At 40.4% G+C, this 144,179-nt stretch overlaps 2 protein-coding genes across 2 annotated transcripts; one reads left to right on the forward strand and one right to left on the reverse strand.

Annotated features, from left to right (window-relative positions):
• The first annotated feature begins 10,912 nt into the window (after window positions 1-10,912).
• On the forward strand, window positions 10,913-59,413 carry FRMD7 (FERM domain containing 7). The gene is made up of 12 exons (XM_084789523.1): window positions 10,913-11,038; window positions 38,360-38,464; window positions 39,286-39,328; window positions 41,114-41,192; window positions 43,619-43,716; window positions 51,813-51,927; window positions 52,117-52,264; window positions 53,428-53,523; window positions 54,887-55,050; window positions 56,257-56,325; window positions 56,442-56,517; window positions 57,552-59,413. Exons 1-12 carry the CDS (start codon window positions 10,982-10,984, stop codon window positions 58,623-58,625), a joined length of 2,124 nt encoding a protein of 707 aa, XP_084645649.1. The 5' UTR covers window positions 10,913-10,981; the 3' UTR covers window positions 58,626-59,413.
• A 962-nt stretch (window positions 59,414-60,375) lies between these two features.
• STK26 (serine/threonine kinase 26) lies at window positions 60,376-112,133 on the reverse strand. The gene is made up of 12 exons (XM_084789818.1): window positions 111,776-112,133; window positions 111,504-111,654; window positions 83,040-83,270; window positions 73,021-73,077; window positions 68,203-68,311; window positions 67,944-68,101; window positions 66,964-67,149; window positions 65,534-65,682; window positions 64,433-64,526; window positions 63,858-63,920; window positions 63,640-63,776; window positions 60,376-62,117 (listed from the first exon to the last, which is right to left on the reverse strand). Exons 2-12 carry the CDS (start codon window positions 111,543-111,545, stop codon window positions 62,093-62,095), a joined length of 1,251 nt encoding a protein of 416 aa, XP_084645944.1. The 5' UTR covers window positions 111,546-111,654; window positions 111,776-112,133; the 3' UTR covers window positions 60,376-62,092.
• Between the last annotated feature and the right edge of the window lie 32,046 nt (window positions 112,134-144,179).

Below are 144,179 nucleotides of genomic sequence, written 5' to 3' on the forward strand. Positions count from 1 at the left end.
AAGATCGATATTCTGCATTCTAAATTTTCAAATTCACTGTTTTCCTCACTTACATCTATTGAGCCCCTAGCATGATTTTTTAAATTTCTATCATTTTCTAGTTTCCAGATTCACAGGTACATTTGTGTGTTGTGTGTGTGTGTGTGTGTGTGTGTGTGTGTGTGTATGACTTATATGTCACATGTGCGAGACTCTTTTCTCTGTGCCATTTTCATCAAACTTTCTTTTAATTCTTTACACGTGAATGTTTCCTTAGTTTTTGAGGAATATTCATCATGGTTGCCTCAAAGAATTATTAAATTCAGCATCTGGAAATACTCAAGAAACGTTACTACTAACTGATTCTCCTCATCCTCCTGGATATAAGTTGCACCTTCTTTTTTGTGTGAATGTCTCTTAATTTTTTGTTGAGTATTAGATATTTCAAGTAATGTAGTACAACACGTCTGGATCCTGACTCTTCTGCCAGCAGGGGCACTGTTTATTTTGGTTTTGCTTGATTGGTTAGTCGCAAGCTTAGAGTAATTACACTAAATCCTTAAGGATCATTGCTGGCCCTTTAAGCTTAGTTATCAATCAAATATTGGTCAGAGGTTGTAGTCAAACATGTTGCACCTCAAAGACTTCCTTTGATGGTGGCTTTGGGTGTAGGGGAAGTTATGGGCTGCTTTCAAGATGTTCCAAGATTTTGTGTCTTGCCAGGCTTTGGTTCTGACACATGGAAGTATGTGTATGTCAGAAGACAACTTGGATTAATAAGTTCTCTGCTTCCTCCATGTGGGTTAAAGTCATTGAACTTAGGTATTAAGTCTTGGCAAAAAGCATCTTTACACTCTGAGCTATTTTGCTGTCCCTCAAACTTATTGTATCTTATAATTTTCTTATGACATTAAACTTCTTAGCTCTACACAACAAAGGCAGAGTCCCTAGATTTTCCATATGATCTAGTTATCCAACTTCCTAATGTACATCCAAGGGGAATAACATATCAAGGAAACGCATGCACTTCTATACCCGTTCCCAATAGCTACTGTGTAGCAATTGTTGAGATATCCAGCAGCAGATGGGTGGGTAGGGAAAATGTGGTACAGACACATGATGGAGATTTATTGTGCTACAAAAAATGCTATTATTCGTGGCGAAATGGATGTGGCTGGAGGAAATTATGTTAAATGAAATAAGTCAAACACAGAGCAATGGGGCACATCTTTTTTGTATGTCTGTGGAAGCTTTAATAAACATGCTGAATAAGACGGATCACCAAATGTTTGAGGCCAGGTAAGTGACACTGTGAATTTTAGATCAGCCAGGGCTATAGTGTAAGAACTTAGAAAAAAAAAGCAAAAAACAAACACAAACTAACTAACTTACAACAACAACAACAACAACAACAACAAAAGCCCTCAACTCAGAACAAGTTCAACCAAAGGTTTAACCACAGAAGAAGTGCACAATCCCAATTAGAAACTAGAAAGGGTAGGGGACAGGGAGACAGAGGGATGCTGTATAAAGGCAAAAAGAGAACGGTTAGGCAGGGTTATTAAGTTCTAGTTTCTTAATTTTTTTCTCTACTCCCATCCCCTTTTCACCTGAGAAATTCTTATGTGACCCCAGGTATATAAAATAAGTATGCTTGCTCAGGAACAGTCATAGGGGAGGGGAATAAGGGGAAAATGGGAGGGAGGGAAGAATGGGAGGATACAAGGGATGGGATAACCATTGAGATGTAACAAGAATAAATTAATAAAGGAGAAAAAAATAAAAAAATGAAATACTAAAAAAAAATAAATAAAAATAAAAAAATTTAAAAAATTAAAATAAGTATGCAATTCCAACAGTTGCCGATTGAAAACAGGCCATAAAGACAGCTATTTTAAAGCAATTCGTTCTTACTCTCACCGTTACTATTCGTATACCCATGACCAAATACTTGTCAAGGATAACTTGAGGAAGGATTTGCTTTGGTTCCTGGTTTGAGGACACACAGCCCATTATTGTGGGAGGTGATACCACTGATCACATTTCATTCTCACTCTGGAAACACACAGAAGAATCCCTTTTTATGTAGTCTGAGATCCCAGGCTGAGGGGTATATTCCCTCATTAGTAAAAATGTCCTGGAAACACACTAACAGATACACCAAGAAGCATGCCGCCTAATTCATTCCATGTCCAGCCACACTGAGCAGGAAGACTAACCTCATACATATAAATAAACTTTTTAGTAGTTTTTTAAACATGAGAGCAAGTTTGCCTGCTAATGAGATGGAGGTACTTGCTCAAATTTTGGCAAAGAACTAAATATTGGATGATAATTGATACTACAGGCTATAAAGAATATTCAATGTTTTTCAAAGTTGATTGGTATTTTTATTTTATAATCAACAACACTGAGAATTCTGCTTTGCATAAATATATTAAAATTTTTATTATTTAATTAATTTATTCAGATTACAACTCAATTGTTATCCCCTCACTTGTATCATCCTGTTCCTCTTTCCCTCCCACTCTCACCCTATTCCCCTCCCCTAGGTCTATGACCGAGGGGGACCTCCTCCTCCACTATATGGTCATAGGCTATCAAGTCTCATCTTGGTATCCTGCTTATTCTTTCTTTGAGTGCCATCAGGACTCCCCACCAAGGGGAGGTGGTCAAATATGGGGCACCAGAGTTCATGTCAAAGTCAGTCCCTGCTCTCCACATAACTGTGGAGAATGTCCTGTCCATTGGCTAGATCAGAGTAGGGGTTCGATGTTTACTACTTGTACTGTCCTTGGTTAGTGCAATAGTTTGAGCAGACCCCCTGGGCCCCAATCTACCTGTCAAGATGTTCTTCTTGTAGGTTTCTAGGAAGAAACATGCTCAGGACCATTTCAGACACTCTTTGAAATTCTGTCTGAAACCCAAGCCAAAATTCAATTAATTTTTTTCAAACTCAAGTCAAGAAGCCAAACAGTAATTTTTAAATTAAACACTACACTATAATAATATAATATAATATAATATAATATAATATAATATAATAATCCAAAATGTCAGTTTAATACTTGCATATTGACTAATGATAGGATGAAAGTATTAAAGTTTGCTCTCTGTAATTAAATAATTATGAGAAAAATTAAACAATAAGAGCAGAAACTTATGGGTACAGTGCAATAAAAACAGTACAAGTGGGCCAGTGAGACAGCTCAGTGATTAGAAGTGCTCTTTGCACAAACCTGGCCATCTGAACTCAATCTCTGGAAAAAAGAATGCTATAAAACTGTCCTCTAACCTTTACACTGACAACATACGCATGTGGTCCACACCAATACCACAACATATGATCCATGCACATACATCATATACAAGCATGTGCTAAGAACACATTTTAACTATACTTAGAAAAAACATTACAGGGCCAACAGGATGGCTTAGCATATAAAGGATCCTACTCCTGGGTCTCCAACTTGAATTGGATTTTCAGGACCCACAGGGAAAAGAGAAAACGGACTCCCCCAAGTTGTACTCTAAACTCCACATGTGTCCCATGGCACACATATGCACTCCTCCGTTAATAAATGCCTGTAATGAAAAAGCTTAAACCCTACAATTCATAATATACTGTGGTCTCAGGTGAGGCACTTCATGTGCTCTTAGCACAGTGCAAAGTATACATGTGCTCAGAACCAAGGTACAGTCGTGCACTATAACGTGAATGCTCAATTTTCCATAACCTCAACATTTAGTTATGTGACCCCTTGTGGTGTCTGAGCCACACTTTAAGAAGATGTGTTCTATCTAGCCAATGGACAGGACAGTCTCCACAGATGAGTGGAGAGTGGGGTCTGACTTTCACATGAACTCTGGTGCCCCATATTTGATCATGTCCCCTGCATGGGGAGACCTGGTGGCACTCAGAGGAAGGATAGCAGGCTACCAAGAAGAGACTTGATACCCTATGAGCATATACAGGGGAAGGAAATCCCCCTCAGTCACAGTCATAGGGGAGGGGAATAGGGTGAAAGTGGAAGGTAGGAAGGAATGGGATGGTACAAGGAATGGGATAACAATTGAGATGTAATATGAATGAATTAATAAAAAAAGAAAAAAAGAAGGTGTGTTCTATAGCACAGCAGGATGACTATTTTACAATAATGTGTTACATATTTTATGAAGAACTAGTTCATCTGAATTTGAAGGCTCCTGACACAAAGGTGATAGAAATATGGACGCCGCATACAAATATAGAAATATCACATGGAACATGTTATACATAATATATATAATTATTACATTAATTAAATTTTTATGTAAAAACCTTAATATTTAGAAGGAATAAAGCTCGAGAATATGGCTCTGTGGTAAAATATCTGACTAGTGTGTTTGCGGACCTAAGTTCCATATTCACCCCAGAAAGTAATAATACATTAAATCAAATCTGGTTCAATAGAACTAGGGTAGAAAGACTGAAGCCCATGTCACTCATGCTTTCTGCCTGTCTGTCTCCCAAACCCTACAGGTACTTATATAAACAAAGCAGAGTTCCATGAATGGAATCCAGTATGAAAGGACACACACACACACACACACACACACACACACACACACACACAGACACATACAGACACACACACACACACACATACACACACACACACACAACCTCATTGAAAAACTAAAAAGATTGAAGGAGCACAGGACATTGGTATCCACAATAAAACGGTACATGTATATACACATAAAACATATTAATGTGTATAAAGTTTTAAATGCATCTGTTGCAAGGTAAGTTGAGGCAGGAAGGCAGTGCCCTTTCAATCCAGACTCTTAGTCTTGTTAATGAAAGAATTTATAGAAAGATATAGTGAGTCAGCAAGGAGAAATTTTGTTTACATGTGGAAGCTAAAGCTTTTATGCTAGAAAAGGGTGTGGGTAACCTCAGGAATGAGGGTCAGGATGGTGAGGACTGGGATGCTTGTTTCATTTGTTAGTTATACATTTATGGATGGGTTGGTCATACTAAAATTGTTGGTGTATGTGTATCAAACTATTAGTTAAACAATTCTGTTGCCAGTACTGACAGAGCCATATACATGTAGCAAAGGTATTCCAGGTCTTAAGCACCCTCAGTTTTAATGCATTTGGCCACCAGATAGCTAATCGTGGTTGCCAGCTTGCTACACCTTGGAAGAGAGAACTTCAATTGATAAATTGATTTCATCAGATTTGCCTTTAGACATATCCATGAGACATTTTCTCAATTGTTCATTGGTATAGGAGAGGCCAGACCACTGTGAGCAGTACCAATCCTAGCTAGGTAGGTTGGCCTGGGCTCTAATAGAAAGGGAGCTGAGTGTGAGCCTGGCAGCAAGCCAGTAAACAGAAAATTTGTCTGTGCTTATTGCTTCAAGCTCTGGTGCTGAGTTCTGGCTTCAGCTTCTCTCAATGATGGACCGCGAGTTGCAAGCTGAAATAAATACATTTCTCCCCAGGTTGCTTTGGTCATGGTGGTTATCACTGAGCTGACAGTGACTTTTAAAGAGATAGTCAAGAATGCAGGAGAACAGGATACTCCCTCTTTTTGATTGAGAAGAACTAGGCAAGTGTTCTTTGCTAAGAGGGAAGAGTTTAATGAGGACATTTGGCCATTGCCCCTGACCCCCCCCCCCGACTCCCCTGCCTAGTGACAGTTTTCTTGTATTGTGGGTGGGGTGAGTCTATGAGTTAATGGTAGTTATATCAGCTTGCTTGAATTAAGTTCAGATGTCTTTCCTTTTTCCTTTTTTCTTGGTTTATTTTAGTTTTGTGCTGGGGAATGGATGCCAGGGCCTCTCATGCTCGATTGCCAGAGAAGCACTATCCTAATGAGCTGGATGGACCTGCACCCCTTCTTTGAGGCTTTTTTGTTGTTGTGTTACTGTCCAACTTCTGTTTTGTTTTTTGAGACACGGTTTCATAGCGTGGCCTTGACTGGTTTGGAACTTCCTTCAGAGACCAGGCTTGTGTGTGTGTGTGTGTGTGTGTGTGTGTGTGTGTGTGTGTGTGTGTGTGTGTATAATATTCTCAAATAAGTCTTGGGGATATATATCATCAAGGCTTGCATGGATTATACTATATAAGCCAGACTGGCTTCAAATTAGTGATCTACCTCTTCCCAAGTTGAAGCACTGCAGCAGTTTGGATGAGGTTGGCCGCATGGGTTCAGGTTATCTGAGCACCTGGTCTCCAGGTGATGACCCTCTTTGGGGAAGTTATAGAACTGTGGGGAGGAAATCATCACCAGCAGCACAATTTGAGAGTTTCAAGTCACTTCTCACATTTTGATGGCTCTCTCTCTCTCTCTCTCTCTCTCTCTCTCTCTCTCTCTCTCTCTCTCTCTCTCTCTCTCTCTCCCTCCCTCTCTCTCTCTCTCCCTCCCTCCCTCCCTCTCTCCCACCCCCTCTCTTTCTGCTTTGTACTTGTAATCTGGATATGAGCTCTTAGCTAACCTTTCCTGCCACTGTGCCTGCCACTTTTCCATCATGATAAAATCTTCTCCTTCTAGAAACATAAGATGAAAATAAACACTCCCATCTACAAGTTGCCTTGACAGAAAAGCAACTAATAGGACCACCATGCCCAATCCAAAGTGAGTGTGTTTTTTTGTAATCAGGAAAAAAAGCTGTTTGGATGAGGCACATGAAATGAACAACAAAACACACACTAAAAACATCTTTAAAGTCTTAAAATTCAATTAAATTTTTAAGTAAGTAGTAAGACTTGATGCTTTCAAGAACATTAGCATCTTAATATGGAATCCTAAAATTAACAAACCTTAATCCCACGGGAATAAGGTCCTAATGATGAGATGCTAAGAAGTGCCATGAGTTTGGCTCCAGTTCTGAAAGTCAGTTGCTCAAATAGCATGGAAGATCACTCTTGGGATATTAGATTGAAAAAAAAAAAAAAGAAAGCAGTTGTGTGGTGCTTTGTTGTTTTGAATTCTCATTTATTTTCAAACAATGGTTGTAAGGTCTATGTTGACAGACCACTTCTATTCCAATTGCTAAGTCAGGGCTCCACAGCCTCGCTCTTCTCTGCTCTTCTTCTGGCCGCCTGCCCAGCCTTCCTTCTCCACCTCCCTGCATGTGGAAAGACTAAGTGAGGACAGACTGGCCAGGCTCGTGTTTCCAAGGGCGAGCTCAACTTTGGATTTTTTACTCTAAAGCAGAAGTAAGTTTCCTTTAGAAGGGTTTCCTGTTTTGGATCACAGTTTATTCCCCAAATTTTTCCAGAAAAACCAAAGGGATTAAAGTCCAGGTGGAAAAAGAGAGGGAAAGAGGACTCTTTCCTGATCATTTCAACTCCAGTCCCCAAAGATCACACATCATATTTATTTTCTCTGTATGAAGTCACTGCAATATTTATTTGTACCCATCTCGATCTGTCTTCTTAACAAACCTATCTGTACACTGCTCCTTACTGTATCCGTTAAGAACCTCTGGCTCAGGGAGCTAACGTGACCACGTCACTTTGCTGGTTAAGGTTCAAAATAGACCTTTCAGTCACCAGAACTACTGCTCTTGCTACCAGCTTTGCAGCTGCCTTTACAGTGGCAGTTGTTGTGGAGACTGTGCTGTGAGCTGTCAAAATATTAACAGTGGTATGCCCTTCTTGTACACCAGAAGACAACATTTCACTGGGCTAATTTTATCAGCCTATTTATTTAAGGACATAGAATAAGTTGGTTCAATATGGACAAAAGGTGGCACATTTGGCTTCTTGACTAATCTGGCTAAATGCACTTTTGATGATGTCTCTTTCCAAAGCCACTCACTGGAAGATTTCCTACGCAAGTCAGGAATGAAGAAAACAAGAGGCTCGCTATTGTCATTATTGTTTAACATCTCATTGGGACATTGGCCAAACCAGTTATGCAAAAGAAAAAGAACTAGTGTTACAAGAATTAGAAAAGAAGAATAATACATTTCTACTTAAAATAATATAATTGTGTCTGACCTAAAAATACATGAGACAAATGAAGAACTACTAAAAATCCCCCAAAAATGAGTACGGAAATTAAATCCCTTTCACATATTCAAACAACTATTAATCAGAAGATATAATGACAAAGCAATCAAAGGGATGACATACCTATGTGTGATATATACCAAATATGTAAAGCCTACATGAAAAATAATAATATGCCATCCCCTCCCATCTAACCCCTCAAATCATACCTTCATTTTAAAAACTCATAATGTACAAACAGACTCTGCTAAGTCTGCTTACTTGTATGCTTTTAGGGCTGACCAATTGGTACTGGGTACCAAGGGTGTCATCTTTAGAGAAGATTAATTCTTTTCTCTTCTTTATTTATAAAAATATATATTAGATACAACAACATTTTAGGAAAGAATGGAATAAACCAAGCCCTGAAATTAAGAGGCTGGCAATATGGCTCAGTACATAAAAACCTGGTGACCTGAGTTTCATTCTCTGAGCTTACAGTGGAAGGAGGGAACTGCCTGTTGGAATTTGTTCTGTGAGCTCGACATGTGTGCTCATACAACACAACAATAAACACACAAAAATTTAAACAGTATACCAGAACAAATAGAATAACATAGCCAGCCATCATCGTGAAGATATCAATTATCTTTAAGCAAAATTATAATTTTCACATGACACACAATATTTACTGCCTGAGACTGGACAAGGTCATAGTGTACAGAAAAGATAAGTAAATAAAAATAAAACAGGAGAATTGTGTAAAAGAAAACAATGTCAGGAGATTGCTAGATATTAAAATATACTTTAGATCCTCAAAGACTGCAGGGTGATATTCGTGCACGGATGGAAGAGACTAAAGAGCTTCAAATAGAACAAAGTACATGCTTTTGTATTTGATAAATGCAGCTTCCAAAATCAATGGAAGTAGAAATGAGCATTCTGATTAATAATGTCTGAAAACCTGGGTAGTCATTTGGAAAAAGATAAGTTGAATTCATATCTCACACACTAAATTGCAATAACAAACTCCAGAGGCTATTTTTTAAATAATTGATAAATTTAATTACCCAACAATATGAAGTTACCCAAGAGACAGGAAACATAAGTAAAATTAACAGCAAGAGGACAAATGAGTGAAAATGTTTGTAATTGATGCCAATGACATATGGCTAATGTTTTTTATTTTTTTTATTTATGTATTTATTTGTTTGCTTATTTTCTTACTTATATTGCTGTACAGGGGATCAAATCCAGAAGTTCACATATGTTAGACACACACCCTATAACTATCCCATGCACTCTTTAATTAAAAAAGAAAAGTTCCTCAAACTGGAGGAGAAAAGATAACAAACAAGATATTTTAAGAGGAACATTGTTCATATGTCTAAAAGGAATTGACAAGCTCTTTAAACATTCCAATGTAAACTTGAAGTTTAGCACTACACCGAGATTTCTTTTCTTGTCACCTTCCAGTCTGAACAGCACACATTTTTTGTGGAAAAACTACGGCATTCTCCTCCACTACTTTGAGGTGACATAAATTCATTTTCTCACAATATGAGAGGTAGAAGTCTGAGTTCAAGGTGTTTACGGGACTCGGGAGGCCTCTCCAAGGCTTCTGGATGTCCATCTCCCCCTCCCCGTATCATTACGTTCTCTGTCTATTGTCTATTCTAGTCTCCTCTCTGTGTATGAGTCTGAATCACTTTTTTTCTGCAGATGCCAGTCAGCTTGGGTCAGAACTCACCTCTACAACCCTATTTGACTATAATGCCCTTGTTACTACCACTTTCAGACCAACTTCATCTTCAAACTTCTAAAATTATTCCTATTTTGCCTGGGTGGTACTACTGGAACATATTGAATTTTGGATGAGAATTCTACAACGCCGGCTCTCACAAAGGGACACCTAGAAATGATGAGCAAAGGTAACACAGTGTTGCTTTTGACCAGCAACTCCACTTCTAAAGATCTATTGGAGAGACAGTCCTACAAGCGCGTGAAATGACACTCACGGCGATTTATTTCTTTCAGCCTTGTTGAGGCAGAGAGAACGATTTCGGAGCAGCCGTACTCGTACACTGTGGTTTGTCTACACAATACAAAACGCCACTGTGTGAAGAAAGGAGGACGCTCTCTGTGCACTGCGGACGGAGATCTACTTGGCATGCGAGGGTAAGAAAGGCAAGGAGTAAATAGCATAATAACAGCCCGCTGTCTACACTGGAGAAATACGTTTGGATAGGCTTGTACGATATTTGTATAAACACTGAAGGGAAAACAATTACAAGAAAAGAAATGGATCGATTTGATTACTGATGGGGGCATTGGCATAGAATGAAGCAGGCAGGGGTGAAAATGAAGTTTTCTGTATTTTCTTGGCTGTAGTATGCTTTTCATTTCTAAGTTATGGACGGTCAAAACAATTGACAGCATATATTTGGCATGTATGGATAAAGGATATATAAGGATGAAGGATATCAGTTTTCATTTGTAAATCAGGTGAATTCAAATTAATTACGAGAAGAGGTATTTTTCAAGTATAAAGCATAGCTCACGTGGCTTCTTTGCCCAGGCAGGGAATATAAAATGAGAGTAACTCTCATTCTTTCTGAGAATGGCTTTTCTCAGCTTTTCCAAGTTTCACCAAGTGTTTCCAAGTTGCTCTCTTTTAAAGAAAAGAGAGCCACAACTGTTTCTGTGCTGTTCTATTTTTCTTTGCAGAAAGGCAGTGTGTTCAAAGTCCAGTTGGACTGCACGTTGTCCAAAGAGGAGGCTGCTCGGATGCTATTGATCCCCAGCACTCAGCAGTGCAAACGCCCTTGGGTGTGCTTTACTTCAAGCAAATAGAAGTGGGCCCTGCTGGAAATAGGGATGCCAGGCTGGGGGTTGGGGGACCCGAGTGCTCAGCATCCAGCTGAGAGAGAGATGCCTGGAGAAAGCCCCCTTCCTGTCACAGCACCCACAGCAATCTGAATCTGCTCGCAGCCCAACGGCCTCGCCGAGGATGCTCCATTTAAAAGTACAGTTTTTGGATGATTCCCAGAAGATTTTTGTGGTTGATGTAAGTGGAAATCACGTCGCTATTATTCCTTTATTATTCATTCAATAATGGTCATTTGTGGACAGCCCATTAGCCAGCAATGTTATGTCTTCTTTAGAACCAAATGAAGGAGGACTGTGGTTTTTAGATTTGGAAAAAGAAATCTGTATTTAATGTCACGATGTGGCTCATGTTTTCCCATTAACCTTTCTTCTAGAACATGCTCTCTTTTCTCAAGAGACATTGAAAACAGACTTGAAAAATACTCTAAATATTTGTGAAAAGGGAACAACAGCTTAGTTCTACTACCCAATAAGGCATTATTGTTTGTTGAAATGATTTATCTGTGAGTCTCATTCCCTGAGGTTCGGAGGGAAATGAGAGAAGAGAGCTGCCTTCCTTTTCTCAGGAAAACCTACGATTTTGGGGGTAGAGTTACAATTTTAATGAGAACTTCAGGAAGCAGTGACACAAATGAAGGAGAAAATAGGATAAGAGACGATTTAGTTTGATTTTGTACTTCTACTTCAGAGTTCTTAATATAATTCGTAGCTACAGGATGATTGCATACAATTATACCTCATCTCTGCAAGAAAGAACAAATGTATTAAGCACATCATCTAGTGCTCAAGCTCCAGCATCTTAAGATATGTGCAATTTGCTGTCAGGATTTATGCATGAGCATTTTGAAATGTTCTACTTTTCTTTTTATTAGAAGCCAAACTGCTGTTTCCTGTGATATTTACATTAGCTACTAACAAGAAACAAACAGTTCATTTTCCATGAAATTCATACAAAAATGTGTAGTGTTTTTTTTTCCTTTTACACATAAGCTGACAACTTCTCAAAGCTCAGGCGATGATGTGGGATGTGAGGGTAGCCCATTTTTCCAATGAATATTTCATTTTGATTTGAACCATGCGTTTTGTTAATGAAGATTCTGTGGCTTCAGCTGCTATTTTTTCTGTCTCTTCCTTTCAGTTTTATGTGCAAAAGGCATTTCTAGTTCCTCAGACCTGAATGATTTGTTTTTGTAGCAAATGGATTCCATTAGAGTTACGGGGCATTTCCCATTCTTTGTTGGAAGTATATGTGAGGGGTGGAAAATGTCTTTTGAGTAATTTGTCCATTTGTAAGCTGGTAGTAGACTGGTCCAGTGCTCCAGAACTCAAATTAGTGAGCTGGGTATTCAAAAGACACTGCTTTAGGCTAAGTTTTTAATAGATACATCAGGCAACTCAAAGAGAAACCTTTGACAAAAAGTGACAGGAGAGTTTTATGAATGTGCACTTCTAATTCAGATCCAATTATGTGGGGGAGCATAGGACTGTATCTACATAGAATTCATGACCCCAGGAGCCAATTCCGGAAGCTTGAAGCCAGCCTGATTTGGCTTCAAGTCAGATTGTCTCTGTCCAGCTGCAACACATTGTGTTCCTTGGAAAGATAACAGGAGAGATTTGATACCCAGCAATTCGAGTGTCAGAGCATCTGATACCTTGTACTGGGTGGAAGGTTGAACCATGAGTAGCAGTCATGGGGCCTTCGTGAGTGGTAACAGTATGGGCTGCAGTGCTATAAATAGCTTTGTTGTAAGGGAACAGAACTTGACTTTGTACCCAGCCATCTAACATGACAGTGTCTCCTTACCAACAGTAGGCATAATGATTATGATGCTGATGATGATAGTGATGGTGGTGGTGATGATGATGATGATGATGATGATGATGATGATAGCCATAAGAGCATGATGGGAGGGTGTAGGACCACGGGATATCTTGCACACTATCATAATGTAGTATGTAAGCACAGAGTCGGGGTTTAGAATCCAGAACTCTCCTCTATACTCTTCTTCTGCAACTGGCTTCAGAAAAGTCATCTGTCAGTAGTTGCTTAGGCCTGAAACATTGCTCATGAAAATCCTTTTGGAATATTATATATCCCCAAAGGATAAATAATTTAGGATACAGTGAACATCTGCCTCTTTTGTAAACCACTGAGAAGGTTCTTCTCTCCTTACCCGTAGAAGAAGATGCACTGAGCAAGGCAGTCACTAGAAGTCAGGGACACCATAATGGAAATTTGTTTACTGATTTCAATGCAGATGTATACAAGCAACTGAACTGGTGCAATCCTATAACCCTTCCACCTCCAACATGCTGGGAGTATAGGTCAGTATCAACTACATATTGAGTTTGAGGCCAGTCTCAGCTACATGAGACCCTGGCACAAAATAACAAACAAAAGAGCAACTTGAAAAACGTCTCTTATATTAGCACTAATGTTTTAAACAAGGTAAAGAAATGCATGTGATTATAATGAAGAAAGCTCATTAGTAGTAGCTGAGGAGAGCCATGTGATAGGGTTTCTGATAGTGAACTGAAATCTGAAGAGGTACGGGAGGTTTTCTTTTAAAGGTAAGATTCAAGAAAATAATTTATTACACAAGCTAAAACAGTGGATGGTTGGGCATCGGTGTCAGTTTTATACCATAGCAGGAGAAATATAAAAAGGGCATTTTATCAGACAGAAAAATTGCTATCCAAGGATGGTTAATCAACATCAGAATCCTTTATCTAAACTCCAGTGGCACTATCTTTATAATATTCTCAATATTCAAAATCTGTCTCAGGCCTGTAGATTGAGAAGCCTAATTTGTCAATATTCCACCAAGAACTGAAATCAAAGACTGTAAGTCCACACTGCCAAGGTCGCCATTTACAGTGGGACTGAGCACACTGGGGTCTCCTCATTAATCACTGAGAAGGCCAAATGGTGTCAGGAAGTTGGGTCTGAGGAAGTAGATATGTAGCTGTAATATTTAACAGGTTGGTAAGGCACCCGTAGCCACCAAAGCTCTATCATTGCTACTTATTAATTAATCATTCAATAATTTAGCTATTTAGTTAAAAATTATTATTGAAGATCCAGTAAATCCAGGTCTTGCTTTGTGCATAACTGGTGCTACCATGGGGGTAGATACAGTTCTTTTGAAAAAGGGCATGTTCTAGCCTAAGCAGTGCTAGGTGGGCATTAACTTGACTTGGGTGACTCCTTTTCCTCTTGTTGAATTGTTGATGTGACTGGTGCGCAATCATCCTATTCTTTCTTTAACCTGTTAATCACTTTAGTTAGATTATTAGGAAGAACATCTGGCTCCAGAGACACCCCGTTTGTGTGAAGTTTCTTTGCTCTAAGGCAATGTATGTTGGTTTTATAGATGAAGGGTCTGAAAATATTAGTCAAACGTTTTGACTGTGACTTTTTTTTTTAAAGGCGTTAAGGCAGTATGGGCAAGGCAGAGAACTTCAGCACTGTCAGAATGTGCCTACTAAAGTATCCTAGGAAGAACACAGAGTGAGACTCTCATCTTGCTTTTCAAGTCCCTATACACATTTCACAAGCCTGATCATTGTTAATTCTGACATCATCCATGGGTGTTCTGTTAATACTCTTGGATGAGCAAGGGTGGCTTCAGGGTCATGGTGAGAGTGAGTGAGCAAGAAGAGATATAGAGTAATATCATATGGTTCAAAAGACGATTACAAGTTTTATTGGAATTTCGGTTTTTGTTTCTTCAACAAAAGGACCAGAAAAAGAAGAAAGAACGGTTATGACCAAAGCTAAATTTCCCTGGGCTGTTAGAGGTTTGGTTTTTACATTGACTATGAATCTCCCATACAATTGCCATATACACACCAGTAGGCATGGTGAGTGTCTCTGCAGCTCAGTATCCTTGTAACTAGAGCCATTTGCAACTTTTAGGTGTAGGTGTAGATGGAGAGTTTTAGAGAAAAGTTATCCCAAGACCACAATTGATGCAGTTGGGACGGAAGTCTACACTCTCTCCTCCTCTGCTGAAGTCTTGTCTTCCTGGAAACTCTTGTTTGTGGGTTTTCAAATCTCATTTCACTTGATAGTTTCTAGACAATAAACTCAAAACAAGAGGTTGAAATATCTGTGCACTTACGTTTGTCTGATTGCTAGGTGATCTTGCTCACCACCCCATGATACCCAGAAGAGAACTTAGTGAGTCAGCTTATCTGATACCCTGGGGAGCGCACAACAAAGGCCACTAGGTTTCATTTGCTAACAAAGACAAAGGATAGACTGAGCATTATCTAAGTCAATTGGAAAAGTAAAGAACCGCCCAGTGATTTTTTTTAAAAAATCAGTAGTGGAATTTACTTTATAGATGCTTGTTTGAGAGTTTCCTTTTCAGTTTGTAGTGATGAGAGAACTTTTGCAATTTGGTCAATAGTGAATTGGATAACCTCTTGTCCCACATTACAAGGCTATGTTTTTCCAACTCTGGGGACAGGGATTGTTCTGGTATAATGAAAAGCGCCTGGATTTCAGGCTACAAAACCTGTAATCTTAGGGCAGTCACATACTCTCTTTGTTCCCTGAGTTGTGAGAAGTAACGTAAAAGCGATAATGTTTATCTGAAGTCTGATAAACCAGGATAAACTGGAATCTGCACTTACAAGCTGTGGGGTCTTGAGGGGCTTATCTGAGTCTCAGCTGATTCACAACTGTCAGAACCTAGATTCAACAAAAAATCAGGCAGTTTCCTCCAAAGAATAAGCTCTTTAGGTTGTTGAGTAGGAGGGGGCTGAGAGTAAAAAGTGGGAGCTAGGATGAACAGGCAATGATGATACCTGGAAAAGAAAATATGAAGATCAATATGTAAAATAGAACCAAGCCTGGTCCTTTCACTAAAGGAAAAGGTCAGTTTGGTGGGTGGAGTTGACAGAAAGAGAGGGATTGGCTGAAAATCAAGGTTACATATGCTTACATTATTCAGGCAATGTATTCTACCTGTGATGAAGTCTATCCATCTGCTGAAGGCAACAGAGAATTGGGACTTAAATCCATCTCAATAAGTGAGGACATTAACACCTGCTTCATTTATTAACATCTATTCGATTGATCAACTAATATTTAATAAAAGATGCACGCTAAGTACTTGAGATAAGAGGTAGAATCTGGGTAACATCAAGTTTAGGAGCTCTAATTTTAGATGGTCAAAGCATTTCCTAACACATATATGCCCAAACATCAGTATTCCAGCCTGATAGCAGTTGAAGGACTTAATGACATCCAATCTCAAAATAAGCCAGGCTGGATTATTGATTATTGAAAAGGGCCATTTGGCCCGTGTTTTCAACATGCAGCAGCAAGTCCTAATGATTCTTTCAGGAGAGCTGGCTTTCATATACCAAAGCTGGGAATTGGCCTTGGTCTCAAGAGGCTTGTTCAGGTTGCAGACCTTGAATAAACAAACTCTTTGAAGTAATCCTTATCTTCTAATGGCATCAACATCCATCTGCCACGTATCTCTGTATGGATAGCTCAAGAATTTACTACCCTAGGCCAGATAACAAACTGTCACATCATTAGGTCACAGATTCTTTGTTCTTTGTTTAAATAGTATGACTGCTTTGTGCTTTGATCATTTCTTCAGCATTCACTGTTGTGAAGATCTCCGTGACCATGTAAAATTAACAAAACGATTACATGTTATGTACTTAATCAGCTAGAGTTTATTAATTATGTTTCTAGATCCATCCAAAGAGCCCACACAAGAACTGAGGGAGGAAGAAGAGTCCTCCACGTGATTTTCCCTCTCTCATGTAGACTTTAGTCAGTGGTGAATACAGATAAGAAAAATGATGATGGATACAAGAGATGCTAAAGAGGCAGAATTCCTAGAGTGACTATATAACTCCTGTTTGTATATGGAAGGCAACTGATAATGAATCCAGTAAAAAAAAGGAATGCAAATAATCTTCATGTTTCTGGCTGAAGAGAGTGAACACTGAGATTGAAAAGAGTGACCAGAATACACTGAGGATGGAAAATGATTATTATTATTTTTCTTTGCTTTAGGATTTATGGGTGGAATTACGGAATGAAATGTATCTAGAGTTGGTTCAACCTTAATTCTAGTCTGAGCTGTGACAGTTTTGTGGGGAACTTCAGGAAGGTCACATCTCCTCCCTGAGCCTGTGCACTCTCGTCAGTAGATGGTAACAGTCATCTCCCCTACCTTGGGACACCATTGAGAAAATGAGTGGGATAGCAGATGTAAGGTTCCTGGAATAGAGCAGGAACTCAAAGCTTTTTCCCATCCCATTCCTTGCTCATAGAACCACTATTTTTTTGTCTTTGCAAAGCAACAGAGAGCAACAGTCTTCTGCCTATAAGTTGAAATTTCTTTTCAGAACCCTTGAACTCGTCAATCACTCCCATTGAGCAAAGCTGTGCACCCCTAGCTCTTTGTCTTCCACTGGGCTCTGGGGGAGATGCTAATTTGTCTTCCATTCCAATGGGGGGGGGTGTTTGGCTTGTGCTTAGAGCAACCTCATGGCACATCTTCCCTTCCTAGAGCCATTAATCCTGTGAGCATCAATAAGAATTGGCTAGTATGTGTGGGGCTGGTGGTACGGCAGTGAGCATAGTTGCTTTCCAAGAATTGGCTAGTATTACCTAAGCTAAGGCAAGCTTTCCTTTGAAGAAGTAGAATGGAACTAGCCAAAACCTTTGCTCTTGCACACATTGTAAATTCCTCCATGATCACAACTTATAGTAAAGCGTATCCAGTCAATGACAGCATCAATATTGCTGAGTAATTGTCAGGCATAGGTTTATCAACACTGTATTCTAGGTAGGTTTTGCATGTTCCCTCTTACAGAATTCTCACAGAAATCAAACAAGTGCCATTATCTAGAGTAGTCCTATAACTTCTCTGCTACTCAAGTTTTGTCTCATCTGTGAAAGGGAATATTATTGGTACTCACTGCACAGGCTTTTTGCACATTAATGTATGTAATAAAGCAGAGCTAGTAAGTATGCATTGAGGCCCAATGAATGTAACCATGAGTATAATTTATTATTACATTTTACTTACTACTTTTGGTGTGTGTGTGTGTGTGTGTGTGTGTGTTTGTGTGTGTGTGTGTGTGTGTGTGTGTGCCATAATACACATGTAGTGGTTAGTTGATAACTTGTAGGAGTCAGTTCCCTGTTTCCACCAAATAGGTCCTGGAGATTGAACTCAGGTCATCAGGCTTGGTGGCAAGTGCCTTTACTCCCTGAGTCATTTCTCTGAACCAGCCTAGTTTAAATGTTGAACAGATACCCTGAGACTTGTGTTCAAGCAATGGTCATCCAAGCTGTTGAGGTGAGAAATATTAGGTTCCTGTCCCTTTGTACAGGCATGGAAATGGATGCATAGAGAGCCTGACTTTCCCAAGAGCCCACTACTACTGCTTAGTAGGTGCCCTGGGATGCAAGTCATAGACTCTCTGGCTTTAGAGTCTTGGCTGATCTGTGTATTTAGGCAGGAGGTCTTCTCTGGAATTGTACCGTGTGCAGGGAAGCTTCCTGAGGTTTCAGGAACTTGTAATCTGCCCTGTAGAGCCATGCAGACTTCCCCATATTGGGTCCTCAAAACCATGGTTTTGCTGATAGAAAAACACAGGGACCCGATCAGCTTGCTACCTCCCCCATCTGTACAAAGAAAGCCAAAGGAAAAAACTTAGAAGTCAGGTCACAAAAAAAAAAAAAAAAAATCAGCAGGGATCATAAAGTCCAAGCCTAGCCAATGTTAGCAGTGTCTTTGCCAGGGATTTATTTGTCATTACTTGGGGCCAATGCTGCCTGGTGAATGCTTTTGTTTGAACTGAGTTTTCTATGTCCCTCAGAGCCTAAGGTTTGCTGATTTGGAAAGTAAATTGAACTGAAAAAGAAAGAAAGCACTTGTTTTCTATCTTTCAAGCAGTCAACAGACCAAATGCAGTTTGGGTGCTGCTCTTCCCCATTACCCCCCCCCCCAACTGGAGGCACCTCCTCTACTGTCACCTGGCTGCCAGACTGCTTTCCTGGCATCTTCAGAGGAAAGGCCTGGCCTGCAGCCAGGCCCTTCCCAGCCTCCTTGCTCTCCACAGCTTAAAGGAGGAAGGGAAAGAAACTCTGAAGGGAGCTCTGTGGGGAGAAGGCTGGGGAACTGGCTTTGGAGTCAGGTGTGTGGTGATTGGATGTTTATTCAAGTCAACATTCATGGGAACCACAGGCAAGCTGAGGCCTTGTCACCCTTTGAACTTCCATGATAGCACAGGGCCCCTGCCTGCCGCTCCTGCCACTCTGGTGCTGAGGGGATCCTAGCTGAGCTTCCTCACCCTCTGCCAGACACTCTGGTGCTAAAGAGCAAGATTCCAATGAATGCTAGACACATTTCTCTGTTCTCTAGGGACAGCACCTCTGTATTTGCACCATTGTCTGACCTGTCAGGAACACAAATACGTCAGTCTTAAGAACTTAGTTTTAGCTTGTGCTTTAAGATAATGAAGTTGACAACTACAACAGAGAAAGACATTTTTTCAACGTGACTGAGGGGAGTCCAATGTCTTGGGGGGAGGTAAAGGGGTATATCCTTGGGGGCAGAACCAACCCGGGGTGGGGGTGGGGGGTGCCAGGAGTGGCCCAGCTATTTCCTATAAGGGCCTGAAGCCTGCCAGCCAAGTGTCAGAGAGCAGTGCTAGCCTTTGTGATACTTGGTGCCATTCAACAGCTTTGGGCCTGATTGACAGCTGGAAACCACGTGGTTAGAGCCGCTCTACCACCGAGAGATCTGGGCCAGAATGTATTTGTACCCCAGGAGGTAGGAAGTACAGAGTTGGTCCATGTGGCTCAGGGACAAAGCACTCCTGATAAGATCTGCTGCAGGCTGCAGCACTAAAGACTGGGAGGTGACAGGCATTTCAGGGGAGCTCTTCTGGGGGGCTGTGAAACTGACAAATGCATAGCTTGTCTAGCTCTGAATATATCAGCTATGTAAAGCTCCAATTATTGCCCCCCTCACCCCAACACGCCACCAGAATCTGTATTCGCTCTTTTCCTAACTTCCTCCCCCTCTTCTGGGTCCAAGGTGTGGAGGCAGAAACTGGAGGTCTGTCTAGAGTGAGCTGACCCCAGGCCCTGGAAGCATTTAGGCATGGCGCCTCAGTGCTAATCTTAGGGCTTAGCTGTCTTAAACAAGCAATCCTTTGTCCTCAGAGATTCCTTTTATGATGATGAAATTCCCCCTTTCAGCAGACCCAGAGAAAGACAGAGCGTCCCCAGAACTTCACATGCAGGATGTTTTAAGTGATTGAAAAGTCCCTGTCACAGGGTTACTGTCACATGCCATCGAAGATGTGAGATACCATTTCCTGGCCTATCACTGTTCAGGAGGTCCCACTTCTTCCACATAATCACTAGGTAGGAAGTTTAGGAGACAGGTATGTCTGGGCTCCTTCAGTCACTCGTCATTCATTTCAAGAACTCAAGAGTCCTGACTGCTTCCAGGCACCACACTTGCCATGAAGGAGTTCATAAGCTGATGGAGGAATTAAAAATATACATAGTATGAAATTTTCATAAGACATCTACCATAATGTTGTTGTTGTTGTTGTTTTGGTGGTGGTGGTGGTTTTTTTTTTTTCTGGCACCATGGAGATGGTCACATGGGGCTTTCTAAAGGGTGCTATGTCTGACCTGAGCCCTAAGTGACCAGTGCTAATTATTTAGGCATGTGCTGGGGGTTGGGGTAGAGGGATCAGAGTTGAAGTTGGTCTAGAGACAAAGGAGGAGGCAAGGGTAGGCCTGTGGAGTAGAGCTCACACTGATTGAATCTTAGTGAGGAGAGAAGACAGTGCTGAGGGAACACTTGGAACTCACAGTGGAGACAGGAAAGAGTAGCAAAAGCTAAGAAAGGAGTTTCACATGCAGAAATTAACATTCAGCAAGGTTCCATATGAGCCCAAGGTCCTACAACTACAAGTAAAGACAAGTCAGGAACTAAAGGTAATACGTTAACTGCAGAACGTCACAGTGTGAGTTAAGAAAATCCTGACACTGCTTCACAAAAAGCAAGGTCCTCCACTATTATATCTCCTTTTTGCAACTTGTATTTGGAGTTCAACATTTAAACAATATTTTTTAAATGTGTCAGTTTTACGTAGGTATAAGTCTCAAGCGATTTGAATACAACCGACAACAACATATGTCCCAAATGAGCTGGAAAAAAATCAATTTCTAGGAAAAAAATGTATCCCAAGAAAAGAGTTAAGGTAGTATATATAGATATAGGCATGTGTACTTCTTTCTGTGTAAAGATATTTCTCTTAATTTTTTCATTAATTAAGCCATTTATTTAATTTACATTACATCCCCATTTAGAACTTCCCTCCCCCTTCCACACCTCCTAGTCCCTCTCTCCCCCCTCCCTTTCCCCTTCCCTTTCTCCTCAGAGAAGAGACCTTCCATGGAGAGCAACATCCTTTGCATATCAAGTTGCAGTAGCACTAGGTACACCCTCTTCCATTGAGGCTAGACAAGGCAGGCCAGTTAGGGGAAAGGGATCCAGAGGCAGGCAGCATATATGTAGGAGAACATGTCCAGTGCAGGCTCTCTGGTTGGTGGCTCAGTCTCTGTGAGCCCTTATGGACCCAGGTTAGTTGATTCTGTATGTTTTCTTGTGGTATCCTTGACCTCTCTATCTCCTTCAGTCCTTCCTCCTACTCCTCCACAAGGTTCCCTAAGCAAAAATATTTCTCTTAATTTTGTTTGAAGCTGCTAAAAGGAGAAGACAGCTTACATGGTCAACAAGGTGTTTTCTTATGGCATTCAGGATACAATACTAAGCTTTGAAGAAGTTTGTCACTGAAGAATTAAGTGGCATACCTTGAGAACTGTTTAAAAAGCTTTACTATAAGGCCCTTAGATTGGCTGACTCCAATGAGACTGTGAGTGCACAATTCATTGGTTCTTCTCTTCTGTTTAGTTTTCCTCGCTTGTTTTTGAGACAGGTTCACATCTAGCCCAGGCTATCTTTTAAGCACAAGGACTTTAGTATCCTGCTGAGGCTGGTCTTGAACTCTGGATGTTCCTGCCTCCACATGCCAAGTACTGAGATTCCAGATTGTGTTCCAGACTTACTAGTTTATCCAATTCGTTTTTGAAATAATATCTTACTGTGTTGCCAGAGCTGGTCTGGAACATGCAGACTCAGGTAAGCCTCTCAAGTAATTGAGACTTCCTAAATAGTTGAGACCAAAAACGTGTGGAGCACCATGTACCATCATGCCTGATGCCCTGATGTTTTTTTTTTTAATAAGAGTACATTACTTTGGAAGAAGACCAAAAACCAGAACCAAAGCAACAAGGGAACGTTCTTTTAAAAAAGCTGTCCTAATGATAAATATGTGAGGTAAGGCATATGTTAATTAGCTCAAATTAATCATTCCACAGTATATACATATTTTTAAATGTCATGTTATGCATGATAAATATGTATAATTTTACCTGTTCATTTACAAATAATAAATGTAAAACAGTTCCAGTATAAGTTAATTTTCTGCATACATCTCCAAATAGGAGTTTCTTCTAAAGTGGTGAAGTGGCAAAGTTATGTGCCCTGCAAACTTTCCAGGTACTCATTACCCACTAGCCCACAATGATCCCCAAACTCTTTTCCAACTTAAATTATAATGATAATAGCTAAGTATATGTTAAAAGAATGTTTCCTGTACTCCAGGCATTAGGCTAGGAATTCTACACACATGCCCTCCCTGAAATCCACAATGAAGAAGCTGGCAGCAATACTCCTACTTAACAGATGAGCAACTGCGAGGAGAGCAGGAGCCACATGCTCAAGGTTGCAGGCTAGTCATGCCTCTAATTCCAGCTGCTTGGGAGGCTAAGAAAGGAATATCACAAGTTCAAGGGCTGCCTGGGAACACAGAGCCAGTTCAAGGACAACCTAGGCAAATAAGCAAGATCTTGCCTAAACCTCAGATTTAAAAAGTACTGCGAATGTAGCCCAATGATGGAGTGTTTGCCAGACATGTGTAAGGCGCCGAGTTCAATCTCGCATATGAAAAGTGTCACTAACTAGTTAGGAAATAAAAACAAGCTTTGGATGGGGTGGTCTAGGTAAGATCCGGTAAATTTGACCACTTTACCATTTCTTTGCTTGTTTGGTTTTGCTTTTGTTTTCGAGACTGGGCTTCTCTGTGTAGCCTTGGCTGTCCTGGGATTCCCTTTGTAGACCAGGTTGGCTTCAAACTCACAGAGATCCTCCTACCTTTGCCTCCCTGTTGCTGGAATTAAAGGCATGCTCTACCCACCATGGCCAGCTACACTTTAAGACTTGTCCTTGTAGAGTCACTTCGTCAGAGTTCATTGTCCTGGTTGCAGGGAATGAAGGTAGGGGAATTGGCTTGAGGAAGTAGTCTTCTGTGAACTCCTAGGAAACCTTTATAAGACAGATGAACAATGGAAACAGTTCAGAGAGATCAAAAATCATGTGGCATCTGAGCATTACAGGAGGACACAAAACCTGTAGTGCTTTGCGGGGAGGGTAGGGAGGGGGCAGACATAGGATTAAGTCCAGATAGAGTGATGTCAGTTAATTCTGTCAGGGCAAAGTAGATAGTTGAATTATTAGTGCTTAATCTGGGACATAATAGATGTTCAATAAAATGCAAGAGAATTTTATTCTTGCTCTCAGCTGCTAGGCCACTAATCCCTTCTCAGATGGGTTAGTTAGCTGATCAAATGCCAGTGTGCTGATTTTAGGAGGCAAAATCTTCAGACAGGAAGGATGTAGCACACATATCTCACGTAGTAGAGTGACTTTTTTTTTCTATGCAGATGTGCTACTGTGTGTTTCAGGAAGCCTTCACCGACTCTTTGAAATGGAGATACCAGAACTGATAAGCACCTTGCCTCAGGCACTTGCAGGGAACAACAAAGGAGAGAGGTCATCCCTACTGAAACAATCCACAGAGGCCTCTGAAGTCTGTGTGTGGATGCACCCAGAAACACATTGCTGCATTTGAAACAATGGGGAGTAGATACCATCAAATTTACATTCAGAAAAGAAGAATATCTTTGGCTTTGATTTTTAAATAGCAGTGAGTCAGTTTAACCAGATCCTTCTACACAAATAATTCCACCTAAGCAGTCAAGAGAAAAGTCTCAGGAAAGCAACAATCGGGAATGGCTAACTAATTCTAAGACCCAAAGGTGAGCATCTATTGGGATCAAGTTTCTCGCCGAACACTGCTCGCAGCATATTAGTTTTCTCAGCTTCCCTACCATTTCACAGTTTGCAAGTTAAGCCATGCTTTCTCTTTCTTGTGTATTCAATTTTTATGTGTGGTATTTAAAGGAAATATATGGATTAAAAATGCTCTGGGCATGACTGTGCTTGCATCTGGGTATGACTAGAGAATTTTAGACCGCAGCTTTGCATTCAGGTACACATTCTCACAGCAGAGCTGCCATATCAAAGTATTCTTGAAGTGGGAAGTGGCAAAGGTCAACCGTAATGGGACCAAACCCAGACTGAGAGGAATGTGTAACCCCTAGGCTTTGGTTATAGAGTCTGGACTACTTCAAGACCTTCAGAAATGTGAGTCAGGATTTGAGTGGTTACGTGTCAGTTTGAGCTACAAGGAAAGGAGCACGAAGTTGCAGACAGGCCCTGGAATGAAATTATACTGTCCTGCCCCAGGTTTAGCAGATCTTTATAAAAAGCACTTACTCTGTGCACAACGTATGCAGTCCCCAGGAAAAAGGCAAGTAGAGCTAACCAGATTCTAAGTAGCTGCTATATTACATCCGAGTCCCTTCCAAACAGCCAAGTACATAGGAAGAGACTGGACACGCTGGGGTTAGGAACTCAAACACATGTACCATAGGGAGGCTGGAGGATCTCTGTGAGTTCGAGGCCAGCCTGGTCTACAAAGCAAGCCCAGGACAGCCAGGGCTACACAGGGAAACCCTGTCTTGAAAAAAATAATCAAGGACTAATAATAGTAATAACAATAACAACAATAAGTAGTAGTACTAGTAGTAGTGGTAGAAGTAGAAGAAGTAGTGCACTGACAGGCCTTAACGGACTCCTATGAGTGTGGTGCTTGGAAAGAGTCCAAGTGAGGCAGAGGCACGGGCTTCCTGCTCCAGGATAGAGCTAGTTCTTTAGTGTAGTCCTCAGTTGTCAACAAGCAAACACACCTGGCTAATGAGAGGGTGCTGAAAGCATGGAGGAATGAGACACACCGTCACAGAAAGAGAGTAACAGTTTGTCTGATCTGTCATTGAAAAACTCAGAATCCCCTGAAGGAGATTTTTTTAATTAAAAGATTTCAGTTTCAGTTTCCAGAAATAATAGAACGTAAGCTAATTATATATATATATATATATATATATATATATATATATATATATATTAGAAACTTTGAGTAAGCCCAAAGAAAAATGTAAAATTCAACCATGATCCCTTTACCCAGATTCTACTGCTTTTGCTGAGGATGTTGAAGAAGAATTGTGAGTTCAAGGCCAGCCAGGACTCTTTCCCCAAAGTCCACAAATTCATTCTCTCTCTCCCTCTCTCTCTCTCTCTCTCTCTCTCTCTCTCTCTCTCTCTCTCTCTCCCTCCCTCCCTCCCTCCCCCACCTCTCTCACACACAGAGAGACAGGGAGAGAGAGAGAGAGAGAGAGAGAGAGAGAGAGAGAGAGAGAGAGAAAGAGAGAGAGAGAGAGAGAGAGAGAGAGAGAGAGAGAGAGAGAGAGAGAGAGAGAGAGAGAGAGAGAGAGAGAGAGAGAGAGAGAGAGAGGAAAGGAAAATCTATTTTCCCATAGCTCCCCTAATATATTGGGGATGGGGCTCTTTTGGAATCCACAGCCTGTCCGAACAGAGTGGCTTCCACCTGACTCACAGTCCAGCTGGGCCATTCAGGCAAATGGAGCTGATTCCAAGAGGGAAGAGATCAGATCCAGGGGCCAATGAAGAGGGGTGTCATGGGAAAGGCGAGGCATCAGGGTTATAAGCAGGAGAAAGGAAGGAAGAGTCAGACTTCGAGTCCAGTGCTGAGAGAGGATGATTGTGTCAGGGAGCCTGAAGGAGTGGCCCAGAAGTGTGACGCTGAAGGGTTGGCATGGTTGGATAGCTCAGTAGCAGAGCACACTCGTGAGACCCTGCTCCCATCCCCAACACCACGAGGGCGGCTGCTTGTTTCATGAACTCATCTGATAGTTTTCTTTTCTATTAAAGGACAGCTTGGTGACCTGACATGAGCACATTACTGGAGGCCTGAAGTCCTGGGTGCCAGCCTAAGGGGGGCTACTCAGTCAGTCACTTTCTGACACTCCCCCAGGCAAGTTTCTTACTGGGGCTGGATCTCAGCTTGCACTCTCACAGAATGAGGGCTTTGGAGTGTGGGGTTTCACATGCTTCTGTTTCATCCTGCTGTATCATATTACTTGACCGAGAATTGATTTTAGGTTTAGACACAAACTCCAACAACCCTTTGGAGTCCGCTTGTGCCTCACGCACAGTGCATGGATTTAGTGCTAAGCCCTTCATGGAAACAAACAATTATAATTGTTTTAATTACCCAGAGTAGTTAGTAATTTCGAAACGACTTGGGAGCTCTGTCTTGAGAATGCTGTTATTACCCTGTCACTTTGCAACAGTCTTTTCAGTGCAAGCATGATAATTTCAATGTCCCAGTAGTGGAGGCACGGATGCTATTAGGGTGGTAATCTTGTGGGTTATTTTTTTTCCCTTTTCACCCCCTCTTAGTATAAAGGGTGACTGAGCGGTTAGAGTCAGTTTGACTCTATGCCGCTAATCTCCCAACTTGAATCAGATGCAACCTGTCCAGGTCAATGCCAGGCCTCCGTCAAGCCCCAGGCAACGATGCGTTCTCATTTTCTTACAGCTTTCAAAAGATGTCTGCCAGAAAGTATCACCTATCGGACACTACACTATGTCATTCCAGAGTTCTCTTTGTAATTTGCTTTCCCTCAGCATCAATATGGCCAAGGGCAAAAGGGGTGATAGGCAGCTGCTCAAGTGGAGTCTCCGGGACCCCCAGGACAGTGGAAGGCACATGGCCGGAACTCTCTCTGAGCAGTTAATCCAAGCAATTTGAAGGCGCCCATCTTTCACACACATGCAGCAGCTTTGAACAGCTTTGCGTTTTCTGAAACCAAACGAAAAGTGGTTGTAAATTGGTGTGAATTTCACACATGCACAAGCAACTCTTAAGAGTTGGTCTCTCTGCTTAGCCCCATGAGAACAATCTTAAGTAGCCAGTTAAACTGCTTTCCCTCCAAGGTTTATGACTGAGTCCAATGGGTTCTGGGGAAGGGGCCTCTGTTGACTTCCTACTTCGTCTTTGTTGTTTTATGTGCAGCCACACCTTGCTCTCCACCAAATGCTAAACGACAAGATTGCCTGCTAAGGAGAGTTCCATTTTAGAAGGAGCTGCTGCCGCCTGCTAATTACCCTCCCCGGGCTCTGGCAGTTCTCTTCTTAACAGGCGTTAACCCCCAGAGAAGGGTGAAGCTTTTCTGGCCTGCCCTAAAGAAGTCACTTTGCCTACATCTCTAGGCAGCTTCCTCGGTGCAAATTCTCCTTCCCTTTTCCATTGACTTCTTAGAAAACAGCATGCATTTAATGATAGTAATATGTGAGATGCACGCCACACTTTTTGCAGTTTCAGAATTCTTTTTTTTTTTTTAGTATCTAGCCACCCACTCTGCTTCTCTAGATATTTTTAAAATATTTATTAATTTATTGATTAACTAATTTATTTACTTAGTGAAGGAGAGCCTGCATGTATGCCTGTATGCCATGTACACTCAAGGGATTTGGTTCCGTCTTTCACCATGTTGATCACAGAGGTCCAGCTCAGGTGACCAGGCGTTAGTGACAAGTGCCTCTAACTAGTCTTTAAGAATAAGGAGTGCTAGAGTTTAATCTCCAAGTGGTCCTTGCACTCCTGGGTCAAAGAGGCTAAGAAATGAGGAGGATTTCTCCTCAGGAGGGAGCAAGCTCGGAGAGGATGCAGTGTCTGCTGATGCTGCTTCCTCAACATAGGCGTGGATGGAAGTGAAAGAAAGATACGGGGCAACACTGAGTGAAATCTGCTCCACTGGCAACATTGCCTCACTCTGAAGTGCATGCAGCTCACAGGACCAAATGCAGAAATATCTCCAAACCTCCTGTTCTACTAAAAACGTGTCCCATGCGCTACCTAGAGTTGTCTGCTTGGCTACTGGTTAAAACAAAAAACAAAAACAAAAACACACACAAAAGCCATGTTATATGGCAGCAGTTCTCAACTCGTGGGACGCTAACCCTTTGGGGGTTGCATAACAGATATTTTACATTACGATTCATAACAGCAACAGAATTACAGTTATGAAGTAGTAATGAAATTAATTTTATGGTTGGGGGGTCACTGCACCATTTGGAACTGTATTAAAGGACTGCAGCATTAGGAAGGTTGAGAACCACTGCTGTATGGGATTCAGGACTGAAGGGGTTCGAGAAATTGAAAGGAGCAAGCAGATTATCTGGGAGAAACTCCCTCACAATAGTCTCCCCGAGGATACCATATGATTATACTGTTTTGGAAACAGCTGATTCTGGATCAGTTCCAGGGGGTGCATGGGGGTCAGCTGACAAAGAGACCAAGCAGAGCTCTGAAATCCACCCCAGGAAACGGGAAAGCAAATGCCAGGTGCAGTTAGGTACATTATGAGTAGAGGGAAGAAATGAGAGGCTTGGCTGTTTTGTCACTAAGCCAGCAGAGGGCGTAAGATACGACAAAGGCTGCTTTTCTTTTCAGGCTCCTGCAAATAGGGAGTGTCAAAGGACCGACATGGATACAAGCATTTATGCATTACATACTGACAACAACAGCAGCAGCAGCAGCAGCAACAACAACAACAACAACACACACATGTTAAAAAAAAATTAAGCAGTTTAGAAAATGAAAAGAAAAACCCAGTGGGCTATAAAATATGACCTAAGGTCAGTCAGTGGTGGTGTTGGCACACACTTACCCCATAGAAGGCAAGACTCCATAGCCTGCAAAGAGAGTACCAGCAGTAAGTAGACTCTTTGCTTCTTCCTCGAATTCTGCTCTCTCATGCCCACTATGCTGCTAACTGTCCCATCTGACGTTTCTTCAGTGCCTTTGGCCTTACCTCGAACCTATCATCTTCACTTACCACGTGCGTGGCAGGACCCTACAGTTTCTTTTTGAGACCTGTTTGCCCCCATCTTCTACTCGTCCCTTCCATCTTTATTTCTCAAGGTAATCTCAGGCGGCAACTTTTCTTCCACTGGGGGCTCCATGAGAAGTGAGAAACACAGGGGCTTGCTCTCCAGCCACACCTACTGAATCAAATGCTTTATTATTATTATTATTATTAAGACCCCCCTCCTCAAGGGATTCGCTTGCAATTCATAGTTTGGAGAGCTGCGCTCTGCTTTCTACCTTGGGTTTCTAAAACAAGACTTTGATTGTGCCAATATCGTGTTTAAAGTCATTCATGTTTTTTGTGGCCTCCCTGGGGCCCACATTTGGAGCCTTGGCTTCATATGCCAGCAGACCTACTCTCTGGAATGAATGGTTCCTGCCCACCTTTTTACCTACAAATCTCACTTTCCTCCCTAAGGACAGCAAACTGCCTGGTGGGTTATAGATAAGGTTTTCTAATATTTTCTGTTTCTGAGACTGTTTTCTTCTTCTTCTTCTTCTTCTTCTTCTTCTTCTTCTTCTTCTTCTTCTTCTTCTTCTTCTTCTTCTTCTTCTTCTTCTTCTTTAAAGCAGTTCTTCCTCCAGGCCCAGTTGGATTGGATGTCCCCTCTGCCAGGAGTCCCTTGTGCTAGATATTTTGAGTGGGCGGGTGCACTTCAGATAAGATCTCATATTAACCCTGCTTACATTACTACACGAAAGGCGTTTCGCCCTCCAGGCTGTGGTGATTATTCAGTGTGCCTCCACTGCCTGCCAGTCTATGTGTTCCTTTGTGGCAATGTCTGTGTCTTACTCACATTGATCTTGGTGAACAGTAGGAGAGCTCTTTGTACAGAGCAGGGGCTCAAAGATGTGCACTCAACTGAAAGAAAGATTCAAAGGATCACAGTGGGTCAAGTTATATATAGAATGACAAAGGCAAGTGGATCAAATTAAACTTAAGAGTATGGACAGGGTGATGATCATGTAAACCCAAAGAACCCAGAGAAGAGAGTAAATAACAGAAGAATATGCTAAAGGAGGGGTAGGCGGTGGCGTGGCGTTTGTAGTGTTAAATTTACTAGTTTAAGGACAAGAGTGAGACTGGTGAAATAGTTGTCTGCTCTCATCAACATAGGCTTTATATAGGGAAATGAAATCACGGGGCTGAAATGACCAAAGATCATTCACTTACCCGGTGGAAAGGATCATCAGACATTCATTGCCATTAGGGGAAGCCTAATAATCATGCCTGTGGGCCCAATGATCCATATTTTGATCACACACACACACACACACACACACACACACACACACACACACACACACACACACACACAAAATACCACATCTGTGATAAACAGACCTTGTAAGCAATCCAAATGCTAAGAGCTATGTGACCACACACTGAAGTTTATTCAGGACAGTTCTGGCTTATACCTGTTGTGAAACTGTAGTTATTATTAGTGGCCCCTGTCAACCTTAAAACTTGGATAAGTGTGGTTGATAAATTATGTGGTCACTGTACAAATAGTCAGCCCTTACTTCAGTCTTTTCAGAATATTCTCATGAGCTACTCATTAAAATTCTTCTGGAAGCCGGGCATGGTGACACACGCCTTTAATCCCAACACTTGGGAGGCAGAGGCAGGCGGATCGCTGTGAGTTCGAGGCCAGCCTGGTCTACAAAGCGAGTCGAGGACAGCCAAGGCTACACAGAGAAACCCTGTCTCAAAAAAACAAAAACAAAAACAAAAATAAATAAAATTCTTCTGGAAGCTGACATATAATTCAAATACTAGAAAATTCCTAATTTTAAAGTTTACAAATAAATGGTCTATAATGGTTGCACAACCATTGAATCCTATGTAACACTAGTGATTTTATTCATTCCAAAAAGCAAGTTTATACAAACTAAGAGTCACTGCTCACTCATCTCCTGGCTCCCAGCCCCTGAAAATCCTGACTTTGTTTTCTGTCTCTATAGATCTGCTAACTCTAGGTGTTTCACATTGATGGACCTATATAATAACTGCTCATTTTTGTCTGGCTTTTGACCATCTCATTTTCCAGTGAAGGAAACGGAGGCTCAGGATAGACAAAGCAACCTGCCTGGCATCAAACCTCTGCCGGGAAGAGTCCGAACGAGACTCGGGTGTGTCTGGGCTGCAAAAGCTGCATTCTTAGTCACCAGAATGGAATGACCTCCCCTGTGTCATGTGCGCGCTCATCACATGCTTGTTATTCTTCTTGGGCCCCCTGTAGGTGCACTCTTCTCAAAATGCTTACAAATTTTCATTGTTTGATAGTTCATTCAACATTTGGAAAAAGTAACCAGCAAAGCTTGGTGCAGTGGCATACACTTATAATCCTAGCCAGCCCCTCCAGAAACCGAGACAGAAGACTGTGGCTTCAAGATTTGACTGGGCTACATAGGTAGACAATTTCTTCAAACAAAGCTAAAACAATAAAGACCAAATATAGTGAGACAGCGAAATGGCTCAGTGGATGAAGGGGCTGCCTATGAAAACCGGACAACCTGCTTTTCATCCCCAGAAAGTATGTAAATATGACAAGAGAGAACCAACTCCACAAACACTGTTTTTTCATCCCCATACCTATTCTGGGGACTATGTATGCCCTCCACACCCATATCATATGCACGCATTAGAATAAACACACACTATAATAATTAAGGTGGGCTATTGAGCTGCATCATAGCTATTGATTGACTTGTATCCTTGCAAACTTCATGTTCAAACTCTCATTCATGATGTGACTACGTAAGAAGACAAAATTTTGAGAAGATAAGGTTCAGATCATCAGATCATAAGGGTGAGGCTCTCATCCAGTACGGTTGGTGGCCTTTATAAGCAGTAGAAGAGCAAGTTCCACTCCTCCTCTTTTTTTCCTTAGTCCTCTACAGGAGAAGACTTAGTGAAAAGGCACTCTAATCTGGATGTGGTTGTGCCAGCACCCTCATGTTAGAGTGCTAGGTTGTAGAACGGTGAGAAAGTTAGCTTCTATTGTTTGAGTTTCCCGGTCACTATATTTTGTTATACCTAACACAACACACAAAAGAGAGTCATATTTTGAGATAAAAAGTGGGTGTGAACATAAAGTAGGATGAAGTAATTATCACTTATGACATGAAGAATAATTTCCTAAAGAGAGTAGAAGGAATATGTTGAGACCGGGCGTGGTGGCACACACCTTTAATCCCAGCACTTGGGAGGCAGAGGCAGGCAGATCTCTGTGAGTTCAAGGCCAGCCTGGTCTACAAAGTGAGTCCAGGACAGCCAAGGCTAACAAAGAGAGACCCTGTCTCAAAAACAAAACAAAAACAAAATACATTGAATGTTAGAGTCAACAGTAGAAATGCAAAATATCTTTAAGAGATTTCATGTAATATTATGCGTTTAAGTCTATTGAAATCTCTAGAAAATATAACACCTGAAAGGCAAAAGTAAAAATGAGCCTATTATACTCTTAATATGTAATATTTTATTCCAATATATCCTTTTCTGAAAGCTAATTATATACTCTATATGTAATTAAATTATTAAAGTGCGCACTCAGTGGGGAAATGTGAGAACCCCATATTTAATCTTTAGTAAAGTGTTTATTAGCCTGCTAACTGGCAAAATTTGCTGAAGCAGAGATCAATAATACATTATATATACATCAATAACTTAAATAAAGTTTAACAACTTTTAAAAGTAATACCAAATTTTTATTTAAAAGTAAATATCTTTTTCAAGTTTTACATTATAATTTATTCACATTACATTGCATTGCAATCTTCTCACTCTTATCTTCCTGTTCTCACTCCCACTCCCTCTTCCACGCTATTCCCCTCCCCTAGACCTCTGACAAGTGAGGTCCTCCTCCCCCACCTTCTGACCACAGCCTATCAGGTCTCATCTGGATGGCCTGCATCCCCTTCCTCTGTGTGCCCACAGGGCCTCTCTCAATATCTGTTCTGATTCCCCACTGAGTGGAGTCTCTCAGAGGAAATCTATGTTGGGCTAATATCCACTTATAAGTGAGTATATACCATGAGTATCTTTCTCGGGCTGGGTTACCTCACTCAGGATGATCTTTTCTAGTTCCATCCATTTGACTGCAAATTTCAAGATTTACCTGTTTTTAATAGCTGAATCGTATTCCATTGTGTAAATGTACCACGGTTTCTTTATCCATTCTTCAGTTGAGGGACATCTAGGTTGTTTTCAGATTCTGGCTACTATGAATAAAGCTGCTATGACCATCATGGAACAAATGCCTTTGTTGTATGGTGGAACATCTTTTGGGTATACGCCCAGGAGTGGTATGGCTGGGTCTTGAGGTAGAGCTGTTTCCAATTTTTTTTGGAAAAGCACTAGATTGATTTCCAAAATGGTTGTATAAGTCTGCACTCCCACCAGCAATGGAGGAGTGTTTCTGTTTCTTCACATCCTCACCAGCATGTGCTGTCACTTGAATTTTTTATCTTAGCCATTCTGATAAGTGTAAGATGGAATCTCAGAGGTTTTTGATCTGCATTTTCCCCATGACTAAGGACACTGAGCATTTCTTTAAGTGTTTCTCAGCCATTTGATATTCCTCTGTTGAGAATTCTCTGTTTAGCTCTGTATTCCATTTTTTAGTTGGATCATTTGATTTGTTGGTGTTTAATTTCTTGAGTTTTTAAAATATATTTTGGATATTAGCCCTTTGTTGGATGTAGGGTTGGTGAAGATCTTTTTCCAGTCTTTAGGCTGCTGCTTTGTTCTGTTGACAGTGTCTCCTGCCTTACAGAAGCTTCTCAGCCTCATGAGGTCCCATTTATTAATGGTTGATCCTAGAGCCTAGGCTGCTGGTATTCTGTTCAGGAAGTTATCGCCTGTGCCAAAGAATTTAAGGCTTTTTCCTACTTTCTCTTCTAACAGATTCAGTGTGTCTGGTTTATGTTGAGGTCTTTAATACACTTGGACTTTAGTTTTGTGCATAAATATGGATCTATTTGAGTTTTTCTACATGTGGACCTCCAGTAAAATTTAACAAATTATATCTTTATATTACTATATATTTATCTTATGTTATGATTGTATATATGTATTCATATATATTACAGAAATATAGTTATTACAATAATTTCACATAAGCTCAAAGCCTTTCTGTTAGGTATACACTTTAGATTATGCTCTCCTTTGTTCTTTTCCTATCAATCACATAAATCTACCATTTACCATATTGCTTTATTTAATATCGCAGTAGAATGTAGATGTTTGGGAAACAATGATGAAAACAAAATTCTGTTATCTTTTCATGTATTTTCTTCTTTCATATTTTGCTACTTTCCTATCCAAACAAATTTTACGTGACATGGGGATGTTACTTATGTAATCGTTATAGGGCTGCTTTAACCTTCATAGAAATGACTCTTTACTGTTCATAACAGTTACTATAGGTATATAATTTAGTTAAGTCATCCAACTATAGTAACAAGTCAAACTATCCAAACTATGGTGAATAAAGTAACTACTGTTAAGAATAGAAATCTATTGCTGTATGTTAGCACACACTCATATCAGAGTGGCCTACTAGCTGGGTGCTATTCTCTCAGCATGGCATGCATCATTCTTTTAAAGAGGAAAAACAAACTTGGTCTGCACTGTTAAGCAGAATTTTGTTAAGAGCACATTTACAGGCCTTGCCTATTTAAAATTCTCCAGCCATGTACAGAACAAAAGCATAAATATGGTCCCCTCCTACTCCCTCTGCAAGTATAATTATTCTGTTAAAGTTTGGTGTATAGCATTCTGGACTCACTCCATTGTGTTTTTCTATAGGTTATTCGCACCTTCTATACATGCTTGTATGTTATGTCATGCAGGGCACTAGACGAAGATCTAATTGTGAATTATCTGGCTTAGTCCTCATAATAGTTGTTATCATCTCCATTTCATAGACTAACAAAGTGAGGCTCAGAAATGTTTGCTCATTTCCCAGGATCATCTAATGTTTGTTTTCCTTGAGAGAGGGTTATCTTACTAATGTACACCAATTCCGTTAACTGTTTGGTCCAACTACTCTATTTACTCAGTAAACACTTGTTGCATGTCCATCTTTCCACAAATCAAACCCACAAATTTTGTCTTCAGGTGCCTGGAATGGGTAGATAAATTCATGGGCCACATGGCTTACCCCAATTCATCTAGTCAGAAAGTAAAGAGAGAACAGTTACAATAGAGATATATTTTAACCAACTGGTACCTAGAAATCTGAATAAACTGAATTTTGGAACTAAGCATTTAAAATACTGTGAAATGATACTTGGAGCCTCCAGGAATCGGTGCCAGTAGTTATGACCCAGTACATTGAATATTATATAACTAAGTTCTGAACCATTGGCTTAAAATAATATAAGATATAGGGATGTAGCCCAGTGGTAGAGCACTTAACCTACAATGTGTAAAACTCTAGATTTGGCCTCTGGTACATCAAAAAAAAAAGTTCTGTTTAGAATGCAGGCAGTGCTCTACTGCTATCCAAGGGCAATGAGACCAAGTCAAGAATCAAGATTGGAGCCTCAATTTCTTGATCAAGGGGACTGAGTGATGGCAGAGACTTTAGATCTGCAAAGCAGCTTGATGAGAATGCTATAATGTTCCAACTTAAATGAGAGCAGGCAGAAGAACCTCAGAAGTCCTAAAGGAGAAAATAATAAAGTTGTATATGAGCAGATAATGTGAGAAAAAAAATCAGAACTCCATGTTGAAGAATGAATTGTAATGGCAGAAAAAAAAATTAAAAGCTGCATGTTGAGACAGACCCCCAAAAATCCTACCTATTATGTAACACGTTCCACAAGGCTGGCCAATTTCAACGTACACTAGGAAGGGAAATGCCTGTCCCTGACTGGGGGTGGAGTGTTTGAGCGGCAGGAGTGCCCAGACTCCAACTGCAGAAATGCCAAAGGCTTCAAAAACCATTTGGCAACACTTGCAGGGATGGAAGAGTCAGAGGATTATAGCAATAAACATGGTAGGAGATCTTAAGGAAGGGGTTGAAAAGAAGGCCTTATCTGAAACCCTTCGGTGAATGGCTTTATATTTTTGTGATTACTGAAACAGTTAAGGATGTAAACACATGTATATAGAGGGTGGTAGTGTTGATAGGGAGTAGGTGCCTTAATGGAAAATCAGAATGAAAATGGAGGGGGTGGGGAGGTGGGAGAGAGGGAGGAAAGGAGAGAGGGAGGGAGGGACAGAGGGAGGGACAGAGAGAGAATATCTCAACCAGTTAAATTGTTTGCAAGAGACTGGAGTCTATGACAGAATTTAATCCTCAGGACAGAAATGTTTCATTGGAGCTGGAAAAGTATTGCTGTCATCCCTTTCTCTTTACAATATTTTTTTTTCCTTCATAATAAAAGTCCCGTGGCAACTCCTTGTCTGGAGGACTTTAAAAATAGGAGCGATTTCATCTGTCTGGAATGGTCTGTGTCAGCACTTGCCCTAGGCAAGGTTGCCACATAGGCACAAAACAGCCCCACTCCCATCTCCCTTAACCATCACTCTTGGCTCCCATCAGACCCCCCACCCATGCCCTGTGCACCCCTACTTCCAGCTCCAGGCCTGCCTCCCTTTTCTTGGACCGTAGCTTTAACATGAGCTCCCACATCAAATCAGACTGTCTTCCCTCAGCCTAGCAGTCTTTTCCCCAGGTGCGAGGGGGTGCGATCTGTTTTGCCCTTTGTGGCCTATTTGAGTTTAAAAATAGGACCCTGGTTAACCCAAAATGAATCTTAAATTGGAGCTCTGTGCAGTGTAACCAAGTGGAGGGAAGGGCAGGGGGGAAGTGGTGGGAAGGTGGACTGCCTTCCTGGAAACCATTAAATCCCAGATGTAGGCTCTGCTCAGCGGGCCACTGCTTGGGGTGACCTCTGCCCTCTCATGGTTGCTGTTAATTCTATGGCTCAGTGACTTCCAGCTCCACTTCCTTGCACCCACACCTGCCTTCTCTCTCAGCACTCTGAGCACCCTGTGACTTTGCTTTAACTAGGGGTTTTCAGCAGCTTGTCTTTGTGCAGATCAGCCAGGGCCCAATTTTCCCATCACCGGCTCCCCTACAACAGCAACACTTGGGTTCAGCGATAGTGGCCCTTAAAGCCGCGCTGAGCTCAGAGAGAGATTTGCACAGAGCTCTCTTCAAGTGCCTGTTCCTAGGGAGGGCACCACTTTGTGCTCACAGAGTGTGTGTGTGTGGGCTTTATGAAGAAAAATATGTGTGGCTTACGTGAACAGAATATGCTTTATGCAGATTTTATGGGCAAAGCTGCAAAATGAAATTTCCTCAAAGAATGCCTATGATAAATCTGGTCAACTTCCTGTTAGAAAAACACGCACTCAAGAGCCTCCATTGTATATCAAGTTCGGTGTCAGACTTGGGGAGTAACAAGGAAAAGATAGGCTGGTCCTTGCTATGGAAGAATTTTTCATAAGGGGGGGGGGGAAGGTAGACAAGCAGAGTAAGACGTGTCCTGCTTGAGGTAAGCCAGGATGATTAGGAGTTCCGGCTCTGCCCTTGCTTTTATCTGCTGCAGATAGCATCCGGAAAGCTCTCCCAGGGCAACGACAGCTGAGCTGGGTATGAGTAAGCCAAACCAAAGCGAGGTGGGAAGGGCAAGGCTATGAAGAAGGAATGCCGTGAGCAAAGGCACAGAGGCATGAAGCGACTTGACATGTCAGGGGACTGGCGAGCAGGCTGGGTCAGGAGAGGGGACCCAGGAACGCAGCTGAAGAGGCAAGTAGGCAGTGAGAGGAGGGGGCCACCAGCCTCCCTGGCTAAGCACTGAAGATCTCCCCGAAGGAGAGGCCCTAAAGGCTTTGAAGCAGGCCTGTGGTAGGGCCATATTAACATCTTGATTAAACCATCTGTCAGTTTGGGGAGAAATCATTCAAGCTGCCTGCGTAAATGAATTAAGGACTTTCAGTGAAGGATAAAGGAACAACAGCGCTAGCCAGAGCTAAGTGCAAGCCCTATCTCTTCGGAGAGGGTTTGTCATTTGTCTGAGGACTTTTTTAGGGTGTGAGTACAATCATCCTTAGGTGGATTTGTGTCTGTGTCTGTAACACTGTCAACATCTTTAGGGCAGTGAAGGACCTCTAAATAGTGGAGCTTAGAGAAAGGAATTGCCTTTTACTGTTATCACGCAGTGGTACATGTTAGAAACTCAAACTGTGCCATACTCTCTTTATTTTGTTTAGCAAAAATCATGTGGAAAGGCGCTTTTTAACCTGAGCTGCAGCCATCTCAATCTTGCTGAAAAGGAATATTTTGGATTGGAATTTTGCAGCCATTCTGGAAATCATGTAAGTGGGTTTCATTACAGGGTTCTGAGTGACTAGAAATGCTTCCAAATGCAGTTTGCACATAGGTATGTAGGGCTCAATCCTGCATTAAAAACGTAAAATCTGTTTATACTTTGCAAAACTCCTATGTTTAAAACTGTCTTCCCTCCTCTTGCCTTGTTTATCAAGTTACCTCGGTTTCCCAAACAAAGTCTTCTGCCTCATGATCCTTTCTTGTTTCTCTTTGACCCAACTATCAGAGTGTTATCTACTTTGACTGGTTGGACCTCAACCCCCAGAGTTAGGACTCCTGACCTCATGACTATTTAGGGAGATTTCTTTCCATTTCTCAGGCCCTATCTGCCACAAGGTTCTTCTGCTGTGTCCTGCCTTGGCATATCTGCAACCTGGCACCTTCCCAGAAAGGCTCATTATTAAGTGGGCACTGGTGTAGGTAAAGGGGGTGTACAATGTAAATGTGAAATGAAGCCAAATGCTCTTATGAGTCGGTAGTCACTGATGAACCTTGCTGGTGATACCTCCAGCATCCTACCCAAGGTAGAAAGCAAGGAAGTGGTGATTGAAATGTCAACAACACAGAGTTTATAGAGCAAGAGTGTACACTGTTATTGGAAAATTATGAGAGCATTGACTGAGAATAGTGAAGGTACATCATCTCACTGATGAGGCTGTTTGCTTCCAACTATCTTTAGAAATCTATAGTCCTGGTGTTTGCTCATTTGATGTTGACCTTTATCTGGTACCAAAAAAAAAGAAAGAAAGAAAAAAGCTGTGCTCACCACTGTTGTGTTCAACCAATTGTTTCATTGATGCTCTTACAGGTTTGGTTGGAACTTCTGAAGCCCATAACAAAACAAGTAAAAAGTAAGTATGGAAGATCATCAGTCAAGGAATGTAGCCCTCAGTTAACACAAGAAATATGCCAATAGCCCCACACAATTCCTCAGCTTACTACAACAGGGTAAGGGGGGCCTGGATAGAGGACATCAGCCCTTTATCTGCCAGGTAAATTTAGCAATAGAGAAAATTGTCCTAATTTTGTCTGAGATGAAGAAGCTCGAGCTGCTGGATCTTGAAGTACATCTGAAGAGTTGTGATAATTATTCCACCTGCATATTGAATGCAGGACTATACCTCGTTCTCTGATGCTGTGATTCTTCAAGCACCCTTAATGTCACTCTGCGATAATGTTCACCTCCTGCCTGAAGATTCTCTTCTTTCCTGCCATCACAAGCCTTGCCATTCACTTCAGTGTATGTTTTGCATCACTTGGGCATCTCACATCCTGGAACATGGATTCTCACAGTTTCGTGGGCATTGAGGTTTATCTGGCTTTTCTATTAAATGTAGACAGATCCCTGGGCCTCGTTTCTGGGACAAGGGTCCAGGGGCATGTGTAGTTGACTAAGTTCGCAGGCATTTATTTGAAAGGCCTTAATTAACACTCTGGGAAAGTTTGCTTCAGTGTTTCTTCCTGATTCCTTGCTCCGCTTTGTTCTTCACACGTTGATGCATCTTGTGACTCTGGTTCTCCCAGCTCTGTGATTATATCATGTAATTCTGCGAGCTTCTGAACTGATTTTCTCCAATGAAGCATCTATAATGCTCTCCAAGGGATTGATTGAAATATACAACCCTGACCAGATCTTTCTTCTGCTTAAAATGATTCTACGGGTCCCTCAATTAAATTTAAATTTTTAACTTTATTAACATGGTATGCAAAGCTCTGGACTTTATTGGGAGCACTTCATGCCAGACACTAGCTGTTTCAGTTCCTGTCCCTGCTAACCTACTTAGCTGCCAGCTCTTCCAAGAAGGCTTCCTCAATCTAGGCTCTGTGGTATTCGAATTGGTCTGTTTGTTTGTCTCTTTGTTGAGATCGGGAGCACTTGACTATCTCCTAACTTCCAGTACCATCTTAGAACAATATATGGCATAGGGCAGGCAGCCAGAAATGATATATTGAATGAATAATACTATGACTACATGTGTGTGTGGGGTTACTTTTGATCTAACAAACTTTATTCTTCTTTGCTGGTGCTGGGGATGCAACCTAGGACTTTGTGCATGCCAGCAAAGTATCCTACAATTGAGCTCCACCCCCAGCCTCAGGTTTCTCATTTTCAAATACAAGTAGGTGTGAAAATACGTAGATGTGGCTTTTCAGGGGTGTATTTGAAGAGTGATAATGACATTGGTCCACATTGTTTCTCCATCCTTTTATGAAATCCCTAAGACATCCATTCATGTGCTTGAGCTGAAGCTGAGCCCTTTTCTCACACAGGATTGAACTGGCACAGAGAGTAAGTTGTAAACTGTTTTTTCTAAATGATCCACTTCTTCAGAAAGGACAGAGTAGGCCTCAAATGGACACATCCTTACAAAAGAAACTCCAAGGGAGGAAGGGTGTTAAGGAGGGATGACTTGGAGGACTTTCTTAGTTGCTGTATACATAGGATCCCAATCCAGAGATAATACCAGTATACATGTGAAAAACTGAAATGTAAAATAAGTCAATGGGAAAGGGAAATGGAGAGGGAAGGGAAGTGGAACACTCTGTGTGTGTGAGAGAGAGGAGGGCGGAGGGAGAGGATTTTAACTGTTGAAATGAACATTTAAATAAAACTTATGGAGATATTGTGTTTTAAGATCCTAAGGAGATTGTTTTCAAATTTATGGTGAAATTTTTCCCAGTGGACCCTGGACATCTCCGGGAAGAACTCACAAGGTAAAATGTTTGACTGCGTGTGTGCCGAATGCTACTCAGCAATCCCTGTTCTTCAGCTATTGCAGAAAGGGCTCTCATTTCCTTTCCCATGGCTTAGGTTTAAGTCACTCCCTGGGGCAAGGTGAGGGACTAGACATTGTGATCCCTTTGTGGGTTGTGTGTTCCTTACACAGATGCCACCTAAGACCATTGGAAAACGCGGATATTTACATTACAATTCATAATAGTAGCAAAATTTCAGTTAGGAATTAACAATGGGAGTAATTTTATGGTTGGCTGGGGCACCTCAACACAAGGAACTACAGTAAAAGGTTGCAATTAGGAAGGTGGAGACCCAGGGGGCTAGAAAGAGGGATGAGCTGGATACTACCCTCCCACCCCCCCCACCACTCCAAATGTTAATCTCTCAAAATTTCTGAACTAAGAAGGGATTGCATTCTAGAATTAGCAGCAAACCTGGGTGGCATTTTGACGCTTAACCCATTAGCTGCCACAATAGTACTGATGCTCTGTTTCATACCATCTGTGTTTCAATCGGCATAGATTTAAGGTCAGCCACTGCTTGGGATCATTGAAAATGAATGTGTGTGTGGATGTTTCTCATAAGCAGAAAGGGAAACACCTGTAACGACACTAATATACTTGTGAACAATCCTCTTTATAATTGTAATGAAAACCTACTTCAGCAAAATTGCATTGTCATTATAACACTCCTCCAAAACATATTCTGCTTTCTAGGCTGAGACTGCTACACATAGAAAGGATCTATGTGCACTTGCCAAGATAGCAAGTTTGCATTCACTAACCCAGAAGCCACAACTAACATGAATAATACTTACCTGTTATAGAAATTGTTTGAGGCCAATCCAGGGACTCCTAAGAATATTATACAAAAACACTCATTTTAACTGAATCTTTTCTAGTGCATTAGAGGTACATATGATTTGAAAGAACATAATACCTAAAGCTTTCATGAGGTAAATAATCACTTGACAAGATTCTTCAGACCAAAATTTCATTTGTCATCTGCAACTACTTATCTTTTTCTACATTACCATTGGGGTATTGAAAAAAAACCCACATAGAATTTAATCTAAAAATTATGTCTTATAAATGGAAATACTCAGAGCAGGCAATGCATGTTTTTGCATGTAAAAGAAAATACTGGAACTGATTTTTGCTATGGACAAGAAAGCAGATAATGTGGAGTCTTTCTTTGATACTCTTTCACTAAAAAAGTGGGTTCTGGGACTGAAGAGATGGTTCACTAGAAACTTACTTGCCACAAAAGTGTGAGGCCCTGAGTTCAAATCTCTACAGCCAATATCAAGCTGGGAAAGGGGCACATCTGTAAACTTGGTGCTTCTATGGTGAAATGAGAGGCATACCTAGAAGCTTACAAGCCAGCTAAATTGATGTACACAGAGACAAAGGACAAAAAAAAAATCCTATTTCACATAAGGTGGAAATAGGGACTTATACCCAAGGTTGTCCTGGCTAACCTCTGTATGCACACATATGAATTTACACATCCACTTACACACACACATACACATACACACACACACCCCACACAAATAGCATAAACACATACACACATCACAAACACACACAGCATAAACACACGTATACATGCAAACACAGAAATGAATTCTCCTTTACTAAAGTCTTAAGCATGTGTGGCAAATGCTCAGTTCAGCAGAGCCCTAAACACAAACCTACATTTTTATGGTTCCCCTGTGAAGGTTCCGCATCGCGAGTTCATCAACCACTAGTTTCATACCTAGCGTTTGTAAAGTACTCAACTGGCCTCTAGTTGGTAGTAACGTAGTGATCCAGGCAAGAGACTAAGATGAGCACAGGCATGGCTTGACGGCCTTGATTCCTGAATTGTGCTCCTTGAGTGGGTAGCCTAGACTCAATGGCAGACCTTAGTTAGGTCTTAACCCTAATTTCAGTATCATAGAGTGCTACCATTTGATCAGAATGGCTTGGCCCCTGCCTTGGTATCTTTGTAAAACTCAGAGATTATGAGATGGCTCTGCCTATCTGACAGCTCGTTGTGTCCCCCAGAATCTGCTCATGCTTGCTGAGGCTCCCATTTCTCTAGCTCAGGATGTGGTTGTCTCCATCGCAGAAACCACCAGAAGAAGATTGGCCAGGCCCCTCAAGCTAGCGACAGGCTACAGCCAAGGAAATTCCTAACTGTTACAGAACCTGCCAATGTGCTGGGTCAGCTGAGTTGTGGGCTGGGGTTGGTTTGGGTCTGAAGCAAACCTATGTATGATTCACCACCTCAAAAGGGCCTCTGGCTGACTGGATGTTGTTCTTTCCTTGAATTATCTTGGGTCTGGGAGAAAGGAAAACTCTCTTCTGTATTCCTGCTTCTTTCTTTGTCAAGATCTTTTCCTCAAATCTTCTTGCAGGTATCTTTTTACTCTTCAAATAAAGAAAGACCTGGCTCTGGGAAGACTTCCATGCAGTGACAACTGTGCAGCTTTAATGGTCTCGCACATCTTACAATGTAAGTACCAAACCTCTAATTCTCGGCCCATTCGCCAGGGAGAAAACCAAGAAGAGGAGCCGAGCACCTCCAATTTGCCCACTTAGCCCTTAATTCAGCCTTAAGAGGAGAGAGGACCTAGTGAAGACACAGTGAAGTGGTGCTTTGTCGCATTCAGTGAGATCCGAATCTAATCTTGTCCCTATTACCCCACCGTTACTGTAAGACAGGTTCCCTTATTTCTCTGAGTCTGCATGTTCTAGCATTTAAAATAGTGAAAAGAACCCCTTCTTGTGGAGGTGCTTCTGATGATTAGAAGTAAATGCCGATTTCTTCTACTTCACTCTACTGATCCTGCTGCCACTGCCCCTTGACTTGCTGGCTAGGAACTGGTTTGAATAATTCTTGCCATGGATTTGACTAAGTGGTCCCCACTCCCTCTGCTTGCTCTAGGGTATACCTGTTTCATGTTTTCTGGGGCACAGTTCCAGAGAATAAATCATGAAGTGGAGAAGGTGGAGGGAGAGAGGCTAACAGGGTAAACGGCCCTAGGCATTTGTTAGTGTTCTCCATGGGAGAGCAGCCAAGTAGTTTGACTAGAAGGGACATTGAAGATAGAGCCGAGAAGGCCTGGGGAACAGTGGGGGCCTGCCTGGGAGGGAGCTACATAGGCCAGACCATGATGTTCCCGCAGCCTGGAGGGTAGGGTCTAGGTAGCAGGAGATAGCATCTCTTCTAAGGCCAGCTGGACTTTCTCATTTTGGAGAGGCTTCCAAGAATACACTGTTCCTTGATAATCCTGCAGAACCATAACTTCAGGGTTTTTTTGTTGTTTATTTCATAAGTTCATTTTTGACCTTTGTTCATTACCTTCCCACCAGTCCATAAATGGTAGATTTTAGATTTCACTGAGAACAAGACAATGAAGCGCTTGGATAGGGACCGCATCCTAGGCAGTGTATCAAGTGACTCCCAGCTGGGACAAGAGAACGCTAGGCTCTCAGAAAAGCAGCAGATGGAAAACACCACAAGAGTCAAGGAAAGCTGATAGAGGAGATGGATTTTGTGTTGGAGTTTAAAGGGATACACGGGAATTGAATATGACAGTAGAGAGAGAAGATGGCATAAAAATGGTGGTGGGACAAGAAGCAGCACATACAGGGGATGAATAATGATTACACACAACTCAAGAATACTGTCTGTCTAGGAGACATGGTGGGAAATGAAGCATCATCTTCAAAGCTTCTGAGTGCCAAGAACACTGGCCATGTGCCCAGTGTCATACTTGACACTGAGATGTGGGGTATGGGCTAGAGCTGGTAGGAGGAACATCCTTTTCCATTACTTACCTCTTCAGATAGCTGTTGAGAGGCTGGGGTTTCAGGTGACCTCTTTTGGGGGAGCCCAGTTTTATGCTTTTCAGTTCTGCCTTATGGAGTTGGGGATTGCCTTGTGGACATCTCGGATGCGGCACAGACTACTTCTGCTTTCCCACGGGATATGTGGTCAACAGAAGCTCATTTTACAGTGGAAAGGCTGTGGTTCTAGTGAGTTAGCATTTCACAACCAATCCCAGTCAGATGCAGAGGACTCAAGGTCACATGCAGAATCACAGTCCGGTTTTCGTTCATCTGTCTATTTAACCACTTGTCCAGTATTTGCGAAGTGCTTGCTCTGGGCTAAGCATTCAAGAATCTGAGCATTCTGGCTCTGTCATGTATTTACTTGCACCTCTTTTAAGCACCTCTAGCCAGACAGTCCTTACCAAATAAAACTTTGCATAATTCAAAATAATTTTCCTACTTAAAAATTCATAGTGTATTCTTTCTTTGTCATTTATTAAACAACAACAACCTATCAAGCATCACTGTGTTAGAGTCTGTTAGACACATGGAGAGCACAGCAGTGAGCTCCAACACAAATCCCTTATCTTCATGGAGCTTCCATTTTGTCAGTGCAAGAGTCAGACAAAGGCCATATTAAGAGAGAAAAAATGAATGCTAGAAGGTGATAAAGGGAAAGGAGACAAATAGAGCAGATATAGAAGGGGGATGGAGGGTAACAGCTATGGATTCTGGGTATTTCAATGATGTGAGGAGGGCAAGGCTACTGTAAAGGTGACAGCTGAGAGAAGGTTTGAAGGAAGAAATGAAATAAGGCAAGGAGCAAAGAGAGGGCCACACATCTGGGATACTCGTGAAGAAGACCAGGAGGAGACATGCCTGGGATGTTGGAAAACTATCAAGAAGGCCATGTGCCTGGCTGGAGCCTTACTGAGACAGTGGAGAGGAGCTAAAAGCACATTAAAGAGCTAGAACATGATTTTCAGTGAGATGGGAAACCGTAGAGACAGAGGACTGAGAGAGGAGAAAAAGAACATGTATTTTCAATCATCAGAAGTACCTCCACAAGAAGGGACTCTTGCCCTCTATTTTAAATATAGGAACAAAATCTGAATAGCTTGTAAGAGAACCATATTGACTTCTTCTGTTAAAAAAAAATAGAACTTAGAAGGTAATGGTGGTAGCAAGCAGAACAATAAGAGATTTTAGGAGAGATGATAGGAGTTGGACCAGAAAGACGAAAATCTGGACATAAATATTTCACCTTATACTGCTGGTGATATAAATTTTCTTGCTAAATTGTCATAGTACTTGGAGAGGAAATTAACATAGTTTGATGGGTTCTTATATTTTCCTTATGCTTGTTATAGAGTTTGGTTCTTAAGAAACCCCCAAAACGTACATTCATGTTTAGTGTGTGTGTGTGTGTGTGTGTGTGTGTGTGTGTGTGTGTGTGTGTGTGTGTGTGTTGTGTGTGTATGCCTGTGATGTCTGTTGTGTGTTTTCAAATGGCTCTATTTAGGTTTAATTTACAGGTGGTAAATTTTATCCATTTAAAATGCACAAACCACTTGTTGTTTTTTTTTTTTTTTTTAGTTAATTAATGTCCATCCAACTATGACTACAGTCCAGTTTTAGAATATTTCTATTATGTCAATAAAACCCTCTCAGGGCTGGGTATGTAACTTGGTGGGTAGAATGCTTGCCTAGTATGCAGGAAGCACTAGATTTGATCCCCAGCACCACATCAAATTGAGCATGGTGGTGCATGCTTGTGATTCCAGCACATGGCAGCTGAAGGCCAGGCTAGAGGATCAAGAACTCAGAGCTGTATCTATCTTCAGCTACATAATAAATTCCAGGCTGCCCTGAGCTACATGAGACCATCTCAAAAACAAAGGTGAGGATGGTGCGCTCTCCCCAAATCCCATCACTTGGAAAGCAGAAGCAGGCAGATCTCTGTGACTTCAGTTTTTATGCCAGCCTGCTCCATGTGACAGGTTCCAGGCCTGCCTCAAAATAGACAGAGAGACAGAGGCAGAGAGAGACAGAGACACAGAGACACAGAGAGAGACAGAGAGACAGAGACAGAGACACAGAACAAAAAAGAGAGGCACAGAGACAGAGAGATAGAGAGAGAGAATGCTCTATTGTCCTCCTCAAATTCAGGAATTTGCTGATTAAATTTCTATTTCTACACTTTTGTTTGCATTTTTCAACTCAACACAGTATTTTTTGAAATCTATGCATGTCCCGGTTTATTTCTATTGTTGAATAAGATTCCATTTTATGGATGTATTGCATTTTGTTCATCTAGTCACTGCATCATGCATAGTTAGCAAAGTTTCTAGTTTAGGTATTAAGAATAATAATATAAACATTAGCATACATGTTTCTGGATGGATATATACTTTTTTCATCTTGTTTATGTTTTTAGGAAGGTGAATGTTGGGTTGTGTGATACATTTCTCCTGAAAATTTTGATAGTTATAATTATAAATGAATATTAGCTGTACAAATTAATGTATTTCACTGTGCTATCTCCACATACATATATATCATTCTTTGATCAAGAATGTATAAAGTTCTGGGTGTGATGGCTCATGCCTTAAAACCAGAACTTGGAAAACAGGGGTAGGTGGATCTCTATGAGTCTGAGGTGAATCCAGAACAATCAAGGCTACACAGAGAAACCCTGTCTCTAAAAGAATTTTTAAAAATTTAATGTATAAAGCTTCTAATTTCCCCACCTTCCCTAACACTTGGTATTATCTTATGGCTATCATAGTAAGTATAAAGAACTATCTCATTACTTGATAGTGTTATTTTTCTTTATTATTATTCTCTTTAAAGATTTATTATTATGTATGCAGTGCTCTGCCTGTACATACACCTTCAGGCATGCATGTGCACCTGCAGGGCAGAAAAGGGCATCAGATCACATTATAGATGGTTGTGAGCCACCATGTGGTTGCTGGGAATTGAACTCAGGACCTCTGAAAGAGCAGTCAGTGCTCTTAACCTCTGAGCCATCTCTCCAGTCCTCTTCATTTTTATTCCTCTTCTTTGTTACTCCATACATGCATATAATGAAATAAGGTCATACCCAACTTGTTTCCCACTCCAGTTCCCTCTGTATCTCCCAACATATTCCTCCCCCAACTTCATGTTTTCTTTGCTTATTTTGATTCTGATAACCAAGCTTTTGGTAAATCTACTTAGTACTGCTCCCATGTACATGAATATGGGGCCATCCACTGGAATATGGAAAACTTGGCAGTGGTCACACACTCAAAGAAGAACGATTCTCCCTTTTCCTGCAGCTATCTGTAAAGCAGGCTCTGCACCTGCTCTTTCCTGTCTCAAAAGCTATGATCCTTCCACATGGCAACCGAGGCCAAGAGACCACCTCCCATACCTGTACCATATTTTTGCCTCATATGATCCTGTGCAGGTAATCACATCTGCTGTGAAGTCAAAGTGTGCTAGCCTTGTCATGTCCAGAAGGCAGCATTTCATAGCACACCTCCCCAGCCATCAGACCTTTTAGGCTCTCTGACTCTTTGCCTCCTATTCTATGTTCCCTGAACTATGGCAGTAGTGATGGGGAATATTCCATTTAGCACTGAGCACTCAAGTTGTTATTTGTAGTACTTTGACCAATTACGAGTCCCGCTTTGACAGCTGCCCAGTGCAAAAGGAGGCCTCTCTCAATAGCCCAGTATGAATATCAATAAAAAATGTAACCATCATTAATCTAACAACCAACCAATGATTTTGAACTCCTTTTCATGTGTCTATTCCTTCCCCCCCCCATCAATGCCCTTTTAAATGTTTTGCACATTTTTAAATGAGCAAATTCAATCTTACCACTAAATTTTAAAATAGATAAAAAAAAAACAAATTCTGATAGCTACAAGACATTCTTCTCGATCTTGGGGTCTTTGATCCATTTTGAGTTCATTTTCCATATGTTTGTGTGGTGTGAGGCATCAAGTCACTGCCAGCCAGCTATTTGGAAAGGACAGAAGGATCTGTCCAATAAGGGATTCTGGTAGAATTGTTGGATAGTTACTAGATTCCCAGTGACCAGGGTGATGCTCTGATTGTAACTGGCTTGCATTGTAGTATTTTTCACATAGATTTCCATTTGTCCTGGAACAATTCATTGAAAAGATTCTTATTCTTATTTTTCCATTGTAGTCTTTGTCAAAAACAATTCTGAGAGTTTCTTTCTTAATTCTTTGTGATCCATTGTTCTCTATGGGCTCCTTGAAATTTTTATAAATATTGAATCTTTGTGTCTCCAACAAAACAGTATTATCTTTACCCTATAAAGTGTTCATGTATCTTTGTCTTGTCTGATTGCAGTTACTGCACTCACAAGTGCAATGCTGGGTGATGTGGCAAAGGCAGGCATCTTTATCTTATTCCTGGTTTTAAAGGAAAGTCTGTGTTCTCTCACTATGTGTCATGACTATTGTTAGCCATCGGTTTTTGATAGATGACTTATGTCAGGTTGAACATGGTACCTTCAATTCCTTGATTATATAATGTTTTAGAGTAGTATATGTATTTTGCTCAATATGAGAGCAATCCAGGATTCTTAAAGACTATATACAGCCTACATTATACATGTATATACATATATGTATGCAATAACAATTAGTGAACAAGGAGGCCATGAATTTGAAAGAAAGGGGGAAAGGGTATATGGAAGGTGTTGGAGAAATGAAATGGAAGGGAGAAATGGTGTAATTAAGTTGTGTTCTCCAAATAAAGAATGTATACAGATACCAATGGAGAACAAAGTGCTCTAAATTTTGACTTTAGGAGAAGTAAATAATCAGAAGCTAACTCATGTGAATCTTAGACACCCAGAAGAGACATAACAATTACAAAAAAATACAAAAATCAAAGACATCTAATGCCTTTTACGGTAGGGGCAGATAGATCTAAGAACCTAGCTGTTACCATGGGCTTAATCCTGTGATGGTTGTCTCTAACAATACATTAGAGACATCTAAAAAAAAGAGTAAATTAGGTTCAAAGATAAACTGCCAGCTATTCGGAAAGGATAATTTGTCTGTTGGGGATTCAATTGTTGGGGGAGTTACTTACTTCCCAGAGTACAGAGTGGTGACTTGGCTGTAGCTGGATTGCACACTAGTTGATATTATATTCTCTGCTCATGGTATTGGATAGTCATCATAAGACGACATTTGAGAATGTATTAGCTCTTACTAGGCTTCTCATAAGAAAACACCAGAGACTTTGTGGTTTAAATGAGGAAAAATGATTTCTCACCCTGGAAGTCTAAGATAAAGGTGTTGGAGAGTTTCCTTAAGTTTGAAGCCTCTGCCTTCAGCTTGATGAAGGCAGTCTTCTTACTCTGGCCTCACATCATCTTTTCTTCCTGTACACTCATACCTAGAATCCCTGCGGGCCCAGTTTTCCTGTTTTAAAATGGGCACTAGTTAATTTGGACTACAGTTCCCTGCTTACGTTCTCAATATTGACATTATTCCTCAATTGAGCCATAGAGGTTGGCACCAGGAGATAGGATTTCAACTTGTAAAATTGGGGAAGACAAAATTCATTCTGTAACAGGGACTAATTGAAAGTAGACAAAACTACAAAAAGTGTATAGAATACGGAAAACGTAACAAAACATTCAAGTGTGATTTTGGAGCTTTTAAGGTCTAGTCTGGGTGTGTGACCCATAATACAGGCTGAGACTTCCCAGAAACCCACTGTTGTGATTTGAGAATGAATCTGTTACTGGTTCCCTGTACAAACACAAATATAAACACAACATGAGGTGACAGGGCATAGGACTACAGCAGCTGTAGAGAAAATGCTGTTTAGGACGGACTAGGAGGTTTCTTTTTTTATTATCATTATTATTAATTAAACATTTTTATTTTTACATATGCATTTATATTATTTCACATATATACAATAGACTACTTATAGCAAGAAGAACCATGACACAATCAGGAATTATATAAATGTTGCATTCTTAGTGTTTTGGTTATTTGTATTTGACAGCCTTGAAGAAAACATCTTTCCTATCTTGGTGTGTCTAAAATTCTGAATGTAAATCAATCTCCATCACATCTTGTCATTATCAACTTAAAACACCTATCTAGACCTAAAAACACTGTAACCCCTAAACAACTAAGATTCATTGTAAAACTAAGCTACCTGGTCTTCAGCTCCATCAGAGACTTGAGAAGGATTAAACTTGATTACCTGAGTATACCGGGAGAGCAGGTTAGTAGCTTTCCAAATGAGATGACAGAGACAGTTTGCTGTCTGAACAGTCACCCAAAACTCTCTATAACATTGGAGTTTCATCTTCAGCCTTCTTGCCCAATATAGCTGACAGACAAATTTGTGAGGCAGGAACCATTGAGGACTTGCTTACTCTGTCTAGGCAGAGTTTGGCCGTTGACTCTGCTTGCATCCAAGTTTGCCCTTTTTTAGGCAGAATTCTGTCTGTGGCAGAAATGAGGACATTTTGCCCACTTGTTTGCCACAATTGAAGCCATCTCTATAAGGAGGATCTCTTTGATGCTCATCATCCTCTTTGAAGTAGGCTGGGTGTTGCCAGGAGTTAACCTGGTTCATTGTCAGTGAATCTTTAAAACAATAAAAACAAAGAGATGAAGGAATTGAATAAATCCTATGAAAGAGAAGAAGGTTTTTTAGGTTGTACATTGCTTAATTCCTCAATGGAAATGTGGGAAATGTCACTTTTCTCTTGTACAGCAGAATTAGGAGACTTCCATGAAGAAATGATTAGGAAGCACCTGGTACAAACCCAGTACTTACCAAGCCAAGCCTGTTTAGAGAGCAAGATCATGCATTTTCATCGGCAGCACATGTAAGTACATTCCCTGGCACCCGCTTTCCCAGCGGAGGACACTAAGGCTAGAGCAGACTCTCAAAAGCAAGGCTTTATGTCTGAGAACCTTCAGTCTCAAGAATATATGCGGCTCCTTGAGGAGTTCTCAGAGGACAGGGAAGGACTTTTGATTCATTTATTGAGCTCGTTAATTGTTTCTCATGGCAGTGGCCGGAGCCCAGCTGAATCCGACATTCTGCTACTGGACGTAGCAAGGAAGCTGGATATGTATGGCATCAGGCCTCAGCCTGCCAGTGATGGTGAAGGGATGCAGATTCACCTGGCTGTCGCTCACATGGGAGTACTGGTGCTAAGGGTAAGCCCCTCTCTCTTAGAGTGCCCGGCAGTGTGCTGAGAGTCGTTAGCAAGACTTCAGCTTGAATACCTGTTCGCCAGATGGTTCCAAGGCTTCATCTTTCCACCATCTTGAAAAGAAGCAGTACTTGTAAATCCCATGGGCTTGGCCTCTGTGTGTGGACAGTAATGTACTGTCTGGCTTTCGAGGCCATCCCTGTTTCAACCAGGCTGGGGTGGTGGTAAAGTGATAAAGTCAAAAAGCTCAGAGGGACTCCCAGACTGTAGATTCAAACATCCAGAAACCTTAGATCACTGTGCTTTCCAGATTGTTAAGAGTCACCCGAAGTGGACTGAACTGTGATGTGCCCTCCCTTACTCATTACACTTTCCACTAGAGGTGACTGGTGCCAGCTGGTAGAGAATTAATGGTGAATCCTGCCAGCAAGAGTTGCTGCTTACCAGACCATTGTTTTCCTGGGATTTTGTATTTCAAGTTAGAAATCAACTTGAGGGTCCATTGTCTCCTATTATCTTTCTTCCCCCTAGCTCCTCTAAACAATGTTGATTTTCCTGGTGTGCTTAAAACAATAACAACAACAACGTGTTTAGAGGAGCTAGAAATGGAGTAGAATGACAGCAGAATGTCCTGCAGAGAGTGTTCTCATCACTGGTAGGAAGTTCGGTGATGCACATGGCATCTGTGGCAGGAGAAGGAGGCGAGCACATGAGTGAAGGTACAGATTTAGCCTGAGGTTTGGAGTAACAGGCAGCAGGAGAGATAGATGGCTGTATAGTGAGCAGCTGAACCCAAGCCAGACTTGATGTGGCCAGTGAGGAAGTACCGAAGGTGCGTGAGTAAACGGGGCAGCGGAATGAATGGGCCGTTCCTTTTAGCACTTGGATGTGGAAACAGGGAGGGTTGAGATTGCAGGAGCTGCTATAACAATCCATTCTACCACAGTGTCACTGTGCTGGTAGAAAAGTCTCCCTGATACTCCTTGTTCCTATGCTGGAGGAAGTGCAGAGCTTTGGGGCAGCCTCTGCTTGCTTTCCCAGGTCGTTATGGGTAATGGAGAGGCTCCGATGACCGTATCCATGAGGATATTTTTCATCATATTTCTACTGTGGCACACCCTGACTCATGCTGGCCTATTCTGAAACTGATCGCGCATTTCATTATAGGGAAATACAAAGATTAACACTTTCAACTGGGCTAAGATTCGCAAGCTGAGTTTTAAGAGAAAGCATTTTCTCATCAAACTTCATGCTAATATTTTGGTGAGTATGTTTCTAATAAATTACATTTCTGTTCACTTGGGATTCCATAATTGCTCAAGAAATGACTTGGAAATAAATGGTGAAAGGGTGCCTGGCCCTGAGATGTGATCGGCCCCTTCTTTGTCCTCTATATAAACTAGGGAAAAATCTAATCATACTTTAACTAAAGGCAAAGCACTATGGCATCTTATTTGCACTTCAGACTAAATGATATTATAGAAAAATGAAGCAGCTGGGCTGAAAGGCAGGTCTCTGTGAATAGCTTTTTTGAGGAATCTGATGAGTCAAATGGAGGTTACAGGTTTCGAACTACAGAAACATTTCTTTGATAGCTTCGGTTTTTTTTTTTTTTTTACAAAGAATCTTCACTAACTTCCCTTAAGAAAAAATTATTGAACATCAACAACATGCTTAGACTTAGGAGACTATGGGATGTTGGTGTTCATATAAGCAAAATGGGTAATTCTTAGGTGACTTTTCACTGCATGAGGTAAGAAAGAGGGTGTTAGAAAAGATTTTTAAATGACTGGCCATGAAGTGGAAAACTACATGTATCACTATTTTAGGCCTATAGAAGATCCAGTTTGGATGATATTGCCTGGGTCTTGGTATTATGTAAAGGTGTTTATTTGACTAGCTCATGGGCCAGACCTCGTGTGAACCTTATGGGTAGCCTCAGGGGTTGCATGTAGAAACCTGAAAAGGAATGAGAGAGGTGGGCAGTCAGCTCAGTGAGCTGTGGGGCTGTTAGAAAGAGTGTTGGGAGCACGCCATAGAGCCTTGGGCCAATGAGGGTATATGATGACTCAGGATGAGAAGAGCTTGTACTTTAGAACTGTAAATCCAAGTTCCCTTAGGACACATTAAAACATGGACGATGCCAAGAGAGAAAACCAAAGCACTGCAGAATGAGTGAGTATATAGAGGAAGGTGTATTTATAACTGGGACACTGAAAACATTTGTGTACATGCAATTCTCCTTACATGAGGGACGGAGATCCCATCTCCCCTTTCCTGTTGGTAATTTATAATTTCTTTCCACTTTGAAAAGAAGCATTTGATATTTATTTTAACCTAACTTACAACTTCATAAAAATTTTTTTCTGGCAGCAAAGAGGCATGTAAGGTGGGAGGGGGGGCTGTAAAGTAAGCCTGGCTTCTTAGACAAGGCTTGGTATAAGAGTGAAGGCCCTGTCTGGACTTTGGAAGGTCGCCAGTCATTCGATTTTAGTGGCTGTGGAGCCTTTGGGGAGCCAACAGAAATTTCGATGCTGCATGTGCTACTGGGCTGACACTGTAGAAGGCAGCAAGAGACCTGGTATTCTAGCAGGGTGTTATGCTTCATAGAAAATGGTTTATACAGGTGTTGTGCAAAGACACTTTGGAGTTCACCATGGCCAGCCGAGATGCGTGCAAGGCTTTCTGGAAGACTTGTGTGGAGTACCATGCTTTCTTTAGGCTTTCTGAAGAGCCCAAATCGAAGCCCAAAACACTACTCTGCAGCAAGGGTTCCAGTTTCCGTTACAGGTAATTATACACCACACGTAGGAAGACCATGCACACTGCCTCTTTTCAATAACATGGGAGGCAGTGGGAGGAGTCTGAATTCCAGGAGCAACAAAGAATCCACTTAAATCATATACAGATTATAAATAGTCCTTACTGTTTGTTCTTGGCACATTGCATTAAGTTGGTATTTACTAAACAAAGGGGTTAGATCAGAATTACAGCGAGGAGGTAGGGAGACAGGGTGTTTGAAAAAAATGTGTTCAACAAACTTACTGCCTACCTTAAAAGCAGCTTATATGCAAGTCATGGAAGGACAGCTCAACAGCCTCCATTAATAGCATTTAGGTAACGATAGAATGAGAAAACACCAGAGGAAGCCAAAGGGTTAAAAAGATGGAGCAATCCTGCACTGAGGCTGTCTCAGTCCAGCTCACACACCTTAGAGGAGCTGAAGTGAGGTAGAAGTAAGATCTTGTTTCCAGTTGAACAACTAACCTCCAACTCGATTGGAAGAAGTTTACAAAAGTCTAAGGAACACCAAAACAACTCTAATCAAATGCTTCCACATAAGGGATTTTTCAGACTGTGGAAACCTGCCCTTGTAAGACTAGAGAAATTAAAAAAAATGCAGATGTGTTTCTGATGGAATGTTTCCAAAGTGTGCTCTATGATTTCTTGTCTTCTTAAACAGATGATATTGAGCATGTTCTGTGCTTTCTTAATGTCCTCAGTTCCCATAAGCCTTCTTTTTTATCCTCTGCAGGCAGCCATAGGTCTATGATGGCCTTAGGGTGGAGGAGGTGTGTCAGGCCCCATACTTTGGCCCAGACTTTGGAATTTTTATTACTACTGTGATTTCTACATTTTTGTTTCTTCCAGCAGTCTGCTCAATTTCTTTACTGGTATAAGCTTAACAGCAGCAATCTTTTCTAGTGTTTAGTTAGCTGCCTTGTGTCTCTCTTGGGTTGGGAATCTAAGTAAACAGTCTCATTACAACTAGCATATCAGTACGAGTCAGTCAATAGTTTTACAGGGTTTTTAAAAATGAAGCCTAGGTTTTTAATAGTTGAAGTTGCTATATTCTTGGTGTCCACATAAGTAACTGTAATATGATATGGCGTTCATCCAGACACTTTAGGTTTCCAACAAAGATGAGGCTTTCATGTTTTAGGAGTATATAAGTTTAGGATGGAATTAATGATTTTTGTCTCTTCTTTATAATAGTGGAAGAACTCAAAGGCAACTTTTGGAATATGGGAAAAAGGGGAGGTTGAAGAGCCTGCCATTCGAAAGGTGCATACTTTGACTTCTCTCTTCTCATGCTGATTGGAAATTGAATTTAGAGATTTCTATGTGTTCTATGATTTGCATAATGAGCATTTCAATGACTCTCTGTTTGGCGATTTCAGGAAACAGTATCCATCTCAGTATCATGAACGGCAGTGCAGGTCATCACCAGACATTCTCTCTGATGTGTCAAAACAAGTAAGGTTTCTGAAAAGCCCTTCTTCGTTAGATAAGTATAAGGCATCCAGTGTCCAAATGCTTCCAAGACTTGATTTTGCCAGAACCACCCAGTGTGTATCAAGGTCACTTCCATGCGAGGTTAGCCGCTTGGAGAGGTCTGTTGGCACAGGCATTCCTACTAATAGCCATTTACTAAACTATAACTGATGTGCACCATGTACATTGTAAACTCCCGGTGTACTTCCAAATTGCATTCTGTGCTATTAACATCTTGAAAAAAAAATCAGACACTGATTCATTTCTATGGCTTCATAATTTTAAAATTAAAAGTCTGTTATTTCATCAGTGGAAACTATAAAGCTTTGGGAAAGATGTATGGTGTTGCTGATTACTTTTATAACACAATTTCAGGATACTGTTGTGCCCCTGGAACTGTAGGATGATGGCCTCATTTGAGACTTCAATCAGGAATTTTGTTGATCACTCTTCTTTGGCACTCTCTACAAAAGTAAATTGTAGGTGTCATAAACTCCCATGCCTCCATGAAAATCACAGATGATTTTTATCCAAAAGGTATGAGAGATAGACCAATAAAAGGGGCCATCTAAAGTAGGAATCTCCAAGGCCAGTGACAGCTTTCTTTTACACTTTTTTATGTATACTCTTTCCTTTTTTTAATGGAGACTATGGAGGAGGCTGGTGTAGGAACAATTCGACTGTGGTGACGAAGGTCCACACAGCTAGTCAGAGGCAGACAGGAGCAGGATTCCTACTTCATTGATATAGCTACCAAACTGAATGGCTTGGAGTACTAATGGTACCTGAAAGACACCTAAAATGTGGAGTCTAGAAATGGGATGTCCTCAAGAATGAAGAATGCTGCATGTGCTCTCTAACATACAGCTTGGGATATGGTATACATTTATCATCTGTGGAGTAGATCATAGATTTAAATGACTTTCTGAAGTCAGCCTTTCGTAATATATGAAGATCCTTGCCAAGTCCAGCTGACTCGCTTTGTCATCTGACATCAATGTGTCTTCTTTTTCAAGGTGGAAGATCTGAGACTTACATATGGCAGCGGATACTACCGAAATGTGAACGGAGTACATGCATCGGAGCCTACGCTGGACAGTAGTAGAAGGAGGAACTCTGCAGTTGAGGTGACATTTGCAGCTGAGCTGGAGCGTTCCAAACCAGAGGCAGACCCCACATCGCTTCATCCATCCCAAAGCAGTTCCTCTTTCACCTTTATTTATGCAGACCCTGTCTTTACCACGGACCCCGATCCCATAGATTTCTTTGAGGAACGGAGTCCTCTAAGCTCCTTCCAAACAAACTCTAACCACATCAGCACATCTCCTTGTTTCACAAGCAAAGCAAGTCCAGCAAGGCAGCTAACATACACCGATGTGCCCTATATTCCTTGTACTGGTCAGCAGGTTGATATTACGCCTCCCCAAGTCTTTTTTTATGTGGACAAGCCACCCCAGGTACCCAGGCGGTCTCCAGTCATGGCTGAGCAAAGTCTGAGGCCAGACATCTATGTAAAACCCAGTGCAATAAAGCCGGCCAAAAGGAGCCCAAGGAATATGAGGATAAAAAGCCTACAGCAAGACCTTCAAGAACTCCAAGAAGCTATGGCTAGAACTAGTGGTAGGGGTAGTACCAGTGTAGACCTGGAAGAGGAAGACCTGCATTTAGATGATGCATTTGCTCATAACCTCCAAGAGCAAACTCCTAAACGATCTCAGAGCCAATCAGACATGAAAACTATGCGTTTTCCTTTTGGGTCAGAATTTAGACCTTTAGGGCCTTGTCCTGCTCTGACTCGTAAAACAGATCTGTTTACATGTACATTTGAAGAGCAGGAGTTCCCAGCAGTTCTAATGGATCAGAGCTCAGCAGAAAGGTATGTAGCTAGTGAGTCCAGTGACTCGGAATCAGAAATTCTTAAACCAGACTACTACCCTTTGTATGGCAAAGGGACAAAGTCACCTAGGGCCCGAATCCGCTTGTCTTCTGGCAGTCTGCAGCTAGATGAAGAGGAGGAAGATATTTGTTTCACCACACCAGGTGCTGATGATAGGACTTTGCTAAAGCCGTGCAATTATTTCTTAGCTTAAAAGAACATGAGCTCTGAATGGTCCCGGTCTAGGGCCACATTACCATCTTCGGTTAGATGTAAAAACCTTTTGACACACGTTTTCCTTCATCATCTTAACTGATGATAAGATGGTACGAAAGATTGGGCTGCTGCCTGATTCTGGGAGCTTCACTCATTTATTTCCTCTGAACAGACTCTGGAACACACGATCTCCTCCCCAGTGCTACGGTAGTGTGAGGGAAGTATGTGTCACACCATTCTACATTTCTTTGTGCAGACATTTTAAATGAAGATCCATTCTTCAACGCTGAAGAATAATAAGGATATGGGTTGGTGCATGAGACTGGCTTCTACTAGCACGTTGTGTTTTAGTAGTCCATGAATACGTTGGTTATTTTTGTGTTTACGTATGCTAAACAATGGTTTCTTTCCTTGTGACTTGTTTGGGACCCAGTGACCAATTTTGTTATATACTACGAATGTCAATTTTTATAACATGTACATAGGTGAGTGGCATAAATCCTCTCAGCAGAACATGTTTAGAATTTACCGAGGATTTAACAGAATTCTCAGTGCAGGGCATTAATGGATAAGACCTATTTCTCAAGCCAGATGTGCGCTCGATGAGGCTATTATGGTGTTTGACTTCTAATTTCTCTTTTCTTAAGTACTTATTATATAAGGTGGCATCAATGTTCACAAAGCAAAGTTGTTTATTAATTTCTCCTCCCAGAACTTATTTTTGCCATGGCTTGGTTGCATGCATGTAGGCAAGGATATGAGGCGCTACTTTAATAAAGACTAATGGAAAATTCACTCAAGAAGTTATACATATGGCCTTCTTTTTACTTTAATAAAACACAGAAGTAGTTGATTCTGGCCTATATTTAACAGGATATTTAGAGACTGGGAAAAGGACAGAGTCGAGGAAAAAAATGTATGGGCACAGGTGAGAAGTGACAATGACAGGTAGCTGACATGAAAAGTGACAGCATAGACATCACGTTCTGACAGTGAACCAACAGTCTCTTGTGTGGTTGTTGTTTTTTTAGTTTCTCAAGGAGCAGAAGCTGGGCTCCAACTCATGCTACTCTTGCCTCAGCCTCCTGTGTGCTGGGGCTACAGTGATGTACCACAGTGTTATGCTCAATTTGACTCCTTTAAAACACGGTACGCGCATGGTGATTTAACTGAATGCACGTACACTCATCATTTTTGAAAACTTTTGCTAAATGTATACTTTCCTTGAGAACTATAAAATTCAAGTCAGTATGTGATCTTTTATTAAAATAGTAATTAGTAATAGTAATTAGTAATAGTAATGGGTTGTCTGAAGACACTGTTTTAAAAGAGCTATTACTAATTTTGTTAAGGTAGGAGGAAGACATCATGATATACATGTTCAGCAATAAATAGAGTCAATTCTTAGTAACTTTTAGTTTCAATGGAACCTTGGTCATGTTCTAATTTTTTAAAAAAGTAGTAAAGGAGAAATCTTTTAAAAACGGTTAGAACATATCAGATCCACCTTCAAGAAAGCAGTCATCTCGAAGGAAGGATAGCGGACTACCAAGAAGAGACTTGATACTCTAGCACCATATTCAGGGGGAGGAGGTCCCCCTCAGTCACAGTCATAGGGAAGGGGGATTGGGGTGAAAGTGGGAGAGAGGGAGGAATGGGAGGATGCATGGGATGGGATAGAAAATGAGATGTAATATGACTTATTTGATTTTTCAACAAAAATGTGTTAAAAAAAGAAAGCAGTCATCAAGGATCATAAAATTTAAATATTTATTTTTAAAATCCCCAAACACTAATATATGCTTCACCTAGAAACACTCTACAGGGCTAAGGCTATATTGATTAAGCAATACAGGTTGTATTTGAGATGCAGTTGTGTGGCAAGGTTTTACACAATCCATTTATGAACTCGTTGATTTTATTTTTTACAAAAATATGAATGTAATCGACCTAATTGAGTTTCAGTTACAAAGCAGATGAAAAATCTAACCAAATCATTACTTCGAAATACAATCAATTCAAATCACGTATAGGCACCAATGAAAAGAATGCTCTTGGCGTATGATATCACACCTTCTCAAGTGTTGGTACTTCTCTTTTAAAAGAAGGGATGCAATGGTCACTTCAGCTAAGAGTTGTATTGTTTACTTGTACATCTTTCTTTTAATATTTGGCAGTTATTCAGGTATTTTAAAAAATGTTTTGTGCAAAAATCAAATATGCAGATAAAAACATTAAAATCTTAGCTGTTGAAATTAATCAGTACCAACAACTCTAAAACTACAAAACTATGGCCCCAGTTCAGCACTTAGGCAAGCATTATATATCTATATGGCTAAGAAAAAAAAAAGGATATTACCCACTTAACCGTACCATAAATAGAACTGAAAATTAACTGTACAGTCTATGTTGCCGTTGCATGAAGAGAAATTATTCTGCCCTATGGCATTTTCATATGCACTGGTCAAAGTTCATTCAAATACCCTTTCAAAACTGAACACACTGTGCTTATGTGTGGATAATTATAAAGCAAAATGGATAAATAGTTTCTATGAAAATGCATTACCATGGCAAAAGATGCTGGTGGGAAGTTATGTTTACATCCATTGATCAGGTATTTAGTCCCAAGACAAAAAGGTTGTTAAAAGTTTTCTAAAATCCAAACATGTAAAATGTGATTTGAGCTCATCAAAGCAAAACTAACACCTCCAATCTAACCAGACCCCCATCCTTGGGTATAGGAGATTACTTTAAATGTCTAACCATGCCAAATAAGCATTAATTCATTCTTCCATCTGAAAGAGAAGATAAATCCACCAAAAGGTACTTCTGCTGCTACGTATTGCCTGGAAATGCGTCAAAGACAAGGTTCTTGAATGTGATAAACATGGAGCTGCCTGGAATTCAGAATAACTTGTTAGGAACATCAATACTTTTCTAGGTGTTTTTTTTTCCAAGAGCTTCTTAAAAACACTTGTTTTAAGAAGGCATTCCTTATTTCTACCCCACTACAAATCGTCATTTTTAGAATATCCCTGTGTGGGGGAAAAAAGGATACTTTGTGAAGCTTGATGACTTACAAATGTTTGATAATTAATTAGGATGACATTGAAAGGCCTGTATGAGTGTACAGTTAACTGAAGATTCCAAACCAAACAACATATCTTCCAGTAACATAAGAAATAATGGTACCTAAAATCAGAAAACTGTATCTCAACATTTACTACAATACAGGCAAAACTATAGTATTAAAATTATTCCTTACAAAATAACCTCTTTAAAATACAAAATGATAGCCACCATCACAAGATAGCTGAATAGCTTCTTCTAAATTTTCAATGTCGCAAAGATCCAAAAGGCACATGGAGCTCATGAGTTAATAAGCATTATTAAGGTTGACATAGCTTTGGTGGGTTTCTCTGGGTCCATATGAAACACAAGCCAACAATAACGACAACAAATTTCTTAGGAGGATTCGTCTGCAGAACACCTATGCAATTAAGAAAAGTATAAATCAATATATAATTATACAAGTCATCTATTTTTCTCACTCATGAACTCTACAATTAATGAAGGAGACACATTCTTTCTATTGAATCTTACACAGATAGATGTTAAAAGATACAAAAGGGCAAAAATTCCTCAGCATCTCATTTCACAGCTTGCAATGGATTTGTTTGTAAATAAGAAAAGATATGGGGGGATTCTATTAGAACCAGGGGGTTTTAAGAATGGTTTAGCTCCAGAGTCCCCAGTAGGCTTTTATTGGATGGATTAATTAAGGATTTTATAGGCCACATTTTTAGTTTCACCTGGAGCTCAGTGGGCCTAGGAAATCTAAAGAAGGGACAAGAAGAAATATAATGGGTTTAAAGTTAAAATCTGTTCAATCATGTTTGAACTCACTTAAGGTAATGGATATGTATGCATACAAAACTCCTGTTTAAGAAATTTCAGATCAAGAACTTTTTGAACAAAAACCAAACCAATAGGAGACAAGACGGGAAACTAAATGCAAACAGAAGGATCTGTTACTGACTAATCAGCATTTCATAAGGGTTTAAATGTGGAAACTTTGCTATTGGAAATTATCAGAATAGTGGTGTTCCTGCAAATGCTAAGAGGATTCTTAAGAACGGAAAGATGTGTAGTGTTACATGTGCCCATATAAGAACACAGTCAGTGACCTTTTGTCTCTTTTCATCTTAACAGGGCAACACATGGCTGTTTGGTTCAGTACAAAAATTACTTTCCCAAGTCTGAATGCAGTCATTCCAAAGCCTCATGCTGGACCAGGGAAGTAGCTCAGAGAGGAACATGCTTGAAGTGCAAGTGCAAGTGTAAGAATTCAGATCCCTAGCACCCGAATTCTGGTCAGGTGTGACTAGGCCCACTTCACTTACTTCCTTATTGGAGGGCAGAGAAAAATATTCCAGGGGGTCACTGGAAAGTTTGCCTAGCTCAAAGGGCAAACTCTGGCTTCATTGAGAGACCCTGACTCAAAAAAAATAAGGTGGAGGGTAATAAGGGAACAAATCCAGTGTTGACCTCTTTCCTACACTGGCCCATGTGTGAGAGAACTTATACACATATACCCATGTGCATACATGTATATACCAGACATGCACACTCACAGTTGGTCCCTACCTCTCTTTCTGCAAGAAACAAATCTGTTTTCAAGCATACAACTTTATTTTTAAAGATTTATTTATTATTATGTATACAGTGTTGTGCTTGCACATACACCTGCAGGCCAGAAGAGGGCATCAGATCACATTATAGATGGTTGTGAACCATCATGTGGTTGCTGGGAATTGAACTCAGGACCTCTGGAAGAACAGTCAGTGCTCTTAACCTCTGAGCCATCTCTCCAGCTCCAAGCATACAACTATTAAAAAGTGATTTTGTAGGAAAAAAAACGTAGTAAATGACTGCATCAAAATAACCATGTTACGTTGTAAATTAACATCCAAAACGCTAACATAATTTTGCAAATGACACTTCAAACTTACTTTTGAAATTTTTCGATTAATTTCTTCACCATTTTATCTGTGATGCCAGGACAGGCAGCTTCAGCCACAGCAATACTTTTCTCAAGTTCTTCAATTGCCTGGTTTCGCCTTGGATTATTCTCATCCTGCTGTTTAAGCTGAAAAAGAGTAATGGTTATAACATTTAAAATGCCCTGCCACTTGAGGAAGATATGGAATAGTAAATAACCCACACTTACTTCGGCAAATGCAGGTGTGATTATCATAGACAAACAGCTCAAGGTTTGCACAAGATCTTGCTCCTTTGAAGAAATGATGCAGATTACACAAAGAAAATTAAAATAATCACTCATGCTTTCCTTAGTGATTTGACAAATGTGAATCAATTTGAATTCCACCTCCAAAAGACTGAAGATAAGGCCAGTCCCTATGCTTTCTTCCTGTCACAAATTCTCATCCATCAGTGGCTGTCCCCCAACGTCTAGGATTACAATAGATATCTGATTCCCTGGGTTTACATATCTCTACATGGAGTGAGTGTTGAAAATAACCATGACCATTTAAATGTCTTTTATGGTATAATGAGATCACAATTAGTGATAAGTAAAACATATTATACATATGATGAGACAGACAGGCGTGCAGGGAAATTAAATTCTCATAGTTTTGCACACTAAAATAGCATCACACCATTTTAAAAAGTCTACCAGAAGGCCATGATCATATAAGATATTACAATGACATGTATATGAAGACGACATGATGATATATATATTACTTTGTCTGCTAAGTAAATCAAGCTCCATAAACATACTTCCCCATTCTGTAGTTTCTTTGGATCAGGCTTCTTTCGCACAGTGGTGAAAGTCCATTCAGGGTGAGTATTACTGTCCTTGCTGGTGGATTCCCTAAAGAAATGGCAAAGATGCTAAGTGATTTGGCATGGCAAAAAAAAAAAATCACCCAAATCAGTGCAAGAAGATTCCGAGGAGCTCACCATGCCACTGGCTACACAGTCAGTGTACAACAGAGTATCTGATATTAGTTTCTGGTGGGTACGCTATTTTACTCAAGATAGCAGCATTTCTGAGCTCTTAATGTTCAGCAAAATCCTATGTGGACAGCCATGTGTGTGCATAGTGCCATTCTCTCATGCCCAAGTCACCATCTCCAGTAGCAGGCCTTGTGTGTTTTAAAGTAAGGTGAATGAGCCTTAGACAGAGCACAAACTATCGTGATATAGTTTATTTATTAAGTGTTGAGCAATTTCTCATATATGCAGGAACCTGACAATATTGTGTGAAGAAATAAACTGCTGCCTTTTTGGAGGCCTAAGTCCTGGTGCATCCCTTGGACTCTCCTACTGAAATTAAGATAAGCGCACAGAAGCAGAACTGGTAACATAAGTACCGCCATGTTTTTGTTGTTTTGTTTTTAAGACTAACTATTCTACTGGATAAAGAGCAAACTTAAGTCAATAAGTCCAGCAATTCACGGTAAAGTCTCATCACAGTTTGGTCTATGGCCAGGAAGAAGGAAAGATCATGAGATCAGCTCTCCAAAGGGCCAAGCAGCCGGCCATCACTATATGAGATCATGGCTCTTTTGCTTCTTGAGGACGAGTAAAACGCCTTTGATCAAATCCTATTCCAAGAGCTTGTAATATACTCAAGTATCCACTAGGGGTTAGACCAAGACCATTTCAAAGCAGAGCTTTTCCCTTCCAAAGCATGTTTCCCGATCCACTGTTTTCCACAGACGACAGGAACTCCACGGTGGCTGAAGTGAGCCCACAAAACATGCCATATAACCTAGTCTAAAGCAAGCACGTGAGCTCGTTGAAAAAAGGAAGAGCATAGGAAAATGGACTGCCTACAAAAACAAAAACAAAAGACGTGCAGGAATGTGTACATACGAGTCAGAGGCCTCAGAATCAGATTCATCATCACTGTGCCCTTCTGCCTTCCATCTCTTAAATCGATCGATCAGTTCAGTCAGATAAGAAGTCTTCTTTGAATTTTTCACAATGAACTTATGTTTCAAAAGTTCTTTAGCTGTGGGACGCTAAGGCACAAACACACAGAAGAAAGAAAGAATGCATGACTCTTTTGAGGCTCTTTGGGATTAAGATAGGCATTCTCCACAGTAGAGTGGAGAGTGGGATATGACTTTCTCACATACTCTGGTGCCTCACCTTTGACCATGTCCCCTGGAGGGGGAGACCTGGGGGCACTCAGAGGAAGGACAGCAGGTTACCAAGAAGAGACTTGATACCCTATGAACATATACAGGGGGAGGTAATCCCCCTCAGGAACAGTCATAGGGGAGGGGAATAAGGGGAAAATGGGAGGGAGGGAAGAATGGGAGGATACAAGGGATGGGATAACCATTGAGATGTAACAAGAATAAATTAATAAAGGAAAAAAATGAAAAAAAAGATAGGTGGTAAAATGCCATTTGACTTATTAAACTGAAATCTATAAAAATCATGTCTATCTACATGAGGATGATTAAAATTAAAGAAGAAAAAAGACAGTTCTATGTTTTTTGAAGTGGCTTAAGGTAGCTGCATTAAATTCACCATTTTAGCACAGTAGACAGAAGTTAAAGCGCAGTAGACAGAAGTTAGGATACACACCAGCATACTAGTAAGCAAAGCCTTCTCAGGAATAGTAGGACTTAGAATGTAAACATCTAAAATTGTCAAAACAATTTAAGACACTTTTATTACATTGACTGTAGTTTTTAAAAATTCATGCAAATGAGCAAAATCGGTATAATTTTGTTATCATCTGTACATCCTTTGGATCTCTACTTTTGCCACTGTCTGCCCACATCTTAGTATACATTTATTTTTTGTCAAACATTAATTCATATTGTATATAAGCAACAAGTGCTCTGGGGAGTATGTTCTTTTCAGTATTTCATTAATATTAGAATGTTTACTGTCAACATAAAAATAGTTATAGCAATATTAGACAGTACTTGTATATTTCTAATCACCAGGAGTGAAAAGCAGTTTCATGTTAATAACACTAAAACAACTATAATATAGTAAGTCAATTCTATTACTGACAGGTCATGTGCACTTTAATAAGTAAGTAATAAAAATAAATTATTTCTCCAAATTTTGTCCTTGAAACAGGAAATGATCAAATAGCGGGGAAACTTAAAAAGATGGCATAGGGGAGGAGGAAAGAGAGCAAAGATCTGCTGAAGAACAGAGTGGAATCAGAAATACAGGAGAAAAAAAGCACTGTAGTCTCTACCATAGGAGAAGCCACCTTTGTGAGAAGTAGATGGAACAATAGAAAACCAACAGTAGCAATAACAATTTGTACTTACAAAAGATGGATCTTTATTCAGGCAAGCATCAATAAACTCCTTGAAAGACTTACTGAAGTCTCCAACAAGAGTTGGTGGGTTGTTTTTTGGAATAAGAAACAGAACTCTCATTGGATGCATGTCAGAATTCGGAGGCTCGCCCTTGGCAAGTTCAATCGCAGTAATCCCCAAAGACCAAATGTCAGCCTAAAAAGGAAGCAATAACAAAAACCATTCATCACCTTGAAGCTCCATTCTAGGATGCTGGCCCCCCAAATCCTGTACTGACGGATCTCAAGAAATGTGGCGCATTATAATCATTTTAGTTCATAGAACTCGTGAATTAAAAATTGAAATCTCATACTTTGCAACACGCACAGCACTCCTTGACTGTTAAAGCGGATGAAAGTCCTTGCCTTGAAGAGCCCTACATTCTAATAAGAGGGACAGCTAAATGGATATCATAATGTCATATGGGATAAGCTCTGTGGGAAAAAAGCCAAATAAGGGAATAATGACCAAAATAGGGAAAGGAGCTACATGTTTCCGCAGGATGGTTGGGAGAGAAATATCTGTGCAGGGGATGCTTGTGCAGAGAGCTCATGGGGAATAAGGCTATATCCAGACATAGGGGAAAGGGAGAGAAAAGTCTTGAGGCCAAAGGGTACTTGTGTTTGAGGAACAATGAGGCCCTGATGGCTGACGCAAAGAGAGTACAGATGACAGTGGTCGAAGATAAGGGTGGATAGATAGACAATGGCCAAGATCAGGGATCCTTATATGTCACTGTAAGGGCTCTAGGTTTTATCCCGAGTGGAACAAATAGCCATTGAAATAAATAGGGTGCAAATGTTACCAACACGAATGGAATTTATCATTAAGAAACAAAACATGATGTAACTCTTCTTTTAGAAGCGCATGCAAAAAGGAAGGAAAAACTAAAAAGCTTAGTGATGAGGCTATATATCCAATTAATTCCAGCTATAAAGGGGATACTTTACTTTAGAGTCATAAGCAGACTGTTGAATAACTTCAGGAGCCATCCAAAATGGAGTTCCTACAAAGGTGTTTCTTTTAATTTGTGTATCGGTCAGCTGGCCAGCAACTCCGAAGTCAGCCAGTTTAACATCACCTTGCTCTGAAAGCAAGACATTGGCAGCTAGGAGGCAAAACAAAAAACAAAACAAAACAAAATGAACATCTCTCAGTCTCCCCCAAACGTATCTGGTTTTCTCAGGTTTCTCTTTGACTGTTGTATACCTTTAATGTCTCGGTGAATTTTCTTCTCAGAATGTAGATAGTCCAGACCTTTCAAAATCTCCTTGAGCATGGTGGCGATCTGGAACTCATCAAATGGACCGGCGCGCAGCTTAAAGGAGAAAACACACGTACATGCATATACTTTTAAAAAATTGGGAAAAAATAGAATTCCAAAATTGCAGTTTTGAAGCATAGGGATCATTTAGTTATCTGAAATAGCTCATTAAACCAACATTTGAACAAGGGAGAGAAATAACTTGCAGGAGGGTCAGGCGTTTACATTCCTCTCTGGCCACGTAAACAGTTTGAGGCTAGCTTGAGCTACAGGACAGCCTGGGCTATGTGATATCTGGTCTACAAGCAAGCCACCCACATACACACAAATAAACGATTTAGCTTGAAAGATCAGGGAAGCATTTTGACCTAGATACTAGCTCCAAATTCTGAAGGTTCTAAAAGTAACATTCAAGATTTAACAAATGTGTGTGAAGGATAATAGAGCTGTTGTCACATGAGGAAAAGGGAATCTGCCACTTAAGGAGTAAAATTCTCTGCAGGAGCAATGGGGACTGATAGAAAGACTTTACATTGTTCCATATGTTGCACAGTGACTATAAAAAAAAGAGAATGAAAACACCCAAAGAAATCAGCTATGCGAATTTTGCCTTTGCTTTTGAGCCCTCACTACGAATTAACACTGAACTGCTTTTTGCAATCAGACACTACTAATCTAAATTCAGCCAGGAATATAACTAAACTCTTCAGACTCTCATTGTAAAAAAAATTCAAATCATGGAGGAATAATATTTTTCGAATAAATGTAACACACTTCCCTTTCTTTCCCCACCCCTGTACCAAAGCCAGTCGTTCCAACTGGAAGACAAGGAAAGCAATCATTAGGTTTCAGGAGAACTTGTAATGGAATACCCAAAAAAAATCTCTCTTTAAAATAAATGGTCATTTTAAAATTCTGGTACCTCATAAAGCACAAACAGTGGACTGTACAATATTATTACAGGAAAGGGTGGAAAGCAGAAGGCAGAGGCAAGGTAGTGTTCTGTTTGCTGGAAGGAGGGAAGAGGTGGTGCAAGTCAAACATTGCCTATTCTGCCTCACACTGGGAGGGATTCCCAGCTCTTTGGCACCTTGTGTAGTTCATCTTTCCATGAATGCCATATTTATACCGAATAAAGGGCACACTCATGTCAAAATTGAACAGCTTAAAATAGACCTGGTACTTTGGTTTCACCGTTCGCTATTAAGAGAGGTCTGGGGATACCGTATACTCCAGAGATGTCTATAATTCAATAGATCCCCTTCCTAGGTAACATTAACTATTTACTTTCAAATCTGTCAACTTCCACCTCATTTTTTTTTAATTAAAAGGTTAGTCATTAATGTGACTGTAAAGGTGAAAATGAGACATTATTTTATTGCTGGCTGGCATGACTCAAGGGCATACATTATATAAATTAAGACTGGAATTTAGTACATTATCATAAGACATTGGCAGAGCCAGAGACATACTCTTGATTGCTTAAGAAACGGGGCAAGGACAGTTTAAAGCTACTCAATATTATTTCAAATAATTTCTAAATGTGGGATAGATAGCTCAATCCACTGCCCAATGCAGAAAGTTGAAAACATTTCAGTAAGAACAACAAAGAGGCTCTTAGATGGTCCGTTACTATACCTGACATGTTTTAGGGTTACTTGAAAATTCGAAGTAAAATTTCAGCTGCCAGCTGAAAAGGGAAGGGAAGGAAAATTTTGTGGTGGGGGAAATGAATACGGGATGGTGAGGGCAGTTGAATTTTTTTCTTGAACCGTTACCATACCAAAAATGGCCTCAAATCTTATGGTGCACATGCTTTGTAGGGTGTGTTGTCGGTCATAAGAAGAAGAGAACAAAGGATATTTCAAAAAGAAGGAATGGCACCCAGACAGACTAGAAGAGGGTTTTTACTGTTTGTTTTGCATAGATAGTTTTGCTTTTTAAATTTCAGGTACAACCTTGGGAGAAATAATGTCAAGGTCTTGACCTACATTCCTTGGAATGCTTAACTGAAACTTCTCAGCAGTGTTCTAAGCCTCTGCCCAGGGCTACATACCTGCCTTGTATAATCTGCCTAGGTTTGAAAGGAAGGATGTGCAAAAGACGGACAATTGCTCTTTTAAAGACCCTGCACTTGTGGGTTTACAGATTTTTCCCGACATTCCTTTCACTTCCTGCCAGTCCCTAAGGCAATATGCTACCTGGAGGCCTTCTTTTATAACTAGCATATTGTTCCCAACTTCTGTCCGTGGTTCGTACGCTTTATCCTGTCTACCCCATCGTATGCCTTTGTGCAAGAAGACACTGTAAATGTTTTAGAAAGAAGCAGTAAGTAATACATTCAATAAGATCACATCTAATATGGTCAAAGTCTGTTTCTCTGGAAGGAATGACTTCCTAAGATTAAGACTCTTGGGGTGCGTACTGTATAGCCCTGACATATAACGCAATTCCTAGTGTTAAGTTATTCAACTAGTGAGGCACCAGTTTGAATTGAGAAACCCTTGGCTCAGCATCCCTCCTGCTTTCTCTTGCTTTACAGCAAACTCTGAGATTCCCCAAATGATTGCATTCATCTATCTATGAATATATACAGAAAAGGAGCAACATGTTTTCTTATTATCTCCATGCTTTATAATTACATCACAGCATTGCTCCTTTCTTTTAGCTAGTAAAGCACAAGTGGGCATTTCTAACCCGTTTTCTTCATTTAACATTTGAGGAAATTAAGTCACAGGGTGATTAACATGCTCAGAATTAGGCAACCATTTAGTAGAACTGCAATAAGGTCACAAGACTTAACCGATATGACACTGACAGCATTTTAATTCATTAAGTTTATATTAATTGCCATTTGTCTTATTATGTAGAGGTGGCAGCAACATGAGACAGAAAATTAAAGATGTAAGAGACCTTCAAAACAACTTAGTGTAAGTGTCTATAGGATCTTCAAGTCAAAAGAGTCTGTGTGCCTTGTTCACAGTCAGACTTTGGTGAATAGAGGTGGCTGTAGAACCTCAAACAGCCATATGTCAATCCAACCGTTCATCTATAAGAAGTTGAATCTTATAATTTATATTGAATTTCAAATACAACTGCATGTTAGTAAGTTTTCAAGGGAGGGATCAACTTTGGTACCATCACAACAACTTTAGGAAGGAAAAACAAACCATATTTCTCAGAGGCATTTGCCACATGAACATGACTTTATTTTCCTGCACACCACCAGATTTTAGCAATATAACGTCTCCCTAGTAAAATGGGCCAGCAGATGGCTCAGTTAGTAAAGGTACTTGCCACCAAGCCCAATAACCTGAGTTTGAGCCCCACAACCCACATGGTAGGAGGAGAGAACATACTTCCATAACTTGTCCTCTGATTTTCTTATGTGCACCATGGACTGTGCACATCCCTTCTCCACCTTCACAATAAATAAATAAATGATAATTTACAAAATAAAAAAATATGATAGTAAGACTTTTCAGTTATTTTAACTGCCCCTCCCAAATACAAGCACATTTTCAAACATACTGAGGGGTAGAGAAACCTCTATAGAAAGCCATATCCACAGGCCAACTGCATTAAAACCCCACACCTCTCTAACAGAGCATCACAGACAGGCTAAACTACATGGCAAGCACTGATTTGACAGTTCTGCATGTTGGGAAGTCTAAGCAGATGGGTATCTCTGAGAACACGCTTCCTGGTTTCCAGATGGTCTTTCTCATTGTACCCTCTTATAATAGAAGTAGAGCTAGAAAGTACTCCTGAGATGACTGACAAAAATGCTATTGCCATTCCTGAGGGCTCCACTACCATGACTTAATTGTTTTCCTATAAATACTCTATTGTATGGGGAGGGGGGAATGTTAGGGTATTGACACATACATTTTCTTTCTTTCTATTTTGTGTTTGTTTTCTTCTGTTGTTTTGGTTTGTTTTCTGTTTTGTTTTGTTTTTTCCCTGAGACAGGGTCTCTCTGTGTTATCCTTGACTATCCTGGACTTGCATTGTAGACCAGGCTGGCCTCGAACTCAGAGAGATCTGCCTGCCTCTGTCTCCTGAGTGCTGGAATTACAGGCATGTGCCACCATGCCCAACTGACACATACATTATCAAAGACTCAAAACTGACACATACATTATCAAAGACTCAAACCTTTGGTTCATGATCACTGTTGGTGAGAATTATCTCGATGTATTTTAAGTTTTTCATTATTACTTTATGTGGATACTTCTTTTGCTTACATATAGGTCTATGTACTATTTATGGGCCTGGCACCTGTGGAGTCCAGAAGGCACCAGATCCTCTGAAAGTGGAATTAGAGACAGTTGTGAGCTGCTATGTGAGTGTTTGGAATCAAACTTGGGTCCTTTGGAAGAGCATCCAGTGCACTTAACTAGTGAGCCATTGCTCAGTCCCCTATAATATTTTTTTAATCCAAGTATACTCAGTATTAAGGGAAGTGTACAATTGTCAAACTGGCAAAAATTGGCACAAACTCTCTGAAGTTCAGGACTTTATTTTACTGTGGTATGTAAATACTGAGGTATCTCTTACGTATAGTAAGACTGTCTGCAGCATGTTCAAATCTGTACTACAGTGTGTGCACATAGAACAGAAGCCCCTCCCAAACAGAGTTAAAATTGATCACCTTACCCTAATCCATTAGGTTCCCCCAAAGCCACTGTTTACATAATTACAGAGTTAAATATGTTTATGTATGTGTGTTATGTTATATATAATTATTTTAAAATACTCACAAGATCCAATGCTGAACCTCCACCTAGGTATTCCATTATTATCCATAGTTTTGAACCCTGGAAAATGAAGAAACAATTTAAGTTACATGCCTGGCCCATGACAGCATACTAAGAAAAAAGTTAATGCTTACATAGCAACCAATGTACTGGTTATTAAATGCAGGCTTTAACATGGTTGTTTGGAACCTAGAACATATATTGTCTTTCGATAGAAAATTAGAAGCCGGGTGTGGTGGCACATGCCTTTAATCTCAGCACTCGGGAGGCAGAGGTAGGCGGATCGCTGTGAGTTCGAGGCCAGCCTGGACTACAAAGTGAGTCCAGGATGGCCAAGGCTACACAGAGAGACCTTATCTCGAAAAACCAAAAAAAAAGAAAAAAAGAAAGAAAGAAAGAAAGAAAGAAAATTAGAGTGCAGCGTAGAGTTCTAAACTTGTACCTCCTGCAAATCTAGCTAAACAATACAGCCAACCATACATGAGTATTGCTTGTCATTATCTAAGTATTACTAAGTTTTATAAAATTCAGAAAACGAACAATCACTTTAAGTCATTATGTTGAATAATATTGAGTGTAAAAGTGTAATTACATAAAAAAATAAGGACACAATCAGATACATGTGGAAATTTTTGAATGCTTTTTGTGCAATTTTAGAGTTTGAAGACCCTAGGCATTTTGCATTATTCCTCTTGTTTTAATGCATTTTAGAACCTTTTCCAGCCATGATTAATTGATATTTTTGCACATACATGGAATCCGGGGGGGGGAACTACCCCCTGAAAAAAAAAGAGTGGGTATTCAATAGACCACTGCAGATAAAAGTAACTTCATTGTGAGCTGACCAAGTAAAAAAAACAACAAAAAAAAATTTATAGAGGAGATATATGGAAATGTACTACAAAATAAATACACGTTCACACGCATGCGCGCGCACACACACACACACACACACACACACGCACATCATCCGGCTCTACTGGACTATATGACTAGAATCTAGCTCAGTAACAGAGTGCTTGCCTAGATCCTATGAGGTACTGGGTTTGATCTCCAGCGCCAACCACCTTCCCCCTAATAAAACCTTTATAAAATAAATCACCAACTTCCTCTTTCTTTCAGAGAGAGCTTGAAACATTCCTTTCTCTACAGCACTTCATGAATGGGATTCGATGAAACCTTGTGAGACCACAGAATTGACTAGAGGTGGAAAGGCTGGTTTAACTAGGTTGACAGCAGTCACAGCGTGAATGAATTGTGTCCTGTGAGCCCATTTCCAAGTCAAATATTTAGGGTTCTGAAGCCTGCGTTTCCTCATTAAAATGATGTCTAGAGGGAGGCAGGGGTGAATGCTTCCAAGGACAATTTTAACAGAAATGCATTGATAGTAAGTAGGGGTAGCACGAAGGGTTTCAGAGACACTACCTACATTCACTTCTGTACATTAACCATTTCTCTAGGGGAAAGCACAATCAATTTCTGACACAAGTACGATTTTGTCACCTAGAAGCCTCAGCTATGGGTTGAAAATTCTCAACCCTCTACCTACCGCTAGCCTTCATACTGTCATATCAGTGGGTGCTACTCTAGAGTTCAGTTTAAAATTTGCCACACTCACACGAGACTTTATCAAGGTGGGGAACGGACTCTCAGCAATATGAATACTCATGAGGTGAAGATGGACAAACAAGGAGTTGGATTGACCATGCTAGTAGCTTAGAGTTAAGAATTAGGGATGGAACGCTCAGATAGGACAAAATTAAGACACAAAGGAAGTATGGCATGCATACATATATGCCTGTTTCCATGTTTTTGGGAACATATGCGTGTGTACGTGTATAGAAGTAGATATTGAGGGAGGTTTCCTAGTTTTTTTCCCCCCACTGAACTCCACGCCTACCATGTGGTGAGTCTGCTAGGCCAGCTTGCTCTGATGGAACAAAGCAGGATTCTTTGTCTCTCCTTTTGGAGGCCAAGATTACAGGCAAGATGCACTTTCTCAGCTTGTGCCTGGGTTGTGGAATCTAAGCTCGGTTCTTCATGCTTGCATGTCCAGCATTTTACCTGCTGAGGCATCTCCCCAGCCCTATCAATCCTTTTCTTGGTGCTGTTTCTCTATGAGATATCTAAGAGAAAGCGTTGCCCACCTCCAGACATCTTGACATGTATTCTGTTCTGCCAGAGCAGTGCAGCTTGAACTGAGGAAGCAAGCCCAGAAAGTCCTGGGTCTTCATTAGGAAAGCCATGAATACCCACAGTAGTGGAGGAGGAAGCAGAGCTCTCGGAGTGATTCATATAACTTGCATTTATGTACAGCAATTAGGCACTGAGAACCTGACAACTGCAAATGTGATACATCTTCCTTTTAAGAGGAAGAAAAAAATCTTATAATAATGTATAAATTAAGCTATGTTCATTTGCCACAAAGGTGTTCCCAATAAGTAACTATACCCTACCATGTGAACTTAAAATGCTTCCTGTGTGCCTGACATTTAAAAGAAAGTCCTTGTAAAGTATGCTTTTATTTTGCTGTTCTGCATGAATGAAAGCACCTGTTTTTCAAGTTTTAAAAAATGCATGCCACTTTGTTTGTACTAGTTCAAAAGGGAAGCTTTCTAACTGTCACCAAAATGGATGCATCAAACCCTTAAGCTGTGACCTTACAGAGCAGGATATATGGACGACTTTTCTCAAGTCACAACGTCTACATCTGAATATGGGGCTTCCTAGCAGCAAGCAAGTTATTCGCTGGAATTGTGAGACAACCAGGGGACTTGCCTGGTTTTTATGACTATTTCTTTAGATTGCTCCATTTCTAGAGACAGGCTTCACAGGAGGATGCTCTGGACATCCCGATTCCAGCTAAGCAGGAACAAAGCATAGCAAAGCCAGAGGGAGCACAGAAAAAAAAAACAAACAAAAAACAAAACAAAAACAAAAACAAACAAAAACCCCAAAAAACAAAACAAAACAAAAACAGAAATAGCAAGGACACTTATGCCACAGGGGTTCTGTTGTTCCCAGCCGCAATCAAAGGGTCCATAAAAATATTGGTCACATGTCCCCTGGAGGGGGAGACCTGGTGGCACTCAGAGGAAGGATAGCAGGATACCAAGAAGAGACTTGATACCCTATGAGCATATACAGGGGGAGGAAATCCCCCTTAGTCACAGTCATAGGGGAGGGGAATAAGGGGAAAATGGGAGGGAGGGAAGAATGGGAGGATATAAGGGATTGGATAACCATTGAGATGTAACAAGAATAAATTAATAAAAAATTTTAAAAAAAGAAAAAAAAGAAAATATTGGTCACAAATAACTGAAACCAAACAGCCTAAGTCTAATTATTCGGGAGCAGGACAGCTTCTGTGTTTGATTTCTAATAGCAGAGGTTAGTGTTGCAGAATGTAAATAAGTGTGTTGAATTTGTTCTTTAAATAATTTTAAATGCTAAGAATATATATATATATATAAAATTCTAAAAAGCCAAGTGACTATAATCTATACCTGTAAGCCTAGCACACTTAAGGGCATGGAATCCTTATAGGAAAACCCTCACAAGCACACACACACACATACACACACACACACTACAATCACACATTTATAAAATAAACAACTGTAAACATAACTACTCTAGAGTTGTGCTATTTAGTGGAAAGAAGTTAGTTATTACCATTACAATTACTGATGTCTACTAAAGTCAACTTTGTTATCCTTTGAGGTTTGTGAACCCAATTATTTGCCACTAAATCAGACACTTGGCAAAGTACGAAGAAATTCTAACTACAAAGTTATGATTTGCTTATTCAAAAAATACTTAAGATATCCATCACAAACACACACACACACACACACACACACACACACACACACACACACACACACATTATTTGTACTGTATACAAGTTGAAACAATTGGGTGGTATATTACTACAGTAGTCTATTTCAGTAATAAAGTAAGCTAGAATGTATAATTGTATTAAGGCAGTCACAGAGGGTAAATATTGTATGATTCCATTGTATAAGGTACCTACAACAGTTAAGGTCATAGAGAATCCAAGAAATCCAGCAATAGGAAATTGGTACAGAGTTTCAATTGGCAAAGAGATTCTGGAAATGGATAGTGGTGATGGCTGAACAACACTGTAAAAATGGATACTAAGTACATCAACTACTCTCCGGGGCAGAGTCCATCCTCAGCAACAGTCAGCCAACACAAAGTGGACACCATGTTTTGGTTTTAATTTTTAAGAGAAGGATAGGGAGGTGGGGAGGAACTAGGAGGAGTTGTGGAGGAGAAAGGTAAAATATATTAATTTCTCAAAGAATAAAAACAGTGTTAAAAATGAAGACAAAAATGGCTAAAATGGTCAATTTGTACTATTTTTATTCACAATTTTAGAATGTAGCATGAATGATTTCATAGAATAACTAAGGACAGTAGAGAAAGCTATATGAAGAATGTGGTCAGAAACTTTCTCCCCTCGACACAGTTTTGCTCCAGTTGGAAATACCTTGTCCATAGAGCATGCTCCACAAAGTCATACCCCCAGCTACTTCCCCAGTGTTAATGGTATTGCACTAGATATACTCAAATATAAGTAGGTATCAGGAGACAAATTTGAAACACATACCGGGGGCTGAGGAGGGAGGCTGAATTTTGAAGTTGTCAGAATAAAGTGGATGAGACTGACTGGGAAAATTACTTGGAATGAGAAGAGTGCATGTAGTAGGCATTCAATAAACACATGCCAGTTACATTATGGGGCATCTTAGAGATGGATTATGTTAATCCTAAAGCCTATTTTGAGAAAAGAACATTTTGCATCACAGAAAGAAATGGCCTTCAAGCTTTATAAAATAAAATAAAAAAAAAAAACACCAAATACATTTTCAAATAAAAGAATATTCCAGAAGCACTGAACATATTCTGGATGCAATCACACACAAAGTTTTGTTGAAAATTTGAACAAGAAGGCCATGCAAGTATAGGTTTTACTCTGGAATATTTTACTCCTTTCATTCAATTTTTAAAACAAATACTAGTTGTAATATAGATGGACCCGTGGGTGGGGCCATGTTCCTTTAACATAAAGGCAATTTCAGCAGCAAATACAGGCATGATTCAAATTCTATTCAGTGCCCAAATGAGCACAATTTTAGGATTTACATTGCACTAGCAAAATATTTGAAGACGATAAAAGGCTCTCCCACTATTATGAGGTGAGAAGGAAAGGGTGTGCATGTTTTAGCACTCTTCACAAAGACGAACTTTGTCAAGAAAAGCTGCAGTGAACGAAAATGAAAGAAAAACACTGTGGTCACACTGGTGTGTTTGTCTGGTTTTTTACTCTTGTTTTGAAAGATGGAACTCTGCAGTGGGCTCAGTCAAAATGAATACCCAGTAATTATTTTGCATGTCTGAAGGAAATCACTACAACTGCACACAGTTTTAGAAAACATAAAATTTTCTCTCAAATGCAGTAACTTTCTTACTGCAGCTTACAGTGACGTCTTGGTTATGTGTGATATCCTGGGCAAATCCCCTATCCCAGGTTGCTAAATTAAGTTGACTCACAAACTCCACTGCCTTTGAAATGCACGGACAGGTCCCCAGTACATATTTAAGTCAGTTGACAAAGCCATTCTTTCATGGTACTAACAGGATGTGGTCTTAAGTTAAGCTGATTGCATTAAACAGAACCCTGTTATATTTGTTGTGGTTTTAGTTTACAATAAAAGACACATGCCTATACAATCATACTATGACAATATAAATGGAAAATAATGAGTTGGTTAATCTCAGTAAAGTACTTAGTCCACCAGGGTGCTTCCCAATAGTAGTCAAAAGATGTACAGGGAAAGGGCCAGCCTGGACTATACTTTAAGGGACAGGATTTGCCTTAGTGGTAAGTGCAAGGCTTTAGGTGTCGTCTTTAAACACACACACACACACACACACACACACACACACACACACACACACACCATGGTGCATGCATGCATGCACCCGTGCTCGCATACACAATTTAAAAAGTGATTTAAAATCAGAGAAGAGTCCTAAGTTTTATATGTCTATCCACTCACCTATAACAGTACTTACACAGTTTTACCACAAAGAAAAGGGTTCTTCAAATATCCCTTTCCAGGACTTCCATTAGTGATTGGTAAAAGAGATAAAAAATGTATTAGATTCTGTCAGTGGCTGCTCTGACTACATCCTGCCATCCATATTTTGGATAGAAATCAAGCATTAGGTTGCACTTATTAACAGATAAAGCATTTATTAGATGACTAGTGCATGGATACTACTAGGTTAGGTTTGAAGGGAGTATTTTTAAAATATGATCTCTTTTTTAAATTTTTTTATTAATTTACTCTTGTTACATCTCAATGGTTATCCCATCCCTTGTATCCTCCCATTCTTCCCTCCCTCCCATTTTCCCTTATTCCCCTCCCCTATGACTGTTCCTGAGGGGGATTACCTCCCCCTGTATATGCTCATAGGGTATCAAGTCTCTTCTTGGTAACCTGCTGTCCTTCCTCTGAGTGCCACCAGGTCTCCCCCTCCAGGGGACATGGTCAAAGGTGAGGCACCAGAGTACGTGTGAAAGTCATATCCCACTCTCCACTCTACTGTGGAGAGTGTTCTGTCCATTGTCTAGATCTGGGTAGGGGTTTGAAGTTTACCCGCCTGTATTGTCCTTGGCTGGTGCCTTAGTTTGAGCGGGACCCCTGGGCCCAAATCTGCCTATCATAATGTTCTACTTGTAGGCTTCTAGAACCCTCTGGATCCTTCTACTTTGCTATTCACCCATGCTTCTCTCATCTAGAGTCCCAATAGGATGTCCTCCCCTCTGCCCCAGTTTCCTGGTAAGTGAAGGCTTTCGTGGGACATGCTCCTTGGGCTAGTATGCAGATATAAGTGAGTATATACCATTTGAGTCTTTCTGCTTCTGGGTTAACTCACTCGTTATGATTATTTCTAGCTCAATCAATTTGTCCACAAATTTTGGGAATTCCTTGTTTTTAATAGCTGAGTAGTTAAAATATGATCTCTTACAAATAAAAAAACTCATGCAGTTGCAGCACATTTGTCCATGAGAGAAATATGAATAAACAAAGGCTCTAAGTAACTACTAAAATCGTCACCACCATGGTACTGCTAATTTAAAATATAATATAAAAAACTGATTTTAAATAGGTTTATTTAATATTTTAAGGCAGCCACCAAAAATAGCTTATCTAATCTAGGTGCCTAAAAATAGCAAGGGTTCAGGTTGGCTCCAGAGAGAGTCTGGAATTATTCAATACATAAAGATCAAACCAGAAGGAGCAATAACACATAGGACCAGAAAATTCCCATGACTGCCTGCCTACAACCAAGCCCATTGTGAGAATTAGGGGCGAGCCTAAAGGAACTGAGACTGCAAGTAACTCTAAAGAGATTCCATAAAAGAATATGAGCTGCTGAGTTAGATATTTTAGGAATGAATAAGAAAGCTAACATTATGCTACAAAGAACCAGAAGTTTTCATATGTAGTAAAGTATGATGATCACCTCCTACTTAAGGGCATTTCAACTTATACTTGATGAAAAGGACATAAGTAACCACTGCTCGCTTGTGCTTATTAATATGTAGCTTTTATTTGATTTTACTTTTTGCAAATCGGTGAACGGAACTCAATGGGACAAGAACACTAGGGAAGCTGCCTGTCAATGAACTATACTCATGTCTGTTTCATCTGTCACCTTGCACATACACTTACTTCATAAAAGTTGTAGCTCTTATATAATACTGGACCGTGTGCTCTGTGCTTACAGGAAGGAGTGTGCTGCTTATTTTCTATCTGCAGCACATGGTACATTGTATGACACAGAGTCTAGCTGTTGCATGACTCATTCTGTAGTGAATTCGCTCCCTGTTCAACCTAATAATGTATACAATATTAGACGAAAACAGGCTTTGCCAACAAAGTCAGTAAAATTGATGATTTTTCTGCATCAACATAAACTTGGTCACCAAAATGGAGGCATAGAAGTTGCTACTACTACTACTACTACTCTCTCTCTCTCTCTCTCTCTCTCTCTCTCTCTCTCTCTCTCTCTCTCTCTCTCCCTCTCTCTCTCTTTCCTCGCCCCTCTCTGTCTTTCTCTGTGTCTCTGTGTCTCTGTCTGTCTGTCTGTCTGTCTGTCTGTCTGTGTGTCTCTCTCTCTCTCTTTCTCTCTCTCTCTCTCTCTCTCTCTCTCTCTCTCTCTCTCTCTCTCTCTCTCTCTCTCTCTCACACACACACACACACACACAGTAGGGTGGAAGGAGAGAGAGTGAGACACAACATAGCCAAAATCCAAAATAGCTTACTAGCCCTAACTGTAGCAACACAGGAGACACAAAGGTAGCAGAATCTCTCCACAGAAAGGGTCTACCTATGCAGCTGAGAGATTGCTAGGAAGGAAAGAGAAAGATGGAAGCTATCAATATCACCAAGCAGTAGGGACCACTGTGTTCCCAAGTGGACTGCTCCAGGAGATACTGACACCATTACTGCTGAAGTGACCAACAGCCAGTCTTCCTTGGGAACCCCAGAGAGGGCAGGCATGGCAACACAACCCTTGCTCATGAAGCACAGAGCATTGAGTCACTGGGAAAAGGAGCCTCCTATCTCCCAGATCACATCAGTTCCTCATCCTTGGATTAATGGCTGCCCCCATGAGGGTCTGTAGTCCAGACCTTGGCTCTGTTAGTCTACTTCATCCAGCCACATGTCACCACCAAGTGGGATCACTGCCTTGGACTGCTGGTTCACACTCAGGAGGAACTAAAGTTTCTCTGTGCATGCCTCTGCTGCATACACCAAGCACTCTAAAGGCTGGATGTCTCGATGGCTACGTTGCATCCATCATTATCTCCGACAGGCCTTCCATACACAGAGTGGGAAATGTTTCTGTACACGCCTGAGCTCCAGATGGACCCTCCTGCGGCTAAGGTAAGTCTATACAGTGGTGCTAAAGTTACACAGTGACACCACAGCTCAGATTCTATGCCACTGCCATAGCAATCTGACTCATACAGGACTAGAAAGAAAGGTTCTTCATTTCTTTCTTTTTTCTTTTTTACCTTTTTTTTTTTGAGAACAGGAAAGGGTTTATTTATGAAAGATTTATCTGTGAGTCACTGCATAAATAAGCACACTTGACATATCACTTTGGGGTAGAACACATCATTCTCAGTGGGATGGGAATTGCCTGCAAATATCACGCCATTTTATATGAATAAAGGATTTGATCATATAGATCTGAGTGGGGGAGGAGGAAAGCAAGAACCCGGGGACAGTGCAGGTGAACTACATCATGTGCTCAGTATGAGTTAGACATGCAGGGCTAAGGGTATGCAAGCTAGGACTGGTCAAGCTAAACTGCTTGTCATCAATCCACTCACAACCTGGTGAAAGAAAAAAGCATAAATACCCAAGAGACTCAATACAATAAGTGACATATTTATGAACTCCATCAGTTCAGAGGTAGAGGCAGATTAACCTATTAAGAATAGCATGTGGAGGTCCAGGGGTGCAGCCTTTATGTGACAGAGTGGCTTTAAAGATTGCCAGTGTTTCTCCTCTTCCACTCTACCAAAAGTCCAGGGATGGAAGTGGGCAGCTCATCACTGGAGTTTCTTCAACAAGTGCCTGTTAACTCCAACAATGATTTAGTTGACACCATAAATGGTGCTGGATTCTGCCTAGAGGGTAAAGACTGACAAATTCTATTTTAAGACACTGCCTTTTAAGCCAGGCATGGTGGTGCACACCTTTAAACTTAGCAGGTGGATCTTTGTGAGACTGAGGCCAGCCTAGTCTATATAGTGAGTTCTAGGAGAACAGGGGCTACCTAGTGTGACCCTGTCTCAAAAAAAAGAAAGAGAAGAAAGAAAGAAAGACACTGACCTTCAAAAATAGAACTAGAAGAAAACAAAGCATAATGAAAACAACATATAAAATAATATATAGCATGTGCATTACCTTTAAATAGGAGCCGTAGTATTTTGTTACATATGCGCTGTCGCACTGACTCAAAACAGTTATTTCTTGCTGGATGTCTTCTATTTCATCCTCGGCTTCCTCAAGGTCAATGATTTTAATTGCAACCACTTGCTGAGTACGGTTATCGATTCCTTTGAAAACTTCTCCAAAGGAGCCTTTTCCAATGCGCTCTAATTTTGTGAATAGTTCTTCCGGATCAGCTATATTATTCTAAGGGAAAGAAAGAAGACAGTAAAATCATAAATGGTCTGAATCAATTTTTTTTCTTTTAGGCTTATTTTTATGTGTGTTTATTTTGAATTTTCCTGCATGAATACAAGTGTACCACATGTTTGCCTGGTACCTGTGGAGGCACAAAGAAGGCATTTTATTCCCTGAAGCTGGAGTTACAGACTGGTGTGAGCTATAATGTGGGTGCTAGGAACTGAACTCGGGTCCTGAGCAAGGGTAGTGAGTGTACTCTCCAATCCCACGAATCAAACTTTTTGAATAGAGGAAAACAAATCAGATTAGAGCTATAGAATACTTCATGTAAGTTTTCATTTTCTATCCTCTCCCCATATATATCAAATGTTGGTAAGGATGTGGAGAAAATGGTATATATATATATATATATATATATATATATATATATATATATATATATATATATATATATTATGACTGAATGTGAATTAGTATAACCACTATAGAGAATCGTAGAGACAGTCTTCAGAAAACCAAAAATAGATCTATCATTTGATCCAGGTACCACACACTGGAGTTTATCCTTTGAGGAAATAAAGGAACCTTATCAGGGACATGTACCCTCATGGCTATTGCTGCACTGTTCACAATAGCCAAGATATTGAATAAGTCTACTTACCATCATGAGATGAATAGATATGAAAATGTGATGCATATACACAAATACATAAGTAGAATATTATTTAGCAATCAAAAGAATAATATACTATACTTTACAGTAAAATGGATGGGAGTAGAGAGTATTACATAAAGTAAGATGAATGCAAAAAGGCAAATTCTGCATATTCGTTTACATGAGAATGCTTTAAGAACTCACTTGGAGGTAGGGCACACCAGGGGTGGGGTGCAAGCTTGTAATTCCAGCATTCTTGTGGTGCAGGTGGGGGGCAGAGGCAGGCAGACCTCTGTGAGTTTGAGACCAGCCCAGTTTACAGAGTGAGTTCCAGGACAGCCAAGGCTACACAGAGAAACCCTGCCTCAAAAAAACCAAAAGAGGCCATTGGAATGTCTAATAGTGATTACTAAAGGCTGAGAAGAAGAGAGGAGAAAAGCATAGAGGAAGCTGGATGGCAGGGAGCCAAACACAGCAGAGAGGAGTTTATAAGTTCTAGTGTACAGGATGTGTGCATTAGCAGGGAAGGGGTATAGTTCATAATAAGCTACTATATTTCATGAATAACAAAACTCAAATACAAACTAATGATAAAGAGAATGTTAATTAACTCTCATATGCTCTGTACATACAGTATACACACATGAAAACATTACATGATACCACATAAGTATGTACAATTTGTTACATGTCTGTCAGTTTTTATGCTTAACTATCCCAGCTGAACTTTCACACACCATTGTGTGTACCAAATTATCATACAACACACCCTTATGTGTATAGTTAACAATACATTTTTAAAATATATAAAACATTTCTCTTTAATCCCCCCAAAGTTGCCTTACCAAAAAAACCAGAATTAGACAACAAAATACAATCTAGAATTAAGCATAATTAGAATATGTGTGCACTGGCATAACTTAAATGTATAAACGTACTTGCTTCATACAGAGATAGTTTTTGCCTTAAAAGATGCAGAATAGATTCATGTGACAATCTTTTTATATTCTTATTGATATTGTTAAAGACATACTGCTGATCAAGTAGAGACTTAAGATTTTTTAGACTGGGATGGAAGGACCCAGAGGGTTCAGGAGCCCCACAAGAAGACTATCAAAGCTGGTGGATCTGGACCCAGGGGGACCTGCCCAAACTGATGCACCAACCAAGGACAGTGCATGCAGTAAACCTAGACCCGCTGTTCAGATCTGGCCAATGGACAGCTCATTCTCCACATGGAGAAGAGGAGGGGAGAGTCGGGGACTGTCTCTGACATGAACTCTGGTGCCCCCAAATTAATCACTTCTCCTTGGTGGAGAGGTCCAGCAGGCACAGAGAGGAAGGGGAAGCAGGCTATCTGGATGAGACCTGATAGGCTGTGGTCAGATGGTGGGGGAGGAGGTCCCCTTCTGTCAGAGGTCTAGGAGAGGGAAATATAGTGAAAGAGGGAGGAAGGGTGGGAACGAGAAGATATGAGCAAGGGGATAGCAACTGGGATGTAATCTGAATAAGTTAAAATAAATAAATTTTAAAAATGGGAAAAAAGGTTTTTCAGGCCTTTCAAACAAAACATTATTAAAGTACACTTGAGGAATAATCTGCTAGTCTAAAACTTTAGTTTGAGGCTTCTTTAAAATATAAAAGGATGCCATCTGATTCTAGTCACTCAGTCACATTTTCCTATTAAACCTAAACCTAAAGTTCATTTGTTATAATTTCCCCAGGTTTCATCTTAACGTGAATTTCCGGAGACAATCACAGAGCCCACATATCTTTTGTGTTTCACTTCATTAGACAAAGAAGCTGCGGACGTTTTCCTCTCAGTTCTTGAGCTGCAATGGAAGAATTTCATGAACTTCTCTTTCTCCTTTCTCATCTTACCTAAAATAAAGTTAACACATGACCTATTAACCCTCTAAGCGTCACCTATTCTCCTTGATTGGGCTTAATTTTCTTTTCACGGAGATACACTTTCGATTTCAGAATCTTTTTCTCTATTTCAAGATTAGTGTTCATTCATTCCTACCTTTAGTCACCATCTCCAGTGTGTATCCCTAGATGGATCTAATACACCTGGAAATTCCCAAAGGGCTCGGAGCTGTAGCAGGCTTCTAGCAACGTGTGTGTGTGTGTGTGTGTGTGTGTGTGTGTGTGTGTGTGTGTGTGTGTGTGTGTATGTATATATGTACACATACGTATCAATGCTCATAATTTATTAGTATTAGTGTTTCTTCTAAAAAAACCTGAATTTTAATATTACACGTTTTTAAAGCACTGTTTGTTTCCTTTGTTCTTGTTTTGTTTTTTGGAGACATGGTTCCATTTCATTGGCCAGGTTGTCCTGAAGCTTGTGATCTTTCTGCCTCAGCCTCTGAGTACTGGAATTACAGGTGTGAACGACCAGGCACAGCTCCTTTGGTTGTAGCCTTTTACCAACACTGTCCTATGGTTACTATCACACCTGTGGTGGCTAACACACAGTTACCTCTACTTAATTCATGTGATAATTTTTCTCTTTGTCAGAGCTTGTGGTGAAAATAGTCATGAAATAATTTGGTGGCGAGTTCACCTCGCTGCAACTTCCTAAATTTAGAGGGCTTGGGGAAAATTCAATGTCAAGTTTTGTTGTCTTTCTTTCTGGGTGTGTATGTGGACATATACATGGATGGGTGTGGGGTCACGTTTGAGTACAGACACGTGTGCATGTGTGTATATTTTCATGGGAAGTCTACCTTGGGTGTCATTCTTCAGGAGCTGTTCAACGTGTTTTGTATTTTTAAGTTAAAAATCATCATTACTATTATGGGGTGACATATGTGCCACAGCACATGTGTGGAGGCCAAGGACCAACCTTTGTAGAGTAGTTCCTTACTTTCATTTTTTATATGGCTTCCAAGGACTGAGCTCAGGTCACCAGGCTTATGTGGCAAGCATTTCCCCTGCTGAGACATCTTGCTGGTCCTTGTCTTGTTTTTTAAGACATGGTCTCTCACTGAGCCGTGAGGCTCACCTAGTATGCTAGGCAGTATGGCCAGCAGAGCCCCAAACATCTGTGTGCCTATCCCCACCTCTCCAGTGCAAAGATTACAAGCACACACTCATCCTACCCTGCTTCTTGGGATCAAACTCGGTCCTCATGCTTACAGAGTAAGCACTTTACTAATGAAGTGATCTTCCCAACCCCTCAGCTTTTTCTGATAAACCTAAACAAGAGTTCTGGACTTTGGAAATTCAGACTTGATTAGGAATACATATTGGATGTAACTTCTAATAATAAAATCTGAGGAATATGCTATTAGCTAACTTACTAATAAGAATCTTCTGTTGTTATGAAACAGAAATTAAATTGTCCTCTTCTTAATTGGAGTTTTAAAAGGCTTTAACTGAAGTTATTAACCCAAGGGAGGACACAGCTGTTCATTGCTTTCTGTAATAAATGGGCTCATGAAAATATGTAAATCATAGGTTTAAAAACCAAGTCACATTTCACATTTTAAAGAAGCCGTGAAGGGAATCCTAACTAACCAATATAGTTTAAGAACTTAAACTGAAAAACAGCAAGTTGGAGACAAAATGATCCATACACAGTATTTATACTTCAATTCTAATTCTGGGCATTAAATGTCTACATTTAAATGTCTACTTGAACTTTCAGAGAAGATGAAATCTGAAACCAAGATTTTTTTTCTTACCATAACCTCACTCCCCTAACTATCTGAGGGGTAGAGACCTTTGCCCTACTACTAATTCCAGAAGCCCTGATAAATAACATCTAATTTCTAATTTCCTCTTTAACATCTATATATCACCCTAAATGATTCTTGCAAAGACACTTGGTATGAGTATTGAGATCACAGTGTTTGGGAACCACAAAGCACAAAGATGTGAAATGTACATCACTGGGTACAGAGAACTCATGGTTTCTAGTTTTCCCATGTAAGCATATAGGTCTCCTCTACTTATGCACAATAAAAGTAGCACTGGAGTATTTGTATAGCACAGGCCATCATCTTCTTGTAATTCTTCTCAAACATTTTTATTCAACATTGTTTCTGGGGTACATAATAGTTTGAAATGTAACTGATGACAGTATTTACATTAAAACCCAACAATAATGGAAAAATAAAAGTCTTGATGTAGGTAACAGTAGAAAATGACTCCAACTTGTTAGAGAGGGACACTGAGAATAGGTGCAGGAGAAAAAACTGTAGACAGAATTAAAGGTATGCTTTAGGCTCTAGCAGAACAGAGATCTGGAAAGCCAAAACAAAAACAAAAACAAAAACAAAAACAAACAACAACAACCAAAAACAAAGACAAAAAACCCCATGATCTATTTATTTGACTTGAGGTAGCTGAGTAAGATTGCCACTGTGGGACAAAGAGTGAAGTCATAAGATGTTTAAGTAAAGGAGGTAGATTTCTCAGAGTTTGGGCCTAGGAAGGGCTGAGCTCAGGGATTCTAAAGAGTCTCCAATAATCTAGAACCACGCTTAGTAAGGCTGACCGCTAAGGCAGTGGTTCTCAACCAGTGGGCCATGACACACACAGGGGTCCTGTGTCTGTTATCCTGCATAGCAGATATTTTACATTACAATTCATAACAGTAGCAGATTGAGAGTTATGAAGTAGCAACAGGAATAATGTTACGGTTGGGGGTCACCACACAACGAGGGAGTGTATTAAAGGGCCACAGCTTTAGGAAGGTTGAGAACCACTGGCCTAAGGTTTTCCATTGGCCTCCCCACCATGAAGATAAGTAAAGACACCTTTCATTCCTCTAAAAACCCTCAAGTGGCATGCAGCAAACACAGGGGGTCTGTGTTAAAAATTTAATAAACCCCAGGCACGCACACAGTCTAGATGAGCTCTCATAAGATAGAAATGATTGGCTTTTCTGGATTATTGTCAGTGTGTAACTGCTACCTGTCACCTAGCAAGTATGATGCACATACATTAAAATGACCCCCCCATTGCCTTTGTGACCCAAGTCACTATTCCCTCATGTGTAAATTTTTCTTTTCTTTTTTTTTTTCTGTGATTATTGAGAAAAAGAGTTGGCGCTGGGTCTCCTATACAAGGTACTGATACAAACTGGCTGAAAGTGAACACGGACAAACCTCACAGTCCTGCTACAGTCAGGATCACAGGACACTGTCTTTTGCAAAGACTGGACCTAAGTGCAATTCCTTTCTGCTTCAGTCACAGGCTTTTTGAGATGACAGGAAATACAAAGGTCACACAACCTCACCTCTTATCACTGCTATCTACAGTACGGAACTGTTCTGTGTCTGCGGTACCTTGAACTACAATCACCCAATAAAAGCAGTGAAATCTGAAGTCATTTGTGTAAAATGGTGGCATAGATTATGAGAGGTCAAGCGATGCAAAATCCTGGGATTAAAAGAATGATATGAACTTGGAGATATATGAGAACTACCATATATTTTGATTGAGAATCTTGACTTTCTTTCAAGGTTATTGCAGTTGGTTGCTTTTTTCCCCCACAGCAGTACTGAAGCTAGAGTGTGGAAAGCAAAGGAGAAGTGATAGTCTACCTCATGATTGCCCTAGGATCTGATGTCAGCACGCCAGCAGCTCTAATCAGTGACTTATCGCAGGTTTCAGTTCAGTTCATAAACAATCCCCTCAAATTGATGACTTGATCCAAGATTAAAAATATTTATTGTCAAGTATTAAGCTTGTGCTAAGTATTGCATAGGTCTAGACATGGTTCAAAGGACCGTGCGAGTTTTCAGATTACTTCACTAATGAGAAGGATTAAACAAACTCCCCATAAATTTTGCTAAAGGCTTGAAGAATGTGCCATGAGTGGAATATTTCTCCACTGTGCGCAGCCTCAGGATCATATTACAAGGATCTGATAAAATTTTATGGAAGCCCCAAGAGACTCCTATGATTTATATTTCTCAAGTAAAATACTCAGCCTGACTATATTTTATGTATGACAGAATAAGAACGGAGATCAAAATTAAGTATGTTTCTAATTAAACATAAGGAATTTGGCTTGGGGTCAGACTCCTTCTTTTAGGTGGCTAGTTGCTTAAGTTTACGTTTCCGTGTTTATAAGACTTCAAAATATTTATGAAGGTGTATAAAGAAAATGTTCTTAGTTTATCTGTTTTTATAGTGTACTTACATTTTTATGTCTCTCTCAAAGGTTATTAAACTTGCCTCTGCAAAATAAAGCCGTGCTCCAGTTGCCGCCTTTCACGCGTGTGCAACAAGATAAATGGAATGTAGTCAGAAATGCAGTTACAACAACTCTGAGCTTCCCCGTGGTCATTAGAAAGCATTTAATCACTCACAGTCCAGGGCCTTTCTTTATACACCCACTTCAAAGCCGGTTTAGAGATGGATGAGACCCTCACAGCAGCCCTGGTCTTAGTGGCAGAGCATGGAGCCAAAGGTCTTGAGCTGCATTGTTTTGTACTCTTAAAGCAACTGTTTAAACTTTCAGCAATTCTGTGCATAGCAACAAGAAAAATGGGTTCATAAGGCGGAGATACAATTAAATTCTTAAGTACATTTTCAGCTACCCTTTATTTTATTATTCCTATTTTTAAGTGCATCTCATTAGCAAACATACTGAGAGTGTAAATATATTGTTGAAGGATAACGTCTTTAAAATTGCTCCAAAAAGGTTGTGACATAGCTGCATGCATAACACAGCAGTTTGAGGAGTTTCCCATGATTAGTAACTCTGAGTCTACTTTATCTTTTAAGAACAAAAGAATAATTGATAATATTCCTTCATCTGAATTCCGCCTCCTCAAGACAGGCTAGGAGAGAGAAGAGCTTCCTGTACCCCCAACTTGCGATCTGCTCTCTCCCCAGGGCTCAGAGTACAAAAAAGAAAATGGAGTGAGTGGGACACCCTCAGAGATGTGAAGACTGAAGCTCTTTACATATGTTTGTGAGACAGTTCAATTTACAAAGGAGAGAAGAAAGAGGAAGCCTTTCTTTGAGTCTCCTGTCACTGCTGCATGTGGTTTTTAAAGAAAGATGAAATACAGAAATAATGAGCAGCACTTTACCATACTTAACCCATCTTAAAGATGCTCCAGCAGGAAGCAGCAATTTTATTAGCTCCATTTCCCAGATAGAGAGGTCTCCACATCCCTCTTATTCTAACTGACATTTGTCCAGCCAACTAAATCATCCTTGGGTCTAAGTGCTTGTAAATGAAAGGAAATAACTAATTTTGTCTTTTTGACTAACCGTGGAATCTAAACTTCCTTAACCCTTTAATTATAGCCACGGGTAAGGGAAAAGAGGGATCCTGCAAACAATCACATTCTTCCCTAGATAAACGCAAAGTCGGGGCTATCATCACGAGAAATGCTGGATGCAAATTCCATTGCATCATTCAGCTCATTTCTCTCTGACCTTACATCCAATCCAAAGGAAAAAGGAGGTCTGGTTCCTCCTAGCATTACAGACGTAAAGAGAGCAGAGGGGTCAGGCCAAATTGGCTTAATTTTGCTTATCCTGAAAATTACAAGACATCTACGATTAAATGTCAGCTTCACCATCTGTCTGATGAGGGAGAGTGGGTGGACCCCAGTGATCTTTAAATCCCTTACTGTTCAGATGCCATGTGCCTCTGAAGTATTAGGAGCTAAGTTCCTTCCTTCTCCCTTTCTCACTCGTAGTCATCAACCCCGGTTTCTAAACATGAAGATGAACTGGCATTGACCACATAGTCAGTTCTACAGCAGTGCTCAGTGCGTGAAATGAAAAGCATGCGCTACCATGTGCCAGGAAGGAAATCAGCATCACTACTCGCTGCAATTCCATAGCCTTAGCTGCAGGGAAAGAGCAGTGGCTTGCCTCACTAGACACACCTCTGTCATTCATTCATTCATTCATTCATCGCATTATGCTTGCACTCTCTTTCACTGCCGCAACCTTTTGATTTTCATCACTAATCTAATTGTAAGAGTAGGTTGCGCTGTCTTCTCAGCCTCAGCCATGTTTCACAGGACCCAGTACACTATTTTGTACGTTGTAATCTTTGGATGTTTACAAAGTGCTTACTTTCGGGATTGCCTAGGACAAAATCCCTGGCATCAGGCTATCCTGGTATTTGCAATTGGGTTTCTGGCTTTTGGTCCAAGGGCAATTACATCTAGTAAGCTGAAGGGTGTTAAAATAGGTATGAAGTTCTCAGGTTAGCCCCTGTGCTCATATATGATTAATATTTCCCTAAAGGTTAAGATTTTTCTTCAGCGGGAGACATCATTAGAGTTAGAAAACCAAAGTTGAGGAAATGGTATGAGTCTACAGCCAAGGAAGAGTTGGGAATAGCTACAAACACAAGGCTTCCTACCAGTGGAATATGCAAATCTGATTCTGGGAGCCCATCTGCCACAGCAATTAGGCAAAACTCCTGACTCCTGCATGCCCTGGGGCTGTCTTGCTTTTTATACTCTAAGGCAAAGATTAGAGGCTTCAAGAACCAGGACTCGCATTATCACTGTGCTGAACATCTCTTTTAATTTAGCTGGGCTAAACACATATAAAAATACACAATTCAGCCAGGGTCAGGCTTAACCATGAGAATTAGTGTTAAAATGAGAGGGATTATTAGTGACTAGGTAAGGTGTTCCATAAATATGGCCTGGGATTGATAATAAGCCCTAACTATGAAATATTCATTCAGAAAAGAGAAAAGGGCCACGGCATGAACGGAAGACAGGGATTCTGATAATATATAAGTGGTAAAAAGGGTAACCTAATTTATTCATGTTATTATTTCTTCAAACCCACACAGGGCATTTTAAAGTGATGGACAATGAGGGGCTCATTCTGCCATCCATATGAGAGGTAAATAAGAGGGTGTCCTTTTAGTACTTCAGAAACAGGCCCCTTTGCATACCATGTAGGGCAGCAGCCCCTTAGAGTAGATATCGAGCCATCCAGGGTAATGTTATGATGAAGCTTTAGCACACTTATTAAAATGCATTAAATTAAAACAAAATTGATTTGCTCGTGCCCTGGCTTACTTTTAGATACAGAACTCCAATTCAAATCAATAGGTTTGAGGCTCGTAAGCACAGCACTAAATTATTAACAGCACGAGTTCTTTTAGAAAATTAACGGATTGAAAAAGCAGAATTTTACGTCGCCTCACCTTTTCATTCGTAATGAGAAAGTGGCTGCAGAATAATTCCTCTCCAACATTTTCTCCCTTAATCAAATCTATTCTTGGAATGAATTTAATCAAACAGTATTGGCAAGGAGTTGCCCAAAGGAATCTCAGGACTCAGGAAAATGATCTCGTGGGTCTGCTGGCTTTATCATTCTATGGTCACCAGAAAATGATGCCGATGACATGAGGACATCGATAACAAATGATTATAATTGTGGAAAACACTACAAATGGAGTCAGGGGAAGGGTATACTAAACTAAAAACGAATGGTTTTCCAATATGACAGAAAATTCATTTTCATTTCCCTAAAGAAAATAAAAAAACAAACAACAACAACAAACCATTGGAGTCTCCATGTGGATGTGTGTATGGTTAAAATAATGTTTCTTGTTACTTTATGCTTTAAAAAAGGATTTGGAACAACTCATTATTCCATAAGAACCCAGTAATTGTATTCTTTAGGTCTTACATATTGTATATCTATTAAATACAAGTATAATAATTAAAGAGGAAGAGGACATGAATTTCAGGAGGATGGGAGGGGACAATGCAGGAGTTGGAGGGGAGGGATGTATATAATAAAGATACATTGTACTCATGTATGAAATTCCTAAAGAAAAATAAAAATCTTTTTTAAAAAAAGAATACACTCAGAAACTAAGCAAAATAACATAGCTATGCCTGAAATTATAGGATAAGAACTATTCCAAGGAAGCTGAACAGTCGGCTGTGCACTCAGTACGTCACACATGCATCTTATATGAGAAGCTTGCTTTAAGGAGACAGAGCTGTCTGGATGTCAGCATCCTTCCTAAAGATGGCTTTATTGTTGTCATTTTCTTAGCACATGGAATGGCACTCATTAAGAAAAAAAAAATCCTAGACATCTTCCCAAAGAAATGGAGCTGAGGAAATGAATCTATCTTTTCCTTTCAATTAACTTTTTTTGGAAGTTGGCCAATATTTCCTGAACCAAAACATTTAAAACCTATCTTCATCCCTCTCAAAACCTCCATTGGTGTCCCAGTTGTAATTAGCACTTTGGGCATCAAATGTCCCTCTCTGTAGGTATAGATCCACCACTGTTTATACCCATTGGTCTTGCGGACATTACCAAAACTGGTACCAAAGAACAATCTAAATCTTTGGATAGATTAAATGTCAGAATAAAAGGGAAAATATCACTGAGTAATAAGTTACATGATAATGAGCTAATTTTTAAATTTTTAACAAATATTACAAGCAAGAAGCTGTTTCTGTGTTTTCTTTACAAATATGACTCGTATCTACTAATGTAAATGCAAACCATTTTATCTTTTGAAACTTGTGGTCCTTGCCTATTTAACAAGTCACCCAACAAAATTGTCATTCTCCAATTAGAATAAACAATAGCAAGAACCAATGTTTTCTATACATAGAAATCTAAATTTCTCTCTTTCAAAAAAAAAATGCCCTATGGCCTATTGATGGATTTTGAAAAGTGGTAAGATTTTAGAGCAGCCATGAGCTTTGAAAAGCACTCACCCTTTTGACTTGGTAGTGGGTCTCTACGTGGGAGAATGGTACGGTGGGTAGTAACAAACAAATAATTCCAGGCTGAACACAAATGACCAAGGCTACCCATCAGTTCTTGTAATGCTGTCACCAACATAATCTTGACTAGTATAAAATAATTAAAATGATTTCAGCAGTGTCTACACAAAAAGATCTACAATCTCTCATTTGAGCTGAATTTTAGCCTCTCACTTTAGAGCCCTAGACAGTAAGTACATTCGCTGAGGAAATCTCACTGCCCACTACAAAAACAAAAACAAAAACAAAAAAAACAAAAACAAAAAACAAAGCATTTAAAAATACAATGGAAGAAGTCTCTTTGATCTTCCTTGCCTTAGGGTAAATTCCTTCTCCCTGGCTCTTTTCCTTCTTCATAGCCAGTCTTAAGGGCAGCTCAGCTACCCAGCAGAGCTTTCCTTATCATTTTTTATACCTTGGCCTGACTTATCCTTCCTCTGAATTTCCTAATCAGGATGGTAGGGAGTCACTGACAGTTTTCAGCAGATGAGGGATAAAATAAATGTTGTATTTCAGGTAATTCCATCATGTCTGCACACAGCCTTGAATCAAGTTACTGACAAAAGCCAGAATGGCATGATAAAAAGCAAGGGTGATATCTGACACTTTCGGGGGGGGGGAACGCTGATTGAGCCTCGTGATTAACAAAACGTGGAGAGAAAGGAAATCTGCAGCAAGTTATCCATAATGCCTGCTGGTCTCAATCATTTTGTGATTTGCCAATACATGCTTTATGGCTGATGTCACGTCCCCCACGAAATCAAGTGGTTAAGTGGCTTTTGGTAGAGTCTGCTATGATTTATTAATTTTAATGTATTTTTTATTAAGTACTATTCTTCTTACTGCTGTTGAGGTACCTGAGATGTTAATTGTAGGGGGAAGGCACTCAGCACCAGGAAGAAACAAATGTGATTATATATGGCACTTCACACTTGCTATTCGATTCTCTTCTCAAATAGATATGGCTGTTTAAATTAAAATACTAATAAAAGCAATTAGTTCACTCTTTTCCCCTTGCTTTAGTCTGCCCTCCAATACATTCCTTCATTTTCTGTGTTAAAATTGGGAGAAATACTAAAATGCCTACAAGCTTAGTCTTCATTATTATTATCAATCCAACATTTTAGTAGCTAAAACTTATCTTTATGAAGTAAAGAATAATGCTTACATTTACTATAATCTGAGGTCTTTCTAAGCTCAGCATTTTAATAATAGGACTGTATATAAGTTTGCTGTCTGGAAAAGATAAAACATTTTCAGTTTTCACACTATTCACCTAAACCCCAGAAAAAAAAACAATATAAAAGCTTGTCTTTCTCTACCTTAGCAATTCCTAGTGGGGTCAAAGTCCTAAAGGTAGAGTTGGGAAACATTTTCTGAAAAGGGGGGTTGTGAGTCAGATGAATTCTGCAGTCTCTGAGTGTCATAGTTTTCAAAAACAGTTCTCAAAAACCATTTTAAAAATTCATCCTTTTCATCCTTCAAGTGGGGTTTGATGATAGAATTCAATGTTAAAATACTCCCCAGCATGGTAATATTCATTATTATTAGTATTAGTACTAGTACTAATATTATTTTAGCTCACAGGCCACACAAACAAGCTAAAGACAGAATTTGTTATACTAACTGTTGCCATTAGGAACACACTATGTTAAACACACAAACAATCATAACTGCTCTAGAGTGCAAATAGAATTAGCCTTAGTCATTTGTCCTTCAACGAAAATAGGGACCTCTTCTGTTTCATGGTTCAGATAACAAAGTCCTTCTTGAGAAAGCTCCAAAAGCTCCATGGTAGAGTGAATGATAAATATTTTAAAAATACAGAAAATCCCAGCGGGGGGCATGGTGGAGCAGTCAGGAGGAGACAGGGGAAATGTGACCGAGAGCTTGGGCTATAGTGCTAGCCCTTGCCTCAAAACAAACAAACAAGCACCCCAATACACAGCCATTCATAAATATTTACAAAGAGGGAATTTAAAAATATCAAATTTCAAGGTGATTTATAGCCTTACCCCTCAGTAGAAAACTGATTTTGCCATCAAAAATTAATTGCAGATTAATTGCCTTCTCAGAAAATACATCAAAGCCCATTCAAACCGGGTTTGAAATGGGTATCTAGACTCTTTGGTATATAAAATTTGTATATGCTCTTGATGTACAAATAATAACTAACCTAGATATGGCACCTCAGGCATGTAATCCCAGGAGTCAGGAAGCTGAGGCAGGAGAGTTACTACCAATCCCAGGTCACCCTGAGCTGTTTTAAGATTCCATGTCGAAACAAAATTAGCTAAGGCAAGGTAAAAGCAAACACACTCCACTAAGAGTAAAGAACAGCGACAACACCCAGGTCTGAGTCCTAATCAGTGTCTCACAAAACCCATCGCTTAAGCGCTCCTGGTGGAATCTCCTTACATTACAGCTGAGGGGAACGCTATAGTATGGTGAGCTGAATGCACTGCATCCTTCATCCTCATCAGAAAGGGGAAACAATTTAGTGCCCTGGGGTTTAAAAATCCAATCCTCAAGCTTGGGAAATACTTGGTTATATTAACCAAGAATATTCTTTCACAGTGAACACATCTTTTCAGCTAACAAGAATATTTTAGCAAATCTAAAACCGTGCCTTATCTATCAGCCAGAATCTCCAGTGACATTGTAATTGGATGTCAAACTGTCATAAAAAAAAAAACCGCACACCAGAGCGATCAGATTAAAACGCTTCTTGTTATCCAGATTGAGCGAGGCATGCAGGTGAGCAACAGGAGAGAACCGTCTCTCTCCTGGAACTCGAGCCGGCACCAAAACCCCTGGAAAAACAAGTGGGTACAGTTTTGTTTCCTTTTTTTCTGCAAAGAGTGAAGACATTTATACCTTTTGAACCACTGCAGACTTAAAGTCATTAATAGAAACCATACAGTATTTAGTATCCATTACATGTTCCTAGAAAAACAAAGAAACAAACGGGATTACAACAATTCGAACTCTTTTCTCACCCAAACCCCAAATCAGTCATTAGACAAACTGATTTCAAAGTAAATCAGAGATGATTTTCGCCATGAAGTACTCCAAAGAACTGTTCTACCCCCTCCTCCAGAGAGACCTTAAATGCCAGTACCTATTGAAAATGTAACAATTACATTACATTCAATTATTTGAAAGTGAGAAACATTATTTTGCCCTGCCTTCTCACAAAGCAGAAATCAAATGAGTTAAATAAAATCCATGCTATTCTGGCATTTTTCCTTGCTTAAAAAAATATGCCTTTATCTATACGTGGGAATAAGACCACCTAAAATAATTACAAGCGCCTAGAAACAATGAATTAGATTGACATGCTTACAACCAGTTGCAGATCTTAAATAGAAAAACAGCTAAAACCACAACCCTGTTGTCATCACTGTCCCCTAATCATTCACAAGCTTTCTCTCAACCAAAAAAAAAAACCCCAAACAAACAAACAAACAAAACCCTCTTTAAAGACACGTTCTTGCCATTACAAATCAATTTTGCAAATGTAACATTCAATCACAGAAGTCATAAGCAACAAGAAAAGAACAAATTACTATTACCTCCTTAATCGCCTTTTCTTTTAGCTTTTTCTCCACTCTGCAGAAAGTAGGGAAATTTCCCATTCTTAAAAAATAGAAAAAATTCTCAGTCTTTGAAGCAAAGACTACTTTCCCCCTTTCTTAGAACTACTGTTTCTCTGTGCTTTCTGAGTCCAGCACTGCTTTCCTTCACCTATATATTCTGTTTGATCACGAGACAGCAGGAATTCCCTGGTATTAAGAAATGCTACCTCCCCTAAGCAGGGTTTCCAAAAACAATGCCTGAACCTCAGACAATCCACAGCAACAAAGGTAATAGTATTTTTCACTTGCTAGTACCAGAAACCTCAGTCTGAAAAGACAACATGGAGGAGTCACCTATGCTAAAGTCTCAAAACTGAGTCATTCTTAACTACTCAGATCCCACGTTTTCATTTTATGTGCCCTTTGGGAAGCTGGTGACAGAGTTTAAAAAAAAAAAAGATCTTCCAGTGGCAGTCACCATTTCTCTCTAAGAAATAAATAGTTAGGATGAAAAAGCAGCTTCCTGGTACAAGATTTTGTTTGCGACTGAGTCAGACTCCAATATCTCGTTCCTTCCATTCCCTATCACCTTAGACTCCAAAGCATGAAGCATCTGTAATACATTTAGTGTCAGAATTAACTTGGACAATGATAATGAGTTTCTGTTAACTACAAATCATTTGCATGCTGCCAAGTATCTCTGATTTCACTAACAGTTGAGCAGATCTGTGCCCATCAAATGCAGGTCCTTTGATGCAATGGTTGTGTGTAAGACTGTTCTATGGGAGAAATTAAGCAGACTATTGGAAATCTTGATAAATGTAATCCTACGTAATGTTCAATTCTAATTCACTAAAACTGCTTAACACTGGCATTGAATTTCATTAAAAGTCAATTTCATGATCTGTACACTATATGGAACAGACTGCTTGAGCTCAATTTCTTTAAGACTCACAGAGGTTTAAGTAACAAAAAAGCAAAATCAGAAAGATCCAGCCATGACTAAAATGTATCTAACATGTGCCACAATCAAGTGCCTAGCATTTCAACACATGTATGTGTACACTTGTTTACCTTAAAGTGAACATTCTAAATGACAGTCTATATGCTCTAGATTTCTCAAGTAACAGAAATATTTGCTAAGCCCAGGGATGCCACAATTTTTCCATAAACTTTACTCACTTCCATTATGTGCAGAGCTTCTTAAATGTTACCGTAAAGTCATACTTGTCTGTTTTTGAACTTAGTGACCATGTCATCTTTTGCCCACTTTTTTCTGAGAAGCCATTGTTCTCATGTTTTAAAAGTAGCAACAGCTTGATATTTTTAAATAAGGTATTTTCAAACGTAAAATATATCTCCTGTCCAATCCTCTTGTTTGTGTAAACATACATACATGCATACATACATCCACCCCAACCATCAATCATTTTCACCAACACAAACTTAACAATCTTTATTCTAGCTAATGGATGCTAACTAAAGCATGGGGCATAGGAGAAACATTGATTTTTTCCCCCATCTTAACGAATTGTATTCTCTAAAGGGAAAGCAGGTCATCTGGTGATTATATGGGTTCATTCTAATGATGAATAAATATAGACTAAAACATTTTAAGAGAAATTTCTGTATGTTCTTTTTGTATATCATTATTGATGGTCAATTTTTATTTCTGAAGGATGGACTCTTTTTTGCTGTTGCTGCTGACTTGTATTCGTTTTAGAAAACGAAAAATGATCCACCCAAGGCTGGTACCTAAGTGGGTAATCAAGTTTCTTCACATGGTTTGGAGTTGCTGAACTCATTCAATGTTTGCTTCTCTTGTCTTCAGTTCTAATCCTTTGTTTGAACTTAACTCTGAGTTTTCCTACATGGTACCTGTTGGCAAGCGCTGACATACTAACATGGCAAGCACAGGGAATGTGTGACAGAGCAGAAAGGCCATTTAGGAAGTTGTTTGATATTTCTTTAATGATTCAGAATTAACTTCCTCTCCCTTCCAGAAATTTACATATATAATCACAAGTTGGCTTCAGAGTGGCATGATTATGGATAAACATTTTTCTAATAGCAGCCTAGACATATTAGTCTCAGTTTATTTGATTGAAGCCCTCCATGTGGGTGGAATGGTGTACAATAGCAAGCCGGAGGAGGGCTGTGAATAATGAAAACTGGTGCTGTTTGTGAAAATTGCAGAAGGTCTTAAAAATCTCCAATTTAGGGGGAAATATTGTCATTTATAATAATGGCATTGTACCTCACTTTAAGCAGATTTCATGTTCTTAATAAGTGCTTAGAGGAGAATTCGCTGAGCTGTTCACTGCAGAAAACATAGAGCCACACAGGGCACCGTATCAGAATTCCACAGAAAGCTTCCATTTGCAAGAATTCCTCACCTACGAAATCTTAGTGAGGGTGAGAAAGCATTGTAGCATGGCACCGTTGAAGGCAATTAGGTAGCTGCCAGGCCAAGTGAAAATGTCACAAAGTGAAAGTTTCCTACATAGAATTTAGCTATATGATATACATAACAAGATTTAAGTTATAAATTGGTAAATAAAAACAGAAGTTCTTTACTTACACCACTTCTAAGATGCAAACATACCTCGATAAAGGAGACAAATCATGGGTGAAAAGTGAGGTGTTTTTCTTTCTCCTTGAGGCTGTGGAACTCGGACACAGTGTTCACACCCTTGGAGTGATAACTGGCAATCTTGCTGTCTTCATCTCTCACATGTTTCTCTTCTATCAGTTCCCTCCCGGGTTCCATTTTCTCTCCTGACCCAGCCGGCTGCTAATCGCTTCTGCTTGGCTGTGTGAACTAGCACTTCAAATTGGTGCTGATTCTCTTCAAAACTCAGCTGTGTCTCAGATCCTTGACCTTCGCATCATGCTTCTCCAATTCCCACATTCAATTAGTCACCAAGCTCTGAAAATACCTTGAGTGGTGCTCAGAAAAGTCTCCACATCAACAGAGCAGCTGGGAACTTATTAGACATGCCAATTCCCAGACTCCACGTCAGGTGTCCAGAATCAGAAATTGAAGGGATGGGACCAGCCTTGGGTGTTTTTAAACCCCCCTCCAGATGGTTTCTTAGGAGGCCTGAGTCTGACTTTTATGGAGCTAGATTGTTGGGTCTCAACCCATGGGTCGCAACCCCTTTGGGGGTTGCCTAAGACCATTGGAAAACACAGATATTTAGATTGTGAATCATAACAGTAGAAAATTACAGCTATGAAGTAGCACAAAAAATAGGCTTATAGTTGGGGGGGGTCACCACAACATGAAGAACTGTATTAAATAGTCACAGCAGTGGGAGAGTTGAGAATCACTACCCTTGAGCCCTTATCAAGACCTTTCCTATCTCCATGCAGCCTTTTGGGGAGGGGGTTGAAGTTTTAAGTCAGTTTTCAAAGAAACACTCATCTTGCTAAATAACTTCTGATAATAGACTACAGATAAAGCAGGTAAATAAATACCTTAGTCTGGCACTCAAGGCTTTCCTCAATGTGCCCAACGAGTTCTTTCTAATCAATGCCTACCTCAAATCTGCAGTACAGTACATGCATTTCTTCTCTCGTGAACTTCTTTTTTTTATAAGTGACAGTATTCTTCTGTAACCTATCTTCTATGGAATAATAGTCTTAGAAGCTATTGCATTTAGGGATCATTGGTTTCGATCTGCACCGTAACATTTCTCAACATGTAGATGGCCAGTCATTCTCGCTTATAAACTTCTTGAAGTCAAAGAACTTCTTGTACGTTTGCTGTCTCAAAAGATGAGCACAAAGGCCTTTGCCTCAATCAAAATACACTTTGGAAATAGCTGGTAACTCCTTTCTACCTGAAGTCAGAGTGAGAACTGAAAAACTCGAAGCCCAGGTCAGAGCCCAGCCCAGCATGGGGAAGTCTGGTGTATTACCACTTACTAGGTGGCGCATAGAAAGGCTGTGAGCTAATTTCAAACAAACAATTTGGAGAAGTAAATAGGACCAAGTTAATGAGTTTGCTAACCTGTTTCCCCATGGGGTCAAAGCATACATTTGAAAACCGTTTCTTTCCCCCAGGGCGGCTAGACAGTGTGTAGTCTCTTTAACCACAGAGGTCAAAGTTCTATTTTCTATCGCCATACTTAGTAGCATGTGTGCATGCTTTCCCAGTTGGTTTCTTCTGTGCTTCTGTTTAAAGTTAAGGCAGGCAGCAGGAAATTGAGACTGAGGAATCCCAAATCTTTCCCAGCTCAGGGAGGGCAGAGGGTTTGGGACAAAATTCTGACTCTATGGTTTCTCTTGGCCTCTCCTAATTTCCTTGCAATCCACACCCCCACCTGATTATCTATGTTGCTCACTCCTCCCCCATCACCTGTTGCTCTGTTTTTTCAAACTCTACTGCATCGAATAGCTAAGCCTAGCTTAATATACATGCTGTAAAGTGATATGCCCCAAATCCATCAGTTTAATGGAAATCTGGGGGAGGGAAATTTTTTTTTGTTAATGCTGGAACAGAGCGGCTCAAAAATGCATTTTCAAAGAAAACTCTGGATGCTTCTAGATGTCCTTGAAGCGTTTCCTCCACCTGCCAAAAATTCACTCCTAGGATTATGTTACCAGGCACTATTGAAATCTGGTAGAGTAATTCACCAGTATACTTAGAAATGTCTGAACACATCTAGTACTGTATACATTTCAAATCCCTTGAAACTTCATTAAGTTGATGCTAGGAAGCTGCTCCTATAATCTAAAGCAACTGTTATTCTTTGTTTAGGCACACTATTGTTCTGTAATAAACATTTTTTTAAGTCATCATGGTTGATTTCAAACCCCCCTTGCTTCCATGTATTGAATTGCAAGGCAGGAAGGTCTTATAGATTTACCCCGACTTTCTCCTTAACAGGCTGTGAGTGGAAGGGGAGAATCCCACCACCACACAGCCCTGATACAGAGACCGTGAGGGAAGGGCTAGAGAAGTTGTTTTCTTTTGTTCCTGTAAACATCGTCTACGATGAGTGCACAAGAACATGGTGCCTCAGTTTCTCAACAACACATTAGGAAAAGAAAGTGTTTTGGCCAAATAGGTGGACACTCAATACTTAACGTACAATCGAAGCTGGGAGTGAAGCTCCATGGCAGAACATGGCACTGGGACTGATGATGCCTAGGGGTGGGGGAAGAGAAGGAAAGGCGGAGGGAGCCAGCGAGAATATTCTCAGACCTTTCATCTCTTTCATCTAAGCTGCCTACGGTTTTGTTTTGTTTTGTTTTCTCGAAGGCTCAGGAAGCATGAACCACAACTGTGTTCTAATTTTGCCAGAGTATCCAAAAGTCTGCCATTCTGATGGCTAATCTGATGTTTGGGGATATGAATCATCTAAATCCATGATCATATGATAAACGAAGGAGAAGAAGAGCCAGCGGGCTGCTGTCAGGGGAATGCTGGGACAAGTCCAGAGCAGGCTGAGGAGAGTTCTTGGCAGCACCCTGCAGCTCGCTCTATCCCCAGTAGGGATGTGTTGGTGAGGTGTTATGAAGAGTCAGGCAGGAAGAAAGAGCACGATTTGCTGTGGAAATTAGCCCCGCCATTTTCTGAACACACGTATCAGGTGATTTGCCTGTTTATAATGAAGTTTAGGGGCAGGTAATAAGAAGGATCATAAATAAAGTCAGCCAGGGTTATGATGACGGCCTTCTGATTTTAAAATTCCATTTTGAAGGCATTTTTTTCCCCAGACAATCACTCTTTTTATTTCCTGAGAGTTTTGACAGGAGTTAGTCATTATCTTAAAGAAATATCTGATTTCTATAAACATTAATTCTGATATGTATCCTCTACCACACAACACCATATTTAAAGCAGTAGTTGATCAAGTGGGAAATATATCTAACATGGGCTTAACATTTTAGATCTATTTTGTTGATTGTTGTTTATTTTAAAATCAGGAGCTGGAAGTGTGGCTCAATGCTAGAGCACTTGGTTAGCATATGGAAGGCCACGGGCTCTAGAGCTGGCACTGCAGAGACCAAATGAATACATAAATAATACAATTACTTACTCCATGGTGTTCCTCCAAAGACATTGTTCTATATGACCATGTAGTGGGAAGTCTTTGAGTCTTCCTTATGAGAAATGAAGAGGAGTTTGCTGTATCACACCTAATAATGATGTTAGCTTTCATGCCCCTAATTCCATTTTCTAGCAGCAAATAGAATCAGTTATATCACCACTCTTTCACAAGACACAACGCAATCAAAAAGCGGTATCAAGATGTCTGAAATTCTACTATGCCATTTACATGTATCCAAGGCACAAGTCCCTACAAAGTATAACCATTAGAGGAGACTCCACACATTGACTTATCAGTCAAAAATACCTTAATACAGAGTGAAGAAATGCCTCACTGAGAATACTTGCTACTCATTCTGGGGGATTGAAATTTGGTTCCCAACACTGATCTGGAAGCTTTGCCACCAGCTTTAACTCCAGGGGCTCTGCCATCTCTGGAGGCACCAGGAACACAAGTGGTGCATAATACTACACATATATGATATGTGCAGGCAAACACTCCGATTCATTCTCTCTCTTTCTCTCTCTCAATATATTGATATGAGTGGAATTATCAGATTCCAATGGGTTAGCTGGGATAAGGAAATAAAGGAACCTCAAAAAGCAGTTTAGGCCACATGAGGAGAACAGAATAAAGACACGAAAAGGATGGGTAGGTCTTAATTACCAGGAAACCAATTTAAAAGGGGCAGTGGAAACTGCAACTCAAAGGAAAAGGCAAAGTGGAAGAGATGAGGACAGAGGAAGCACTTTTTCCCTGAAGACAAACGTTTGTCTGAAATCAGCCCCAATAGAACAAAAGCCATGAGACTCCTTTTTCTCCCAAAGACCTGGGAAGGTAGGTGGATGAGTGTCGGAACCTGGACAGCTGATTAGTTCTGAAGTACATCATGCTTGACAAAATAATATGCATTAAAATCAGAGTAGAAAGTCTGTATTGCACACATTTAAATTAATCTTTACAGGGCTGGAGAGATGGCTCAGAGGTTAAGAGCACTGTCTGTTCTTCCAAAGGTCCTGAGTTCAAATTCCCAACAGCCATATGGTGGCTCACAACCATCTATAATGAGATCTGGGCCCTTTTCTGGCCTGCAGATGTACATGCAAGCAGGACACTGTATACATAATAAATAAATAAATAAAATTGAAAAAATTAATCTTTACAGTCTACAAAACATAAGCATTCCATAACATAAAGAAACAGCCAGATGGGAAAAGTCTATAATATGTTCATTAGCCAAGCGTATAAAGATTCACAGATATATATATTAATATCTATTATTTATATTTTATCTATGTAAAAAATCATAGATAATGGTCTAAAGAAAAATAAAATGCATGGTCAAGAATCAAAAAATTACAACCTAGTTCTGGAGACATACATAGCTTATTTATTTGTCCATATGTATGTGTGTGCATCCAAAAGCTAATTACATTATAGACAGACTGCACACCCACCGGGTATTTGTGTGATGCTAGGATATGAACTCAAGTCCTCTGGTGCCAAAGACTTTACTCACTGGGTCATCTCTCCAGCCCTAACAAACATATTTAAAGAAAATCGAAGGCAGGAGATAAATTGAGCACTGTGTGCCACTGACAGCAGATACAAATTGTGTAGAATTGAAAGGTTCCATAGTTTGGCACATTCTCAGGAAGTCGTGGAAGAAAGTAAAATGTGACCTGAAAAATCATGTAAGATTTGGGCAAGCAGTGATTACCGAATTGGAACTGACGCGGCAGATCAAATGGGATTTCTTGGTGGGAAGTAGTTAAACTAAGTTTAGATCTATAGAGAGTAGCCCAAGGCAGAAAAATGCGGGAGACTGATCTGATTGGGGGCAGTGCGGTGGTCAGGATTTGGTTTCAATTTTAAAAATGTAAGTTATCAAGCTGGAAAAAGATGAGATGATGACAGTGTTTGCAGTATGAACTGCCCCAGGAGCTCCAAATATACTCCACAAATGATACTTAATTCATCATAATAGCCTTTCGTTGAGGCAAAGGAAATGCAATTTTTATTATTCCCAATTTTGTAGACAATTTGTACAAGGTCATTGAATGAATGAAAGGCAGAATAAAAACATTACAGCACCACGTTGCGCGCTGGCTCCTAAACACCAGGGAAATTACAAGCTCTCATTTTATATGGTGCAGGAGGTAAAAGCACATGATGGGCCTGTTTTTACTCAAGCACCATTTCTAGCCCTCCTTACCATTCAAATCACATACTAGATTCTGCCCAAATCCTATTTACTTTTCCCAATAGCCCCCAGTCTGCAGGCCCTAGCTTTAACCTTTCAAACTGCAACTACTACTCATCCTCCAAAATAACAGTTGGCTTAGCTTCTTCTGTCCCAGCTACTATCGTTATCATATTTAATGCTACAGCTTCCACCACTCAACACAGGATTCCTAGGCTCAAGCCAATGCTTCCAACCTCTTGCTGCCTCCCACAGCAAATCTGACTGATCACTGACAGTGAAATCAGGACACAATGACTCCAGATACTCGAATCTGGTGCCACAAGTAATCCCTTCACTTCAGGCTTCTTGGTGAGAGTTAAGAAAGAATTTGCCTCAGCCAAAGATATTTCTTTACCCCTGCATATTTTCTTAGCCTCTCCTGCATCTTAACTTGCAACCTATGTTTCCTATGCCATGCAGGCCTTCACTGCCACATATTCTCCCTGATATTCTAAATCTCTTTCATCTCCTCCATCTTTTCTCTTTAGGTAAAGTGCTGGGTTATATAGTAGATGCTCAGTAAATAACAAATGAATGCCTAAAGCTTCAATTCTACATCTCCAATCTATATATTGGACTTTTTTTTCTCTGTGTAGCCTTGGCTGTCCTGGAACTCACTTTGTAGACCAGGCTAGCCTTGAACTCACAGAGATCTGCCTGCCTCTGCTTCCCAGAGTGCTGGGGTTATGGGCCCAGATTATGATGGACATTCTTATGGTGTCATCCCATTGCTGCCTGAAAATCAACAAGCCTGAAGCCAAAATCATTTGCTTCCTGCCAGGTAGGGCTCTTCTGCATAACATTCTTACTTCCTTCAGATATACTGTAGCTAGCTCACTTCTTCTGTAACTAGCAAATTATTAAACCAGGCAATGTCTTTTTCTTTGTGGCACCCAGGGATGTAGAAGGCCACCTGTTAAGCTAAGATCCCTTGCATCTGCATAACTATGACTATCCTACTGAAATAGCTTCTGTAGATCAAACTGTCTTCAATATCACACTTCTTCAGTACATTCATTCATGTAATATAGAGTTTTCTCTTCCTATACATAACTTTGTTTATTGAGTACCGTTATACAGAAATGTTAAATGCCCGTTTCAAAGGCCATAAAATCTTTCACTAGCATTCAAAGTCCACCACGATCTGGTCCTACTCACTTTAATTTTCCAAAGTTATTATGTATTATTCCTTTAGTGGACTACTTCATAATCACCTAAATGGTTTTATTCCACTTTCAAAGATTGTGCTTGTGTACATGTATGTGCGATTAAACATGCAAGCAGGGCCTTTTCTATCTGTGTAGGTAGACTTTAGCTAAGAGTGTTTCTTCAATTGAAAATGCCTATCCCAATCCCTAACACTACGGTCAGCTGAGCTTTTGGAAGCCTTCTACTCTTCTAGTCAGAAACTCTTTATTCTTACAGAGGTAAGAGTGCAGATTTGGCATTGCCTGACAGTTCTTTAGAGGCAGATAATACATTTCTATGTTGATCCTTCCTAGAAGACACTACTAAGTTCACCAAAGCCAAGTAATGCTTTTTAAGTCTTCAGCCAGCCTCTGTGGCGCACACCTATAATCACAGCACTCAGGCAGGCAGAGGCAGGCAGATCTCTGTGAGGTCAAGGCCAGACTGGTCTACAAAATGACTCCAGAAAAGACAAGGCTGCACAGAGAAACCCTGTCTGGAAGAAAAAACAAAACAAGTAAGTTTTCAATAAAGTGGTAATTAATACTAAAATTTCATTTCCATTGAGATCTCAACCATTGTTAAGCTGTGCCACCCTTTTCACATTTAAAGGCACATTGAGCTAACTTTAGAATTCTTTAAGAATGAAACTTTGTTTCTTTAGTGAGAGATGTAGCAAAAAGTAAAACAAATATAATAACATCCCATACTCAGTTGAACATCTAATTTTATTCTCTTAATTAAGCATTATGAAATACTGAAAATTGCTTTTGTGTACTTGCTTAAAAGCATTAATGTAAGCTTTTAGGGAAATATCTTAAACTTTAAAATATAAATTTTAACTGACAAATTCAAAGTCAAAAACAGGTTTTAAATCACTAAAGAGTAAATATTTGAGTGGAAAGAAAACAGGTTTATTGGTTTTATATTTTTTTAAGGTTGTGCTTCAATGTGGTTCAAGAGTACAGCTCCTGGGGTGGAAAATTACTTTAGTTATAAACCAACAGAAGCACATATTAAATACAAAAATTCGTATCCTTGACATTGAATATTATAGAAAAAAAGTTCAGTACTACAGTACTGAGAAATACCAATAGTATAAAATTTGAAGAACTAATTTTACAAGGATGAGTTTGAGTTGGATCAAATCCTGGGTTTCCTTCCTTCACTCCAACTTTCTTTTAAATTTTAATGTAATGGCAACAGAAATGTCTTTGTTTGAAAGTTTGCGGTGCTAGAGTCTTACATGACAGAGCAGGTAGCTCAGCTTCTGCTCCATGTCTCTCCTCAGAGGGAGAAAAACATTGTGGAGAAAGTAATTTTGCTTTTTAATTTCTGGAAAACTCATTTTTCCCCCATCAATCTTTGTAACTTTCCAACATAAACAGTTAAAAATGTACAGGCCGGCCAATCACTTCCCCCAGATTTTCAGAAATGTAACACATTAATTTAAATAACACATGGCAAAATCAAGTTTTCTTGCCCCTTAAACTGCCTAAAAGTTGCTTGCTCTTAACTCTAACAAAACACGAGGAGACTATTATGATTATATGCCAGGATATAATTCTACATCACATTTTTGCAAAAGCAAACAAAAGTACTTGAGGCTAAGGAGTCATGCTCATAATGTGAATATGTCTTTTAATGTCGCTGCAAGTGCTTAAGAACAACATCGAAAATGAAAGATGGAGATAATTGCTATTTCATTTAGCTGGAAAGTGACAGATCAGTCAACACCTCTTCTTTGCTAATAGTGAGGTGAGTGCCTTCTGCAGCTGAGGCTTGACAAAGAATCAGTGACTTTGGGAAGGCAGGCCTCGCAATGCAAAGTGGATCACTTCAAATGTGTGATTCACATTTTAACCCACCTTAACTAGGATCTGAAAATCCAAGAGGTAGCCAGCTGAGCTAATTAAACAAAGCAGGGAGCAACACGAATGCGCTGAGCAGCAGGCCGTTCGTAAACCATCTAAATCAAATCGTGTCGAGATAAATGAAATAAAGACCAGAAACCACATAAATCAAATAAAGTCAAGACAAATGAAATAAAGAGCAGGAACCATTTTCTCCTGAGCACACAGAATTCCCCAGAACCACAACGTTGGGGAATGAGGATGCTCCATGAGGATGCGTTGCAGGCAGGCGCCTGCACACAATGGGGAGAGAAGCATCGTGTCCCTTTGCAATAAGCATTACATATAGAAAGGTCTACTTCTCCACATAATAGAAAGCAGAGCACGCCGGGAGAAGTTCACACTGTGTTCCAGACCAGACAGAGCAGAACTGTATAGTTCCTAATGCAAACTTACCACTTCTCTGGATACAACCAAAGCTAGAACTGAATGAATGGGGTGTGGGGCAGAGTAGTTAGGAAAACGAGAGAGAACGCATGAGGAAAAAAAGTTTGGAGCAATAGTTTAGTGGATTAACACCATAAAAAGCCCTACTCTTTACTATTTCACATTTCTTTCTCTCCTCTTCTGTAATTTTATTAAATATAGAGAAACTTCCTGAGTCACAAGCCAGGCCTGCCCTAAGTGCGGGTAGATGTATGTCCTACACAAATTGTCCCTTTGAGGGGAAAGATTTTTTAAAAAATCACCTTTGTGGTCCTGCAGAAAATGAGACCTATTTCCAAGGCAAAAGATGAAATGCATGCATCAGGCAATAAACTGAGACTCCAATCCACACAAGTTTCATTTCCATTAGAAACATAAGCTATGTTCTAGACATTTTCTAACTTGAAAAAAAAAAGTCTGTTTGTTCGGCTTAGCATATTTAGAAGATCACAAGGAAGCAGTTTCAGTGTTTTTAGCCTCTGACCTATTACTCATAGAGGGGTTGTTTAGATTACCGTGGGGGGGGGGCGGGCGGTGGCAAATGTAAATGGTTTAAAATGTTGAGAGGTTAAAAAAACAAGATGTGTAAAAGTCTGTTGACAGAGCTTTTCTTTAATAAAATGCTAATATAATGGGAGGAGAGCAGCACAGACTTTGAATAAGAAGTTGAGTCCTACGAGGTAGTCCTTGGCATCGGGCAAAAGCTTAAATACACATGTCCTAGCCACCTTCTGAGCGAGCCACAGAGAAGGGCCTGGGGAGTCATCACCTAGGCACTCAGAAAAAGATCTTGTGTTCCTCACAGCACTATCCATGGGCCAGGTCGGGGAGCGAGATACAAGTTGGCTTTTAAGTGGCACCAAAAAGGAAATGAAGTCATGTCACTCTTGTCTTTTGCACACAGGAAGAACCCAATTCAATGCCACCACCACTCCTGGTCTTGCTCCGCCCCAACTTGTGTGTGTGTGTGTACCGTGTGGGGGGCACCGCTTGGGTGTTTTAGTCCACACATTCCAAGATGCCTCCATCTCATCTAGGTTAAGTTCTGGAACCGCCCCACCCCCACCCCCATCTCCACAGTCCTCAAGAGTGCCAAGATTAACAAAGCAACAAGCACAGGTGCCTAAGTTTCTGGCCTATTTTAATACGTGTGTCGTCCGCCCACCATCCCAGCGCGCCAACCTTAACCCCCATTTACTGTCGTGTCCCAGTCGCCGTAATCTCTCACATACAAAGCCCCTTCTATCTCGGACGCCAGGAAACACCTCGAGCTTTACTTCGGGGAGGGTGGGGGTGGGGGTCACCTGGCGGGAGATCTGGCCCTGCCTTCAGGTTTGCCCGGTGGCTGCCCTTAGTCCCTTGGTCCCCAAAGAGGGGCTCAGGAGCAGTCACATGGACGGCAGGGGAGGCCTGGGTTTCCTCACCTGCATCCCGGGCACTTGGACAGCCACCGGTGAGTGGGCCATGGAGACGATTGCTACTTTGCGCTGCTTTCGCGGTGGCGGCGCCTTGGACTTAGACTGGCTCCTCCTACGGGGGTAGCTGGGCTGCTCTCCCAGGCTTCTCGATCTGGGCCTGGAAGGAAGCAGAGTAGTGGAGTTAGTGGGCTGGTAGGATGCCGTCTCCACTCCCCAACCCCACTCCCCTTGCTGGGAGGTGAGCGGTTCGCGGCGCTGCTCTCCGGGACTCAGTTTACCTCTCTGATGCCCACTCGCCGAGGTCTCGGCCAACTGTGGTGCTGCTCCTCTTCCTGAACGCAGGGCTGTACGTGCGGCGGTGGCTGGGACCTGGGCTCCAGTGATGCCGCTCGGCTGCGCCTCGCCGCTTTAGGAAGAGGAGGTGGAGGCGCCCCAGCAACCCGCCCGAACGCCTAGCCTGAGAGGCGGTTGTGGGCGGTTCCGCAGTTGGCCCTGCCTCCACCCCGCTGCCGGGCGGTGTAGGGGGAGCTGAGGCTTCAGGCTGCAAATAGGTTTGGCTGTAGAAGTTGGAGAAGCCAGAGGCTCTCTGGGTTTGAGGAGAGCAACAGGAGCCAGGGACTGAAAAACCTGCAAGACGGCTGGGCCTGGAGAAAGAACCGAAAGAGTTTGTGAAAGCCTAGTGGAGTGGTGGGAGCATTAGGGCAACCCGGATGAACGTGGCCACGTTGCAGACAGCCTTGAAAAGCTGGGGTGCTTGTAGCTTCGCAGAGGTCTGGAGTTTCAGAAGTTTTGCTTGGCTCCCCCACCTGGCCAATGGTGGGGCCACTCAGCCAGACACCTGCTTCTTTATGCCTTAGGTACCCCGTTCTTGCAATCTTCAACTTCCTTGCCCCTCACATTCTTCAAGTCACTTTAACCTGAGCCTGTCCCTACTTTAGGCTATCAGTTGAGGATTGGCCTGGCTCACAGTTTCTACACACGTAAAAGAGAAGCAAATTGGGAGATGACTCGTCTATTGGCAGGAAAATTAACAAGGAAAACAGAGACAAGGAGCATGAGCTTAGATCTTTGGTAGTATAGATAGTTGAATTTGGTAGTATAGGCAGTTGAATTTAGCAGACACAGCAGTGACTTCTGCAACTCTTGGATTTCTTCCACTTTGAGCTCAACACCAGGAAGGAGGCAACCCTTTTTTTGGAGGACCCAATAACAGCAGTGACAGTGATAATAATATCAGTCACAGGAATCTCAAGGAAACCCTGGGCAAATTACATTACAGTACAAAGTAACATTCAAGGGCATGTCTAAGATGACAACACACCTTGCAGTTTGTTAGAAGCCTGTACAATCAATACAGGGTGGCGAGGCTAAGTAGACACGCAACAAATGCTATTCTTCTTTGATAATTTTTTTTCTCCAAGGAAAGTATCTGGTTCTCATCAACATGGTTATTATTAATAGATTTCCTTTTCTTTGTGCCAAAGACCTCTAAGTTTAGGCTTTGTGTCTTGTAATGTCAAGTGCTCACGTGGGTCACACTGCTTTCTGCCCACTGAACAAATAGAGCAAAAGGCTTAGCCAAGTAAATATTTGACTCAAATATTGCAATTAAAAAGTGATACATCTGAGAATTCCAATATAGGACCCCCTGACTACTACCTTCTATATGTTTTCTATTTGCTTTGAAAGATATTAAACAATGGCACTGGGTTTACCTTACTCATAGTTGCCCAAGTCTTAGTGTTTTCTATTTCTACCTAATGGTAGGTCCCAATCTAGTGTCTAGTTCTAACCAGCACAACTCACACTTTATACTAGTCTAGCCACAAACATACAGTGACACTTAAACTTTAGTGCCAGACAATCTCAAAGAAGGGTTATTTTTCACTTACTTTGTTTGTTTGAGACAGGTTCTCACTATGTAGCCCTGCCTAGATTGGAAATCACTATGTAGACCAAGCTGGCCTCAAAATAACAAAGGTCTGCCCTATCTCTAACTCCTGAGTCTTGGGACAGAAGACATGTACCACCATGCTTGGCTCACAGGATCTTTTTTAAAATAAGACTTTGAATCTGTAAGTCTGGAGTGATCCAAGAATTTTCACTGTGAACAAGGTCTGAAATGAGATGGATAGTGAGTCTTAGATCTTTTTTTTTTTTTTAGTTAGGAGGATACAAATCAAGCTCGATCATTAAAGACCCACCTCAAGTATACGCATCAAACTTTCTTAAACCTACCATCCAAAGTTCATAGCTGCCCTGTGCTTTCTGTCAAAATCCTATATATGTGGAAACAGCACTTACACTGTTGCTCTTTCTTTGTATTTCAGGCATTGCATGCCTTTTATTTGCCCACCAACCTTACTAGCCAGAGACCTAGCTTCTCTTCTATGAGAATTATTCAGGAAGACTGATACATTTGGGGGGGGCAATCTTTCTTATTGTTGTTCACTGCTGTATTCCCAGAGCCTAGAGTGTCCTGTGGCACAGAGTAGGCACTCAGTAAATTTTTGTTGATTGAGCAAATGCACTTGCTTAGAATTATTTGCTGATATTAGGCATATTCTGGGGACACTGTATTTTATTGTACTGTTGTCAGGCTAAACTAATAGGCACTGCTCTTGCTTTACTTTGAGGGTGGCCACTTGTTTATGTGTTACTCAGTACATTTTTGGCCTACTGTGTTCTTTCCAGCTATTTTAATTTCATAACTACCTAAGATAATGTTGTGTGATCTTAGTAACAAGGGAACTCTAAGCATACCAGAGAGTTGACTTTCCTGACTTCATGCTGGCCTAGAGAGATGTAGCAATATGAAAGAATGAGCACCAACTTTGAGATCTAGATTCTTGAATAAAGCGTTTGTTGTTACTATTATTGACAAAGAACATTTGGAGATTTCCTTTGGGGTTCCTAATGTTTCTGTTTATGCTGTTTTAGATTACCTGTGTGCAATTTGTGAAAATGTGCATAAAACCTCTGTGAAGTTCTACATGTTTTTTAAAAAAATCCAAATACCACAAGTAGTGGCAACCCCCCCACACACAAACATACATACAACATTACTTCTCATGGTTTTAATTAAAGTAAAATGGGAAATTAAAGAATTAAACTATGCTTTTGTTAACACACACACACACACACACACGTTGGCTGACTGCTTTACTTCAAGGTATCTGTCCAGAGTATAATAACACAGGTTGAGTGTCTCACATCTGAGTGCTTGAGAGAAGCGGGTCAGATTTCAGAGTTTTTCAGATATGAGGTTGCTGATACGACCTTTACCAATTGGCATCCTGAACGAGAAAGTCCAAAAGTTTTTAACATCAGGCTTCTGTTCAAACTTTTTCAGACTTCAGAGCATTTTGGATTTCAGCTTTTCAGATTAGGGAAACTCACCCTGTATGTTACACTATATTAGCACAGCTCAATGGAAAGTGTCCCACGAGAACAGTCAACACATCTGATGCTTTTTAGTAGACTCACAGGGTGTAACGCAGCACCTCAGCTAGAATGTAGTACTTGATTGATACACGTGACCTTATTTCTATAAATACTTAGCAACTAGATAAACGAAGACTATATGCAGAATTAACGAAGCAAATGAATTCCATATTAGTACCCATGAGTCCTTGAAATTTAAAAATAAATTAAATTGAGCATCTGCACCAGTGAGATGGCTCAGCAAGTAAAACGCCATGCCATCAAGCCTGAAGACCTCAAGTCAGTCCTTAGAATCTATAGGGTGAATGGAGAAAATAAACTCAAAAAATTTGTCTTCTGAACTCTGCATGCATGATGTGGCATGGGATGGCCTTACATGTGCATACACACGGAGATGCACAAATAAATAAATAAAGTGTAACAGCTACAGATTGAATTCTTGATATTTATCATACTTTCAATGTTAAAGTATAAACTTTATCCATGTTTGCAAATAGTTAGTGGGTGGACTGATTCATAGCAAACATGCAGGCTCACATCTAGGAATGATTTTTACCTCTGATAGAGCATATTTGGGTGTAATAAATGGTGAAGGGATTGTTATGGCTCTTTAGTTGATAGAGGTGAAAGATTCACATAACAATGCCCACAACAAAGCATTATGTAATTCAAAATGTCAGTGGTGCCAAAGCATGTTCTAAAATCTTTGGTAAAGGCACTACTAATCAAGTAACACACTTGGGAAGCAGTGTTCTTTGGGTATTTTTAGTCCAATGTGCTGTCTGCAATAAAAAAAATCATACGAGACTATGTGAAGTGGGTCGTATAAACAAAGCAACATTATTGTGTTACCACTGTGCCATAAACTACGTTCTCTCAAACAGTGAAGACAATGGCAAGAAAAACAACTGTTTGTTCCCCACCCGACCCCTGACATGCAAGAACTTTATATTTGAGTTCAGAGTGACATCCAACAGAAATGTTTACGGAAAATATGGGTTTGCCTAAAACATAGTCATTGAGCATGTTCTAACGTGCCAGGCATCACTTAAGAGCTTTTGAATACAATAACTCACCAAGACAAATGTGAGCCTTTAGTCCAACAAATTTAAAGATAGGGGCTTATGTTATGAACTTTCACGTTTTAAACCTAATGCCTGTGTTGAAACATATAAAGTATGCAAACTGTAATGGCAAAGTGAAATAACTGTCTGGATTTTATTTAATTGTTGGTATATATTAAGCCAAAGGAAGTTACCTGGGTTATTCGTGAAGCTTACTATCCCAAGATAGGAGTAGTTGGATTCGTGCTATAGGCAACTGAAGTGATACTTGGAGGTAAAACAAAATTCAAGGATCCTTTCATTTTGCTCTTGTTATTGGTGTGCCTGTGAGTGTTTGTTTTGGAGACAGAGTTTCTCTGTGTAGCCCTGGCTGTCCTCTGTCCTAGAGCTCACTTGTAGACCGGGCTGGCCTCAGTCTCACAGAGATGCACCTGCCTCTGCTGGGATTAAAGGCTTGTGCTACTATGCTCAGGAGTTTGGTTGGTTGGTTAGTTTTGTTTTTTTATTTATTTTATTTTAATAAGAGAATGTTTTATATCTTCAACCTTCTCTTTGCTCTCTGTGGCTGTCAGACTGGAAAGCATGCTGTAATATCTCTAACCTTTGTACTACCAAGTATCCTGAGCAAACACCTGTGGAATCCATCCCTAGTGAGAGAATGTGAAACCTGTGTAATTGCTGAATTCTCCAGACTAACCTTGTACCCTTTGGGCCTTGCACAACAGCCTACCACAATATCATTTGTAACAGAAACTAATGTACGGCTCTACACAGCAGAATATTGACTGTACTGTTACTTCCTGATGCTACCAAGGGGACTACAGGGACAGCCGAGGTAGGTAAAAGCGGATGCTGCTTAAGCAGCTTCCTGCTTGTAGCATTTCTTTACATGTGCACTGAAGCACGTTGAAATGCTTGCACTTGAGTCCTGAAAGAAATGAGCTCATTGCCTGCATCAATTAGTTCCAGAGCTGAGAGAGGGCAATGTGATCTGGATCACTTCATCCACATGTATGTCTGAACCCAAAGGTAGACTAGCTCCTTCCCGGGTTCCAATTTGGCTACCCCTATTCCTCCTAGGTGACAGAGTCATACTGTAGAGCTGCAGGCACACTCACGGCTTTCTTGATGCCAAGAGAAACATGGCTTGCTGCATGGGTCACCCCATAATGACAGTTTTGTTTTGCCACAAGGGCCGTGGAGAGACTTCTATGGACGAATGTTGCAGGTCATTTCTTAGGAGAACTGATTTGGGAAACAGGGATCTTTGTAATAAGATCAGGTAGTTTTCCTGTTCCTGGGGATGCAGACTGTAGTCACAGGAGAGCCTTTTCATGTGTCACCGTGAAGTGATGCTCAACTGCCATTCTGGATGATATTTTCCCCTCTGGGTTGACTTTTTAAAACGTATTGAATTGGCCACTTGTTCTTTCATTCATAGGCTTCTCAAGTGAACAGTTCTAGTCAAAGGTGGCAGTTAAAAACAGAAAGAAAAAAAACTGGCAGTTGAGACCAAATAGGAAGTGACTATGCCATCAGCTCACACTGAGGAAAAGGAAGTTGTTGCCAGGACCTCTAAGAAAGGCAGTTGTGTAAAATTACCAACCTTCAACTGGCTTAGCTGAGTTCTCTCATGCTGTAGTAGAAAAACCTTCATAGTTTCGTTGCAGTTATACTTACAAGGTCATGAACAGAGTACGGTAATGTCAGGCACTCATTGCAGGGCTATTATCAGAGATACCAAGAAGTATCTGAGGGACAGAAACTCAAGCCTGAAAACAAGTAAATCTATTCTACTACTTTCCCCCAAGGCCACTTGGATATTTTAAGAGTCTCATCTGCTCTGAGAAGCCTGGGGTGCTTACAATGGAATTGTTACTAAGAAACAGACGACATGCTTATTTGGACCCAGATCCTGCCCAAGTCACACAACTTTTGCCTTTTTTTCCCCTCTGCCTTTCTCTTCTGACGTATTTCTTGAACATAAAATTGGGCACTGGGCTAAATACTAAGACATATAAGAAGCGTGCTTTCTCCCAGGAGAATACCATGAACAAGGCACATTCAAGGAAATAATTTATTTTAATAGCAGTCCATTAAAAATATGAGAATTCAGACAGTTCTGCAAGCCTGTAACAGCATCACTTTGGGAGGCTGAGGCAGGAGGATTACCACAAACTTGTGGCTACTGTGGACCACATGGTGAGATTCTGTCCTAGAGGAAACAAATTGAAAGTAGCAGCAGGCACCAGAGAGCAATTGGTTTTTACTGCACTAGGTCCTAGAATGGTTTATAGAGGAAACACTTGAGCTAAGCCTTGAAATTTGAGTGGTAAGTAACCATGGAGAGAATTGAGGAGCAAGAATAGAGCAAAGAAGTCATTCCAGACAGAAGGAAAGACAAAATCAACACATAAACAGGGCATTCATACCCCCCATCACCTATGTTCTAGTTAAATATGGCTTAGGCCACCTGTTAATACAGGTTGTGAATTTGCAGGTCTCAAATAGAAAATGAGCACTTTTTTGAGGTTCTGTTCATATGTGCTCTATTGAGAACAGCTAGCATAGAAACATGACTCTCTGGCTGTGTGGTCCAGCTAGTGGGTTTACTTTTGAGCAGGCAGAAACAAGAGTCCATGAGGCATCCCAGCATCAGAGCTGGAGAAGTTAGGGCCAGACTGTAGGCTAGATGTGCCTTTCTGCAGAGTTTAGCCATGATCCCATCCGCTCCTAGAAGGCCTCAAGTGTTTTAATAAAGACAGGGATTCCAGCCAGACTAGTTTTTCTCAAAAGAAAACTCTTAGCTCATAAAGAGCAGATTGATTATGGAAGAAGGTTGAAGTAGAAGAACCTATTAAACCATTCGGTGATCACCATAGAAATACAGAGAGGGAATGAACTAAATTAATGGCTGAAAGAATAAAAAAGAGAGGATAGATTCCAGAAACAATTTGAAGGTGAAATAAGCAGTATTCAATTGATTCGATATGGAAATTGCTAGGGGGAAGAGATTTAAGATGCCACAAGCAGAGAGCTTAAGGGACTGGTAAGTGACACCTGAAAGCATAAAAGAAACACCAAGATTGGAGCAAAGATAAAGGGATCAGTTTGGGAATCCACGAATTTGAGGTGCCTCTAAGGAACTTAAATGGAAATATCCCGAGAGCTGCTGAAAATACCAAGAAATCAGATTTAAAATAGAGATTTGACAATTGCAGAGATAAATCTTGTATAACCCCATAGCAAAGTGTCAATAAAAAGCATAAAAATAGAAACCACATTCACTTCCCATTTAAAAAACCACTTCTTAAATAGTTGGTTTATGGCTGGGGATGGTCAAAAGCTGTCTGTGCCTACCATTATCGTACTATGTATCATCATAGCTGCAGAAGACATTATTTTCTTCAAAGTAGCAATTGTTAATATCATGTGCATAAGGGGCTGTTACTAAATATTTCTGCCATGTACTTGCAGATATAAATTGCCTTTGAACTGAATGGTATTGACAATAAAGAAATGAGGGGAGTAAAAGAGAAATGATGTGAAAAGGTCTAGATGCAACGTTGCCAGGATTTCTGGTTTTTTTTTTTTTTACATGCAACTGTAAAATAGATTATTGTGCACCAGAACAGTTTGTATTAAGTTTCCCTTCCTCCACTCAAAAGAAAATGAGGTGGGAAATGACATGTACGCACGGTTTCATGAAGCCAAGTTAGTGTCTTCCACAATGGAAAGAAAAACAGGAACAATTTATAGCAATCTAAAGCACAGATTACTGACAAAATCATGATATTTGCTTGCTGTGAAAGTGTGCGGTGACTTGTTAGTGTTTCTTCAACTTTTCAGCCATTCATAGCCTTCTGGCTCTTTCATTCTTTCTGTGCTATTGACCTTATGTGAGACTTCACACATCCCTGTAGTTTACAATACGAGAAGGTAAGCATTCAGATGGCTGGCTGCCAGCTTGAAATTAACATAGATAAATCATACGTCCCATATAAATTGTGAAAATAGTGGTAGACATTTACAAAATGAGATCATGAAAGCAGATACAAATAGACTGTATTTTAAATGTTTGTATACCACGTTTTATCATGTGTTTGGGATTTTTCTCCATGTTACAAGAAACTGAAGTATACTGGCTCTTAAATTTTAATGTTTCTTTTCTTTCTGACAACATACAGATTCCTTCCATGCAAATATAGAGAAATAAATGCTTATAAAGGATAGATATAGTGTGTGAAATACATGGACTTCTAAAAGAAAAATTTCCAGACTTGAAAAACATAAAAGATTATTGCTGTATGGAAAGGTCATTTATATGACCAATAGCAGAAGAAACTGTGTCTGGATTGTAAAATGCTGGGTTAGTGAATATATTTCCCAGCAAAATGTAAGCCATTCAAAGTGACTGTGCTTAACCAATTGTTACATGCTCAATCTTCTGCTTTGCTTCTGCACATAGCCAGTGAGACGTAGAGTAATTCTTTCACTGTCTATAAAGCAGAACCCAAGGCAAGCTTAAATTAATGTAACCAGAGGAAATACTTATAAGCAGTATTGCTACAGCACTTACTCTGCGTCATACAAGACTGCAATTTATATATGATCCTGCTTACTCCTGACCAGTACCATGAATTAGGTATTTCTAGCAGCTTGCCATTCCCAGTTTACAGATGAAGAAAGCAGAGGACCAATAGATTAAATCACTTACTAAGACAAATGTAGAATGACAATTCAATTTGAATTTTAAATGAATGATACATAATTCTGAATGATGCATATTTATACTGAAAATTACTATTCACCTGAAACTCAAATATATTTTTATTTGCAAAATTGGATGATCTTATGGTCAAATAGTTATTAAGAAGAAAAATGAGAATTGGAGCCAAGGAGTAAAGCATTAGCATTCAGGCTTTATCCTACTACAATCATTTAAGCCAGTTACAATAATGGAGGGGAGAGTGCCATATTGCCTATATCTGGAGTGCTGAAAACAACTGTGACTAATAAGCCTCAGAGGATCATGGACTTAAAATAGCTTTGACCTTATTAAAATCTACTATAATAATTATAATCATGAAATAATAATATATTGGTGTGGGTTTTTCCTAAAGTACTAAGGTCTGTTTTAACTGTTTCCCCCCTTTTGTGTTCTCCAACAGAAAGATCAAAAGAATAAGTGTGATTTGCCTTCATGACACACCATATTAAAAGAAAAAGCTGAGCAGTGCTGTTGTTTCAATCACCTTGTACTTTTAACTCAAAGTAGCTTTGTGCTACTAAAAAAGTGTTACATTATTTTCTTTTCTTCTGATGGTTTTAATCTAAAATGGACAACACCACTCATTTGGTGTACAATTTAACAAAGGGAAAATAACGACCATCCTTGAACAACCTGATGGACCTTGTTATCTCTTTGTTCTTAACGTCTAAGCCTTGTTTTCTTGAACAATATGGACATGATTAATATCCTCATTAAATGGTGGTGGACGACGCAAAAATGGAAAACTAGTATAATCTGTTAAAACATACTATCTAATAAAGAATTGAAAAATCCCAAAAAGTAGTATCTCTTCATTTGTTGTTTCATTTTCTCTTCATTTGTTGTTTCTTCCGAGCCTCTATCACTCTTGAGTCTTTGAAAGGCTAATATCTATTTACCTAAGTTTGTTTGACCCAGAGTCACATAAAATCAAGCGTCAAATTAATTGGACTTCACCTTGCCTTGTGTGATTTTTCTGAACTTATGTCATGGTTAGGGTAGAGAAGATGCCACAATGCATTTTCTGCTCCTAAAGACAGGTTGGGAAGTTTTCAGAGCAGAAACTAAAAGCCATTGAGAATATTCTTAGAGTTGCAAGGTAGGGTTTTCCTGGTTTATCTTCTTTTAGTGGACAGCAAAGAAGATGGCAAGGTTAGGAAACTGATGTCATTACAGTCGTTCCCGTTTTTGTTTTTTGTTTTTCCAAAACATGCGTGTGTTGAATTGATGGGCAGTGATGAGGGATTATACAGAAGTAGATTCACTAAGAGCCAGATAAAAGGTTGTCACAGGACTAGACAGCAAATGGCTGCTGTAAAGTAGTGAATCAATTCTGAAAGGTGGTATGCACGATACTAGTTTAGACCAAAGAGTCCGGAACCGGACTACTTAGGGACAAATCTTAGTTTGGACTATATGTGTACCCTACATGTGCATGCATGGCCTTCAGCAAAAACTTTTTAAAAACCGTACCACAGTCTCATCATTTTTCAAAAAAGAAAGTAGGCAAATATAATCAAAACTGATTTAGTTACAAATGAGGGTTCTTTTTATTTAAACATTCATTAGAGTGTGATTTGCCTACCAAAAGCGGCACACATCTGAAGGGTTCAATAGCTCAGTGGATTTTCACAAAGTCAATGCATCTGTGACTTTATCATTAGACAGAAAGCATTATACCTGCACCCAGATGCTATCTCTATCCAAGCACTGTCACCTCAACCTAAAGTTTTCCTCCTCTTTGTCTTCAAAGTTTGTAAAGCCACACAAATTTTCTACAAAGGCCGAGAACAAGGTCTGGTGCAGAGTGAGCACTAAATAAAGTTGGCAACTGGATTTTGACAAGAAGAAAATGTGTAGGGCTAGGAGATATAATTCATGAAAAGAGTAATAAAACAAAAGGAAACTTTGAGGTGAAAGCAACATGTATGATAATAAAATTAAAGGTAAGCCAATCTTGAAAGCTGGAGTTTTCAAAGTTTTTTCCACAAATAATATCCATTGTGTATTCCATGAGAAAAACACACCTACTGTATCTTCCAATATATCTCAGCATAATCCAGGTAAAAATTTTTCTGAAATTATTGACTGGAAAATAGATGAAAAGTAAGTTTCTCAGGCCTTAGTTTCCTTACTGTAAATGAAAGAGAATTTGCCTGTCTCAGAGGTAATTTCCCAACACTGACTTTTTCTTAAATTTATGTTTAAGAATTTCGCACAGGTATACTATGTTGACGTTATTTCTAGCCCTCCTGCTCCTTCTCAACTCCTTTCATGCTCCTCCACTACCTCTCATATTCACGACCCTCTTCTTCAATTATTATTGTTACACATTCATATACAACCTATTGTGTTCATTTAGTGATGCTCTTACATATATGTGTTTAGGGCTGACCCTTGGGATTGGATAATCTATTATGGGATCAGTTCCTGGAGCATACTGATTCTTCCACTTTCCGCAGCCATTGATTGCCTATAGCTCTTCATCTAGGCATGGGGCTTTATGAGGTTTCCTTCATACATGCTGTTGTCTTAGTGCAGGGCTTGTTTAGGTTACTATATTAATGAGGTTTCTTATGCCAGCAGTGATATTTAATGGTTCTATGAAAAGATTTATTTTTCATATTAATCAATGCTTAACTTTGTGTGTTCATGCATGCTTGTGTATGTGTCTGATTTGTTAGAATTTGTGTGACAATCAAAGGACAACTTACGGAAATTGGTCCTGTCCTTCCAACATTTGGGTCCTAGGGCTCAATCTCAGGTCATCAGGCTTGGTAGAAACCACCTTAACCCTCTGGTCTATCTTGCTGAGCCCTGAAAACATTTCTTAAAAAACAGAAAAAAACCCAGAAGACTCTGAAAAAAAATCCAAGCATTATTTTATAGCCAATTAATAAATCTAGAGTCACGATCAAACACGGGTCTTCAAAGGAAGAGGGCCTTCTGTGAAGCTAAATCATGTCTGAGAGATCTAGTCGTGCTCCTTGAGAGATCAAGTACCAGATGGATAGCAGAATCCAAGGGACAGAATTTATAGAGACCTTTTAAAAAGCCCTTGACAAATGAGTGTCTGTGAGATTTGCAGGGAGGGAAGCTAACTGGTAGAATTAACCGGCGGATTGGGACAATGGGTCCTTCTCTGGGTGAAGGTGTGTGAGCACTGAGATCTCCCCAGGTCCATGGTTGTTTCATACTATAACCGGTGTAAGATGCAGTACACATGGTGGAATCTATCTGTTTGTAGCTGGCACTCGGATCTTCTCAGTAATGAAATGCCAAGGCCAAGGGGACGGGGGTGGGGGGGGGTGGGGGGGGCAAATGGCAAGACAATGTCTGAAAGAAGTAGGGGCAGTGGAAAAAAGAAACAAAATGTTATCTTATCTTTTTGTGCAGCCCGGCTGACCTTAAACTTGTGATTTTCCTGTACATTGTCCTCAGGGTGAGGGTTACAGACATGTGACCTATACTCAACTAAGGTAAAGCATTTACAAAAGATCTCCCATACAATCGCAATACCTGAATGTACTGTTGCCTATGCATCTGGAGAGTAATCTAGGAATTGAAAGCTATTTCTGGAATCGTTTCAGCTCACTAGGCTGTTTTGGTCAGGAAACCCAAGAAAACTTTGTGCAATGATAGAAAATAAACTAGAGATCAAATTGCATGTTATCCAATTTTTGAAAGCAAAAAGATTAAAACTTTGTTGTAGGGTTCTCTGGAACATAATGTATGGTTTAAGGAGTCACACATGAAGAGAAAGGCAAAATGAAGTGTGAAGTGATGAGCAGATGGACCATGGGGATGATGGACTAAGGAAAAGCTATACAGACACATAGTCAAGGTATGCCATTCATTAATCACAAAAGCTAGAAATGCAAGATATACCGATGCTACTGTGGCTACTACTAAGAGTGATCACATAGTCAGGATGCACTCTGGGTGCCCACAAGTCTAAGCACATTTCAGGCACTGGATCACTTGGTATCTACCTACTTTATGAATAGATTCCACAACTTACCTCACTGTAAAGGCGTCATGAAGGATATGGACAGAGTAAATAATGATCAAAGCCGTTTACAGGCAAGAGCTTGGCACAGACCTTTAAACTCAAAACTTGAAACAGTCAAATCCAAGACAAACAAAAGAAAGTGAGACTTTATACAGTGGAAAGTAAAGCCTGTGGGACTCACCACATCCAGAGACAATTGGATAGATTGCCTTGCTCACGTCTTCTGCTCTGTTGCCCAGACATTATTGGGTTTGACTAAATGTCCCAGGATCCTACCTCGACTTTTAAGGCCTCTACCCTAGTTGAAACACTGTATATGCTCTGTGAGAACACAGACACGAAGGACGATTGGGAGTGGCTATCAGATCACAGAAAGCTACTCTTATCAATGGGCAGAAAATATGAAAAGAAGCAAACAAGTTGAAGAGCTGAGAAACTGAGAAGGTTAAGGGAACAAATGAAGATATCCTTGGTCTATAGGGCTATTTGTACTTATATATAAAGTTTCATAAAAAGAAAGATCATATCTAAATGTAGTTTTTAATGTTGGTATAGATTGCTGGGCCACAGGCAAAAAGAAAACAAAGCTAACGGATCTATTCTCTGACCTCTTTAGTTTCTCACGGCCCACATGGAAAGCAGTACTTCCCAGGGCAGTGCTAGTAGGCTAGTCTCACCCATCTTGATCAAAATGTATGTTCTGCCTGCTTGTTACCTAAACCTGAGAGCCTTTTCATCTTAATTTTTTTAAGTTAATGCCTACTAAATATAATGTCCTATTGGATATCCAAGTAGAACTAGGTCAAGGGCAACAATTTCTTCTGGCCCAGTTTTTGTCTGTTAGTTAGCCCACCACTTTGAGTTTGTATTTCCTTATCCATAAAATGTAGACAATGCTTTTTTTTTATTTCCTTTATACCTTAGGAAGTTGGGATGTAGTTCAGTTTGTAGAGTGCTTGCCTAACATATATGCAGCCCTGGATTTGATCTCCAACATCACATAAGAATTAGGCATGGTAGCATGCTCCCTATAATCCAAGACAGTGGGAGACAGATGCAGCAAGATCAGAAATTCAAGGTCATCCTTTGATAGCCAGCTCAAGAACAACATGAAATATATGAGATCCTGTCTCAAAATCACTAACAACAACAACAGCAACAACAACCACAAAGATACTGTTTAGAACACTTGGGCATATGTCCATCTATTTAACACTTGAAGCCACTCTGAAGTAATTATGTCTTCCATTTTAAAAACAAAGAAATGGACACTCTTGAAGGTTATGAGATAACATATGAAAAGGACACTGAGGAAAAGAAGTGTCTCTACATGGTGGTGAGTTGGCATAGACTTGAAGAAGCTGCCTGGCTCATAAGCCATGTGCCCTTATGGTGCCAGTATGGAATCAAGGTTATGAGTATACTAGTGTCCTAAAAACGTAGGTAGGAACCCTGACTGGATATCCTGAGTGAGCCTCCTTCTTCAGTCTACATTTTCTCATTTGGAACATGAAGATAATAAGGCCTCTTTAACACCACATATTTAGGGTACAGAATATGAAGGAATCAAGTAGGTACTGACCAGGAAAATCCCGCTCTACTGCTAAGCTTTTATAGTACCAGGAAGTGTTAAGCAGGTGTCTAAGAGAGTAAGGCATCAATAGTCTTACCCAGCTGGAACCACTGTGGACTACAGTAATGTCCAGCATGGCAAAATACTCTCAAGCATGCAATAGTGACACACATGTTATGCATGTAAACAACGTTCTGATTGGGTTTAAAGGCCCTATCTACTGGAGAAAACTCATGACCGGTACTCTAAAACTGGTCATGAACTCATGTTTGCGGAGCTCACAGGTCCTAGAAGTCAATCTGCTATAATTATTCTGCTAAAAGAACATAGAATCAAGCTGACCTTTTAATACATCTTTCTTTACCAGTGGATTCATACAGCTCTCAGACCTCATCAGAGAAACCCAGGTACTCACCGCTGATCACACCACAGAGACTAAGCCACTGGAGAGTGTTCAGCCACAAATGGGACAGCCCCCCTTCCAGGTACAGGTTTGGACAAAAAAGTTCGGAAAGGACAAAAAAAAAAACAATGCCTTTTAGACACAACCGGACCACTGCCCAAATGAAGTCACAACAGCTGTGGTTGCCTGCAAAATCAACACAAAATCAAGCCAGTCAACATTCCATCATGGATGGGGAGGGGCTCATGAGCTCCTGCTCCTAGCTGACAAACTGAGGATGCTTGGTGGCTTCTGGGGGAAGGGACAGTCACTTTTTGTTTAGGGTATAGTTCCTGGTATGCTAGCCATCCTCCAGTGGATGGCCTCCACCTTGGAGTATATGGGAAGCACAAATTGGGCCCAAGTAAAAACAAAAGCAAAGAAAAAAAAAAAGGACACAAAGTTAGGGAGAGTAGAGAAGTGGGGAGTACGTATGGAAGTGAATTTAGATGAGGACATGACCACTGTAAGGTATGGCTGAAGGGAAGATTTTTATTGTATATATAAGGGAGAGAACAGCCAGAGGCATCTGGAAGAGTCCAGACTGAACATGTCCAACAGAACAGCAAGGCCACGAGAGGAGGGGCTTGGAGCAAGAGGAAGAGAAGAAAGAGGAGAGAGGGGCCAAGAGGACCAAGAAAGCATGGGAACCAAGTGGACAAGAGAGCTCCTGGCCAAAATGGCTGAGGTTTATAGGAAAGAGAAGCTGGGGAAAGAGAGGCAAAGCTCAGAGTCTGGAGAAGCAGAGGTATGGGGCAGGGCTGAGAAGTGCTGAGAGGAGGCAGAACACGTACATGTGATACTGGCAGGAATTTTGGGGAGGGATGAGGTGAATATGGTTAAAATATATTGCATAAAATTATAAAAATGTTAATATTTTATATTAAACAAGCGAAAATATATATAAGGCCACTTTATGGAACTCATTAGAGGAATACGTAAAGCAGGAAGTATTTTGTTTCTAGTAGAAAGCAGAGCACACGGAAAACAGGCAAGCTAGTAGAAGCTACAAGGAAAACTTGGTGTTCATGCTATTGTAGGACATGCCATCCACTGGGCCCAAATGTAGAGCTGGTCACTTGTAACTTTGCCACAGAGCCAACCAAATGAAACATGGCTCATAGAAGAGAGCCATGGGCTTTACGAGATGACACCAATCAAGCTACTTGCTCTAAAACTTGAGTAAGCCTCCAAGTCCCATGGGCGCTTGTTATCAAGAAGATGGCTAGATCCTAGCCCCCAAATTCTGATTCAGTATGTGTAGGGTGGAGCCTAAGGATTTGTATTTGCTGGCTGCTCTGGGCTATCTTAAAAGCCTGTTGTGAAATCTAGTCTTGGAACCAAGAATCTTAGGGCTTCGGTCGCAGGCAGCAGCATTTCCTTTCCTTTATATAGTCTTTCTTTTATAAGAATACACCTGAACAAATCTTAGTGTTATGTTGGTAGAACAAAGAGGATCCCCTACAACCAATTCACGAGGGCTGGGCCAATCACAGGCTGCAGGCAGTCAGGGCTGGTGATGGCTAAGGCTACCAGAAACAGCTTGGGAGGGGGGGCTGGGGTGAGAATGAAGGTCAGCATGCATCCAGGACTGGAAATAATGAGACAACCGGAACCAGTGACCCTTTCCCAGCTTGGATTGCCCTTTCCAAGTCTTTTGCCCCCTTAAACATTTTCATTCTATTGCTACGACTGTAGTCTTATGTTCTCCCAGTTCTCTTGTCTCTTCCTAGCACAAGCCTAAGATGTACCTTGTGAGGAGCCTGCGACAGCAGCAAAGATGATGGCAGTCCTAGCACAAAACTGTCTTTTTAATAAAATTTGTTCACTTTAAACATCTCTATTGGTAGCCTTCCTCCCTTGTCACCTCCTGATCCCACTCTCCCGCCCTTATACCCTCTCCTCTCCTCTCCTCTCTTCTCCTCTCCTAGTCTTCAGAAAGGGGAGCCCTCCTCCCCTAACAAAGTTGTCTTAAACTAGCCATCTCTCTGGAGTGCCCTGTGTGTTCTGTATCACATTACAGCAAACCCGCCTGAGCAAAGGCTGTGTTCTAAGTCACAGCCTGGCAGTTAACAGTAACTAATCTGCTCTCTGTTAAACACAGTGAGAACAGCAGCCTGTTTATAGACCAGAGGAGTTTCCTTTTGGAAACAGTCACTCAATAGAAGGAGAAAGATAGCCTTGGATTTAGGCTTCAGGGTGGAATTCATCTGTCCCGTGCATTTGGAGGAGTTGGAGGATCTTGCTTCTTATTGAGGTCAGATATGTCAAGGGCAAACCTTGGGAAACTGAACACACACACATGAAACTCGACTCTAATTATAAGAATGTATTTTTCTTTTCAGCTCCCCGGGCAGAGACACTTTGGCTTAGGGATTCCATGCAGGGTGTCTGGGCCTGCTCAGTGCTGTTAAGCTATCAGGTACTTGCCTGTACCAACCTGCCCACACTGCATGAAAACAGGCCTCCCTCATTCTTTCAGAATTCATGACTTCTGGACTGAACCATTCACCCCAGCTTATCTCACACTCCAATTCCAAACTCCCTTGGTCTCTTAAAGTTTCTGACTGTGTGACTCATTTTTCCTCCTCTGACAGTGATGCCTCGCCCCAGGACCTGGCACCTGGGCCTTGTGCAGTCTTATTGGTTCAATCATCATAGTCCCTGCCAGGCGACACTACTCTCCCCGGCACCCTCCCCGCCAGCGCCCCCCCCCCCGTGGGAGAACAGTCTTGGAGAACTAGCCTTCATCCTGAGATCAAACACATTCACAAGGACTGCTGGGCCTGTCTTAGCATCTATATGCATATTAGAAAGCCCACAATTTACAAAGAAAGATGTACAAGTAAACACTCATAGTATTTAACACTTCTTCATTTGGAGGAAATATTTGTAACCCTCTTTCCTATTCAGCTCTCCCTTAAAAGGCACCTATGAATTAGTGGCCATGATGTATCAATTCTGTTGTTCATATATATATATATATTCTTTTCAGACAGGGTCTTATGTGACTCAGGATACCCTTGAACTCCCAATGTAAGCAAAGATAACCTTGAACTTCTGGTCCTCATGCTTCTGCCTCTAGACTGCCGAGATTACAGGTGTGTGCTCCTTGCAGCGAGGGCATTGCACGTTCGAGGAAAACACTTGGCCGACTGAGCTACAGCCCCAACCTTTGTGCACAAGTCCTTTGAGTTCATCTTTTGTTTTTTCAGAAGTGTTTGTCACGTTCTCTGAAAAACTGGGTCACGTTCTTCCCTGTGACATAATCTGAGACCTGTCACCCTCTGCCAATCTATTTTTTATTTCTTTATTTTTTTTATTTTTTATTTTTGGTTGTTCAAGACAGGGTGTCTCTGTGTAGCCTTGGCTGTCCTGGACTCCCTTTGTAGACCAGGCTGGCCTTGAACTCACAGCGATCTGCCTGCCAATCCCGAGTGCTGAGATTAAAGGTGTGCGCCACCGCCCCCCGGCCTGCCAATCTATTTTATACACTTCCAGCCATGGAGACTTTGTGAACACTGATACGACCCTAAAAGTGCCCTTCTTAGTCTTCCTTCTTTTCTCCTGCTTATGTATATTACCAATGGCTATTGTGCATGTGACTGGGCTTCCTATCTGAAATTCTTTTCTGCTGAGGACAGTAGGAGTCTGGTGCATGTGGACTGTACTTTAGATTAGCTTCATAGCTATTAGGAAGTTTTTACAAAACTCCTATGGCTTATAGATTATTTTGATTTTGTATTTGAGGACCCTGTACTTTTTAGCATAGGAGATAGTAAATTGTTGAAGACCAATGTAATTTTTAAAATGAAATGTGTTTGATCGATTTGGCTAAGTGACTAGAGACTTCTCAAAACAAAACAAGTTCAAACTTTCAGTGCTGGAGAATGTACTCATCCGGTCTCATTTAGGCGCTAGTACATTTCAGTTGTTTAGACCATGCAGCGGCTGAGGTCAAAGTTGGTGGGTCAATTCCCATTTGTTTAAGTTAGCCTCATCGAGTTTCAGGGGCACAGTTTGTAACCCTAACCTCTCTCAGCTCTTGCACAACTGCAAGTTCCGATGGAACGTGGATAAAAGAATAAAGAGAAATCCATTCTGTGAGTTGAGCCTTTTTATTCAAAAAATGCAAATAAACTGTTAGGTCCTCAGTATTATATTAGATTTTATATGTGACATTCTCCAAAGAAATTTTAGAAATGATTATATACAGAAATAAATAATATAGTTCCTCATAATGCTTCTCTGAGGACCCTAAAAAAAAATATATATATATATACCAAATTATAATAGTGGTTTTCTTGTTAGGTAATTCTAATTTAATAATGTGCTCCTTGGTACTTAAAACTTAATTAACAATGATGTAGTTTTAGATAAACACTGAACAATTCTACTAACGAATTTCCATATTCTCTCTAGAATGAATAATTCAGCATTTTCCAATTTATACCAGCTTTCTCATTGGTAAAAATGTGATGAATAGCAGGCTCCAGCTTATTATACAGATGTGTGGTAGCTCTCCCGGAGAAGACACTTACCTGAACTTTTCAAGTCTCAGCTTGTTCATTCCAGAACACAGAAAAATTCATTTTTAATATGCAAATATATTAGAAAGGAGTAACAGATGGTTAGTCCTTAGCACAAGACTATGACTCGATGTATCCGATCCCTTCCACCTAATAGTTAAATTTAAAAGGTACCCCCCTCAAAAAACCATCCGACTGGAGTGTTTAAAAGGGAAAATAGTGCAATCAAAGTTCATGATCCCAACACAGACTCCGGTCCCATGCACAGATGTAGCCAAGCTGGAAGCAGAGGCAAACATTACCTGCATGCTGAGGTCTCGTGTTTGACCAGCCTTTACAAACATGTAGTGTTTTTTCAGAAAAGCACTTCAGGGGAGAGGGTATGGTGCCTGATCTCGTGAAGCTTGTTTATCATTTTTATTCGTGTAAAACTTCAGAGAAAATACCATGTGTCCTTCTGGCCAGGAGCCTGAGGACATCTTTCTTGTTACAACGCTGTTGATTAGCAGGCACAAAGGAAGCTCACATCACCGACTTGCCACTATTGCAGTGAGGCCTGGCCTCTGGTGACTGAAAGCTGGCTAAAACTCTGGTCCTGATGGAATGGTGAAAGTTAGCTGTTCGCTGTCACCTGGGCAATTATTCCTGACAGATGCTTTCTGTTCAGCAGTTTAGGGGAGACGGCTGAAGAGTGGGAGATTGCATCAACATCTGTGCTCCTTGTTATCCTCCCTGCCTAGCTGTACTGTGCAAGTGTTATTTTATTTAGTTCTTCGGAACAAAACTGCCATTTGATTCTTCTTCTAAATTCAAGAAATTTACGATTTTAGGGAGTTGGGGTGGTTGTGCTGAAGAAGCTTAGCATGGTATAGGTGCCCATGCATGCACGTGTGTGCATACATATACACACATGAGGGGGGGAGCGACTCCTCAAGTCAACAGAATAATGGTCAACATTTACATACAGCACCTTTTAATAAATAATACACAGTTATATACATGTGTTCAACTCCTATAGCAGATCTGTGTGACCGCTTGTGCTGTCTCGGTTTTTTTCCTACAAGGTATTTTCAGGATAAAAAAGAAATGGCCCAATCTTCATGGCTAATAAATGGTGAACATTCCATCCTGCATTCCAAACTCCAGACTCTTATAGCACACCTAATGTTGACTAGCATCACAACCAACATTGAGGATTCCCAGTCTAAGATTTTGAAATTTACATAATTTATTCTAGGTGTGTATAGAAGTGGTACATGTGTGTGTGTGTGTGTGTGTGTGTGTGTGTGTGTGTGTGTGTGTGTGTTGCACATGCTTGAGGAAGCCAGAGGAGGACTTCAGTTGTCCTATTCTATCCGTCTCCGCCCTATTCTTATGAAACCTGGAGCTTGCAGATGGTCAGTGAGCTCCAGCAACCCTCCTGTCTCTGCTTGCCACAGTACTTGGGGTTACAGTGCTGGGCTGACAGATGTGTGGCTAGGATGCCGGCACTGTCAATCAAACCCTATTCCTCCTGCTGGTGCAGGAAGCATGTTCTTCTATTCATCACTAGATGCTATTTATTGTGCTTCCATCCTGGTGTTCACAACTATTGCTGAGCTTCCAGTGTCTTCCGTGTTTCCACCGTTGCTTCCACCAGCATGACTGTGATAGTCTCCTAGTCTGTTCACGGTCTTCAGATCTCTGCTCCGTGAGCCTGCTCCAGTGACCTACTCAGCAATACAAATGTGGGCAGATGCTGCTGCTTTGCTTCCAAGCTCTCAGTGGCTCCCTAATACTTTCTGGATGAAGCCCCAAATCCTTAGTATGGCCCTGCTTGCTCCTTCCTCCCCCCTTTCTTCTCCTGTGCCCTATGATGACAAGAACTAGTACTCATCTCCCTGATCATCTCATATTTTTTAACTGTTCATTTGATGAGAGAAAGTTATTCCTGCTATGGTCTACCTTATTATGTAGGAACCCCCTATCATGCATTTCCTCAGTAAGATGTTTCTTTCACCCTGATACAAGCGCCTGCGTTTATCTGCATTAAACTCCTGCAATGTACTTACCACGCTTCGTTGTGATTACTGACTTACATATCACTTTGCCTCGCTAGACTGTGGGATAATAGCGAAGTCATGTTTCATGCAAAGTGCACTCAGCATTTTTTTTTGTGTGTGTAGCACAGTGCTTACAACACAGTAGTAAGAAAAGACATTGTATTGACTTAACTACTTCAAAGCCCAGTGGCAATTATCATCTAGTATTATGCCAGCCTCATGAAACGTAGTGAGGTACTAGTTGCAAGCTTTGCTAAGAAAGAACTGCACAATTTACTTTTCTAAGGAACTGTATAAAACATTTTGTAATTGACAGATTGTGTGAAACGGACTGAAAGTCTATAGCAGTTCAGAAGATTTGACACTAGGGAGGAATCTCTTCCCTTCAGAAATGGTGATTGCTTATGACGGGTCAACAGCAATTGAATATTAACCATCTGGCAACTGTCATAGTGCTCACTGCAAATCAGATTTAATAAACCCTAGGCCTTTTAAGGGAGAAGGTATTCTGTGCTATTTAGAGAGAAGTACCATCTCTCAAGAGAGGGAGTAAAGGGAAGTGTGTAGAAAGAGAGAGGAAATGCCTCCTGGTGTTAAGACAGTGAATGCTAACTAGTTGGGATGTAGCATGGCTGGAAACTCTTTATTAAGGGAATTCCTACTTGTTACTTCTGGTGGACAGATTAAAGCGGGCCTGCTTTATGTTTAACCAAGCAGTTGGAGGTACCTGGTGCTCCCCACTGAGCTGTGTCTTCTAGTGTAGCACTGCCGACACATTTAAATTAGATAGCCCACTGCTACACTGCTTCTGCCTTCTGTGCTCTGCAAGAACACAGCATGGACTCTTTTCATGCTTCTTTCCATTACCAGGGAACCAACTGGAAAGTTATACCGCCTTTCTCAAAAAAAAAAAAAAAAAAAAAAGATATGAGCTTCCACAATCACTGAGATGTGAAAACAAACTAAAGGGCCAGAGATACATGAATGGACATAAATTCCACACATGACTGGACTATTATTTAGCCATAAAAAACAAAATCTTGCCATTTGCCACAAGGATAAATCTTGAACACATTATACTAAGTGAAATAAAGCAGTAATAAAAGAATAAACACTGAATTATTCTCTTCCACTTTTTTTGCATAGTCTCCAATACTTTGGCAATGCCAGTTTTTTAAAATAAACATTTAGTATATATATTTTTAAGTATTCAAATTTTGTAGAAATAAAACTCCCTCAATAATATATTCAGGTTTAAGTATTTATTATGTATGTTAATAAAAAAATATTTGTATTTTTGAAAAAGAAGCATAATTTGGACTAGTAAATTCTGTTACTAAGCTTTTAAATTTAGTGACTGGAAAAAAATACTGAATAGACAGAAGAGTGAAAGCATTAACAGATTCACTTAACATACAGTGAAATTCCAAGAATACTTGCTTAACTATTTTGTTTTCTCCAAAAATGAGCTCCCAGGGACCTCCGTTAGTTTGACAAAATTATGATCTTTAAATCAGAGAGAGTCTTGGTCTTCCCATCATATTTAACTAGCTGCAGCAGCAGCATCCTACACAAATGTCTTAACATTTATGGTCTGTTTCCCAAAATTCAATATTTAAATGACGACATATGTATTGAAATGAAAATAGAAAATTCTGTAGCCTAAGAGCATGAACTAACCTCAAGCAGGTGAAGCAAAGTTCATTCGTTCTCTGTAAAGCCCTGTGACTGAACACTGGAGATGGATAAGAATGAAGGGAGATGGAGACAGGGAGTGTAGACAGCTCTGACTGTGTGGTCATCAGGGAAATAGAAGAATGTTGTATCAGCCAGGTGTTGTGGCACACACCTTTAATCCCAGCACTTGGGAGGCAGAGGCAGGTGGATCGCTGTGAGTTCGAGACCAGCCTGGTCTACAGAGTGAAGCCAACCTGGTCTACAGAGTGAGGCCAGGACAGCCAAGGCTACACAGAGAAACCCTGTCTCGAAAAACCTTAAAAAATAAAAAAAGAATGTTGTGTCTATGGGTGGCAGAGGTGGGGCTGAATAGAAGGAATACCATAATGGTGGAAGTGGTAACATAGAAAGTACTTGCAGAATGTCTTCCAATTTGGGCACATGACAGGACTCAAGAAGTAAATGACATTAGTCTCTAGATTTCTTGCTTGGTTGGCCAAGTCATTGCTGGACCAAATTGCTATGATTAATCATTTGGGAAATGATTGCATTTTTTGAGTGTTTGTGTTGATGTTTCATCCCCATTATTGTTGATTTAGATCATGTTAAGCATCTCCTCCTACAAATAGCTTTGACCCATAGATGGATAAAAGTGTTCTTCTCAGGGTCTTGGGAGATGGCTCAGCAGTTCAGAATGAGTACTGTTCTTACAGAAGATCAGAATGTGGTACCCAGCATCCAAGTCAGGTGGCTCACAAACACCTGTACTACCAACTACAGATGATTCTGGTCTATATGGACACCTGAATTCACATGCATATGCCTGCACACATACATAAGCACATGTACATAATTAAAATAATATAAATAAAATTTAGAATAGTCTTCACTTTAAAAGATCCAGATGGGTATTGTGGAGTTCAAATAGAGAACACTGTTTGATAAAGCTGAATCGCCAGTCTTTATGGACTGCTAGCTAGATGCAAAAACTATGCATGTTTTTATGTAGGCTACATGGAAGTATGAACATAACCCTTTTTCTTAAATTGTGCAGTTTATAGCAGAATTGCCTCCTAGCTAGATCAACACTGGGAGGAGGTGGTGCATTGTGAACTCTTAATTGTGGTATATTAAGAATACTAACAAAAAATTGGTAATCATGGTACCACCCTAACTCCAGCTAATGAGGAGGCTGAAGCAGTTGAATTACAACTTCAGTGAATGCTGAGCTTCAGGTTGGGTCCAAGGCCAAGTACTGAAAAGTAAGACTGCCTCAAAATCAAAAGTATGAATATATGCAGTAGGAATATTGTGCAACAGTGGAGTTCTTAGTATACTCAAGCCTTAGGTTTAGCCATCTCTCTCTCTCTCTCTCTCTCTCTCTCTCTCTCTCTCTCTCTCTCTCTCTCTCTCTCTCTCTCTCTGTGTGTGTGTGTGTGTGTGTGTGTGTGTGTGTGTGTGTGTGTTGGAGGTAGTAAGGAGGTAATAAGGTCTTAGGCCTTGGAAGCCATGAAAGTAGGCTCAGTCACTAGCCCTCAATAGACTAATCAAAGAAAGGATACTGAAAGGCAGAAAAAGATAAAATGTATTCTATTTGGTCACATTGGGAAGAAAAACAAAGAGGCCCAGGGACTCCTTCCAAGTTCATCTTGACTGCCTCAAAATGAGGTTTACATTTCAAAACAAGGCAAGAGGTGTGCCTAGCCAAGCAGTCCTGGTCTAGGTGTGGTCCTGCCCATCACCGCGGTCGCAGCTCCAGTCTCTTCTACAAGGTGGTCTGATGAGCTGTCAAAACTGTGTACATCTTTTTTTTCCTCCCCCTGACTGGCACCAGGCTTCAGCCTAAAATTAACAGAGCAAACAAGATGTGGTCAGGGAATGCGGCTGGTGGGCAAAGATTGGTTTGAAAGCAATGCAAGGGGGGAAAAAAACCAACAAGAATCCACAGAAAGAGCCGAAGTGTGTAGCAGCAATGTACAGCAGGACCTTTGTAGATAGAAGCGTGCATGATACAGGAGAATGTTCCTAAACCATGATTTGGGGGCTGGAGCAGGAAGGGAAAGTGCACAATTCCTGCGGCTGGTGGTGAGAGTAGACTGTTGTATTGGTAGTGAAGAGATGAAAGGCAAAGTTCAAACTGGGTTCAAATAGAAGCCATTGCTTTCCATGTAGGGGTGAAACAAAACAGAGCCTTACACCTCCAGGAACCAATATTAGAATCAAAGAGAGACACTGCACCCTGGAACAGAGGGTAAAAGGAAGAGGAACCAACCAGAATCCCCATCTCTCTGAGGCATGTGATTAAGCTGGAATGCTGTGCACACAGACTCTGAAGAGGTCTCGCCTAGGGCCTTTTAGCTCTGCAAAGTCACGTGAACTGTGCCTGGGGAAAGAACTTTTACTGGTTACATAGTATACAGTTTGGGATTTCTTTGTATCACAGGGTTGTTTTTCTGAAGAAGCCAAATTGCCTTGCTTTGACAAAACAGATGTTAGGCAAATACAATAAAAGCTATATACAAACAAAATAAAGGAATGTGATTAGCAAATGCATGGGTGAAGTAACTTACAACTTTGAATAAGAGCACCTCCAGTTAGCCTGTCACGGTGGCCCACGCCTTTGAGCCCAGCACTTGGGAGGCAAAGGCAAGCAGATTTCTGTGAGTTCAAGGCCGGCCTGATCTACAGAGTGAGTCCAGGACAGCCAAGGCTACCCAAAGAAACCCTGTCTTGAAGAAGAAAAAGAAAGAAAAAAAAAGAAAACCTCCAGCCCCACCACATGTAGCATCTTAAAAATCTGAACTACACTGTCACTGACAGACCATTCCTCATAGGCGGAAACCCCTACACTAGATTTAATTTTCCCTGCTCTGTGGAAATATCCATTCCTATTAAACTGAAATATTGTTGCCTGGAATAAATAGCATTTACTATACTTTTAAAGTCTCATTCCTATTCATTGAGCCAACACAAAGGACCTGGGATTATGTTAGGGATGAACGTATATCTAAACCCGAATCTGCGTACCCAAGGTCAAAGTTAAGCTGAGGTCAGGGTGAGAGGCATAAGTGGGCAAAGGTAAGGTAATAAAGAGGGTAGAATTTCCTAGAGGCTTGAAAGGTTCAGAGCCTGGAGATCTATGAGGGACTACAATTTAAAAATGCAACCACAAGGAGGAGGTGGCAAAGGACAGCGAGGGAAGCGCTAGAGTGAAGTGTGGTCAATTTAAGATGAGGACACTAAAGCAGAGGCAGAAAGGAAAAGAATCAAACAGGAAGGAATCAACTTCCCTGCGTTCGTAATAGCGTGTCTGGCTTTTGAAAGTAAGGGGGGGGGAGGGGAGGAAGGAGAGGCAGGGGAGAGAGAAAGAGAGAGGCGAGAACTTGAACTTAAAGCGCTGTCAACCCTGTGTAACCTTTGGCAACAGGATGAAGATTGTTACCGCTGGAACAAAGGCAGCTATATCAAGTGAGCCTAAACCGAACTTTTTAAAAAGAGGAAGTGAGGAAAGTTTGTTTGTGTGCTCTGGTGGCAGGAAATCCGGTGACTAACCTTATTTCACACATTTCAGATTATTCAAAGGTTTCTTTCCTTTCTTAAAAACAGCACCTTCAAAATGGGAGGGGTCTCCTCCCGAGAACTGATGTCTGGAGCATGTAAACACCTTTGCTAAGAAATCCAATCCAATTTGAATTGCCCTTTACTGTGCAAAGCGATGCTTTAGGGCACATGGATCCCTGCTGCTGCCAATCCATATAGTCATGCTACATTAACAAATGTGATTCGACTGCATTAAATAAGAATGCCAACATATTGGAAGCCAATGAGATCAACAGGCTAGCCACCTTTTTCTTGGAGGAATGTTTCAAAAGGACTGAGAGCAACTGTTTTCTGAGCTGTCATCATTGAACACAGGAGGTTGGGAAGGCTATAAATGATGGTCGATCAGGTAATCATAAAACAGCAAGTGATGACATGTGTTCCTGCAAGGACACTATAACGGGAAGGAGCCCCCCCTGCTGGGCTAGGCCAGCCCATTAGCAGAGCGACTTAGGGTTCCAACCACCTGGAGCTCGAATGTCAAGCTGAAGGTGCAATTGTGGCAAGAAGGGAGTGTTTGACTTACATTCTCTCAACTGGGAGTGAAAATGATCCTCAGAAAAACCCACAAGGGTTGTGGGGTTTTTTATTGTTGGTGGTGATGGTGGTGGTGGTTTTTTTGTTTTTGTTTTTGTTTTTTTGTTTGTTTGTTTTTGTGTTTTTTGTTTTTTTGTTTTTGTTTTTGTTTTATCCTAGAAGTCTCTCAAAGGTATGGCCAGTTGTCTGAAGACAATGAAGGAGGAAAGTGTGAAAACTGTCTGCCACATAGGCTGAGAGCTGGCATAGTTCAGGCTAAGCAACCAGATTTTCTAAATAGCCTGGAGCCAGCTCATTCCAACCTCCCACATCACTGATCTGGGGGGTGGAGGGGGAGTCGGCAGGACTGCAAGTGCAATGGCCTGTGCCAGGAATCACAGCACTAGGGAAGTAGAAGCAGGCCGGAGGATGCTTCAAGGTCATACTGGCTACAGACCGAGTTGGAGGTTAGAGGAAATACAGGAGACCCAAACTCAAAGTGGGGGGGGGGAGGGGCTAGTCTCACCTTCAAATAGAACTCTGTATGTGAAGGGTACACATTCCACATCAATGTGGTCTTGCTCCCAGATTCCTCACCAGGCTGTGTCTGCTGGGCGTGTGTGCTGTGAGGCTACATGTCTCTACAGGCATCCGAGCCTCACCAAAAAGGCCAAATTATGTTTACAGGCCAGCCTAGCCATTTTACTCATGGGCCGGTAAAGGCAAGGTTCTTCCCACGCTATCTGGAATGGTTTGGAGGGAACCTGCTGTGTTTAATGGCTTCACACAAAATGCCGGACAAGTTAAGATGTTTCATATTTACAGGCACATAATGAAAATTAGGGGTCTAGCTGACGCAGTGTGATGGTGACCTGTCGGGGACCCTCCACTCCTTTATCAGCTTCATCCTGGCATAGCCACCAGAATTGGGGGGTGTGAGAGTCCCTTATATTCTGAAGTAAGTACTCCAAGCTGCTGGGGATGGGCTGGAGTGATAGACGCGCTCTGTTCGGGCAAGCTCCTGGAACCCAGGCCAAGGGACACTGCAGAGATAGCCTCCTGGTCAGAGGAATACTGTGAACAAAGAGGGAGAAAGGCATGAAGCACTTTGAAGGGATCAGGACCTATGGTTAGTAACTAGGCACACAGAGCACACAGTAGCATGGAGATCCGGAAACTGAGCATGTGGAAAATGACCCAGTCCTGAGGACTAAGAAGAGTGACGGCAACAACTTTGTGCCACTGACTGAAGTGTGGAAAAAGTGATCTCAAAACTGGGCAAAGGTATTGATGTGCGCTTTCGGCTTAAGAGTGGATCATAAGTCTGAAAACCAGTCAGAAAGAGATGCTGGGACTCAATACATTTGTTTCTTGTCATTTATTGAGAGCCACTATTTGGAAGGCATTATGAATCAGGCGAGACCACTTGAAACTTCAAAGCTGTACTGAGAGCACAAAGCCTGCAGGATTTAACTCTAACAAAAAGCCAAATGCGTAAGATCTTCAGCATGAGTGGGTACGAGGTGTGGGTATTGATCCATTATAAATAGAGCTACTACGTTTTATTAATCCTAGACCAGACATGAGATCTGTAAAGTTCTGTCCCTTGTAAGTGACTGTTTTGCATAGGTACTAAAGCAACACATCACATTTAGAGTACAAGAGAGCTAGCTCAGATGATAAAGTGCTCTTGTTCAAACACAAGGAAACACGGGAAACTGAGTTTGATCCAGAACCCATTTTCAAAACAAAACAAAACAAAACCAGGCAACATGGCATGATCTTGTAATTCCTACACTAATGGGTGAGCGATACATGGATCCGTGGGGTTTGATGGCCAGTCAGTCCAGCCTAATTAGGGAGTTCTAGGCCAAGGAGAGGCGCTGCCTCAAACAAACAAGGTGCATGATTCCTGAAGACTGATGTCTGAGGTGCACCTCTAGCCTCTACTTGCATACATAGGTGTGCCTGCTCACAAATCTGCACAGACATGTACACACATGTACATGTACACAAAATTCCCATTTAATTTGGCATTTGATAATTGGACCTTATTGAAATTAATAAGTACAAATAAAAGAGAGCTGAGACACAGAAGATGAGAAGACAGAAAATTGATTCCCAAAAGTTGTCCACTAATCACTATACAAAGTACTACAACTACTATACTACTAGTACCACTACTATATTATACTACTGCTGCTGCTACTACTACTACTACTATTACTACTACTGATGATGATGATGATGATGATGATGATGATGATGATGATGTAAAAAACCAAAATACTTCTCAGGATCACTATAATGGTTCATTGATAAAGTTCTGGCTTAAATTTTCTGTGCACGTAGGTTCTACTTTTGCACCACAATAGCAGTACGAGGAGTAGTAATAGGAACAACAACAGTAATAACAAAATAATATTTTCAGACTTACTATGAGGGTTGGGTGATACAATGCATATATTACATGTAGCCAACTGTCTATACCAATGTGCTTAATTGGTGGTTTTTGCCTCTCTTAACTTTATCTTTCATCTGTTATTGGATATAACACCATATACTTCTGTTAATGCTTCAAAAATACATATGTTCCAAGTGTTCCAGAAGTCTTCATCCTCAATAATTAATTTTTAAATAACTTTTCAAACAAATCTTAGCAGGTGTTTGACTATTCATTTGACCTATGCAGAGTTTACATTTTTCTATGCTCAGGAGGGACTGTCCCTAATTCCGCTAATTTGTCAATTTGTGAAAATGACACTCGGTCTCAGCATTCTCACTTCAGAGTAAGATGGAGCATTTCAGCCCTGTACTTACTTAGATGACTGGTAGCTGGTAGTCTCAATAGGAAACTAAGTATAGCCAACCACCTTCATTCTATATTTACTCTCTTTGTTCCACTTGGCTAATGCTTCGGCTGGTTATAATTTGAGATAAAATAGTAAGAACCACTTTGAAAAATACATGATTTTATTTGGCTTCTTCCTGAACAGACTCACGGAGTCTTAGCTTGGACTCCTAGGGAAGCAGATTCTCAGACAGGGATTTATGTAGAAGTAGATTGTCTGCGAACTGCAGGTAACATGTGTACATGAGGGGTGGGTAAGAGGAAATGATGACTGCCCATAGAATGTGCTCTTAAGGTAACTACCACACACCAACCAGGGCTGACAATCAGGGGGAGACTCTATGAGCAATGCTGCAAACCACATATCTGAGAATTATTCCCACAGGAGCAAGGGTGCTTAGACACTAATTCATATGCTGTATCACATGGTCACTTGCAGATTTCTGCCCTGACCGATGGCTCTGGATTCTGTTGCACTGGAAAACAATTTTTGAACAACAGTGTAATTGGAACAGGGGCCTGAGCAGAGTGGATGTCTCAAGGGCTAAGAGTGGAGTTCTGATAACGCTTACAACAATAACAGAAGCTCAGTGGGCTTTTCATCCATGGGGCACAAGGCTCTTGAGCTGGAGTGTGATTCTCTATCCAGCTGTCCCAGTCTTTTAAAATTCTTTCTATTAGTTCTTGAACAATTTCGTACAATGTGCTTAGATGATAAGTTGCCCTTCCCCCAGCTCCTCTCAGCTCTGTGTCCATTCCCTACCTGCTTTGTGTCCTTGTTTTTTGATTCGTCTGTTTTAAAATAAACAAGTCTATATTTGTGCTGCTTATATATTTGCCCTGAGTTTTTATCTGCTTCCACTGGGCACTTTTTTTCTTGCTACTGAAGTAATAAGATTTGACAATGGAGTATGATTTTAGAAATAAAAATGAAAACAGAACTACAATGAATCAAAGTAAGATTTTTTTTTTATACTAGAACCACTTGGCTCATACCTCTGACCTTTTTCTTATCTTTTTGCCTCATTAACAGAATGAAGCCCAAACAGAGGGAAATGGAGTGTGACGAAGCTGAAATTAGAGCAACTTTATGGCAGAAGAGCTATATGCTAGCAGACAAGGCTATAAGACATAGGCAGATTCATGAGCCTATGTACTTCAGAAGAATATTCTATAAGGTCATGGAGCTACAGCTACCCTCTTCTTCAGTGTAAATAGAAGACAGTGCCAAGAAGGGAAGTGTGAAACAACACTAAGAATTTTTCCTTAAGTTGGCCTACCCCAAAATTTACATCATCTTTGAACAGTTAGAGCATATGAAAGAGCTGATCCTGCTGATCCAAATCTGCAGGATCACATGGCAACAGTAAGATAATTGAGAGGAGTCCCAGTGAAGATCCAACATTGATGGTGTCATAGAAGCCAGAGACCAATGTCTCATTGCAATGAACATTTGCAAGTGAAAAGGTGTGAACAGAGGAATATACTGTGGTATACACTGTGACACACTACAGCTTCCACAAGATGTTTTCTATACTTTGTTTTATTTTTTTGTTTGTCTTTTTTATTCTCTCTTTTTTTGGGGAAGATTCATTGCAAGGGTAGAGGGCAGATGTGAGAGGTTGGGAAGATAAGTGGAACTGGGGTACATGATATGAAACTCACAAAGAATCAATAAAAATTATATATTATATTATGATATATATCCAAAGTGTCTGTACATGGGGTACATTTTTGGCCTTAAGAAGAATGTTTTTACCCCAGTTCAGGTGGAAGAACATTGCACTAAGTTAAATAAACCATACAAGTAAAGGAAACATTTTATAATCTCAAGAAGAAAAAGACAATTCAAAGATACAGAGCAAAACAATGGTGATTTGGGGTGGAAGGTAGGTCAAAGGACAGAAAGCACACGTGTGTGTGTAGAATGAAGAAATCTGGAGATCATGTACTATCTATGAACTATAAGTAAGAAAATTATACTAAGAACTTTTGGTAATTAATATTGTAGCTGTTGCCACAAAAGTGAAAAGGGGGCTGAAGAGATGGCTCAGTGGTTAAGAGCACTGTCTATTTTTCCAAAGGGCCTGGGTTCAGTTCTCAGCACACACATGGCAGCTCACACCTGTCTATAACTCCAGTTCCAAGGAATCTGACACCT

This window comes from Acomys minous (assembly GCF_964271855.1).
Source record: "Acomys minous genome assembly, chromosome: 7".
NCBI classification, from domain to species: domain Eukaryota; kingdom Metazoa; phylum Chordata; class Mammalia; order Rodentia; family Muridae; genus Acomys; species Acomys minous.

Coding starts and splice junctions, on each gene's coding strand:
- FRMD7 (XM_084789523.1), top strand. CDS start 10,982: ATGCTCCATTTAAAAGTACAGTTTTTGGATGATTCCCAGAAGATTTTT. Junction 53,524..54,886: donor AACTTCATGCTAATATTTTG/GTGAGTATGTTT, acceptor TGGTTTATACAG/GTGTTGTGCAAAGACACTTT. Junction 56,326..56,441: donor AAGAGCCTGCCATTCGAAAG/GTGCATACTTTG, acceptor TGGCGATTTCAG/GAAACAGTATCCATCTCAGT.
- STK26 (XM_084789818.1), bottom strand. CDS start 111,545: ATGGCCCACTCACCGGTGGCTGTCCAAGTGCCCGGGATGCAG. Junction 83,271..111,503: donor TCCAAGTGCCCGGGATGCAG/GTGAGGAAACCC, acceptor TCTTTCCCTTAG/AATAATATAGCTGATCCGGA. Junction 73,078..83,039: donor ACTACGGCTCCTATTTAAAG/GTAATGCACATG, acceptor TTCATTTTCCAG/GGTTCAAAACTATGGATAAT.